This window comes from Apodemus sylvaticus, chromosome 22 (genome assembly GCF_947179515.1).
Source record: "Apodemus sylvaticus chromosome 22, mApoSyl1.1, whole genome shotgun sequence".
Classification (NCBI taxonomy): domain Eukaryota; kingdom Metazoa; phylum Chordata; class Mammalia; order Rodentia; family Muridae; genus Apodemus; species Apodemus sylvaticus.
In genome coordinates, this window is record NC_067493.1 from 2772965 (window position 1) to 2917143 (window position 144179).

The 144179-nt window shown below is 39.0% G+C and overlaps 2 protein-coding genes and 1 pseudogene across 2 annotated transcripts in view; all 3 read left to right on the top strand.

Annotated features, from left to right (window-relative positions):
• The first annotated feature begins 14385 nt into the window (after nt 1-14385).
• LOC127673204 (zinc finger protein 431-like) lies at nt 14386-112172 on the top strand (annotated as a pseudogene).
• LOC127673163 (vomeronasal type-2 receptor 116-like) lies at nt 93427-110487 on the top strand. Its single transcript, XM_052168775.1, has 7 exons — nt 93427-93632; nt 99701-99983; nt 100628-101431; nt 102248-102472; nt 109701-109827; nt 110044-110104; nt 110439-110487. The coding sequence occupies exons 1-7, from the start codon at nt 93427-93429 to the stop codon at nt 110485-110487; spliced, it is 1755 nt and encodes a 584-aa protein (XP_052024735.1).
• A 27929-nt stretch (nt 112173-140101) lies between the features above and the next one.
• LOC127672651 (zinc finger protein 431-like) overlaps nt 140102-144179 on the top strand; it is a 51527-nt gene continuing 47449 nt past the window's right edge. Inside the window, exons 1-3 of the mRNA XM_052167956.1 lie at nt 140102-140189; nt 140407-140467; nt 141549-142822. Coding sequence (XP_052023916.1) covers nt 140102-140189; nt 140407-140467; nt 141549-142822 — 1423 coding nt within the window. The remainder of the gene's footprint in view (nt 140190-140406; nt 140468-141548; nt 142823-144179) is intronic.

Consider the following 144179-nt stretch of genomic DNA (forward strand, 5'->3'; position numbering starts at 1 on the left):
ACTCCCTCTCTCTGTCCTGAAAGGGGATAAATTAGAAAGACTAACAGGATGCAGTCTGCCTTATTCCACAACAGCTGGATAGGAAGCAAAGTCCAAGAATCCAGAAGTTCTCAGTCCCCAAAGCTGGATGACTCAGCAGGTCTTCAATAGAAGATGGAATCACAGACAAGTGGACTCTAATGTCAGGGAAGTCATAAGACTTGCTATCTAGGAGAGAGCAAGCAGTTAATGTGAAATCTTTCTTCCTCTGTGTTCTTATATAGGCCTCAAGATTAAGGTGTAGCTCAAAATAAAGGTGTGTGTTCCAGATATAATCTCTGGATTAAAGCCTGGATTAAAGCCCCTGGATGAGTGTGTACTAGTAAGTGTGGCAATTCAGACCTTTAATCCAAGCAGTATGGAAGTGAATCAGGTGGGACTTTGTGAGTAGCCTGGTCTACAAAGTGAGTTCCAGAACAGTCAGAGGTATTACAGATAAACCCTGGCTCAGAATATCAACAACAACAACAATCACAATAACAAAGTTAGTTCGCTTCCTTACTCCATATACAGATTAAAGGCCTGGACCTTTCAAGCTCAAACAGTCTGAATTAAAGTGGAGCATTCCTACCTCAAAGACATTGATTGCTTTTTACAAAGTAAGAAAAAATCCCTTTGATGGAGTGTCCTCATGTTTTGGATTTTGCTTAATTCAAGATTTAATCAAGTTAACAACACAGACTAGCGACCACAGAGTCTTATTCTCTGTAACCCTGGCTGTTTTGAAAGTCACTTTGTGGACCACCAAGTCAAAGATCTCCCTGCCTCTGCCTCCTTCATACTGAGATTAAGGCACATGTCACAGTGTCCTGCTTGTAAATCCTGTTAAGTGTCATTTCTTTAGCTGGACACCTGAACAGATGCTAATCCTCTGTTCCAAGCAGAGAGATGGTTGGGGGCAACAGCCAAGTGCAGAGATGAACTCTTAGAGAAAAACACCGATATAATTTTTATATCTTTACAGAAAACAAATTTAGCCTCAAAAAGGAAACAGGGAGCCCCATCAGCTAAGAGGAAGAAAACAAAATTTAGCAAAGAGCACAAAGAAAACGGTATAATTTATATTGTTACGAAAAACAGGAAAAGAAACTTGGCCCTGAAAGAGGAATCAGTGATCCTGTCAGCCAAGGAAAGGAAAGGCAAAGCTGAGCTCTACGAACCCAAAAGCACCTAGAAGGGTCCACGCTAAGGAAGGCTGTGGAAAGGACTGAGACTGCTGCCCAGTGATGCCGGCCTCCTATTGGCCCAGGGCTGATCTGGATTTAGGGACCCTAGTTCCTCTGCTCTATAGCCAGGTCCCTGGAATAAATACCGAGAGAAGTCCAGAAGCCAATTCTGGCTGCCTCCTTGCTGTGCAGGACTCAGTGGTCCATTCTGCAAAGGGGAAGAACTAGGCTAAGTAAATATTGCTGGCACGGTTTAATTTCTACAGTTTGACAACAAATAGAAATTTTGCCTTTGGCTAGCGTAGCTCTATTTCAGGGAAAGCACGGAAAACTAAACGTGAAGCAGCAAGAACTTGATCAGATTCCAGGACACCTTTGTGCTTGCCAAATAAATTCAGACTGGAGATTTTGTCAAGGATTATAAGCCTAGTATGACATTCTTAGAGTCTCTTTTCTTCACAACATGGACTACTATCAAAAGGCAAATGTTGTATGAAAACGATAGTTTATTAAAAGGATATGCATATTTGAACAATGAAATTAGGGGGGTAATGATAGCATTTTGTTTATTAGCTGGACTTTTTACTCAAAAGTGCTGACTCTTGTAATAATGAACCCATTTAAGAAGACCGCCTACCATTTACTTAAAGAACTGACTTTACTTAAAGAGTTACTCTGAGCCAGGTGTGGGAAATCAAACCTTATATCCCAGCATTCAGGATGCAGAGTCAGGCAGATCAATGTGAATTCAAGGCCAGATTGGTCAGAGAGTGTGGCAAGGGAGGAGGAGCTGGTGAAAGAGAGGGAAACTGACAGAAACACACACACACACAGACTCAGCACACACACACACCGATTTACTCTGAATTTAAAAGATTGAGTTTTTAAATTTTTGCCTTTTTAATTGAAAGGTAATTACTTTGTTTTTCTTCCTCTTCTTCAGTGACCCTGTGCACAACATGTCTTTGTTTTTTTTTTGTTTGTTTGTTTGTTTGTTTGTTTTTGTTTTTTATGCCACAAAGTTCCTTCCTATTTAAGTGTATTGTGGCTTATACTTGTGTTTTTATGTAATTTCATTTTATGATTATTAATTTGTGTATGTTGAGGTTTCTAAGTTGTTTTATTTATCTTTTCATCTGTATATTTTTCATTTTATTTTATTAGAGGTTTTGTTTTTATAATTAATAATAGAATAGTTTAGATGTTTAGTTTATTAACAGGGAAAAGAAAGAAAAAGTAGGGATTTGAACATGTGGCATGGGATAGGGAAATCTGGATATAGTTGAGTGAGGAGAGAGGTAATTAGAATATAGTGTATGAAAGATATCTATGCTCAATAATAGAAAAATGAGAGAAAAGAGAAGACCATCAATGAATATTGTACCACTCCTTTCCTGTGATGAATCAAATAAAATGCTCTGTGACATTAAGGACAACACCATAACTCGGCATCAATCCTTTCATGGAATTCTCCAGGATGGCATTCTGTATGTAGAAATCATTTCCTAAAAACTAATGCCCACCAGACAAATGAAAAATAGGGAGATGTTACAATTCATGTCTAAATTATCAATGATTAAACAGACACACTTTCAGGTATGGTTCATAAAAATCTCTTTTGTGATTGTAAATTTGTATTTATGATTGAACTACCAAAAGCACCTTTAAAAGGAAAAATAATTGTCACAGACAATGTGGCCGTGCTTAATCAAACAAGCAAAACACAGACCAGGGCTGTCCAAGTTTGGCATCCTGCCCATGACATTTCTTCAAGCAAGCCCCTGGTCCAAGTATTTTGAGCAGATTCAGCCCTGATAGTGAAGTTATTCAGAGGTCACGGCCTGATCTAGCAAGGGAGGAGCACCACAAGGGACCTCACAGGTGCAAACATCTGGCTACACCTGGCCGACCCTTCCCATGCAGCTCTAGGGAGGACCAACCACCACTGCTCCCACTGCTCATATGTCTGCTTCTCCTCACTATGAGCAGTGACTCTGTGCTCAACATGTCTCAAAAACGGAGCTTACTATAAACATTTACATGAATAAATTATGAAATTCAAAGCTAAATGGAACTAGAAAAAGGCCCAGTGCTAGGATTATTTTCCATGTAAATCTCCAATTTTATCAAAATTTTCTAATTCTCTCATTATTTAATTTAGAAATATATTTATCTCTATCATTTTAGAAGCATCCTTTCCATGTAAATCTTCAACTTTCACACTCTTTTCTATATTTCTTCAATTTTATCAGGAATATATTTCATGAAAATCTTCCTTTTCATTCCAAATTTTTCTATGTCCTTGGTCATTTAGTAAAAATAAAATTATCCACATTTTTTAACATTATTTTCCAAGAAATTCTTCAATTTTAACACATTTTTCTATATATTATTTCAAGTTTCTCGGAAATGTTTTACATGTAAACCCTCGATTTTATCAGAAAATGTTTCTAGTTTATTTTTCAATCGTTTTAGGAATTTTTTATGTCTTCTGTTTATCTGTATTATTTTTCAATTAAAACCTTCACTATTTCAAGTTCTACTTCATTTTTTTTCACAAGTATTTTCAGTGAATGTTTCTACTACCTTTTTCAATTAGTTTAGAAATAGTTTATATTTCTAATAATATTTTATCTGTATTATCTTTTCTGATATCTTCAATTATAATACATTTCCTGTATATTAATTCAATTGTATTAGAAATATTTTCCATCAAAATCTTCAATTTTATCAAAATTTTTTCTAGGTTATTGGACAATGTTCTAGGTATAATTTCTATGTTTACTATTTTACTATTATTATTTTCCAACTAATTCTTCAATTTTAACACATATCTATATATATATTTCTTCAATATTACTTGAATATTAGCTAAGATAAACTTTAATTTTATCAGAAAATATTTCTATTTAATTTTTTAATTATTTAGAGATGTTTTTATGTACACAATACTATCTGAATAATTTCCCATGAAAAATCTTTAACACTACTTTTCTATACACTGCTTCAATATTATCAGAAATATTTTCCATGAAAATCATTAATTTAATAAGAAAATGTTTGTAAGTGCTTGATTTAGTAAAGATGATTTATCTTTTACCATTATTATTTTCCAACAGATTTTTCAATTTTAACACTTTATTTTTCAATTTACTCCTAAAATTGAATTTGCCTACACATTTAGTTCTCTTTGTCAACTTTTTATGTCTATTTATTTTCAATGCCAAATCCCAATTTTAAATAAATTTTCTGTATATTTCTTCAATTTTATAAGAAGTATTTTTCCATGAAAGACATCAATTTGATTAGAATTTTTACATGGTTTGTCAATCAGTTTTGATGTATTATCTATGTGTACACTTTCATGTGTATTATTGTACATCAAATTCTTCAATTTTAACACACATATTTATATATTTCTTCAAATTCAGTGAAAATGTCACATTGGCATCACTGTCAGTCACTCAGAGACTGCTGGCCCTCTGCCTGACATCACACCAACCCTGGCCCTTGCCCATCTATTTCAGCCCCGGGCGGGAGCCATGTTGGATTCCCTGACTGTCACCCAGCAACCCCTGGCCGCACCCCCTGATGTCCCCGCCCCCTCCCCATGACTGTGCATCTCAGCCCCTGGCTGGCGCCATGTTGGCCTCCCTGTCCGTCACCCAGCAACCGCTGGCTCCACCCCTGACGTCACCCCAGCGCCCGCCCTGCATCCAGCCTCCTGGAATGTCGTCATTTCCTGTCTTTAATTTTTATGAATGAAAGTGGGCTGGGAGTATGAATGTGCTTGTTTGTCAGAGGTCTGGTAGAGGCGGGAAGGAGGTGAGTGCGCACATTTACAGCTGCTGGGATTGCTTAGCTTCCTGGGCTCTGAGCAGCCAGGCCTGGAATTGTGGAATGGGACAGCATTCGCATGCGCATTCAGATGAAGATAGTGCTTCATGCTGTGGGTGTCTGTGAGCTCTCCAGTCACTCTGCACTATCCTCCTGTCGTCTCCACAGAAGCAGTCTGTAAGTTTGGAGAGGCCGGGCAAGACGTGGGCTTCCTGCTCCGAAAAGTTTACAGTGGGGCGGAGTCCAAACCCTCTCTGTGCTCTGGGTAGGGACAGTGGCCTGGCAAGGCGCTGGCTTCCCGCTATGGAAAGTTTGCAGCAGAGCAGAGTGCAAACCCTCTCTGTGCTCCTCCAGGCTGGGACAATGGCCGGGCAAGGCGCAGACTTCCTGCTCTGGAAAGTTTGCAGGGGGAAGAGTCCAAACCCTCTCTGTGCTCCGGGCAGGGACAGTGGATGGGCAAGGTGCAGGCTTCCCGCTCTGGAAAGTTTGCAGTGGGGCGGAGTGCAAACCCGCTCTGTGCTCCTCCAGGCGGGCACAGTGGCCTCCTAGCACGACCCTCCTGTGGGAACAGAAGCCAAGCCTGGCCGCCATGGATCTCTGGGCTGTGCGCCCGGCCCTGGCTTCTGGCTGTGAGCTGGTGAGACAGGAAGGGAATTCACAGTCCAATAAACTGCAACCTGTTCCTTAATGACACAGGCTGGGCTGTGACATGACAAAGACCTGGTAGAGTTTACAGAGGTCTGGGCTGGTGCTTTCCTAAGGAACATAAATAATCAGGTTGAGACTGGCTGAGGTTAAAGGCTGTGGGATGGACGGGGTCCTACATCCCAGGCTATTTTTTTTTTTTTTTTAGTTTTGTTAGTTATTTATGTAGTAGTTATTTATGTTGTTTTCCTTTGATGCTTGCTGTTTTGATTATTGTGCAGCAAAGACACTTTTCTACAATCTGTTTGATATTTTGGATGCTTCTTTTACACTAACAGTCACCTCCATTAGTTTAAGAAAGTTTTCATTTAGGATTTTATTGGAAATGTTTTCTAGACATTTGTGCTGATTGAGCGGTTTCCCTGTAGCTGTGCAGCTTGAATGGTTCTCTGTGTCCTGATCTGAGCTCTGCTGTTGTGTGCTGTGAGGCGACCTCGGGGAAGCTCTGAAATCAAGACATGGTGAGCACAGGATCACTGCCCACAATGGGGAGGAACATGTGGTTGAGCAGTGTGTCCTCTATGGGGTTGGATTGGAATGATCATCCAGATGTGACTTCCTGTGAGGTTTCTAGTGGTTGCTTCTTACTTGATAGTTCAGGCCATGACCTCTGAATAACTTCAGTATCATGGCTGATTGTAATTCTGTCCAAAACATCTGGACCAGTTGCTTTCTTGTAGAAGCATGGGTGGGTTCTGTGACTATGCAGCATCTTTTTGTCTTTTATAATATACAAGAAGAAAGCAGGAATAGACCTGGAGAGATGGCTCTGAGGTTAAGAGCTGTGGCTGTTCCTGCACAGTTCATGAGTTCAATTCTTAGCAACCACATGGTGGCTCACAACCAAATGTAATGGGATCTGGTACCCTCTTCTGGCCTGCAGGAATACATGCAGGGAGAACATTGTGTGTGTAATGAATTAATTCCATAAAAATAAGATGGATATGAAGCTAATAGTTGTGATTTCATAGATTTTTAATGTTTGTTTTGTTTAGTTTGTTAAATTTTTCTGCTGCAGTTTTTTTAATATTTCCTTTTATTATATGTTCAGTGTTTTGATTATTGTCTTTCAAAGGGACTTTTTCTCAGTCTGTTTAGTATTTTTGATGGTTCTTGTACATTATCAGACACCTTCTTTAGTTTAGCAAAATTTTCATTTATGATTTTATTGGAAATATTTTCCAGACTTTATCCTCTTCCTGCTTCTTCTCCTCTTCCTCCTCCTCCTCCTCTTCCTCCTCCTCCTCCACTTCTTCTTCTTCTTCTTCTTCTTCTTCTTCTTCTTCTTCTTCTTCTTCTTCTTCTTTTTCTTCTTCTTCTTCTTCTTCTTCTTCTTCTTCTTCTTCTTCCTCTTCTTCTTCCTCTTCTTCTTCTTCTTTTTCTTCTTCTTCTTCCTTTTCTTCTTCCCCTTCTTTTTCTCCTTCTTCTTCTTCCTCTTTTTCCTTTCTCCAATTGTTTGTAACTTTGCTTTCTCATATGTTACAGAACTCTTTGTTGTTTAGTCCCAGTTAAATTTTATAATGCAGATTTATTTTTGACCATTGTATCCAATTTTTTTCTATTCATTTTTTTTTCTTTTTTATAATATATTCTTTATTTACATTTCAAATTTGGTCCCCTGTCCTGGTTCCCCCTTCCCCAAAAATCCATTAAGCCATCTTCCCTCCCCAATCAACCCTAAACTGCTCCTCTTTTTTGATATTCCTCTACACTGTGGCATCAAGTTTTTCCAGGGCAAAGGGCCTTTCCTCCCTTTGGTGTCTAACAATACCATACTCTGCTGCCTATGTGTCTGGAGCCATGAGTGATTCCATGTGTACTCTTTGGTTGATGATTTTGTCCCTGGGAGCTCTGGGAGTACTGGGTGACTCATTGCTGTTCCTTCTGTGCACTGCAAAACCCTTCAGCTCCGTGGCTCCTTTCTCTTGCTCCCCCATTTCGGACAAATGATATCTCACAGTTATTAACAGGAACTATACAAAATAGTCCGTCCAACCCTAGTGCTTTAAATCTTATTATAAATACCAAGTATTTTGTGTCTTTTACTTGGAATACTTATCATTTAATTGTGGTAAAATATAAATAAATAATAATATTGACCACAAAAAGGTGGCTTTAATTATTGTTTCTGTCAAATGATTGGAATGAAAAATAAGATGGCCAATGATACTCAGTAGTCTTGGCTCTTTTTCTTTCTAGGAAATGTGCTTTCAGAAAGCTTTTTAAGAAGATAAAAGGATAGCCTTGAACTCCAACAATATAGGATCAGAGTAGAAGACATAGAAGTCTCTATATATAAATACTTCTTTTTTAAGACCGTTAAATGTTAACACCATAAGTTAAAATAGTTTTAACAAATAAATCCACAATTTATTGTCAGAATATTAATTCAGGATTGGGGAATAAAATATTTTTATTCCCCATTTCTTTTTTTTCTTTTTCTTTTCTTTTCTTTTTTTTTTTTTATTTGTTTTTTTCGAGACAGGGTTTCACAGTATAGCCCTGGCTGTCCTGGAACTCACTCTGTAACCCAGGCTGGTCTCAAACTCAGAAATCCACCTGCCTCTGCCTCCCAGAGTGCTGGGAAAACAGGCATGCGCCACCACCGCCTGGTCTTATTCCCCATTTCTAAGTTTCAATGATACCACATTTTAAAATTATCATACTTTATCAAAGGATAAAAGGCAAAATTATTGTTTTTCCCTAAAGAAAATTGACAAAGCATTTCTTTAAAAAAAAGATTTATTTATTTATTTCATGTATGGGAGCATAATATCCCTGTCTTCAGACACAGAAGAAGAGGGCATATGATCCTGTGACACATCGTAGTGATCCACCTTGTGGTTACTGAGAATTGAACTCAGAACCTCTAAAAGAGCAGCCAGTGCTCTTAAATGCTGAGCCTTCTCTCTAGTCCTGAAATACATTCTATACATCAAAAACAATTTACTCAGGATATCTTTAGACAAATTCACATGACCTAACTAGTTATTCCCCCTACAAATTATAGAAATACTGGCCACCCATGTCCTCTAATTTCACAGAGTTTTAATAACATTTAAAAAGGCCTTTTAGGATTATATTAATTCAAGGGAGTTGAAGATATGAAAATGGTTGTTGTTTAATTTAGACAGTAAGTCAGAAGCCCTGTGCTGATCTTTCTATCTTAGTATATTTATTGGTTTTTAAGGAGGCATTTTGGGAAATAAGTACTGTTTAAATTTTTAAAGTGTTTTTGTCTATATAAATATTTACACATGTATATTTCATTTTCAAAAGCACTCATGTATCATTCTTACATTGAGTGAAGACAATGAGCAATATAAGAAACAAATCCTGCTCTAGGAAATCAAAAATCTTTAAAACTAATTTAGAACCCTAAGGGATAGTGACCATGTTGTGTACTAGAATTGGGATAGGGTTCATAGAGATACCACTGTGACCAGATCTGTTTGTTTACATATATCAGGTACTTAAAAGTAGACATTACAATTTAAATATATATCCTCATGTTACCCATTACAAATAAAGATTCAGAGACATAATGTCATTTCATATTTATTTTACCTGTGGGGATTTATTGATTAAATATACATTTGTCTATTCATATTAATTTTTAAGTTTTATTTATTCTGAATAAAAATAACTTAGTCTAAGTTAACCAGTTTACTTTACTTGTAATCTATTTGGTATTAAGAAAAAGATGTGAAGAATAAATCATGATCCCATGTGGATATTCTATACATAAGTAATAAAAGACAAATTTCATTAAGCCACGAATTTATGTTTATTGCTTGTGTAAGATTTTTTTCCATAATTTTCATTGATTATTTTGTGAAAACTTCACAAAAAATCTTTAGTAAGCATATTTTTAATTTGGACAGAAAGTAAACCATACATATCTAGAGCAGAAGAGTACTGAAGGCCATTTTATCACTGAGGGGATTTAGCTGCATAAATAACTGACACTGAGACCCAACACAGAGTAGCACAGATATTCTTTGCTGGCAGCAGTCGGTCTTGCCCTTGGAATCTTGTCCCTTGATTATCTGTTTGATTTTGTGAATATCAGAGTCATCACTTCCTTTTTCAGTATGCTAGTTTGGAAGTGGTATGGATAAACTTTTAGGTTCTTTAGAGAAACCATTGAGTGAATAAGGTAGAAACTATCAGAATAAGAACAGAACAAAACATTAAGATATAAAATGAATAGCTTATAGTTGTGGTATTTTGTGTAATTGGATTCCTATTGACTCAGTGAGACCAGCAAGAATAATGACGGAGACCATTTTGTCTTGTACAATTTGGTTATATTTACTAAAGATGTGGTGAAGATAAATGGCCCATGCAATACTTATGATATTACCAAAGGGGGCACCAAGTCCCATGATTTTGTACATCTTATGAGGATCCCCAGATGAAACTTAGAAAAACTAAAGGAGTAGAGGTTTTCTGTTGTCTGTGAACAGTACCTCATAATAATGTAAAGATATTTCCCATCTGGGAATTCTAGGTTCATGGATAACTCACTTTCCACTTTCACTGGGACAGGAAAGATTTTGATATTATAAAAAATGAGGACTAGGGAGGCAGATGAGCAAAAAGATAGAAACTGAGTTCACATACAACAACAAACAAATCCTTTGACCTGATCCTGAGACTGACCACAACCCTAACATTTCTTCGTTGTGTTACAGCGATACGATTGACTCAGTGGGACCATCAAGAATAATGGTGGTCATCGTAACCTTAACCATGAGCCTAGCCCTGGGACTTTTATGAAATCTATAATCCTATCTTATCCCCTTAATTTCCTAAGCATCCTAACCCTAACATCCTTTGTCCTGATCCTAACCATAAACCCCTAATCTCCTAACCCTAACTCTCACCCTGCTTACTCTGGGGGATGTTTCTTAATTATACATTTTGAAGTGAGAAACCCTTTCTTAATCTTGAACTTTTGAGATGTTCTTATCTACTTTTGATCTAGGCTATATGTGTTTTTTACAACCTACATATAGAAGTGTCATGAAAAAGCAGTTCTTTTGTTTTGGTACTTGTACTATTTTATTTTATAAAATAAAGGTGATTTGTTTGTTTGTTTCTTTTAAACTGGCGTCAGAAAGTACTTATTTCTTAAATATGCTGGTATACACTGAAGATCCTGCAACATGAAATCCACCAGTCCTTGATTTTTCTAACTCCCCTTGGCTGACAGCCTTTTTCAGGACATTCTGTTAACTACCCCTTCTAGATACATAGAGAGATTCATTTTTCTCTATGACTTGAGATAGGCTTATCTAGAAAATCTGTAGTAATCCAACTGTATTTTGTTTTTTAATTTGCCACTGTTGAAAATGTGCTGACTAGTAATAGTGCTCAACAGTGTTTCCCTTATGTTTCGCTTATGTTTCTGGCTCTTCTTATGGGGTTGTTTGAGAAGGGAGCTTCAGTTTCCCTGAGCCCAGGATTTAGACAAAACAAAACAAAACAAAACAAAACAAAACAAAACAAAACAAACAAACAAAAAACCCACTTGGTTTGTTTTTGTTATTTTCTTTCTTTCTTTCTTTCTTTCTTTTTTTTTTTTTTTGGAGACAAGTGTTTCTCTGTATAGCAGAGGCTGACCTGGACCTCACTCTGTAGACCATGCTGGTGTTACACTGGGTCATCAATTCCTGGGTCAGATTGATACATCCAATGAACCTTCAGTACTGGTCTAGGCAAACTTTTCATAATTATTATGGAAAGAAGACAAGTGCTTTGAGGAAAGCTCAGGCACAGGTACTGATAGATGATAAATTCGAGTTTCTGGATTCTTTCTGTATGGTTTCAATTTGGCACGATTCCAGCCATCTTTTGGCAGTCAGAGCCATAGGGAAGACTCCATGAGAGTTCATTGCAGTGAAATTATGAGGATGATTCTTGAATTGCATTTTGTGACCACAGTTTGTTGAGATAACTAAAGCATAGGTAAATCTTCCATGGAGAGATGTATACAAGGAGAGGATGTACCCAAGCTGTTACAGGAGGTGACCTTCAAGATTTTGCCTTGTGTGTCAGAAGAGACTTTAGATGTTTGAACAGTGTAGGAGTTCCTGCAGACTGTTAGGATCCCTGAAGAAAGACTGAATGCATTTACATCACAGGATGAACATTTGCCTATAATGTCAAGGGTCAGGATGCAGTTGATTGAAACAAAAAGCTTCTCTGGGAGGTGGTGGCGCACGCCTGCCATCCCAGCACTCTGGGAGGCAGAAGCAGGCAGATTTCTGAGTTCAAGGCCAGCCTTGTCTACAGAGTGAGTTCCAGGACAGAACGGGCTATACAAAGAAACCCTGTCTCAAAAAAAAATCCAAGAAAATAAACAAACAAACAAACAACAACAACAAAAAACACAAAAAACAAAAAGCTTCAAGATGGGATGATGACTTTTACAGATTGTTTGTCCTGTCTGGCTTTCTTTATGGAGCTTGGGGAAGATCATGTAGGAGGAGCCTTTCCAGATACCTTAGAGGATAGTGTTTATAGAATGAAAAAATTTATATTTTATCTTTTTTTTGTTTTTCTAGTTATTTATATATTCATTGTCACACTTATCACTATGCCTCTTATATGTCTCTTGCTATGGCAGAGCCTCTCTACCAGTCTACTCTGTTTTTATTTGAGAGGTTTTGGGGCCCCCATGTAACCCTCAAATTGGTACATCAAGTCCCTTGTGAGTTAAGTACATCCTGTTTCCCTGAGGTCAGACATGGCAGCCCAGTTAAGGAAATAGCTAGCCCCCCACAGGTATAGGGAAATCCACTGCTACAGTTGTTAGACGACCTTCTGATCCTCTGAGCTGCACATGTGCTATACATGTGCCAGGGGCCTTAATTCATCCTGTGTATGATATTTGGTTGGTGACTTAGTCTCTGAGTGTCCCCAAGGGTGCTTGTTACTTGAGTCTCTTGGTCTTCCTGTGGAGTTCCTATCCTCTTCAGGGATTTCAATCATTCCACAACTCTTCCATAATAGTCCCCAAGGTCCATGCAAGGTTTGACTCTGGATCTTTGCAGCTTTTTCACTCAGCTGGGGAGTGGATCCACATAGTGGACAATTACTCAAGGCTTTGGTGTGGGAGCATAACAGAGTGTCATTAATAATGTCATGGATTGGTGCTTGTCCATAGGATGGTACTCTCAAGTGGGGCAAATTTTCATTGGCCATGCCCTCAGTCTCTGCTCGAGATTTTCCCCCGCATTTCTTTTAGAGGGAGAATATTGTGTCCTTGGTGTGTTCTGTGTTGTGGTTGAAACTGACCCTTCAGCTTTCTTCTCATGCTCCCATATATTCACTATAATCTCTTTCCTTAAATCATATAAAATACAATAGATACATTTACTATTCAGTAATAATCTATTTTACAAGTCTAGTTGTTTTATATTTTTATATTTATTTTATTTTTTGCTTTTCTTTTCCAAAACATATTTCTCTGTGAACCTTGTCTGTCCTTAATGTAGGAAGAGAAACCACAAAAGACACATGTCTTGTGCTTGTAATATAAGCATATTTTTGTGCGGTTTTTCCTCCACATCTTTGGTGTTGAAATTTGGCCAAATATATAGACTATATTCTATTTCTCAGAATGGCATATATTCATGACATCAATATTATCTGAGGATTCAGGTTCGTTAGGTTTCACATGAATGCTATTCTTTCTCAGTCTTGTGTTTGTTCTCAAATGTTTGAATAAATGGAAATATTTTGCCTGTGTGCATGTATATGAATACCATCTTTGTCTCATCTTTAGTGTTGTCACAGGATAGCCTCAGAACTCCTGATCTTGAAGTAATGAGTAGCTGTTGGTCCCCCATGTGTTTACCAGGAATTTTCCACCATTATTTTGAAAGACCAGCAGGTGCTTTCCAATGCTGAGCTCTCTTTCCTACCCTAAGTTTCTTATTTATGATCAACATTTATATTACTATTATTTTCATCTGTCCATTTGTAACAACTTAATCATGTATTCTCTTTTAGTAAAATTTTATTAATGTTATAGTTTAAACTGTTACACTTCCTGTTTCTGCCAGATGAATTCAGATGTGCAGTGAATGTATAATTCTTTGTAGGAACTTTAGTAAAGAACTGTGATTTCTATATCATTTTTATTTCCTTGGTTGATTTTTGTATGGATTAAGGGTTTTAAAATACAACTTTTAGTCTCCTAGAACACATTACAAAGGTCATGCCAGTGTCTAGGTAAATGACATACACCTGCCTGTGCCTCTGTGATTAAATACATGAGCAAATACACCCAGCTTGCCCATCATGTTTGTAGTTAGCAAATGTTCATACAATTTTTCAGGTGTGTGCTCAGTACTATGGATCTGTTCCCCTGCATCTCCATCTCAGTTGGCATTTCTCTAGCAAGACTGTATCCTATTCAAAGTGTTCAAAAGTGACAGAGGTGTAACTTATAATTAAAGATCCTTCTAAAATGACACAGTGATTATAAATTCTGAGTCAGAAAATAAGCAGAGCAAGCACGAGAATTATGTGAATATATATTTGAGAAAGTATAAATTTATTTTCTGGTGATATTAGTATCATGCTTTGTGTTGTACATGTATGGGATATTTAGGATCCCGTGACTTTTGATGATGTGCATGTGAAATTCACTGAGGAGGAGTGGAATTTGCTGAATCCTTCCCAGAAGAGTCTCTACAAAAATGTGATGTTGCAAACCTACCTGAACCTCAAAGCTATAGGTAAGACTGTTATTTTTTTTCTGAAGGAACCAAATGTTTCTTGGTTATTGACGATCTTCTATTATTTTAATTGTATAAAAATTGAGCTGAATAATTCAGTTTCACTGAATTTTCACTGTAACTATCACGGTGCAGTTAAAATTCACAGTACCTTTAATTTTGCCTATTTTCCAATACTATATCATTCATTTTCTATTACTGTGTTTTAGGCTATAATTGCAAAGAGCATCATCGTGAAGAACATTTTCAAAATAATAGAAGTCTTGAAAGGTAATTTTCATGTGCAAGCTTTTACAAATTTGTCTCTGAGGAAATTTTAATATCTTATGGAATCTCCAGCAAAAAGCAAAAGTGCAAAATAACAGTCCTTTAAGTGGAGATATGATTACAATATTCTAACAAAACCATGTACGTCAATATCCAATATCTGATTTGTGTATCCATTTGATAAGGAGCTCCATTAGACTTGTGCTGTGGATCTGCCATTCTGTATAGTCTCATAGTATTTAGAAATTGCACATTGAATAGTGATAAATTTATATCCAAAATATTCTAATAAGCAAATAGTCTATAGAAAATTTGGTGATACTCATATTCTTGTAGAAATATGGTTCAGTTTGGTGAGAGGGAATTTTATGAGAATCAAGAATATTGTTGTGGAGAAACATTAGTCCATATTGCACATGTTATGAGAAACAAAAATTAAAACAGTGTGAATTCAATGCATAAACCTTTCATTTATCATTCTTTTTATTAGGTATATCATGTGTCACAATGGATAGTAATCATGTGAGCATAGGGATATGGAAAGAAGAAACATAAAATTTTTGTTCTAAAATAAGAATATATGTAGTATTCTACCTTTGAAAGAAATTAGGAATATGAAATACATTTGCAATTAGTTGGTTTTTTAGCTTTACAGGGACTATCCCAAAACTCATTGTGTAAAAAATCTTTATGAGTACTAGGAATTTGGAAATTCTTCTGTGTGTCATGATTCCCAGTCACATGTGTTGTAATTCACACTAGAGGAAAAATATGAATACAATCAGTGTTATACAGATCAGAGTTTTTCTAACTTTATTCAGATAGCTAAAATACATCATATAAAAAGAGGTTATTATAAATATGAGCCATGTAATAACCATCACAGGTGTCTTGAACAACTCATGGTGAGGGAGAACAACATAACATATAAAGTGCTAAAACCTTAAGATCTGATGTTTCTTTACCATTAGACAAATTGTAAACATAATTCATATTGATTACATGATTGATCAGAGTAATGAATGTGGTAAAGATTTCACATGTGCTAATTATCGTTGCAGGCATGTAAGAAGATATACTGGAGTGAAACCCTATGAGTGTAATATATGTGGTAAAGCCTTTACAAGATCAAGTCATCTCCAATATCATAAAACCACACATACTGGAGAGAAACCTCATGAATGTAATCAATGTGGTAAAGCCTTTGCAAGACCCAGTCATCTCCAAACACATAAAATGACACATACAGGAGAGAAACCTTATAAATGTAATCAATGTGGTAAAGTCTTTGCATAGCACAGTCATCTCCAATTCATAAAAGAACACATACTGGAGAGAAACCTTATGAATGCAATCAATGTGGTAAAGCCTTTGCACAGCGCAGTAATTTTCAATATCATAAAAGAACACATACTGGAGAGAAACCTTATGTATGTAATCAATGTGGTAATACCTTTGCAAGACCCAGTCATCTCCAAATTCATAAAAGAACACATACTGGGGAGAAACCTTATGAATGTAAGCAATGTGGTAAAGCCTTTGCACAGCACAGTGCTCTCCAAAGACATAAAAGAACACATACTGGAGAGAAACCTTATGAGTGCCATCAATGTGGTAAAGCCTTTGCACAGTGCAGTACTCTCCAATATCATAAAAGAACACATACTAGAGAGAAACCTTATGAATGTAAACAATGTGGTAAAGCCTTTGCACAGCACAGTCATCTCCAAATACATAAAAGAACACATACTGGAGAGAAACCTTATGAGTGCTATCAATGTGGTAAAGCCTTTGCACAGCACATTCATCTCCAAAGACATAAAAGAACACATACTGGAGAGAAAACTTATGAATGTAAACAATGTGGTAAAGCCTTTACAAGACCCAGTTATCTCCAGCATCATAAAAGAACACACACCGGACAGAAAACTTTTTAATGTAATCAATGTGGTAAAGTGTTTTCACTAGGGATAAGTCTCCAAATTCTGTGTGCTGGAGAGAAACATAATGAAAATGATCATGAATTAAATGGGAATTAGTAGGGTATCATAGTAGGATATGATAGACATGGGTGCTTGGGATTGTTTCCACTCTGGAGATTTTTTTTTTTTTTTTTTTTTATGTTTTTGCAAAGAAGTTTGCTGCCCTCGTCTGAAGAGTTTCTTTGAGGTTAAGGTAAAGATGTTTACATTAATTGTATTGACAAAGTAAGTCATGAAAATCAACGCCTTGAATTTGGCCTGAAAGTTTTTAACAAGCATAGAAACTAAGAAAGGAAAAATAAAAAAAGAAAGGTTCAAAATACAAGGCATCATCAAGAAGTTGAATGAAGTTTAATCTTGTGATCAAGGATATGCAATGGCATTAAAGGAATAGTTACATTAGGACAAGATTACATTCAGCTAAACATATGGATTTGCAGTTGTATGAAAGTGAACTGTATCATGTTAGGAATTATTATTACCTGGATACTGTTTTGATGTAGACACATGAAGATACAATTATGTAACAAATTGCTAAGAGATAGATTTGGATTCTGGGTTCTGAATTTAAAATGTAAGCAGAAAGGTTTAGTTCATGTCATGGTGTTACATGCTTTTTAACCCACCATTCACAAGTCAGAGTCATGCAGATCTTTGAGATCAAGGTAGATCTCTAAGCAAGTTCCAGGAAAGCCAAGATTAGGCAGTGATATATTTGAAATATTGAAAGCTGCTGATAATGGAATAGAAGGAGCCGTTTTCCAGCCCCAGTAAGCACCAGAACTCCGAGAATTTTATCATGAAGTGGTGTTCAATATTGTCAGAGAATTTTACTTTACCTCATGAGATGATCAGTTCTTGGTTTTTCTTACACTTTAATCCCATTTTGTTGAACCATCACTGTTTCTAGAATGAAGCCTTCCTCATTGTTAATGGTGGATGATCTTTTGATGTGTTTTATATTTTATTTTATTTGTTTTATCTTTTAAGTATTTTTTGAATCTGTGGTTTTAGGGATAATTGGTCTGTAATTCTCTTTTTAATCACTCAATCTTTCTTGACTGGAAATATGAGTAATCAGGGGTTCAGAAAATAAATTGACTAATATTTATTTTGTTTCTATATTGTTGAATACACTGAATTCTTGTTAAATCCTCTTTGAAAGTCTGGTAGGACGCTACCCTAAAACTCATAGACGTGGGCTCATATTGTGGACATATTTTTAATGCAGTCTGTTTTCCTTCATGTTTATGTCAGTTTAAGTTGTTTTTCTCTAGTTTAATTTTGGGATGTGGAATCTATTGGGGAAGTTAGCTATTTCTTTTAGAATTTCCAAGTTGGTGGAATGCACACTTTTTAAACTATGTCTTTACTACTCTCTGGATTTCTTCATTACCTGTTAATTAATCCCCTGTTTCATTTTAGATTTCATTGATTTGCATATTCTTTATCTTTTAATAGGGGTTTGTTTATCTTGTCTAATAAAAGGATCAAAAGACCAACTCCATGTTTCATTAATTCTTTGAATTGTTCTTTTTCTATTTTATCAATTTCATCCCCCAACTTGAAAATTTCTTGATGTCTCCTCCTCGTTTTCTTTGCTCCCTCACTTCTTTTTGTTGTAGCCTTTAAAACATGCTGTTAAATTTCCTGTATGGGAGTTCTCCAATTTTTCAATGTAGGCATTTGGTGCTGTGAACTCTCCTTTAGCTCCACTTTGATTTTCTTTGTGTTCCATGAGATTGTGCATGTTGCATATTCATTTCCCATGAACTCTAGAAAGTTTCTGATTTCTTCCATTTTTCCGTGTAGACCCATTTTCTCTCAAACATTAGTTTGTAGTCAGTTAGCTGTCCTCCCTCATCTCTTACAACACTGAGACATCAGCAGATTTTTTTGGCCCAGATAATATATTTTGTCTCATCAGAGAGTGTGGGGACTCCTGGGTCTGGTGCAATCAAGGACATGAGGAACCCAATTTCTAGGGGCCACCCACTGGACTTTCCTGTTGCTCTCTGGGATGGAGTTTAGTCCTTGCTCATCAGATCGGTTCTCTCCTTATAAATGGCCCCATGGATATGAGAGGTAACAATGGCACACCAGCCCTCTGTGTCTTGACCCTGGGGAAAAGATAACCTTACCACAGTGAGGAGGGCATGCCTAAGTCTATGAAACCACAGGAAGTGGACACATAAGAACCGGAAGTGACCATTTGAAGAACAGGAAGTGTCCATGCCACACCAAGAAGTGGTTGTGATGTCACAGGAAGGGACTGCCCCTATCCGAAAGTGAGTGTATATCACAGGAATTGTCTCAAGTTTTAGAGAAAGTGCCCATCCTATGACCGGAAGTGAACGTCACTGTCACAGGAAGTGGCTGTGGCTTGATATGAAGTGCCTGTAACATAATAGGAAGTGTTGTTACACCACAGGAAGTGGCTCTAATGACTTTAATCTCCTTTCTTACCTCAATTGACATTTTCAGAGCTGCCAGTTCAGCTTCCTGGGCTGACATTCCTGCCAGGTGTGGTTCTACCCATGTGATCTCGGTATTTGACACCACCACTGTCCCAGCACACCTCTGTCCATCCTGAATGAGGCAGTTACCGTTGGTGGACCCCGTTACCCCTACATCTATGTGAGCCGTCATACAGAGGCCCATCCAGTGAGGTCAGGGTCCGACAGCAGGGCAGCTGAGTAGTTACACTGGGTGGATTCAAGAAGAGAGGCTGGTAATGAGTCCTTCTGGTATCATTTTTATCCAGAAGCCATTGTGACTGAGGTGTAAATAGAGTGGTTGTTAGCTTGTGCCCATTGGTGACACATTGGCCATTGGCTAACGCCAGGACCCCTGGTCTGAGTATGCAGTCCACAGGTCTACAAAGGCCACCTGAAGTTGGCAGAGTAGGCTTTTTTTCTTTGCAGAGGCTTAGATAGCCTCAATTTTAAGGCATCTAAGAGGTCCTCCATTTTTGTTTTCTTCCGTAGCCACTGGGAAGTCATTTATAAACTGATGAAGATACTCTATATGTAGGTTTTAGTACAATATAATGTTGAACTGTATCAACAAAAGATGATGGATTTCCATTTCATTTTTAGTGTAACCCAGGTCTTGTGGTGGGGACAATTTTGATTCGTAGTCCTCCCTTTTCGCCATTATTGACTCTATCCTTTTTAGGAATCACTTATGTTCTTCTGATTTGGCCTTGGCTGACAACAGGATCTTTCCCAGGTCTCCAGTCTGTTGCTTCTGTCCTCCCATCTGCGTCTCCTCTGCAGTCTGTCCTCCATTAAATACTCTCTTTGCCACTGTCCTTAAATCTCTTAGACAACTCTTTCCTAACTACTCCACCCTCTGGAGCTTTGTCTTCATAGCTGGTGTTCCCTGATTGACAAAAGCTCAAGCGGTCGCTGCCTTTGCTTCTGGTGATTCAGGGTCCATGGACGTGTATCGTCAAAAATGTTTCCATGACCCTGTCTAAAAAAATCTGTAGGGCTTTTATTTTCCCTCTTCCTAATATTATTCACTCTGGACAAATTTGGGAGCCATCTTGTGGCCACGTTGAGACCTGCCAGCAGAGATGGACAATGGACAAAAGGCCTCCTCCTACCTTCAGTGGTGTTGCAATCCCAGTCTGGGTTAGTTAGGGAAAAGTAAGCATATTGGGGGGACTCCCTGATGAGGCCAGGAACCAGTTTCCTGGCCTCTTATGTGTTGATGGGAACCTAGAAAATATGGTAGATGTAGACTGCCTCATATTAATACGTCCATCAAGTCAAAATCACTTCATGAAATCAAAATCACTACTCAAGGTTCCCCCTTAAACTCACATTTTCAAAGTCATCTTGTTCTGAGAAACACAAATGCAGCACACAAAAACACAAATAAAACCTTCCCCCTCTAAAAGAGATACAAGAAACAACCAGAAAGTGCCACTCATGAGAAAGACCTCTCCCCAAACACAATCCATTTTTTCTTTACATCAGGCAGACATGAGAAATAACCAGGAAGTGGTGCACACCCATAAGAAAAGAACCAGAGTGGTGGGCATCTCTCGGCTGCCCTGAGCCCAGGATAAATTAATGAATTTGCATGAATCATTTAATTTGAATAAATTTGCATATATTAGTAGCTTTTACTAAATGTATGTGGTGTGTGTGAGCATGTGTGTGAGGCTGGGGTATGACGGTGAGCAAGGGGCAAGAAGTGAATTGATGATTGATCAATAACCAACAATTGACCAATTGATAATCAATACCTAGTCAAAGATCATTGATCGATAACCAATAATCAATCAATTTGTAATCAATACCTAATTGATGATCAGCCGATATTCACGTACTTCACACTGAGTCTCAGGATTCCCCCCTGGTCCTGCCATAGCCACAGCTCCCAGATTTGTCTTTACTCACTGAAAACTGCCACAGATACAAAATCAAGGCCTCATTCCCAGAAGGATTTGACACTGTGTAGAATCAGGGAACAGATAAAGGCCCAACCAAAGACAAAATTCAACCACAACTATAAAAATACTCAGCTTGTAATAACACAACCAACCAGCAGGTGGCGCTCACAGAAAAGGAATATGGCACCACTGAGACCTGGATGGAAAGGATACAGCCCGCAGTAACAAGGACCAACCAGCAGGTGAAGCTCACCTTGGCCACCCAGCTCTCCACGCTCTTCCGACTGCTTCTGCACCCAGCTGACTCCCCTGCTTAAACCGGTTGGCAGAAAGCTAACCTCCTACGAGGGCAGGGCACCAAAGAGAATCCTTATGTGGGAGGTACAGCTGAATGGCTGGCAGTGGCCATTTTGTGGCCACAGCCATGCCCCGGAGTTTTGTGTGAGTCTTGCAATCCTGGCAGGGCAGGTCCATAGTTAGTCGCCCTATTGACTTGTCCACACTTATAGAGGCCACAGCAGGAGCAGGGACCAAGGAAGGATCCAGAAGATCCTAAGCTCCCTAGATCCACAGCTCAGCCTCTGAGCTCCAGGTGCTGCCACTTCTTCACAGCAGGGGTCGCTGTGGGGCTGCTCTTCCTCCAGAGAGGAATGCTAATGGTCAGTGCACATCTTTGGAAGCTCAGGGCTCTACTGACTGTGAATTTCCCACACAGCCAACTTTTTCTTGGCTGTTAGCTTGTGTGAGGTGAAATCATTTCCAACTGTGTCTGTGATTTTGTTTCTTGGTGCTTTCATTTTCACCACCAAATCAGAATATGCCCAGCAAGCTGCAATGGGACTTGATTCGAACCCAGGGCAAGCTACTAATGCTGACAGAACAGCCTGGTGCCCAAGGATGAGTCATTCTCTCAGTGAATGCAAGGTGTATTACCTGAGTCTTCCCACCTCTGTTGAAAGTTCTAGGTGATATGAATTAAAGAAAATATTGAATATTCAAAGGAAACCATGCTAGTCAGTATTTTTGTGCAGTGTTAATTTTATTTCCTACATACACTTCCTGAGAAATGAAGTTCAGAGAGCTAAATGTACGAAATGATACATAATTGACCTTTTGACACTGAGAGCTGTGCAATCATTCTTTAGCCTGGTACATGGCTTAATCTACTGAGGGATTAAACTGTAAGGAAGACCAACAGTAGAGGTAAGGCTTGTAAAACATGAAGTTCTTCCAAGAGTGGAAGCACTTAAAAGACACCCTCTCAAGGCCAGTGAGCTAGCTTTTCTGTGTCAGGGCCTGCAAAGCCCTGACCTTCCAACTTATTCCAACTGTTTCTCCAGGTGAGCTCCATTGTGAAGCAGAAATTTCCAAAGAAAATTGCTTAAAATACAGTCTCTCCTGTGCAGAAGTGAGGGCACAGGCCTCTAATCCCCATACTAGAGAGATAAAGCAAAGTAAATCTGAGTTTAAGGATAGTCTAGTCTACACAGAAGGAAAAAGCGGTAAAATGGAAGTTGCAGATGGCGCCTAGATTACTTTGTAAAGGAAGCACATGGGCGGAACACACCTCAACCATGTTGATTAAGCAGAGAGGTTTCCAAAAGTGCTCAAGGCTACTCCCTGTGTTTTGATTCTTTTATGTCCCAACATCCATGAAAACCAGGATGCCAAATTCTCCTAAGAACTTCCTTTAAGACAAACCACCAGTTACTCCTGTAACCAAATGTAGGAAAAAGTAGACTATCCTCATCTGTCTCTACTCCATCCTTCATTTTTCCCTTGGGCCATTTCTAAAAGAACACAAATCTCCAGCTTTTAACTCTTTTATTAAGAATGAGATAAAGAAACAAACACCAGATGGCTGCAAAGACACAACTGCCTTGTATGTGCCTTTGCTGTAATAGAGGAGCTGACAGAGAATCCCCTAATTGCAACTCTTAGCAGTCATCAGGGCTCCTGGGCTCCAAAGAGAATTCTGGGTGGCTTGTTCACTTCTTCTTCTTCTGGACAAAAGCCTTTTGAAGCCATGCCCAGCATCCTAGTTTCTTGGGATTGTCAGAAGCAGGATGCTGGTCAGGGTAGTCTCCACCATCACAGGTCTCAAGTTCCAGTCGTTTTTCTCTGAACAAGCTTGGTGAGCGTTGGTCTGAATCTTCTACACCTTTGTCTTTGTTGTCACCCACATTTCCTGGAGACACTTGTGGCTCCCTCTGACTCTCACTCTGGGCGACCTCTCTGCCCTTTTTCACGGCAAAATTCAATCTTTGGTACTATCTCAGGTAGTCCAATCTCTCAAATACACAAAAGGAATATAGGTCCCAGTCAGCAAACCAGCCATCCTCAGAGCAGTGGCTTGAATCTCCACAGAAACAATGTGACTCAGATGTGGAACACCTTGTACTCAGGGCTGGCAAGACACCTGCACTTAGCAGGGCATGTTCTTGAGAATCTGATGTATCTTTGACAAACTTGGGAGAGGACTGCATCATCTTCTTGGCTTTATCCATAGAACTCTGTGGGTAAGTCCTTGACCATTGATTTAAAGGAGACACTAGTTAGTGGATTATACTCTATACTTCATGGCCCTTCACAACCATTACACTGTGGGTAGCTGGATTTAAGCCCACAATCCTAGCATCTGTTTGCATTGCCCAAGTAGGCAAGATTCTGCCCAGTCTTGTGGCAAAATCCTTTTATCCCAGAAACCAAGGGGAAGAAGCAGATCAGGAACAACAGAATCAGAGTCAAAGGGATCTTTGACCTCAAGGCCAGCCTGGTAGTCAGACCTAGTTTCAGGACAGCTAGGCTATACAGGACAATCTAGGCTCAAAGAACAAAACATGCAAACAAAAAAGGAGTGAAGCTTCTCAACATAAGATGCTATCACTCTGGATGTTGTAATAGTATTTTATTAGAAAATGAGTGAACACGTTCCTCACCCATTATAACTGCAGGACAAACAACCATCCCTCTCAGTGAGGTCCTTAGTAGAGGCAGCAATCTAACCCTTTGGTAGGGTCAAGTCATGCTCTCAAGAATCTGGTCACTGCCTCAGATTCTCTAGAGCAGTCTGCACCACTCTTAGCATCTCTTCTGCCTCACCTGACACCCACCAGGTCTCCACAGAGTCTCAATCAGCTGGGCTCTCACTGTTGCTTCAGAGAAAATCTCTTCCAGCTAGCTTTCTCAGCATCTCAGCTGAGTTCTCTCTCCACCATTGGCAGCAGACCCACATTTCACACATGTCACACTACCCCAGGGCCAACAGTCCCTTTGGTTACTCAATCAAGGTCCCCCAAATTACCCAGAAGGACAGACTCTCAACACATAGTTAATTTGCCAATTACATTTAAATATATTTAAAACACAAGTACAAGATTCCACTAAGGTAATAAGAAACCAAATCTATTATATTAAAAGTTCTATCCCAATATTCTAACCTTTAGATATATTTACCTCTGATTCCATCTTAGTATGCTATGCCTCTCTCCCGTCTTCCACTTGTGGCTCCTGCAAGTACCTTCCTGTGTCTCTCTCCCCAGCCCTCCTCCTCACTCCCTTCTAATCACTAGTCAATGTGTATGCATGAGAAATACCTTGCAACGACATGCAATTGTCTAGAGTTAAACATTGTAGGCAACTGATTAGACAGGCAATGGGGAAAGTGCTCATGGACCGACAAGTCTACTTGAGGTTCTTGTTTCAGAGAGCAAAAGATCACATAGAATGATCTCTCACTCCCTCTCTCTGTCCTGAAAGGGGATATATTAGAAAGACTAACAGGATGCAGTTTGCCTTATTCCACAACAGCTGGATAGGAAGCAAAGTCCAAGAATCCAGAAGTTCTCAGTCCCCAAGGCTGGATGTCTCAGCTGGTCTTCAATAGAAGATGGAATCACAGACAAGTGGACTCTAATGTCAGGGAATTCATAAGAATTGCTAGCTAGGAGAGAGCAAGCAGGTAATGTGAAAACTTTCTTCCTCTGTGTTCTTATATAGGGCTCAAGATGAAGGTGTGGCCCAAATTAATGGTGTGTGTTCCAGATATAATCTCTGGATTAAAGCCTGGATTAAAGCCCCTGGATGAGTGTGTACTACTAAGTGTGGCAATTCATACCTTTAATCCAAGCAGTATGGAAGTGAATCAGGTGGGACTTTGTGAGTAGCCTGGTCTACAAAGTGAGTTCTAGGACAGTCAGAGGTATTACAGATAAACCCTGGCTCAGAATATCAACAACAACAACAATCACAATAACAATGTTAGTTGGCTTCCTTACTCCATATACAGATTAAAGGCCTGGATCTTTCAAGCTCAAACAGTATGAATTAAAGTGGAGCATTCCTACCTCAAAGACATTGATTGCTTTTCACAAAGTAAGCAAAAATCCCTTTGATGGAGTGTCCTCATGTTTTGAATTTTGCTTAATTCAAGATTTAATCAAGTTAACAACACAGACTAGCGACCACAGAGTCTTATTCTCTGTAACCCTGGCTGTTTTGAAAGTCAATTTGTGGACCACCAAGTCAAAGATCTCCCTGCCTCTGCCTCCTTCATACTGAGATTAAAGGCACATGTCACAGTTTCCTGCTTGTAAATCCTGTTAAGTGTCATTTCTTTAGCACCTGAGCAGATGCTAATCCTCTGTTCCAAGCAGAGAGATGGTTGGGGGCAACAGCCAAGTGCAGAGATGAACACTTAGAGAAAAAATAATTATAATTTTTATGTCTTTACAGAAAACAAATTTGGCCTCATAAAGGAAACAGGGAGCCCATCAGCTAAGAGGAGGAAAAACAAAATTTCGCAAAGAGCACAAAGAAAACGGCATAATTTATAGTTACGAAAAACATGAAAAGAAGCTTGCCCCTGAAAGAGGAATCAGTGATCCTGTCAACCAAAGAAAGAAAGGCAAAGCTGAGCTCTACGAACCCAAAAGCACCTAGAAGGGTCCACGGTAAGGGAGGCTGTGGAAAGGACTGAGACTGCTGCCCAGTGATGCCAGCCTCCTATTGGCCCAGGGCTGATCTGTATTTAGGGACCCTAGTTCCTCTGCTCTATAGCCAGGTTCCTGGAATAAACACCCAGAGAAGTCCAGAAGCCAGCTCTGGCTGCCTCCTTGCTGTGCAAGGCTCAGTGGTCCATTCTGCAAAGGGGAAGAACTAGGCTAAGTAAACATTGCTGGCATGGTTTAATTTCTGCAGTTTCACAACAAATAGAAATTTTGCCGTTGGCTAGCATAGCTCTATTTCAGGAAAAGCACGGAAAACTAAACATGAAGCAGCAAGAACTTGATGAGATTCCAGGACACCTTTGTGCTTGCCAAATAAATTCAGACTGGAGATTTTGTGAAGGATTATAAGCCTAGTATGACATTCTTAGAGTTGCTTTTCTTCACAACATGGACTACTATCAAAAGGCAAATGTTGTATGAAAATGATAGTTTATTAAAAGGATATGCATAATTGAACAATGAAATTAGGGGGGTAATGATAGCATTTTGTTTATTAGCTGGATTTTTTACTCAAAAGAGCTGATTCTTGTAACAATGAACCCATTTAAGAAGATCACCTACCATTTACTTAAAGAACTCACTTTACTTAAAGAGTTACCCTGAGCTAGGTGTGGGAAATCAAACCTTATATCCCAGCATTCAGGATGTAGAGTCAGGCAGATCAATATGAATTCAAGGCCAGATTCGTCAGAGAGTGTAGCAAGGGAGGAGGGCCTGGTGAAAGAGAGGTCAAACTGAGAGAAACACACACACAGAGACACACACACAAACACACAAACACACACACACACACACACACACACACACACACACACTGATTTACTCTGAATTTAAAAGATTGAGTTTTGAAATCATGGCATTTTTAATTGAAATGTAATTACTTTGTTTTTGCTCCTCTTCTTCTTCAGTGACCCTGTGCTCAACATGTCTTTGGGTTTTTTTTTTTGTTGTTTTTGTTTGTTTGTTTGTTTGTTTTTGTTTTTTATTCCACAAAGTTCCTTCCTATTTAAGTGTATTGTGGCTTATAATTGTGTTTTTATGTAATTTCATTTTATGGATATTAGTTTGTGTATGTTGAAGTTTCTTAGTTCTTTTATTTATCTTTTCATCTGTATGTTTTTCATTTTATTTTATTAGAGGTTTTGTTTTTTATAATTAATAATAATAACAATAATAATAATAATAGAATAGTTTAGATGTTTAGTTTATTAACAGGGAAAAGAAAGGAAGAGTAGGGATTTGAACAAGTGGCATGGGATAGGGAAATCTGGAAATATTTGAGTGAGAAAAGAGGTAATTAGACTATAGTGCATGAAAGATATCTATGTTCAATAATAGAAAAATGACAGATAAAAGAGAAGATCATCAATGAACATTGTACCACTCCTTTCCTGTGATGAATCAAATAAAATGCTCTGTGACATTAAGAACAACACCATATCTCAGCATCAATCCCTTCATGAAATCCTCCAGGATGGCATCCTGTATGTAGAAATCATTTCCTAAAAACTAATGCCCACCAGACAAATGAAAAATAGTGACATGTTACAATTCACGTCTAAATTATCAATGATTAAACAGACACACTTTCAGGTATGGTTCATAAAAATCTCTTTTGTGATTGTAAATTTGTATTTATGATTGAACTACCAAAAGCACCTTTAAAAGGAAAAATAATTGTCACAGAGAATCTGGCCTTGCTTAATCAAGCAAGCAAAACACAGACTAGGACTGTCAAAGTTTGGCATCCTGCCCATGACATTTCTTCAAGCAAGCCCCTGGTCCAAGTATTTTGAGCAGATTCAGCCCTGATAGTGAAGTTATTCAGAGGTCACGGCCTGATCTAGCAAGGGAGGAGCACCACAAGGGACCTCACAGGTGCAAACATCTGGCTACACCTGGCCGACGCTTCCCATGCAGCTCTAGGGAGGACAAACCACCACTGCTCCCACTGCTCATATGTCTGCTCCTCCTTACTATGGGCAGTGACTCTGTGGTCAACATGTCTCAAAAACGGAGCTTACTATAGACATTTACATGAATAAATTATGAAATTCAAAGCTAAATGGAACTAGAAAAAGGCCCAGTGCTAGGATTATTTTCCATGTAAACCTCCAATTTTATCAACATTTTCTAATTCTCTCATTATTTAATTTAGAAATATTTTTATTTCTACCATTTTAGAAGCATCCCTTTCCTTGTAAATCTTCAACTTTCACACTTTTTTCTATGTATTTCTACAATTTTATCCGGAATATATTCCATGAAAATCTTCCCTTTCATCCCAAATTTTTCTATGTCCTTGGTCATTCAGTAAAAATAAAATTATCTACATTTTTGAAAATTATTTTCCAAGAAATTCTTCAATTTTAACACATTTTTCTATATATTATTTTAATTTTCTCGGATATGTTTTACATGTAAACCCTCAATTTTATCAGAAAATGTTTCTAGTTTACTTTTCAATCATTTTAGGTATTTTTTATGTCTACTGTTTATCTGTATTATTTTTCAATTAAAACCTTCACTATTTCAAGTTCTACTTCATTTTTTTCACAAATATTTTCAGTGAATGTTTCTACTACCTTTTTCAAATGATTTAGAAATAGTTTATATGGCTAATATTTTATCTGTATTATCTTTTCTGATATCTTCAATTATATTACATTTCCTGTATATTACTTCAATTGTATTAGAAATATTTTCCATCAAAATCTTCAAATTTATCAAAAATTTTTTCTAGGTAATTGGACAATGTTCTAGGTATATTTTCTATGTTTACTTTTTTACTATTATTATTTTCCAACTAAATCTTCAATTTGAACACACACATATATCTTCAATATTACTACAGATATTAGTAATCTTCAATGTCATAAAAGAGCAGCACTAAATTAGCCTTCTCCATTCTTAGCCTCTTCACCAGGTGCATGTGGACCCTGAGGCAGGCTCTGTCCACTTCAGCTGGGTGTAAGGTTCCTCCCATCATTTATGAACTGATGAAGAGACTCTGTCTGTAGGTTTTAGCAAGACAGAATGTTGAACTGTATCAACAAAAGCTGGTGGGTCTCCATTTTGCATTTAGGGTAACCCTGGTCTTGTGGTGGGGGCACTTTTGATTCTCAGGGCCCCCTTATCTCCTTTTTAGGCATCACTCATGGTCTTCTGATTTGGCCTTGGCTGACAACAGGGTCTTTCCCAGGTCTACAGTCTGTTGCTTCTGTCCTCCCATCTGCGTCTCCTCTGCAGTCTGTCCTCCATTAAATACTCTCTTTGCCACTGTCCTTAAATCTCTTAGACAACTCTGTCCTAACTACTCCACCCTCTGGGGCTTTGTCTTCATAGCTGGTGTTCCCTGATTGACAAAATCTCAAGCCACTGCTGCCTTTGATTCTGGTGATTCTGGGTCCATGGGCATGTATTGTCAAAAATGTCTCCATGACGCTGTCTAAAAAAGCTGTAGGGATTTTATTTTCTCTCTGCCTAATATTATTCACTCTGGACAAATTTGTGAACCATCTTGTGGCCACCTTGAGACCTGCCAGCAGAGATGGACAGTGGACAAAAGGCCTCCTCTTACCTTCAGTGTTGTTACAATAACAGTTTGTGTGAGTTAGGGGAAAGCAAGCATATTGGGGTGGGACCCCAAAGTGGGGCGAGGAACCAGCTCCCTGGCCTCTTCTGTAGTGAAGAGAACCTGGAAAATATAGTAGATGTAGACTGTCTCACATTATTATGCCCATCAAGTCAAAATCACTTCATCAAGTCACCTCATCAAAGTCACTAGGCAAGGTTACCCCTTAAACACACATTTTCAAAATTCTCTTGTTCTGAGAAACACAAATGCAGCACACAAAAATACAAATAAAACCTTCCCTCTCTAAAAGAGGTACAAGAAACAACCAGAAAGTGGCACTCATGAGAAAGACCTCTCCCCAAACACAATCCATTTTTTCTTTACATCAGGCAGACATGAGAAATAACCAGGAAGTGGTGCACACCCATAAGAAAAGAACCAGAGTGGTGGGCGTCTCTCTACTGCCCTGAGCCCAGGATAAATTAATGAATTTGCATGAATTATTTAATTTGAATAAATTTGCATATATCAGTAGCTTTTACTAAATGTATGTGGTGTGGGTGAGCATGTGTGTGAGGCTGGGGTATGTCGGTGAGCAAGGGGCAAGAAGTGAATTGATGATTGATCAATAACCAACAATTGACCAACTGATAATCAATACCTAGTCAAAGATCATTGATCAATAATCAATAACCAATCGATTGATTATCAATACCCAATTGATGATCAGCCGATATTCACGTACTTCAGACTGAGTCTCAGGATTCCCCCCAGGTCCTGCTATAGCCACAGCTCCCAGATATGTCTTTACTCACTAACACCTGCCACAGACACAAAATCAAGGCCTCGTTCCCAGAAGGATGTGACACTGTGTAGAATCAGGGAACAGATAAAGGCACAACCAGAAACAAAATTCAACCACAACCATAAAAATACTCAGCTTGTAATAACACAACCAACCAGCAGGTGGCGCTCACAGAAAACGAATGTGGCACCACTGAACCCTGGATGGAAAGGATACAGCCCGCAGTAACAAGGACCAACCAGCAGGTGGAGCTCACGCACACATTAATTCTTACAGAATGTGTGTATATTTGCATATATATGCAACATATATTCGTGTGTGTATATATTTGCATATATATATTGCTGTGTGTATATATTTGCGTATATATATATTTATATATTTATATATTTATATATTTATATATTTATATATTTATATATTTATATATTTATATATTTATATATTTATATATTTATATATTTATATATTTATATATTTATATATTTATATATTTATATATTTATATATTTATATATTTATATATTTATATATTTATATATTTATATATTTATATATTTATATATTTATATATTTATATATTTATATATTTATATATTTATATATTTATATATATGGAGACTGTAAAATTGCATATATTTATCTTCTGATGGTCACATAGCAGTAAAATAACTCTTAAATACATTCCGCTGTACTTGAATATCAGAGAATTTTCATTCTGTAATAGATCAGATCAAATTCACAACCCATAGGCAGACAATTTTTAGGATGTGAAAGAATTGTGAACACACACTCACAACTGGGATGTCTCTATAAAATCCCTTTCCTCAGGACTCAGGGTATATTGGGGAAGTGAAGGTTGAAGTATTATTATCCGTGACAGAGGGGATTGAGAACATGGAATACAGGGTTTCTAAAACAAGAAAGATGGACGCCCATGTGAAATTACAGAGACCGCGGCAGCAGGCACAGGGCCTGCACGGCTCTGTTCAAGATGGCGTCTCAATATCGAGAGGGGAACGGAACTGCACCCCCCTTCCAATCCGGTTGGCATCCATTTACACAAATCAATATTAATAGTTTCTACAATATATAAAATGCTCTGTGGAATGGAGGATGACGCCATAATTTGGCGGCTTTCCCGTGAAGTTGAGGATGACATCCTCTGTGTAGACATCACTTTCTAGAACCATCATGGCCGCCGGACGAATGAAAAAGGAGACATGAAAGTTCCCGTCTGGACTAAAAATATTTTAACACACTTGCGTTCAGGTGTGGTTGACAAGAATCTCTTGTCTCACGTGCGTGCGGGTCATGGTTTCCCGGGTCACCTGGAAGGGAAACTGAGGCTGGGGACGGGGCAACAGGAGAAACATGGAGGCAAGACGAGATTTCCTGCTCAAGACACAAAGTTTCATGGCTGACTGAGAATCTAGAGTTTGGGGGCGAGACCCTTCCCCCCCAGGTCCGAGAGACATGGTGGGTGGGTGGGCGTCGGCTGCGCTGCCCCACAATGCTCTGCGGCAGGCAGGCGGCCTGCTGAGTTCAGGAAACTGCAGATCTGGAAGAGCAATGGACTTCTCCTTTTTCCATGCTCTCCGCTCCAGGTGGGGGAGGCTGGGGGGAAACTGAGGCCTGGAAATTCCCGCTAAGAAGGCGGAGGGGGAGGGTGTGGTCTCCGAGACACTCCCCCATCTTCCCCTTCCCCTCCCATTTCCTCTCTCTCTGTCTCTCCTTCCCTCTGTGTCTCTGTCTCTCCCCCTTTCCTTCTGCCTCCCTCTCCCTGCCTTTACCCCACTCACTCCTCCCCTCCCCACACCCTAAAAACACTCTACTCCACCCCACACCTGTCCTATGGTCTGGGCCTGGATGGGCGGGACTCTGTGTAGACACGCCACATTCTGAGCCCCGCCCACCTCCTCTGTTAATGACGCCCACAATGACGTCCAGTCTCACTGAATCCCGCCCCCATCCCCTATTAGTGACGCCCACAATGATGCCCAGTAGCGCTGAGCCCCGCCCACCTCCCAGGTCAGTGACGCCCACAATGATGTCCAGTCTCGCTGAGTCCCGCCCCCATCCCTTATAAGTGTCGTCCACAATGATTCACAATAACGCTGAGCCCCGCCCACCTCCCCTGTCAGTGACGCCCACATTGACGTCCAGTCTCGCTGAGTCCCGCCCCCATCCCCTATAAGTGACGCCCACAATGATGTCCAGTAGCGCTGAGCTCTGCCCAACTACCTTGTCAGTGATGCCCACAAAGACTGTCAGGTACACTGAGCCCCGCCCACCTGCTCTGTCAGTGTCGCCCACAATGACACCCAGTTGCACTGAGCCCCGCCCACCTCCACTGTCAGTGACGCCCACAATCATGGCGGTTCTGTCATTTTCTGGAACTCGGTGAACTGTGCACACCCAAAAAATGTTTGTGTGTGGTGATGGCGATGTTTGGACGCGGTTGATGTGTCCCCGTGCATCCAGTGCACGCACTAAATATGTGCAGTTTTAGCTAAAGTGTCGCCACGAGTCGCCTTCCAGATACTCAGTGGATATCTATGGAGACACGCCAGGCATTCGGTCAGATTTTAGTTTGTATATAATATTTATACATAATATTCATATATAATATTTACAGGTAATATATTATTTGAAAACATAATATTTATGTATAATATTTATATAGATTTTCTTTTGTATGCTAATAAAATATGTAAACAGGCACAATTTAAATAGACTGTCCCTATTTATGGAATATGGAATATGTAAATATATACCTACATATATATATGTATGTGTGTGTTTGTGTATGTATATGTATAATAAATCTTTAAAATAAAAAAGAAGGTATCAAAGTTGTGCTGCAGAGGTCTTGCAGAAGCCATGCCTTATGCTAAATAATGCTCTTAAGAATAATGTATATATTTGCATATTTATCCAAATATACATTTATGTGTTTATGTATTTCTGTATTTTATATATATTTATATTTATCTATTTTAAGTTTTTATTATTTTATATTTTATAAATTTTATATTTTATATGTTATATTTTAAATAAATTATAAATATAAAAACATAATTATGAAATATAAATATACATAAATATAAAATGTATTTTAATAAATATATAAATATAAAAATATATAAAAGTTTTAAAATAAATCTTTAAAATAAAAGAAAAACTATGTATAAATGTTGTGGTGGGGAGGTCTGGCAGAAGCCATGCATTATGCTGAATAAAGCTCTTAAGTATAACATATATATTTACATATTTATTCATATATTCACTTATGTAATTATGTATTATATACATTTGTATTTATTATTTATTTTATATTTTAAATGTAATTATGAAATATAAATATATTTATATAATATATTTATAAATATATAAATATAAAATATATTTTTATAAAAGCATAAATATAAAAATATATAAGTCTTTTGAAATACACCTTTAAAATGAAAAAAGTATGTGTCTAAGTTGTGATGGAGGTTTTGCAGAAGCCATGTCATAGACTAAGTAAAGCTCTTAAGAATAGCATCTTGTGAACTACTTACAGAGGGAAAAAGGAAATGGGAGACTTCTATGAAGACAGCAGAAACAATCAAACAATAGGACACAGTGGGTGCGGGAAGTCTCAACAATGCTGCACTAGGAGAATACACCATATATCACGAACATTACAACCCAAGTCTACAGTGGCCTTAGGACTGACAACCGCAGCCCCATATGGTGGACAGAGTTGGGCTCTGAGGATATAAAATGTCCTGAAGGCCCTGGCCCCAGACCATTACCAGCTCTCCTAGCATATTCCTGGCTTTAGACAAGGAGCTCTATTTTATTCTCAGTACATTGTGGCCTCAGGAAAAGATCCCAAGGCCCAGGGCCCAGGGTGTTATTGTCTCTGCCCAGTGTGTGCCTGGGTTTGAGAAGAGCTATCTCAGTCTACATACATGAGGACCTTATGGAAAGACATGCTGGATAAGGCTAGCCCTCCATACAATAGTCTCTCTCTGTATGTGTGTGTGTGTGTGTGTGTGTGTGTGTGTGTGTCTCCAAACCCCATCTTAATCGTGATTTTTTTACTTATATTACAAATGTCACCCAACTCTCCTGTTCCACCTCCCAGCATTCTTTACCCCATCCCCCTCCCCTTTTACTTTGAGAGTGTGCTCCATCACCCCACCTCCACTCCTGCTATCCACGCACCCAGAACCACCTCACATCTGCAGTTCTCCTTGATGGCATCAAGTCTCTGCAGGATTAGGTGTATAGTCTCCCACTGAGTACACACAATGCGGTCCTCTGCTACATATATTCCTGGGGCCATGCACCTGTCCATACATGCTCTGTGGTGGATTGCTTAGTCTCTGTGAGCTCCCAGGGATCTGGGTTACTAGACACTGTTGGTCTTCTTAAGGGATTGGCGTCTCTCAGAGCCTCTTCATTCCTTCCCCTAAGTCTTCCCCTGACTCTGACCTGAGTCCAATGATTGGCTGTAAGTATTTGCATCTGTCTCAGTTGTTGTTAGAGCATTTCAGAAGACAGTTGTGCTCAGCTCCTGACTGTGAGTGCGTAGGTGTTGTTCCCTATCAAATGGCTGTCAGCTAGTGTAGTCTTTCCACTGAGGCAGAACTGTGCTTTTCCCAATTAGAAAATGGGCACTTGAGGCACACCAGGCCTTAATGTTGGTTATGATGTTGTAATGACTCATGAAATTTTTTATTACAGTCCTGATTCTTGCTATGGGCATGTGCCAAGAAAATGGACATTTGTGTTGTACTTTACAGTTGCCTCACCTGTTATGGTTTTCAGCCATATATCTAGACAAACCTGGGGAACAAATATGTGAATCCTAGTATCCTAGTCTCTAGCCAGACGGCTTAGCGCACTACTCATCTGTGGGGTGTTTTTGAGGCAGTCCTCTATCTAATAAATGCTACTTACTGTTACTATTTCCTAAGCTTGGTAAGTCCTTTAATTATAAATTCTACTCTTCTGCATCACAGGTTAATATGGTAATGCTCCCCAATATATGAGATGCCTTTTAACAGATCTACACAATTAACTGCAGGTCGATCTTACACATAAATAGTAAATGTTGAGGGCAGAACTTGTATAAGAATCAAGAGAAACTAGGGTTGTCCATAGTTTGGCATCCTGCCCATGACATTTCTACAAGCAAGCCCCTAGTCCAACTGTTTTGAGCAGATTCAGCCCTGGTAGTGAAGTTATTCAGAGGTCACCACCTGATGTACCAAATGAGGAGCACCACAAGGGACCTCAAAGATGGCCACATCTGGCTACATGTGACTGATGCTTCCCATCCAGCCCCAGGGAGGACCCACCACCCCAGCTCCAGTGCTCACCCACTTTCTCCCCTTCATGGAGATAGACCCTGTGCTCAACATGTGTCAAAAATCGAACTTTCTTCAGGTCACCACACAGGAGCCAAGAACATCATTCAAAGCAGGACACAGAGAGTAATTCAAGCTGGTTAAGCTAAAACAAACTTCAACAAGGCACCAGGAAGGACCTCCCTCTTAGTCTGATTTGCAGGTCTGCCTGGTGTCCTTGATTGGCCAGTGATTCTAATCCCTCCTCAAGGTTAGAGTGTGATTTCAGTCCTGGGCCAGACCTTTCCTTTATCTCAGGGTAGGTTTACACTCCTATAGCATTTGGGCCTGTCCTCCAAGAACCTCATCCACCTGTACTCCCACCCAGCACTGGAGGAGGACACACCATTACAGCTGAGGGTGTTCAGCCACTTTCTCCTCCCCTTTGTGGACAGTGATGCTGCACTCATCATGACCTGACTTCATAGCTTGCTTGAGAATTCCGCACAGTACTTCCCCTTCTTCTTCCTGAAATCAAGGAGGATAACCTGTTACTTGACTTGCATGGGCGATGTAAAGCTGGCCCATCAGTGGAAGGATTCCCAGGCTCTTAACATTAAAGAGGGATTTCAGGAGACATGTGTTTTGCTTTGTGGCTTCATTCAATTCCCTTCCACCATATGATAGTTATGAAAAAACCCCGGGAGAAAACCAGGAAACAGATGACACACACTGTGGAGCACTATGCTGGAGCACTCTTGATAGTCATCATGTCTTCCTCAGTGGCAAGGTGGAGAAAAACCGACAGTTGTGTTAGCACAGGTTCTCTAAATCAACATATGTCATAGACAGTGTGAATTTTTCTGTGTATGTAGAAATAAGATTTATTATAATGTCTCACACACAGTTGTCCTCTTCCAATAATGGCTGTCTGCCAAGGGAAACTTGAAAATCAAGGACTTATCTTCTGGGGAAACCGAGCTGCAATTTTCCTGAGCCCAGCATGAAGCCAGAAAACAAAACTCTTGTTTCCTAAAGTCACTATTCATAGTTAACAGCCTGGGCACCCTTCCCCTTGTGGGTCAGATTGACACCTCCACTGCACCTGAGGAATGGGGCTATGTAAGCTATTCACCTTGATTACAGGAAGAGGAAGGCAGGTGCTGTGAGGAAAGCTCAGGCAACGTCTGAATTTAGGTCCTGAAAGGTGCAGGGTCATTGCTCACAAGGAGAGGAGCAGGCAGCTGAGTAGCCTGACCTGGAATTGTGGGTTCTCCCCTGAACCTCGGTGCTGTGAGAGTCCTCTTGCAAGGCAGGCACAAATGCTAAGGGAGTGCAAACGACTCCTAAGATCTGGAAAAGAGTTTGGGCCTGAACTAGAAGCACATTTTAACCTTGAGGGGTGGTAAGGCTTACTGGCTAATCCAGACCCCTGTCAATCAAAGAAAGTGGAAGAACCTTTCGGGAAATTTTCTGCAAGTTTCCTGTGGCTGTGCAGGCCTGAATAGGTCGCTGTTTCCTGCTCTGAAATCTGCTGTTCCGTTCTGTACTGTGAGGGGACCTCAAGGAAGCTCTGAAATCGAGACATGGTAAGCACAGGACATCTGCCCACAATGGGGAAGGACAGGCAGCTGACCAGTGGGTGCTGAGGTGGAGGGTCCTACCAGGGGTTGGATGGGAAATTTTAGCTACATATGACTGTGTGAGGTTTCTAGTGGTGATTTTTACTTGCTAAATCAGACAGTGACCTATGAATATCTTCCCTATTAGGGCTGAATCTTCCCAAATCATTTGGACCATTGGTTTCCTTTTAGAAATATCATGGATGCTATATATATATATATATATATATATATATATATATATACTGCAGCACATTTCCAAAACTTTTTGTGTTTTAGACTACACACTGAAAGGGCTGATATGAATCTAATAGGTTTATTTTAATATGTGGCTGGATTTGTTTTGTTTTGTTTCGCACTATTCCTATTTCTTTCCATGAATAGTTTTTTGAATATTGGGTCGCATGGGGACATTTTTTTGTTCCAATCTGGTCGGTATTTTGGATTCTTTTTGTACCTTAATAGGAATCAAAGCTTTAGTTTAGAAACTATTCATTTAGGATTTCATTAAAACTACTTCTGTGTCCTCTGAGCTGATATTCATCTTCTATAACAGTCAACTATAGAATTTGCTTTTGATATGTTGCAGTGGTCCTGGTTATTGAGTGCAAGGAAACTTTTAGACTCCAAATATTTTATGACCAATATGTCCATTTATTCTATTTTTCTCCTTTCCTGTTTGGTATGTGAACCTTGCCTCAATAGTGGTATCAGCACAGGTAATTTCAATGGCCTGCTCTCAGGGACTTAGCACCTGCTTAAATCATTACCTGCCTCCTTCAATTGCTGTTGTTGTCAGGTGTGCTCTATATACATGGAGCACTAGCTTCAGCTGCTCTCTATATTTGTTCCCTGTTTCTGTTTTCTACACAAGCCCCCGCTATAATCTTTCTCTAATTTCATCACATTCTCTCTGATCCCTATATGTGTTACAGTCCACAGGTCCTCTTTTGCACCTCTATCCCTTCCACAGGTCCTCTTGTGCACCTCTATCCCTTCCCATGTTCTCACTCCTGTCCTTTCCAAAAAACAACCTCTTTTGTATCAGATGTCTTGCATGTTTTAACTTTTGTAGACCTGCTGTGATAGGATAAATTGGATTTCTTGGTGAAATATTTCCCTGGCTTTTCTTCATTATGTTCCAATGCTGATGTATAAGTACCTGGGTTTGAGGTGATAATAGGTCTAGATACTGGTCTCTGGGCTTGTCTTGTTTGGGTGGTAATTTTATTCCTGAGTTACTTTTTTGGTCTGTATTTTCACTGGATGTTGGCTGAGTATAGCCCCTTTACTGACCTGTTTTGTAGGTATGTTCAAGAGGGAATGCTTGCTAATGTTGAAAGTTTGAAGAAGTGGCAGGCAGGAAGATATTGTCTTAGCAATCCACCAGGAGACATAGTCAGGAGAAAGGTTACCCTGTCTCTGGTGTTTGTATAGGGAGAGCTGTGTAAATTGCATGTGGAATAATAAATAGTGTGGTAAATCTTATAGAAATCCTACTTTGTCTCCTGGCAGGCATGGCATGTGGTTGAAAAAGGAGTGTACATTCCTGTCTACTGGAAGAGGAAGGGGTATTCGGTACCCTTGTATGATGGAAAGATAGGACTTACTTTCTGATTTTAAAAGATTCGTCTTTCAATATATTACTTTGAGTGTCAGACATTTGACCCTTTAGACATTTGAACCGTGTAGGAGCTCCTGCAAACTATTAGGATCACTGTAGACGAAATGCGTTTCCATCACAGGATAAACGTGAGCCTATAGCATCCAGGGTCAGAATGGAGTTGATTGGGTCCCCTGGATATCCCCACACTGTGGGGCTTCAAGTTTCTGCTGGGTTAAGTGAATCCTCTCCCACTGAGGCCAGACTTTGGAGTACAGTAAAAGGAACAGTTACCAAACAAAGGCAGCAGCTTTAGGGACAGTGCCAGTTCCAGTTCTTGGAGGACTGTCATGGAGACTAACCTGAACTTCTGCTACGTATGTGCCATGGGCCTTAGTCCAGCCTGTGTATGCTATTTGGTTGGTGGCTCAGTCTCTCAGTATCCACATGGTTAAAGGTTCTTTGAGTCTGCTAGACTCCCTGTGGAGATCATACCATCTTCAGGGCATTGAATATTTCCCCAACTCTTTATTAGAAATCTCCAAGGTCCATCCCATGTTTCACTGTGGTTCTCTGCATCTATTTCAGTCAGCTGCTGGGTGAAGCCTCTGATTGATCACGTATGAAAGTCTCCTGTCTGGGAGCATAACTTTATATCCAAAATAATGTTAAGGATTGGAGATTGCCCATAAGGTGGGTCTCCAGTTGGGCGAATATTCACTGGGCAGTCCCTCATTCTGTGCTTCAGGTGTGCCCTTGCCTTTCTTTTAGATGGGACAAATTTTGTTCTATGTGCCTACTGTGCTGTTGTTGAAACTGATCCATCAGGATTCTTCACATGCTCCCATACAGTCAACATTTGTACTCTGTCCATAAATCACCTAAAATGCTTTAAACTCATTTGCATTTAATGCTAAGCTATTTTGCAAGCCCAGTGGTTTAATATTTTTTATAATATTATTACTTTGTTTTGTTTTTCAAGACAAAATCTCTCTGTGAAATCCTTACTCTCCTGATAGTCAATATAGGAACCACATAAACCACTTGACATGGTTTTGCAAAATAAGGATATGCTTTTGTGGAACTATTAATCCTCATGTGTCACTTTGAAATTTGGCCAAATATATAGGTTTATTCTAATTCTCAAGTTGATATATGTTCATTACGTCAATACTACCTGGGCCTTCAGGGTCCTTGGATTCCAAGTGTATGATCTACTTCCTCGCACTTGTGATTGTTCTGAAATGTTTGAATAAATAGTATTTTCCTATGTGTATGAATATGAATGTCATATGTCTCTTCTTTACTGTTGTCATAAGATGGCCTCAGAACTCTTGATCTTGAAGTAATGAGGAGTTCTTGGTCTCCATCTGTATGTGAGAAATTGACAACCACAATGTGGAAGACCAGCTAGAGCTTTCCATTGCTGAGTTCTCTCTCCTATCCTATATTGCTTATTTATGATCAACATTTAAATTACTATATTTTCATCTGTTCATTTGTAACTGGTTAAGCATGCATTCCCTTTTAGTAAAATTTTATTAATGTTATAGTTTAAACTGTTGCACTTAATGCTTCTACAAGATGGATACGGATCTGAAGTGAATGTATAATTCATTGTTGTTAGTTTTACTAAAGAACTCTGAGTTCTCTATTATTTTTATTTCCTTGGTTGATTTTTATAGGGATTGAGGGTCTTAATATATAACTTTTGATCTCCTAGAACATGATACTTATGCCATGCTGCCATCCACCTCACTGACATACACCTGTTTGTACGTCTGTGATTGAAGTCATGGGCAAATTCATCCAGCTTGCCCATCACTCTTGTAGTTAGTAATTGTTCATACAATTTTTCAGATGTGTGATCAATGTTGTGGATCTGATTCTCCTGCATCTCCCTCTTAATTGGCATTTCTCTGGCAAGGCTGTATCCTATACAAAGTGTTCAAAAGCAACACAGGTGAATTTTGTAATTCAAGCTCCTTCTAAAATGACACAGTTATTGTAAATTCTGAGTCAGAATATAAGTGGAGCAAGTGCCAAAATTATATGAATATATTTTTGAAAAAGCATGTGTTTCCTTTATATTGATGCTAGTATCATGCTTTGTGTTGTACACATGTATGGGAAATTTAGAATGCAGTTACTTTTGATGATGTGCATGTGAACTTCACTGAGGAAGAATGGATTTTGCTGGATCCTTCCCAGAAAAATCTCTACAAAGATGTAATGTTGGAAACCTACTTGAACCTCAAAGTTATAGGTAAGACTGTTATTTTCTTCTAAAGGAAACAAATGTGTATTCATTATTGATGATCTTCTATTATTTTCATTGTGAATAATGAAGATTGAACTGAATAACTCAGTTTCACTAAATTTTCACTGTAACTTTAATGGTGCAGTGAAAATTCACAGGACCTTGATTATTTCCTACTTTCTAATAGTATATCATTCGTTTCCGGTACTGTATTTTAGGGTATAATTGGGAAGACCATCATCTTGAAGAACATTTTCAAAGTATTGGAAGACATGAAAGGTAATTTTCATGTGCAAGCTGATACAAATTTGTCTCTGAGGAAATTTTAATATCTTATGGAATCTCCAGCAAAAACAAGAGTGTAAAATAACAGTCCTTTAACTGTAACTATGATTATAATATTCTTACAAAACCATGTACCTCAAGGTCCGATACCTGATTTGTGTATCCATTTCATAAGTAGCTTCTTTAGAGCTATGCTGTGGACCTGCCAATCTGTAGTGTCTCATAGTATTTAGAAACTGCACATTGAATAGTGATAAATTTATATCCAAAGCATTTTAATAAGAAAATCGTCCACAGAAAATTTGGTGATACTCATATTCTTGTAGTAATATGGATAAGTTTGGTGAGAGGGCATTTTATGAGAATCAAGAATGCTGTTGTGGAGAAACATTAGTCCATATTGCACATGTTATAAGAAATAAAAATTCAAACAGTTTTAAAGTAATGTGTAAACCTTTCACTTATCACTCTTTTTATTAGGTATATCATGTGTCATAATGGATAATAATTATGTGAGCATTGGAATATTGAAAAAAGAAACATAAAATATTTGTTCTGAAACAAGAAGATATGTAGTATTCTGCCTTTGAAAGTAATTAGGAATATGAAAGACATTTGCAATTGCTCATTTTTTTAGTTTTACAGGGAGTATCCCTAAACTGAAAGTGTAGAAAACATTTATGGGCACTAGAGATTTGGAAATTTTTCTTTGGGTCCTGGTTCCCAGTCAAAAGTTTTGTAATTCACAGTAGAGGAAAAATATGAATACAATCAGTGTTATAAAGATCAGAGTTTTTATAACTTTCTTCAGATAGCTAAAATACATCATATAAAAAGAGGGTACTATAAATATGAGCCATGTAATAAACATCACAGGTGTCTTGAACAACTCATGATGAGTGAGAACACCATGAACATATAAAGTGCTAAATCCTTAAGATCTGATGCTTTTTTATACCGTTAGACAAATTGTAAACATAATTTATATTGATTACATGATTGATCAGAGTAATGAATGCCGTAAAGTTTTCACATGTGCTAATTATCATTGCAGGCATGTAAGAAGATATACTGGAGTGAAAGGCTATGAGTGTAATATATGTGGTAAAGTCTTTACAAGATCAAGTCATCTCCAATATCATAAAACAACACATACTGGAGAGAAACCTCATGAATGTAATCAATGTGGTAAAGCCTTTACAAGATCCAGTCATCTCCAAACACATAAAATGACACATACAGGAGAGAAACCTTATGAATGTGATCAATGTGCAGTAATTTTCAATATCATAAAAGAACACATACTGGAGAGAAACCTCATGAATGTAATCAATGTGGTAAAGTCTTTGCATATCACAGTCATCTCCAAAGACATAAAAGAACACACACGGGAGAGAAACCTTATGAGTGCAATCAATGTGGTAAAGCCTTTCCACAGCACAGGTATCTCCAAATTCATAAAAGAACACATACTGGAGAGAAACATTATGAATGTAATCAATGTGGTAAAGCCTTTGCACAGCACAGTAATCTCCAAATTCATAAAAGAACACATACTGGAGAGAAACCTTATGAATGTAATCAGTGTGGTAAAGCTTTTGCCTATCACAATGATCTCCGATATCATAAAAGAACACATACTGGAGAGAAACCATATGAATGTAATCAATGTGGTAAAGCCTTTGCAGGACCCAGTCATCTCCAAAGACATAAAAGAACACATACAAGAGAGAAACATTATGAGTGTCATCAATGTGGTAAAGCCTTTGTACAGCGTAGTAATCTCCAATATCATAAAAGAACACATACCGGAGAGAAACCTTATGAATGTAAACAATGTGGTAAAGCCTTTACAAGACCCAGTCATCTCCAGTATCATAAAAGAACACACATCGTACAGAAAACTTATTAATGTACTCAATGTGGCAAAGTGTTTTCACTAGGGATAAGTCTCCAAATTCTGTGTGCTGGAGAGAAACATAATGAATATGATCATGAATTAAGTGGGAATTAGGAGGGTATCATAGTAGGATATGATAGACATGGGTGCTTGGGATTATTTCCACTCTGGAGATTTTTTTTTTTTTTGATGCTTTTGCAAAGAAGTTTCCTGCCCTCGTCTGAAGAGTTTCCTTGAGGTTAAGGTAAAGAGGATTACATTAATTGTATTGACAAGTAAGTCACGGAAATCATCACATAGAATTTGGCCTGAAAGTTTTTAACAAGCATAGAAACTAAGAAAGGAAAAATAAAAAAAAAGAAAGGTTCAAAATACAAGGCATCATCAGGAAGTTGAATGACGTTTAATCTTGTTATCAAGGATATTCAGTGGCATTAAAGGAATGGATACATTAGGAAAATATTGCATTCAACTAACATATGGATTTGCAGTTGTATGAAAGAGAACTGTATCATGTTCGGAATTATTATTACCTGGATACTGTTTTGATGTAGACACATGAAGATACAATTATGTGTCAAATTGCCAAGAGAAAGATTTGGATTATGGGTTCTGAATTTAAAATATAAACAGAAAATCTTAGTTCCAGGCATGGTGTTACATGCTTTTTAACCCACCATTCACGAGACAGAGTCATGCAGATCTTTGAGATCAAGGTAGATCTCTAAGCAAGTTCCAGGAAAGCCAAGATTAGGCAGTGATATATTTGAAATATTGAAAGCTGCTGATAATGGAATAGAAGGAACCATGTTCCAGTCCCAGTAAGCACCAGAACTCCGAGAATTTTATCATAAAGTGGTGTTGAATATTGTCTGAGAATTTTACATTACCTCATGAAATGATTGATTCTTGGTTTTTCTTACACTTTAATCCCATTTTGTTGAACCATCACTGTTTCTAGAATGAAGCCTTCCTCATTGTTAATGGTAGATGATCTTTTGATGTGTTTTATATTTATTTTATTTGTTTTATCTTTTAAGTATTTTTGAAACTGTGGTTTTAGGGATAATTTTTCTGTAATTCTCTTTTATTGCTTAGTCTTTCCTGACCAGATATATGAGTAATCAGGGATTCAGAAAATAAATTTACTTACATTTATTTTGTTTCTATATTGTTGAATACACTGAATTCTTGTTAAATCCTCTTTGAAAATCTGGTAGGATTATACCCTAAAACACATAGATGTGGGCTCATATTGGTGGCGTATTTTTAACAAATTTTGTTTTCCTTTATGTGTATGCCTGTTTAAGTTGGTTTTCTTAGTTTAATTTTGGTATGTGGAATCTATTGAGGAAATTATCCATTTCTTTTATAGTTTCCAATTTGGTGGAGTAGACCTTTTTTAAAACTATATCTTTGCCATTCTCTGGATTTCTTCATTGTTTGTTATTTAATCACCAATTTCATTTTAGATTTCATTAATTTGTATATTATTTATCTTTTAATAAAGGTTTGTATATCTTGTCTAATATAAGGATCAAAAGACCAACTCCATGTCTCATTAATTCTTTGAATTGTTCTCTTTCAATTTTATTGATTTCAGCTCCCAAATTGAAAATTTCTTGATGTCTCCTCATTGTTTTCTTTGCTCCCTCACTTCTCTTTGTTGTAGCCTTTAAAACATGCTGTTAAATTGCCAGCGTGGAAGTTCTCCAATTTTTTCACGTAGGCACTTTGTGCTGTGAACTTTCCTTTAGCTCCACTTTCATTTTCTTTGTCTTCCATGAGATTGCGCATATTGCATATTCATTTCCATTGAACCCTAGAAAGTCTCTGATTTCTTCCATTTTTTCTGTGTAGACCCATTTTCTCTCAAATATTAGTTTGTAGTCAGTTAGCTGTCCTTCCTCATCTCTTACACCACAGAGACATCAGCAGATTTTTTGGCCCAGATCATATATTTTGTTTCATCAGAGAGTGTAGGGACTCCTGGGTCTGGTGCAATCAAGGACATGAGGAACCCAATATCTAGGGGCCACCCCCTGGGCTTTCTTGTTGCTCTCTGGGATGGAATTTAGTCCTTTCTCATCAGAAGGCTCCTGTCCTTATAAATGGCCCCAAGGATATGAGAGGCAGAAATGGCACACTATCCATCTGTGTCTTGACCCTGGGGAAAAGATAACCTTATCACAGGGAGTAGGGCATGCCTAAGTCTATGAAGCCGCAGAAAGCAGACACATCAGAACTGGAAGTAACCATTTGAAAAACAGGTAGTGGCTGTGCCACAGCAGAAGTGACTGTGATGTCATAGGAAGTGACTGGCCCTAACTGGAAGTGAGTGTTTATCACATGAATTGACTCTACTCGTTCAGTGGTCAGAAGTGACTGTCATTGTCACAGGAAGTGACCATGTCTTGACAGGAAGTGACTGTCTAAAAAAGTTGTAAGGATTTTATTTTCCCTCTGCCTAATATAGACTCTGGACAAATTTTTGAGCCATCTTGTGGTCACCTTGAAACAAATTTGTGAGCCATCTTGTGGGCATCTTAAAACCTGTCAGCAGAGATGGATGGTGGACAAAAGGCCTCCTCTTACCTTCAAGGTGTTACAATCCCGGTCTGCGTGAGTTAGGGTAAAACAAGCATATTGGGGGGACTCCCCGGTGGGGCCAGGAACCAGATCCATGGCCTCTTCTGTGTTCAAGGGAACTTGGAAAATATGGTAGACATAGACAGTCTCCATACGTCCATCATATCAAAGTCATTTCATCAAGTCATCTCATCAAAATCACTAGTCAAGTTTCCCCTTAAACTCACATATTTAAAGTCCTCTTGTTCTGAGAGACACAAATGCATCACACAAAAACACACATAAAACCTTTCCTGTCTATCACAGATGCAAGAAACAACCAGAAAGTTGCACTCATGAGAAAGACCTCTCTGTGACTCTCCAAACACAAGTCCATCTTTTTCTATCAGGCAGACATGAGAAAGAACCAGGAAGTGGTGCAGACCGATAAGAAAAGAAACAAATTGTTGGGCATCTCTCGGCTGCCCTGAGGCCAGGATAAACTAGTGAATTTGAAAGAATTATTGAATTTAAATAATTTTGTATACATTAGTAGCTTTTATTAAATGTGTGTGGTGTGTGTACATGTGTATGCATGTGTGTGTGTGTGTGTGTGTGTGTGTGTTTGTATGTGTGTGTGTGAGTGAGACTAGGGCATGATTGCGGGTAAGGCAGGACATGGATCGATCATTGATCAATAACAAAGAATTGATTGATCGATAATAAACACACAATTGATGGTCATTAATCATAACCAATCATCAATTGATTGATAATCATTACCCAATCGATGATCAGCTGATATTTGCATACTTCAGACTGAGACTCAGGACGCCCCCTGGTCCTGCCATAGCCACGGGTCCCTGATAAGTCTTCCCTCACTGAAACATGCCACAGATACAAAATTAAAGCCTCGTTCCCAGAGATGTGACACCATGTTGAATCAGTGAACAGATAAAGGCACAACCAGAAACAAATAAAAAACGGTAACAGAATACAGCTTGTAGTAACACAATGGACCAGAAGGTGGCGCCCACAGAAGAATGTGGCACACACAGCCCTGGATGGAAAGGATACAGCCCGCAGTAACGACAACCACCAGAAGGTGGAGCTCACGCACATACATGACAACTCTGAGTACAGCACACATTTTTACTCAAATCTGGAAAAATCAACACGGTGACATGTGTCATTTGCCTTTACACAAGTTTGCATTGCACTCTGTAGATCTCAGTGAACATTGCTAACATTCAGACAAATCCACCCCCACTTCATTCACAAGATTCTGTGCCAAGGCACAAGGACTCACCTGCTCAGACCACATAGAAAACTTCTGATACTCGGACATCAAATTTATGCAATGAGCCTGTGGTCAAATGAATATTCATGAATGAGAGGATGTAGCCGAATGAGCTCGGGGTCTAATGAATATTCATTAGTGACGGGCTGTATGCAAATGAGTGAAGGAGCACATGCAAGTTTATGCCATGGTGATCCTTCTAGGTTCCTGCTTTTTCCAGGTCTGAGCCCTGAATTCCTCTGAGCTTTCTGTGAGATCTGCAAAACTGCATGAAAGCAAAGTGTATGCAAATGCATGCAAATTACCTGCCATACACAGAGGAGGCTCAGATACAAATGACCCAATGCCACCAGGTTACACACACACACACACACACACACACACACACACACACACACACTAATACAAGCATACACTCACACTCACACACACATTATTTCAGCACGGCTGTCATGGCTCTACATTCACCTCCATACACTCTTGCATACTCCCTTTGTGCAAGCCTGCACATGGAGTCATTTGCATAAATTTGCATGCACTGTCAGTCTCAGGAAGCAGATTCTTTCTAGGGATGTTCACAAGAACAGAGCACTGCAAGAAACACTTCCTCACCATGCTCTGAGATCTCCTGCAGTAAAAGAGCAGCGCTAACCAACCCTCTCCATCCTTAGCCTTGCAGAGACGCACTCTCCACCAGGTGCATGTGGACCCTGTGGCAGGCTCTGTCCACTCCAGCTGGGTGTAAGGCTCCTCCCACCATTGCCTACCCAGATGTCCACCATTCTCTTACCCACATTCACATCCAGGAGGGTCTTCTCAACTGTATATGTCAAACTTTTTTCTATATATTTCTTCCATTTTTTCAAAATTGTTTTTCCATGTAAATTTTCTATTTATTCAAAATGTTCAGTGTGAGTATTCATTTAGTTTAGGAATATTTTCTACTTCCATCTCTTTTAATTTGGATCCAAGTTTCAATATTAACCCATTTTTCTATATATTTGTTCAATTTTATCAAAACAATTTTCCATGAAAATCTTCAATTTCATCTGAATATTTTACTACATGTACTGTCAATTAGTTTTGATATACTAACTATGTATACACCTTAATTTACATTATTTTTATCGAATTCTTAACTGTAATACTTTTTCTTATATATTTCTTAAATTGTATCAGATATTTTTCCATGAAATCTTTGATTCAATAAGAAAAGTTGTCTACATTGCTTGTCAGTTAGTATAGATACATTTTCTCTTAGTACTATTTTATCTATATTATTTACTATCCTATTCTTCAGTTTGACATGTCTTTCTTTGTATTTCTTCCTTTCTTTTGAAAGGACTCCCACAAACATCTGGAATTCTATCAGAAAAGTTCTCTACATCTTTTGTCAGTTAGTATTCATACATTTACTACTACTAGCATTTTGACTATATCATTTCCCTTTGAATTCTTCTATTTTAACCCTTTTTCTATATATTTCTTCAATTTTATCAGAAAGTATTATATTTATAATTCCTTTTAATTACTTTAAACATGTTTTTCATGTCAACTATTTAACTGTAATATTTTCCATCCACAGCTGCTGCTGACCATGGTTGGGGAATTAGACAACAAATTGTCAGTTTTCTATAGCAAAAATGGAGTGGGTGAGTGGGTAGGTGGAGGAGTATGGGAAGTTAGGAGGGAGTGAAATGGGTGCATCCTGATGGGTAACCTAGAAGGGGAATAATATGAGACAGGGTTTCTCTGTGTAGACCTGGCTGTCATGGAACTCACTCTGTAGACCAGGCTGGCCTCAAACTCAGAAATCCACCTGCCTCTGCTTCCCAGAGTGTACTGGGATTACAAGCGTGCGCCACCACTGACAGGAGAAAATCATTATTTTTAACATGTTTCTATATATTTTTCTTAAATTTTATAAGAAATATTTTCCATGAAAATGTTCAGTTTTATCAGAAAATATTTATGGTTCACCTTTATTTTACTTTTTTTTTTTTTTTTTTTTTTTTTTTTTTTTTTGCTGATTTAGAGTGAGATTGAAAGCTAGCATCTTTTGGCCTCTCTCTCATTTCTCTAAGCTCCCCATTCTTACTCTCAAGTAGACTCCTCCTCCATCTTAGAGACATAAATATGGGTGAACTCTCTAGGGACTAATTGAAAGCCCTGAGAGCAGTGGCTGTTGTGACATCACTGGTGACATCACCGGGGATGCCCAGAGCTCTCCCGGATTCACTAGAATGTTCAGACAGGGGATTGTTTATGTCATGGGGAACAGGCTTTGCCTTCCTGTTAATGCTGTTCCTCTACTGAACAGTAGTTGAGGCGCCCATCCCGGGAGACTCTCCTGGGACACAAATGTTGATCACCTCCCTTTCAAAAGCCAGAGGTCTCAGCCACTGAGATTTGTCAGTGTCAGAACAATGGGAAAGTGCTGTGCTTTATTTCCAAATGTGTTAGCTGTGGAGACCTGGGTCAGGATGGAGAGAAGAGCCAGCCCATCATGTTGGCAGCAGAAGACTTGAGATGTCCACTTTCTTCCTAGGCTTTGGCCGCATGAACTTGTTAGAAGGCAGTTCCAGTGTCACCTTCAGCATGTGGAGATTCAGGACGGTAGGGACGTTCTCAGGATGGTCTTGCTTGGAGATGATGGCTGCGGACAGCGATCAGGAAAACAAGAATATTCTGTTTTGTTCTCTTCGGTCAGAGTGTCAGATCTGAGCAATCTTGTATATATTATATAGAATATTGTATAGTATATATCTCTGTATTCCATGATCTGTAAGTCAGGCTGTGAGATACCCATCTACCCAGACACTCACCAACAGTTGTGTATGCAAATTTGTCCACACATTTCCAAATACCCCATTTCCTAAACAGCTCTCATCTGTCCCTCACCCACTTCCAACCTATTCTATTACTGGATTAACCACAGTATGCCACACCCGACTGCCTCCAAGTGTGGTCTAAATGCCTCAAAGCTAACAACACCCCACTACTCTATGCAGATCAAATCCCAGCAACTACATGGTGGCTCACAACCATCTAAAATGAGATCTGACGACTTCTTCTGGAATTTCTTAAAGACATCCACAGGATATTTACATACAATAAATAAATAAATCTTTTAAAAAAGAAAACTTAAAGGATTATCTTATTTCCAAGAATTCAATTATTGTCCAAGAATGTTTAAGATACCTTAGAGGTTTTTTCCCCCTACGAAATTGAGCACAGTCCTTGAAGTATCTGCTAAAAAATTGAGCTGAAAATGTGAGGGGGGTGTATTAAATCTGATGATTGCTTTTAGTTTATTGTCCTCATATTATGTTAAGTTTACATATTCTTGAACATGTGAGATCTTTCAGTCTTATTTATTTATTTATTTATTTATTTATTTATTTATTTATTTTCGTTTTTATTACTTTCATTTTTTCAGTCCAGTTCTTAGCTCTCTCCTGGCACACCATCCCAGAATTACCCATCGTATTCCTCTTACCCCCTGTCTCCAATAGCATGTCTCAATCGTCCAACACACAGATCAAAAAACTAGAAAAAAGGTCATCAATAAAATCATAAAAAAAAACAATCCTTCTCCAACTTAAAAAGGTGCTGGGCATAAATATACAAGAAGTCTATTAATCTCCAAACAATTTAGACAAAAAAATAATATTTTCTTGATGGTCACAAATGATCACAGTTCTCGATACCCAAATACTGCAGTGAGAGAGCGGGTCTCCCAGGAGTTCTGACAAGCCTGTGAGTAGAAGTAAGAATACCACTTCTGCTCAAAGGGACCCCGACAGAACACTCAGTTGGAAAGAACTGAGCAGCAGCCTGGGACATGATCCTTTTATTCTCTGCCTGCACCCAGAGCTGATCCCCTGCCTCAGTGTTCCACTTCCAAATTCTGTGTGCAGAGAGTTGATCTCCCAGAAATTCCATCACACCTGTAAGCTCCACTTCTGCTCAAATCCCAAGACCATGAGAGATTCTCACAGAGCCATCAGAACCCTGGAACCAAGGGACAGCTGGGAACAGGATCCTTCTGGATTCTGTCTACACATTGGAGGTAGCTGATTATGTGCCAATTATTTCCATACAAAAATTTCTCCTGGAGAGAACTGTTCTCTCAGGAGTACTGACACACAGACTCACAGGAGAGACAAGCCTCAATCAGAGACAGATCAGCTAACATCAGAGATAACCAGAGAGCAGGACACAAGGGCAAGATCATAAGCAACAGAACCCATGGCAAGTTTGTATCATCAACATCTAGTTCTCCCACCAGAGCAAGCCCTGGATACCCCAACACACAAGAAAAGGAAGTCTCTGATTTAAAATCATATCTCATGATGACAATAGAGGACTTTAAGAAGAGCATAAATAACTCCTTAAAGAAATACAGAACACAGCAAAACATCCAGTATCCCTTAATGAGTGCACACAAAAATCCCTTAATGATTTTCAGAAAAAGGCAAATAAAAAGGGGAAGGAATTGAACAAAACCATCCGGGTTCTAAAAATGGAAATAGGTACAATAAAGAATTCATAAAGGGAGACAACCCTGGAGATAGTATACCTAGGAAAGAGATCGGGAGTCGTAGATGCAAACATCAATAAAATGCAAGAAAGAGAAGAAAGAATTTCAGGTGTAGAAGATGCCGTAGAAAATACAGACAGAAAAGTCAAAGAAAATGTAAATGCAAAAATTTCTTAACCAAAAATATCCAGGAGATCCAGGATAAAATGAGAAGGGCAAACCTAAGATAGAGAAGAGAGATAGAGAAGAGAGCAAAAATTCCCAAACTAAAGGGCCAGTAAATATCTTCAACCCTAACCCTAACCCTAACCCTAACCCTTTCCTTACAGAGGAAAACTCCCCTAACCTTAAGAAAGAGATTCCCATGAATATACCAGACGACTAAAGAACTCCAAATAGACTGGACTAGAAAAGAAATTTCTACTCTCACATAATCTATGCACCAAATGCACAATTCAAGGAAAGAATATTTAAAGCAGTAAGGGAAAATGGTCAAGTAACATATAAACACAGGTCTATCAGAATTTCACCAAACTTCATATCAGAAAATATGAAAGCCAGAAGATCCTGGGCAGGTGTTATATAGACCCTAAGAGACCACAAATGCCAGCCCAGGCTACTATACCTAGCAAAACTCAATGTTAACATAAATGGAGAAACAACGTATTCCATGACAAAAACAAATGTACACAATATACTTCCACAAATTCAGTCCTAAAATGTATAATAAATGGAAAATGCCAACACAAGGAGGGAAACTCCACCCTAGAAAATGCAATAAAGTAGTCTTTCAAAAAGCCCAAGATAAGATAACCATGCAAACATAAAAATAACAGGAAGCAGCAATCTATTCCTTAATAACTATTAATATCAATGGCCGATAAAAAGACAGACTAATGGACTGGATATGCAAACATTTTGCTGCATACTGGAAACATACCTCAGTGACAAAGACAGACACTACCTTAGAGTAAAAGGTTGAGCCCAGTGCCCTTTGACTTTATAGTGTGCACATTGATCTTTTTCCAAGTGCGGTTTATCTCTTCTGGGTCTCCTTGTTCCCTGCCATTTTCTGTCTCCCAGGTCCCTTGACTGCCAAATCCTGTCTCTTTTATCTCTGTCTACTACTGCGGCCAGTATTCTAGTCAAAGTCTTTTCTTGCTTTGTCTTTTCGCCTCGTCCTCTTTTCTCTTTCTTGTTTCTCTTCCTCTGTCTCCCTCTTGTGGTACACTTTCTCAGCCTCTCTAACCACATCCCTTACAGTACAATCTTGCAATCCCTCAATCTGCTGCAATTTCTTTCTGATGTCAGGAGCTGACTGCCCAATAAAGGCAATAATCACAGAGGCTCACTGCCCTACAGACATGGGGTCAAAAGGGGTGTAACTTCTGTAAGCCTCCATGAGCCTCTCCAGAAAGACTGAAGGGGGTTCAGTCAGCACCTGCATGACCTCTCTTACCTTTGCCAGATTTGTGGCCCTTTGTGTGGCATCCCTGAGACCCACCTCTAGAGCCCGATGGTAATTGGACATCTGTTCTCTACCTTGTGCCATGTTATAGTCCCATTGAGGACGCATCAAGGGGAATCCTTCATCTATCCCAGCCAGAGTCTGGACAGGACATCCGGCATTGTCCCGGGCATTCTTCTGAGCTTCGAGGAGAATTCTTTCTTTCTCCTTGGTAGTGAACAAGGTTTGTAAAAGTTGTTGGCAGTCATCCCAGGTAGGCTGATGCGAAAACATCAGGGACTTTATTAGACCTGTAAGCCCTGCAGGGTTTTCTGAAAAGGGAGGGGGATTAACTTTCCAGTTATAAAAATCAGAGGAAGAGAAAGGCCAGTACTGTAAAAGTTGTCAACCATGCTGGTCATCTGGATTTGGAGGTGGTCCAACAACCCTAAGGGGAAGCGCCACACCCAGGGACACTACAGTGGAGTCGGCCAGTCCTTTGGAGGTGGCTCCCCATCGACTCCTGGTCCCTGCAGCGGGACCCCTTCCTCCGGCCCCAGGGACTGGAGCTAGAAGGGTGGCCAGTGGAGTTGAGGTTTGGGGTTCTGGTAGTGGGGCTGCAAGGTAAAGTGGGGGTGGGGGAGCAGGCCACTCTGGGGGTTCTTCTATTTCAGGGTAGATCTTAGGAACAGGTGCTAGTGGAGTGCTGCACTTGCCCCCCTCCTTAGGCTTCAGTTTCATTTTCTTATCTGCAGCATCTCCTCTGGCAGCCAGGATCCTGGAGCCGAACGATGGGGTGGGAGGAATGGTTTGGCCCACTGAGGTGGGGATCGCGCCAAGTCCTCCCATACCGTGATGTACAGCTGTTGGTCTGGATGTGATCCCGGTCCTTCGTGAAGAACAACGGCCTTCATGGGCCTAAAGGTAGGCAAACCAAAAGTTCCTATGGGCGGCCATCCTACCCCAAAATCAGGCCATTCAGAGGCACAAAAGGTCTGCCACTGTTTTTTTCTTAATTTCTACTGATAAATTCCATCCTCTTACCCTAATTTCCATCCAATAGTCCTTAGTCAAAGACAAAGGGGTTGTCACTGTCTGCCCCATGACAAAAACAAAAAACAAAAGGTACAAGAACAAAACAGAAACAATAAACACTAGCACTTCCAAGTACACTCATCAGTGTCTGGACTTAAACAGCCAAACACAACTTCTGACGGGGTGGGATTCTGCTTCCACTCCCTTCTCGGTATAAGAAGCACTCTGTCCCCTTCGTTCCTGAAAACCACAGTCAGGTCCCCCTGACTGTCCCTCACCCTTGGAGAGTCCTCCAAGGTTGCAGCCTCCGGGACTCTAGGACGTCTCCCTTCGCAGCAGCTGGGTCCTTATGGCCCACAGCGGCAGCTGCAAAGAAACTGTGGAGTGAAATTCTGCTTCCACTCCTATCTGTTAACAAACTGAAACCAAAACACACACACAGAGGTGCCGCACTCAGACACTCAGGACATTTAGAACAAAAACATTGCCAGCACACACACACACACACAAGCACACCTCCAAGGGGGTCTTCGAGGTTCCTGGGTACCACCTATATCCCCGTACGGGCCACCAAATGTAGGGCCTCCTTTTTGGGGAGTCCCCCACTCCATTCTCGGGATAGTGTACACCCAAGGAAACCTGAGAGACCAACTTGATGGAAACACACGAGGCAGTTTATTATCAGAGCTCCAGGCCGACATGTATCTCACACAGGAGACAGAGGAGTCGACCCTGAGGCTCAAAGGTTAGGGGTTTATATAGGAAAAGTCAAGGGGTTTTGGCGTAGTCATACATGATTTGCTGATCCAAACATTGACGAGGGATTCTGGCGCACAGAGGGGGCTTTTTGGCATACATACAGCTTGGGCCATCAGTAATGTAAGAGGGTGATTTATTTTGTTAGCCGGAAGGTCACTTCGAGGTTAGTAAACTGCATCCAAGAGACAGGAGACAGGAGACTCCAGTCCAGATGGTGTATGAACCATAGGAGTTTTCCCAGGCACGCCCCTTATCTTTTATGGCTGGTCTGTTTGTGGAATGACTCAATCACAACCTTGCATCAAGCTTGTCCAGCAGGCTGGGCTTTTAGTCTGCCTGCTGCCTCAACTATGGATTCTGAGAAATCCTAGCTCCCTTCAATGTCTACCATTTATCTGTATTATTTTTCAATTAAAACCTTCACTATTTCAAGTTCTACTTAATTTTTTCACGAATATTTTCAGTAAATGTTTCTACTACCTTTTTCAATTAGTTTAGAAATATTTTATATGTCTAATATTTTATCTGTATTATCTTTACTGATATCTTAAATTATACTGTATTTCCTGTATATTACTTCAATTGTATTAGAAATATTTTCCATCAAAATCTTCAATTTTATTAAAATTGTTTCTAGGTTCTTGGACAATGTTCTAAGTATATTTTCTATGTTTACTATTTTACTATTATTATTTTCCAACTAATTCTTCAATTTTAACACATATGTATATATATTTCTTCAATATTACTTGAATATTAGTTAAGAGAAACTTTAATTTTAACAGAAAATATTTCTATTTAATTTTTTCAATTATTTAAACATGTTTTATGTACACAATACTATCTGAATAATTTCCCATGAAAAATCCTTAACACTACTTTTCTATACACTGCTTCAATTTTATCAGAAATATTTTCCATGACAATCATTAATTTAATAAGAAAATGTCTGTAAGTGCTTGATTTAGTAAAGATGATTTATCTTTTACCATTATTATTTTCCAACATATTCTTCAATTTTAACACTTATTTTTCAAATTTTTCCTAAAATTGAGTTTGCCTACACATTTAGTTTTCTTTGTCAACTTTTTATGTGTATTTATTTTCAATGCCAAATCTTAATTTTAAATAAATTTTCTGTATATTTCTTCAATTTTATAAGAAGTATTTTTCCATGAAAGCCATCAATTTGATTAGAATTTTTTACATGGTTTGTCAGGCAGTTTTGATGTATTATCTATGTGTACACTTTCATGTGTATTATTGTACATCAAATTCTTCAAATTTAACACACATATTTATATATTTCTTCAAATAAAGTGAAAATGTCACATTGGCATCATTGTCAGTCTCTCAGAGACTGCTGGCCCTGTGCCTGACATCACGCCAACCCTGCCCTTTGCTCATCTATCTCAGACCTGGGCAGGAGCCATGTTAGATTCCCTGACTTACACCCAGCAACCGCTTGCCACGCCCCCTGATGTTCCCTGAGCCCCAACCCCGCCCCCTGACCTTGCACCTCAGTCCCTGGTGGGCGCCATGTTGGCGACCCTGTCTGTCACCAGGCAACTGCTGGCCCCACCCCTGACGTCACAGCAGCGCCCGCCCTGCATCCAGCCTCCTGGAATGTCATCATTTCCTGTCTTTAGTTTTTATGAATGAAAGTGGGCTGGGAGTTTGAATGTGCTTGTTGGTCGGAGGTCTGGCAGAGGGGAGAAGGAGGTGACTGAGTGCATTTAGCGACTGCTGCGATTGCTGAGCTTCCTGGGCTCTGAGCAGCCCGGCCTGGAATTGTGGAACGGGACTGCATTCGCATGCGCATCCGGATGAAGATAGTGCTCCATGCTGCAGGTGTCTGTGAGCTCTCAAGTCACACCGTGCTATCCTCCTGTCGTCTCCACAGAAGCAGTCTGTAAGTTTGGAGAGGCCGGGCAAGACGCGGGCTTCCCGCTCTGTAAAGTTTACAGTGGGGCAGAGTCCAAACCCTCCCTGTGCTCTGGGCAGGGACAGTGGACAGGCAAGGAGCAAGCTTCCCGCTCTGCTCTGGAAAGTTTGCAGCGGGGCAGAGTGCAAACTCTCTCTGTGCTCCAGGTGTGGACAGTGTATGGGCAAGGCGCAGGCTTCCTGCTCTGGAAAGTTTGCAGCGGGGCAGAGTGCAAACCCTCTCTGTGCTGTGGGCAGCGACAGTGGACTGGCAAGGCGTGAGCTTCCCTCTCTGGAAAGTTTGCAGCGGGGCCGAGTGCAAACCCACTCTGTGCTCCTCGAGGCAGGGACAGTGGCCGGGCAAGGCACAGGCTTCCCGCTCTGGAAAGTTTGCAGCAGGGCAGAGAGCCTTCTGTTTCTCTGCATTCACAGCTGTGGTACTCTGTGTCTTTGTGAAGCACCATGACACTCCTATTGTGAAGGCCAATAACAGAATCCTCAGCTACCTATTACTCGTGTCGCTTATGTTCTCTTTTCTGTTCTCGTTTTTCTTCATTGGCCATCCTAACAGAGCGAACTGTATCTTGCAGCAAATCACATTTGGAATTGTGTTCACTGTGGTTGTTTCCACAGTTCTGGCCAAAATAATCACTGTGATTCTGACTTTCAAAGTCACAGACACCCTGAAGAAGATTGAGACACATCCTTGTATCTGGGACACCCAACTACATTATCCCCATATGTTCCCTATTCCAATGTAAACTATGTGCAATATGGCTAGCAATTTCTCCTTCCCTTTGTTGATATTGATGAACATTCTGAGTATGGCCACATCATCATTGTGTGCAACAAGTGCTCAGCTATGCATTCTACTGTGTCCTGGGATACTTGGCCTGCCTGGCCCTTGGAAGCTTCACTGTTGCTTTCTTTGCAAGGAATCTACCTGACACATTCAAATAAGCTAAGTACTTGACCTTCAGCCTGCTAGTGTTCTGCAGTGTCTGGGTCACCTTCCTCCCTGTCTACCATAGCACCAAGGGCAAGGTCATGGTTGCTGCTGTGGAGATCTTCTCCATCTTGGCACCCAGTGCAGGGATGCTTGGATGCATCTTTGTACCCAAGGTCTTCATCATTTTAATAAGACCTGACAGAAATTCTATCCAAAAGATTAGGGAAAAATCATATTTTTGAATAAATAATTCAGGAACTCTATCAAATGTTGACACAAACCTATCAATTACTGGATCACAGTGCATGTATCTAGTTTTGAAATCACTCTTACTGGCTCCTCTATGGATGACTAGAAGTATTATATCTGACAATCTTCTGTACATTCTTCATAAAATCTTTACCCCTTTACTTGCTTTGTTTCCTCTGGAAGAAATAAAATTCTCAAATCCTTATTACAAATTTATTCATCATATTGCTTTTGTGGATATTTCTCCCCTGGTATCTTCCAAGAAAATTTGATAAGAGAGTTTTATCTATGACCTTGTATAGAAAGTGAGTAACAGAACAGACATAGCTACAAATAGAAACCACGTATCAAATAAAAAAAAAAAATAAACTAATCTACAAAGATGAAATCAGATCACAATTTCTTATTTCCAGTAGGACCACATATATGACAGTGCACTGCCTGTTTTTTCACCTATTGTTCAATATATTGGCCATAGTCTGAGGCAGAAAATTTCTTTTTCTGCTCTAAAGTACAAAAATATTATATCCAACGATGTGCAGAAGCTGTGGACCCCAGTGGTTGAATTATGGAATAGCTGGAATAGGCTGACGAATAGGGTGACCCATAGGAAGACCAACAATCTCAACTACCCCAGACAACCAAGATCACACTGTGCCACTAACCAGGCAGCATAAACCAGCTGACATGAGGCCCTCACATATATGGTATAGGACGGCCTGGTTTGACCTCAATTGGAGAAGACACATTGGCCTGCTGAGAATTGGTAGGACCCAGGAATTGTGAAGGTCTGAGAGTTGTGAGGTGTGGATATCCTCTTGGAGATAGGGGAGCAGGTATGGGAAGAGGAAGAGTCAGAGGGCAAATGAGGAAGGCAATAACTACATAATTTTAAATAATAAAGATTAAATGATTAAAAGAACAGAATAAAATAAACATGTAGATATGTGAACATGCTATTATAATGAATGTATGGAAGGGATTGGTAAAACTACTAACACAGGCATGTAATTAATTTTTCTCAGAGTCTGCCCTTGGCATGGAGTTCTGAATGAGGTCCTTGACTCAAAAATTCTGGAAGATATAATGGCATCCAGATGCTTTGATTATGCTGCTTCCTAGAAAATGACATTTCCAAAAAGACAATTGGGTGCATGTAGATGTATTAAATCCTTCACATCTGTCAATTCTCCTCACAAAATGGGATGCAGATTGGATACAAAATGCATCAACATTAACAAAACCCCTCCTCAAGGTCAGAGTGTGCTTCCAGTCCTGGGCCAGACCTTTCACATATCTCGGGTGAGGTGTGCACTCCCATAGCATTTGTGCCTGTCCCCCAAGAACCTCATCCATCTGTAGTCACACCCAGCACTGGAGGAGGACACACCATTGCAACTGAGGCTGTTCAGCTGCTTTCTCCTCCCCTTTGTGGGCAGTGATCCTACACTCATCATGACCTGACTTCATAGCTTGTTTTAAAATTCCGCACAGCATTTTCCCTTCTTCTTTCTGATATCTAGGGGGATAACCTGCTACGTGACTTCCACTGGAGGTATAAAGCTGGCGCATCAGAAGAAGAAGCCCAGTTAAGAGCCAAGGCTCTTAACATTAAAGAGGGATTTTAGGAAACATGTGTTTGCTATGTGGCTTCATACAATTCCCTTCTACTATATTATTCATATGAATAAAACCCGGGAGAAAACCAGGAAACAGATGACAAACAGTGTGGAACACTACTTATAGTCAGCACATCTTTCTCCATGGCAAGGTGGGGAAAAAAACCCACAGTTGTGTTAGCACAGATTCTCTACATCAAAATATCTCACAGAGAGGGTGAATTTTTCTGTGTTTGTAGAAAGAAGATTTCCTATAATGTCTCAGAGACAGTTGTTCTCTTCTTCTAACAATGACTGTCTGCCAAGGCCAAGGGAAACTTCAAAATCAAGGACTTTTCTTCCAGTGAAAGGGAGCTGCAATTTCCGTGAGCCCAGCATGGAGCCAGAAAAGAAAACTCTTGTTTCCTAAAGTCACTACTTAATGTTAATAGCCTGGGCACCCTTCCCCTTGTGAGTCAGATTGATATCTTCAGTGCACCTGAGGAATGGGCTATGCAACTTATTAACCTTGATTACAGGAAGGGGAAGGCAAGTGCTCTGAGGAAAGCTCAAGCAAGGTCTGAATTTAGGTCCAGTCATGTGCAGGGTCATTGCTAACAAGGAGAGTAGCAGGCAGCTGAATAGCCTGAGGTGGAATAGTGGGGTCCTTCCATAGGTCTTCTTGGTGTGAAAGTCCTCTTGCAAGTCAGGGCACAAATGCTAAGTGAGTGCAATCCACTCCTAAGATCTGTAAAAAATTTCACCCTGGACTAGATGCACAATTTAACTGTAAGGAGTGGTAAGGCTTACTGGCCAATCTAGAACTCAAGCCAGACCTGCCATTCAAAGAAAGAGGCGGGATTTTCTGGGTACCTCTCTTCAAGTTCCCTGTGGCTTTGCACACCAGGATAGTTCACTGTTTCCTGATCTGAGCTCTGCTGTTCTGTGTTGTGCTGTGAGGGGACCTCGGGGAAGCCCTGAAATCTGAACATGGTAAGCACAGTATATCTTCCCACAATGGGGAGGAACAGGTGGCTGATCAGAGGGTGCTGAGGTGCAGGCTCCCATCAGTGGTTGGATGGGAAACATCAGCTAGATGTGACTACCTGTGCGGTTTCTAGTGATGCTTCTTACTTGCTAAATAAGATGGTGACCTCTGAATATCATTACTATCAAGGCTGGATCTTCCCAAATCATTTGTACCATTGGTTTGCTTGTAGAAGCATCATGGATGGTTTTCTTGATTCTGAAGGATATGTCCAAAACATTTTGTGTTTTACACTACACATTGAGAGGGCAGGTATGAAACTAAAAGGTCTATTTTAACCTATGATTTGTTTTTGTTTCAATTTTTATTGCACTTTTCATATTTCTTTACATGTGTAGTGTTTTGGATATTTTGTGGCAAGGAAACTTTTTTTTGTTTCACTCTATTTGGTATTTTGGATGCTTCATGTACCTTAATAGGAATCTTTATCTTTAGTTTAGAAATTATTCATGTAAGATTTCATTAAAACTATTTTCTTGAACTTTTTTTTTTAAATTTTAGAAAACAATGACCACTTTTTTTTATTCGATATAATTTATTTACATTTCAAATGATTTCCCCTTTTCTAGCCCCCCCACTCCCCAAAAGTCCCTTAAGCCCCCTTCTCTTCCCCTGTCCTCCCTCCGACCCCTTCCCAGTTCCCCGTTCTGGTTTTGCCAAATACTGTTTCACTGAGTCTTTCCAGAACCAGGGACCACTCCTGCTTTCTTCTTGTATCTCATTTGATGTGTGGACTATGTTTAGAGAACATCATACTAAGTGAGGTAACCCAGACTCAAAAGGTGAATCATGGTATGCACTCTCTAATAAGTGGTTATTAACCTAGAAAACTGGAATACCCAAAACATTTTCTTGACCTTTGAGCTGATATTCTTTTATTACAGTCAATTGAAGTCTTTGCTTTTGATACATTGCGGTGTTCCTCATTATTTAGTGCCAGTAAAATTTTATACACAAATTATTTTGTGACCAACAAGTCCATTTATTCTATTTATCTTACTTTCTTGTTCAGTGTGTGTGAACCTTGCCTCTGTAGTTGTCAACGTGCAGGCAATTTCAATGGCCTGCTCTTAGGGACTGAGCTCCTGCTTAAGTCATTACCTACCTCCATCAGCTGCTGCTGTTGTCACGTGTACTTTATAGACATGGAGCACTAGCTTCAGCTGCTCTCTATATTTGTTCTCTGTTTCTGTTCTCTACACAAGCCCCCGCTATAGTCTTTCTCTACTCTCATCCCAGGCTCTCTGCTCCGTATATGTGTTCCAGTCCACAGGACCTCTTGTGCACCCCTATCCCTTCCCTAGGTTCTCACTCCTCTCCTTTCCACAAACAACCTTCTTTTGTATCAGAACTCTTGCATGTTTTAATTTTTGAGGACCTGCTGTGACAGGACACTTTGTATTTCTTGTTGACATATTTTCAACATGGATACCGAACAACAACCTACTCCATGATAACTCGGACAAGGAAGAATTAAAGAAAAAACGATTAGAATTTAGAGAAAATGAAGGCAAAACAAATACAAACCTTTGACATACAACGTACGCAGTGCTAATAAGAAAACTCTCAGCTCTGATTATTTGTAATTCCCACAAAAAAACAAGGATTAGGTGAATAGTCTCTCGATGAATGCAGACAATGCCGTCCTCTGATGCATATGTTACCGGGGTCCCGCCCAAGCCCAAGTGTGCTCTTTGCTGTATGGCTTAGACGCTGTGAGTTCCCAGGGGTCTGGGTTACTGATACTGTTGGTCTTCTTAAGTTATTGGAATCCCCTACAGCTCCATCCATTCTTCTTCTAACTCTTCCATAGGGATCCATGACCTGAGTGCAATGATTGGCTGTGAGTATCTGCGTCTGTCTCAGTTGCTGTCAGAGCCTCTCAGAGGACAGCCATGCTAGGCTCCTGTCTGCAAGAACATAGGGTTTCTTCCCTTCTCAAATGGCTGTCTCCCAATATAGATTTTTGTATTGAAAAGAAGAATTAAAAACAGTTTATGATAAAATTGAAGATTTTCGTGGAAAATATTTCTGATATTATAGAAGAGATATATAGAAAAAAAGTTTAAAATTTAAAATTTTCATGGAAAGTTAAAGAGTAAAATGATATACATAAAACATTGCTATATTAATTCAAAAATAAAATAGAACCTTTTATGGTTGAAATAAGTTGTACATGGAAAATATTTCTGATAAAATAGAAAATTTAAGAAGAAATATGTTAAAATTGAAGATTGTCATGGAAAATTTTATATAGATAAAATAATGGTAGGCAGCCACCTTCAATTAACTTAGAAAGGTTTTTTATATCTACCACTTTATCTATAAAATTGCTATGGAAATATTAAATTTTAACGTGTTTGTCTACATATTCTTGAATTTTATTAGAAATATTTTTACGTAAATCTTCAATTTTACCTGAAAATGTTTGTAATTCCACTTTCAGTCAACTTAGAATTATTTTATACCTATCATTTTATCTGTATGATCTCCATTATAGTGTTCAATTTTAACAAGTTTTTCTATGTACTTTTTCAAATGTATCAGAAATATTTTCCATGTCAATCATCGAGTTTATCAGAAAATGTTTATAATTCCAATGTAGTATTCACAATGAGACAGAGCTATACTTTTCACAATCAGAAAAAGGGGGCTTCAGGTCCACCAGACCTTGATGTTGGTGGTGACTCAATACTGACACTTTGAGCAGCCTGTACCAAGGTGTTTTTTGTTATGACCATGCACCAAGTAGCTGGTTGTACATCACATTTGTCTCCTTCGTTATAGTTTGGAGACAGGTTTCTAAACAAACCTGATGAAGGAACATGGAAATCCTAACATCCTTGTCTCTAACCACCCTGCTTAGCATCCTATCTGTGGGGTGTGTTTAAGGCCGTCCTCCTTCAGCTAAATGCTACTTACTGTCACTATTCCTAAGCTTGGTAAGACCTTTCCTTCACCAAATCCAACCTTCTACACCTAAGTTTAATATTGCAGTGCTCCCCAACACATGAGAGGCCTTTTAAATATTCCGCAAAATTAACTGCAGGTGGATCTGACACCTTGGTGTTAACTGCTAAGGGCAGAACATGTAGAAGATTCCAGAGAAACCAGGGCTGCCCAGTTTTGGCAGTCTCAAGATTGACAAGTGTTTCCTGTGTGAAGGCCAAAGAAAAAAAAAGCAAGTGTAAAAATGCCAATAAACCAAACAACAAAACATGATTTAAAATAGCTAGTAACAAAAACCTTGAGATTATCCAAAAAGAACCTATTTGATCACTTTCCAACAATGAGTCTTGTTTGTTTCTATATTTAGTTATTGTTCTGGGCAGTATTAAATCTTGTTAATTTTGCATAACTGAGACATATCCATATCAGGATAGTGGGTGTTGCTATGAAAGACCTGACCATCTTCTTTTGGGGAGGATTTTGGAAGGACTTTGGGACTTTGGGCTAGAAAATCCAGTTTAAAGATTTGTGAGATCTTCTGTGGGACCTTGGAAGCTAAGAATATTGAAAGCAATGCAGATGATGGAGGCTTGGCTTCTAAGGTTTCAGAGGGAAGTTTGACATTTTTTTTAATAATTCTGTGATTTATTTTGAGTTAACAATCTGTAGTTCTGTTTAGCTAGATCTAAACAATCACTTGTTAGCAACAGCTCAGAGCCAACCAAGCTTAATGTTTGGGTGTCACAGACAAGAAGACCACTGAATTATAGGCTAATGTGCCCTACATAAAGAGTGAGTTCCAGAAAAGCTTGGAGTACAAAGAGAGCCCCTGTGTTGAAATTTGAAATAACAGGTAGGGTTGAGAAGAGGGAAGACAGTCCAACAGAAGTCAATTGACCCTTTGCTTTATTGGGCCGATTGATGATTGTCAGCTGGAGCTACGAAATTAGCAGTGAATAAGAAAAGACCAGCATCACTGAAGTGAAATCTTCTGGGAAGTGTTTCCTCGGAGTTAGCACGCAGAAGCTGTGTCCTGAAATTCAACACTGGTTTTGAAGGCGAGAACAGGCCAGGAAGAAGAGCTCAGGTTTAGGAAAGGATATTGGTGAAAGTGCAGCCCCGTTGCAGCAAGAGACCACAATGGCCTCCACGCCATTCATTTATTCATTTATTCAATTATTCATTTATGCATTTATTCATTTATCCATTTATTCATTTATTCATTTATCCATTCATTCATTTATCCATTCATTCATTTATCCATTTATTCATTTATCCATTTATTCATTTATCCATTTATCCATTTATTCATTTATCCATTTATTCATTTATCCATTTATCCATTCATTCATTTATCCATTTATTCATTTATCCATTTATCCATTTATTCATTTATCCATTTATTCATTTATTCATTTATTCATTTATTCATTTATTCATTCATTCATTCATTCATTCATTCATTCATTCACTCACTCATTTATTCATTTATCCATTTATCCATCTATCCATCTATCCATTCATTCACTCATTCACTTATTCATTTATTCACTTATTCATTTATTCATCTATTCATCTATTCATCTATTCATTTATTCATTTATTTATTTTTAGTCATTTATTCCTTTACTCATTCATTCATTCACTCATTCACTCATTCATTTATTCAATTATTCATTTATGCATTTATTCATTTATCCATTTATTCATTTATTCATTTATCCATTTATCCATTCATTCATTTATCCATTTATTCATTTGTCCATTTATCCATTTATTCATTTATCCATTTATTCATTTTTTCATTTATTCATTTATTCATTTATTCATTCATTTATTCATTTATTCATTCATTTATTCATTTATCCATGTATCCATCTATCCATCTATCCATTCATTCACTCATTCACTTATTCATTTATTCATTTATTCATTTATTCATTTATTCATCTATTCATCTATTCATCTATTCATCTATTCATCTATTCATCTATTCATCTATTCATTTATTTATTTTTAGTCATTTATTCCTTTACTCAATCATTCATTCACTCATTCACTCATTCATTTATTCATTTATTCATCCATTCATGTATTCATTTATTCATTTATTCATTTATTCATTTATTCATTTATTCATTTATTCATTTATCCATTTATCCATCTATCCATCAATCCATCTATCCACGTATCCCTCTATTCATGCATTAATTTATTCATTTATTCATTTATTCATCTATTCATCTATTCATCTATTCATTTATTCATTTATTTACTTCTATTCATTTATTCTTTTACTCATTCATTCACTCATTCACTCATTCATTTATTCATTTATTCACTCACTCATTCATTCACTCACTCATTCATTCATTTATTCATTTATTCATTTATTCACTCATTCATTTATTCATTTATTCGTTTGTTCGTTTATTCATTTATTCATCCATTCATCCATTCATCTATTCATCTATTCATCTATTCATCCATTCATCTATTCATCCATTCATTTATTCATTTATTCGTTTGTTCGTTTATTCATTTATTCATTTATTCATCCATTCATCCATTCATCCATTCATCTATTCATCTATTCATCTATTCATCCATTCATCTATTAATCCATTCATCCATTCATTCATTCATTCATTTATTCATTTATTCATTTAGTCATTTATTCGTTTATTCGTTTATTCGTTTATTCGTTTATTCGTTTATTCGTTTATTCGTTTATTCGTTTATTCGTTTATTCGTTTATTCATTTATTCATTTATTCATTTATACATTTATTCAATCGTGCATCTGTGCATTTATGCATTTTATGCATTTACTCATTTATTCATTTATGTGTTCATTCATGCTTTTATTCGTTTATGCATTTATGCGTTTATGCGTTTGCGTCTTTAAGCGTTTGTGCGTTTACGTGTTTATGCGTTTATGCGTTTAAGCCTTTGTGCGTTTACGTGTTTATGTGTTTACGTTTTTGTGTATTTACGTATTTACGTATTTATGTATTAGGTAGCAGCTGTTGCGGATTTGATCCTGATTATAAGATCCTGAGGCTTTCCTCCATTTTGACATTAATAGCCGGTTAAAACTTGTTTTCCTCCTTCCTGTCAGTCAGCAGGAAGTGTTCAGGGGGCGCGGCTTAGAGAGGCTGCCTGCGACAGGGGGCGGGGCTTAGCACAACTGGCCGTTACTGTGGGTGGGACTTAAGGCAGCTGGGTGTTACTGTGCGTGTGGGCGGGGCTCCGGTGACTGAAGGGGAGGTGAGTGGGCGGGGATAAACACGAGTCTAGACACATTCTGGGCCACTCTAAGAAAATGCCACGCCCACCTGGACCGAACCTCACCCACGCGACCCCAGCCCCGCCTCCTCTCTCTTCAAACCCCGCCCATCTTTGGTGCAGCCCGGGCCCACGCATTGTCGTGAGAGATGTGCAGAGTCTTTACATCCATGTAGAGTGATGAGTGCAGATACTCAAAACTGCTTCAATGCCTGGAATAAATCACATTTCTGTGCCACATCAAACCTCTTTCAAATGACTGAAGAAACAAAGAACAGTATCTGATGAATGGGAAACAAACCGAGCAAGAAGGTTTTACTAATACAGAATATCAAAAATTAATTTGATTACATCACCCATATTTCAGAGATTATTCTATGAAATGAAAATGGGGTAGAGACTATCTATGTTCCACATAGCACATCATGGAATGAGATATCTGATATCAACACAAAATAAAGGTACCACAAACTAAACAGAAGCTATGGAATATTATTTGTGAGACATGAAATAATACATTATTTCATATACTCATAAAGTACTGTAGGGGATATCTTAAGACTGGAAGCACTTAAAAGACACACTCTAGAGGATAGGGTGCTGGGTTTTCTGTGTCAGGGCCATCACTGAGTTTCCAACTTAGCCTGCCTGGTTTCTGCAGGTGAGTTCCCTTGTGAAGCAGAAATTTCCAAAGGAAATTGCTGAAAATAGAATCTCCTGTGCAGGATTCATGGCATAGGCCTCTAATCCCCATACTAGAGAGACATTGCAAAGCAAATTTGAGTTCAGGGCTAGCCTGGTCTACAAAGAAAGAAGAAAGGGTAAAATGGAAGTTGCAGGTGGCCCCTAGATTAATTTGTAAAGGAAGCACTGGGGAGATCACTCCTCAACCATGTTGATTAATCAGAGATTTTTCCCAAAGTGCTCAAGGTTGCTCACCATTTGTTGGTTCTTTTATGTCCCAGCACACATGAAATCCAAGATGTCAAAGTCTCCTAAGGACTTTTTAAAACAAACCACCAGTTCCTCCTGTAACCGAAGGTAGGAAAGAAAAGAATATCCTCATCTGGGTCCACTCTAGTCCCCATATTTTCCCTTGGGCAATTACAATAAGAACACAAATTTCCAGCTTTTTAACACTTTGATTAAGAAAGATGTAAAGAAATGATCAAACATCAGATGGCTGCAAAGACACAACTGCCTTGTGTGTGCCTTTACTGTAATAGAGGAGCTTACAGAAGATCCCCTAATTGCAAGGCTTAGCAGGCATCAGGGCTCCTGGACCCCAAACAGAGTTCTGGGTGCCTTGTTCACTTCTTCTTCTTTTGGTCAAAAGCCTTTTGAAGCCACGCCCAGCATCCTAGGTTCCTGGGACTGTCAGAAGCATGATGATGGTCAGGGCAGTCTCCACCATCACAGGTCTCAAATTCTAGCCCTTTGTCCCTCAGCAAGCTTGGTGAGGGTTGGTCTACCTCCTCTATATCTTTGTCTTGGTTGTTGTTGTTTACATCTCCTGAAGCCACACGTGTTTCCCTCTGACTCTCAATAGGGGAGACCTCTGTGCTCTTCTTCATGGCACAATTCAATCTTTGGTAGTATCTCAGGTAGTCCAAGCTCTCACATACACAAAAGGAGTACAGATCCCAATCTGCAAACCAGACATCCTCAGAGCAGTGGCTTGACTCTCCACAGAAACAACATGTCGCAGACATGGAAGACCTTGTAGTCAAGGCTGGCAAATCACATCCACTCGGCAGTTCATGCTCTTTGGAATCTGCTGTGTTTTTGACAAATCTTAGATGGTATTCCCTCAGAACCTTCCGGTTATCCATGGAACGCTGAGGGCAATTCCTTGACCTTCAAATACAGAGAAATCTCCAGTTAGTTAATTATACCCTCCTGAGCATTACACTGTGGAATATTGGGTGTTAAACCCACAATAATAGCTTCTATTTGCATTGCCTGATAGAGGCAAAATTCTGCCCAGTCTGGCAATGCAACACTTTAGTATCAGCACCTATAGGAAAGAAGCAGATTGGGGATAGAAGTAGAAGCAGTTGCATCTCTGATCTCAAGGCCAACCTGGTAGTCAGACCTAGTTTCAAGACAGCGAGGGCTACAGATTAAAACCTAGGCTAAAATATCCAAACAAGCAAACAAGAAAGGAGTGATGCTTCTCAAATTAAGATCCTATCACTCTGCATGCAATTGTCTAGAGTTAAAATTATAGTGGGCTGATGAAACAGGCAATGGGGGAAGTGCTCATGGGTCAGTAAATCTACTCGGGTTCCCTGTTTTAAAGAGTAAAAGATCACATAGAATGATCTCTCAGTCACCCTCTCTTTCCTGATAGGGGATTATATTAAAATGACTTACAGACTGCAGGCTGCCTTATTCCACAACAGTTGCCTAGGAAGCAAAGTCCAAGAATCCAGAAGGTCTCAATCCCCGAAGCTGGATGTCTCAGCTGGTCTTCAGTAGAAGATGGAATCACAGACAAGTAAGCAATAATGCCAGGGAAGTCCTACGTCTTGCTACCTAGGAGAGAGCAAGCAGGCAATGTGAAAACTGACTTCCTCTGTGTTCTAATATAGGCCTCACGATGAAGGAGTGGCCCAAACTAAAGGTGTGTGTTCCAGATTCAATCTCTGGATTAAAGGTGAGTGTCTTCTGCAGGGTGTGGCAACTCAGACCATTAATCCAAACACTATGGGAGTGAATCATGCAGGTGGATCTCTGTTAGTAGTCTGCTCTACAAAGTGAGTTCCAGCAATTTGAGAAGAAAAGTGTAGTGCTAGGGAAATGTTAGTGATCTACAAAATAACAGATTGGAGCCGATCTGATGTAACTCATAGTAGGGTTGTTATTTTATTATTTTATTTTATTTGAATTAGCTTGGTCCCCTCCAAGAAACATTGTCATGCAGGATGGTTGTGGTTGTTGAGGGCAATGCAAGAGCCAGAACCATGGAATGAAGCCTGGCTAGAAGGCTAAAGTCTCCTTTTGCAGATCTTCAGTTCACCTACAGCGCTGCAGCCCTTATACTTCTTCACCACAGAGGGCGCTGCAGGTGGTGGTGATCTCAGTGCTCACACCGTGGATCCCCTTCTCTAGTAGCTATGACTTGTCCCCCAAGCCAAGTTCGGCTAGGCTGTCAGCAGTTGTTTTTCGAAGGTGATTTTATACCTCATATGTTTTTTCGCTCCTCTGAGCATTCGCTGTACTGACAGGACTGGAATGTGACAGGCAGGCAGACGTGGAATTCTGCAGAGAGCTCTGGTTCTGGAACTTGTGCTCCTAAAGGCTGACCAGAATGCATGGTACACAGGTTCGAGGATGGAGATTTATTGCAGGTGCTGAGATTTTTTAATGACAGCTCAGCCTTCTGACATTTCAAAAAGCAGACTTTATTCTGTCCACCATAGGTAAAAGACCGATTCGGCCCTACAAGTGTGCCAAGACTTCCCACACTGTCCCCCTCTCATGCAATGTAATATACTCCATGCAAACACAAATCTCCTTGCAGCTGCTTTCCTTTCTGTTTGCCTAAGATTTTCCAGATGGCACAGACAAGTGCTCAACTGGTATTCTGCCTCAGCTGGTCATTTCATCTAGCTGTAGTTTCCCTGTTGCCTTGGGGCCATGGTCAAAGAGTACATTTGACAGACAGGGACGACCCCGGTTGACTCATTCATACACGCCGAGTTTTAGGAGAGTCTTGGAATCCTGGCAGGGCAGGTCCATAGTTAGTCCCCCTGTCAGCTTGTCTACACTTGTAGAGTCCACAGCTCGAGTACTGACCAAGAAAGCAACCAGTATCTACAATGATCCATAGATCCACAGATCTGACTCTGAGGTCCAGGTGCTGCCACTTCTTCACAACAGGGATCGCTGTGGGGCTGCTCTTCCTCCAGAGAAGAATGGCAATGGTCTGTGCACATGTTTGGAAGCTCAGGGCTCTATTAACTGCGAATTTCCTACACAAACAAGTTCTTCTTGTCTGTTGACTTACGTGAGATGAAATATTTCCAACAGCGTCCGTGATTTTGTCTCTTGGTGCTTTCATTTTGTAAACCAAATCAGATTATGCCCAGCAAGCTGCAATGGGACTTGATTTGAACCCAAGGTGCGCTCCTAAATACTGACAGAACAGCCTGGTCCCAGGGATGAGTCATTCTCTCAGTGAATCCAAGATGTATTACCTGAGTCTTCCCACCTCTGTTGAAAGTTCTAGGTGATGTGAATTACAGAAAATATTGAATATTCAAAGGCAAACATGATGGTCAGTATTTCTGTGGTGTGTTTATTTTACTTACTACATACAATTCCTGAGAAATGATGTTCAGAGAGCCAACTGTAAGAAATGATACTTAATTGTCCTCTTGACACTGAGAGCTGTGCAATCATTCTTTAGCCTGGTATCTGTCATAGCCTACTGATGGATTCAACTGTAAAGAAGACCAAAAATAGAAATAGGGCTGGTCAAACCTAAAACTCTTCTAAGAGAGCAATGAAATAAATGACACCCACTCTGCCGGGAGTCATCCTCAGAACTCAATGCCAAGAACTCTCCATACCAGGAGCCATCCCCACCTGGCTCTCAATGCCAGGAGACCTCAATACCAGGAGTCATTCTCACTTAGATCTCCATGCCAGGAACTATTCCTACCTAAATCTCACAACCCCCTCCTTTTGACGTTCATCTGTAGATAGGTTACTGTAGCAACCCCTTTCCACTTCACCGCCTCATGACTCCCCTTTTATCATGCCAACATTCCAACAGCAATAACTAGCTTTACCAGAAATTATGAGAAACTGTTTCTTAGAAATGATGCCAACCCCCTGAGATTGTTCCTCCCTTTACCCCTCCCAAACCTTGTATGCTTCCCTTTATATTGACTTGTCTGAAAATTAAAGTTTGACAGCTTGATCAGAACTAGACAGGCTGTCCGGCCTCTCTCTCTTGTCTTGTCACCCCATCGCCTTTCCTCTAGGTGGCTTAAAGGAACCCTGTTGACTGTCCTGAGGGTCGGGACACTTTGGCGCCCAACAGTGTGGTACCTGTGGAGCGATCTAGAGAAAGAAGGTTGTGGATCAAGGAGGAGGGCCCTCCGCGTTCGGCTCCCCGGGAGGAGCAGCTCCTTGGGAGAACTGGATTTGGTCGAAGCACGTTTGACCTGCCGGTGCGCTCGGCCAGGGGAAAATCTCCACGACAACTTCCTCTCGGAAGGTGAGACCCCATGGGGCAAGCTTTTACTCAGCAATCCCTGTTCATTTCAGGGCTAAAGGAATCTCTCAAGACACGAGGGGCTAGGGTAAAGAAAAAAGACCTCAAGCATTTCTTAGACTTTGTCGGACAAATTTGTCCCTGGTTCCCAGAGGAAGGAACCATAGATTAAAAAACTTGGGCTAGAGTAGGTGACTGTTTTAGAGATTACTATACAACATTTGGCCCGGAAAAAATCCCGGTTACTGCTTATAACTATTGGTCTCTGATAAATGACATTATTCAGAACTCCTCTCGCTTCCAAGATCTAGTTTCTGAAGGAGAACACACTCTGAGAAAGCATTCTTCCAGGGCACCGTCTGTGCACTCTCTCGACCCTTCTGCCTCTGCTGTGATTGATATGGAGGAAGGGAATTTAAACAGGTCTGTGTCTGTGTCTGCTGTTTCTCCTCCTGATTCTTCTAAAGAACTATGTAATAAAATAAGTTACCCACCTTTACAAGCTCTAAAATCGGGTCATGTTCCTGAGGTTGTCCCCCTAGGGAAGGGAGCTAATTCAGAAGAGGAAGCAATGATATCTAACCCAAACCCACCTAAGGTTGTTGCTCATACCACTACCATTGCCTTTGCATCTGCACCCTCTGCACCAGAGGTAGTTCCACCTTTCTTCCCTCCATCGTGCATGCCCTTAGATGAGATATTTACTACTCCCGCAGCTTCGGCTGCTCGCAGGAGAGTAACGGAGAGATTTCTTCTCTCCACCAAATGGTAGAGAGCTGCAAGGAGCAAGTAGCACTCTTAAAGGCGCTATGCGATTTAGAAGGGCAGATGGTAACTTTAACTACGGGATTTGTCTCAAAGACAGAGACCCCGAGAAAGTCAGAGCAAAGATCCTCGCAAAAGGATCCAGTCCTGGTTTTCCCACTCTCCTTGCCCAGTGGAGCCACGGTTCCCTGAGAGGCTCCAGCTGAGGTTGAGGAGGAGAATCTGGATGATTTGGAGGGAGAAGAGGAGAGAGAAATAGGAGATCGGTCTCCAGGCACCCCACAACCACATTCCTTGGGAACTCCGACTCCCGATGAGGGCAAGGACAGTAATGTATCAAATTCAAATTACCTTTACAAGCCTCTTGACTTTAAAATTCTAGAAAAGCTAAAGTCTGCAGTCACAGCCTACGGGCCGACAGCTCCTTTCACACTGGCTTTGTTAGAGTCTTCTACTGAAGGCTGGCTTGTACCCAAGGAATTTACCCAGCTTGCCCGAGCGAGCTGCACTCTCTGGGGGAGAATTTGTTCTTTGGAAGTCAAAAGCGGCCGAAATAGCTAAGGAAATCGAAAGTAAAAACCGCTTATGGGCAGAGTGTAAGTCTTGGACTGCTAAGAAACTCCTAGGTGATTCCCCTTTTAATTCATTGGAAGCCCAAATGAAGTACCCTCCAGGACTCCTAGCTCAAGTTAGACAAATATATCTCACCGCCTGGAAAAAACTTCCACCCAAGACAGGGTCATCTGCCACTCTGACTAAAGTCCTTCAAGGTCCAGATGAATCCTATAACTCATTCATTAGTCGCCTCACTGAAACTGCGGAGCGTATCTTTGGGCCCCAAGACCCAGATAGTCCATTTCTCAAACAGCTTGCCTTTGAAAATGCAAATCCATCCTGCCAGGATGTGCTTAAACATCACCGTACAAAATCCTTGGCAAAATACGTTCGCTTATGCACAGGCTTGGGAACCAGTCATGCTATGGGATTAGCGATAGGAGTTGCACGTCAGAAAGCAGGCATTCAGTTGCAAAAGACTTGTTTTAATTGCAAACAGCCCGGACACTTCCAACGTGATTGTCCTCATCCCAGAGCTGACAAGAATTCTTTGCCCCTAGCTTCAGCTCCTCAATCTACAGGTCCACCTGTCCTAAGGCAAAAACTTCCAACTACCACTTGTCCTCGCTGTTGTAAAGGCTATCATTGGCTAAAGGACTGTAATCCCAAGAGAGATGTTCTTGGTCATCCTCTCTATTCCATGCCTTTAGGAAACGCCCTACGGGGGCAACCACCGGCCCCCTACTGGCGGACCAACCCCGGGGCGATTGGGTTTGTCCCACAACAACAACAACAGTGTTCCCTCCAGTCAACAGCGCAGTTCAATCTCTCAGCTGCGAAGAGCCACCCCAGGCAGCGCAGGCCTGGATTTATGCGGCACCACCAGCTCAGTATTAAAGCCTGAGGATGGTGTGCAGGTATTTCCAACCGGAGTTTATGGTCCCCTACCACCTGGGACATTTGGCTTAGTCATAGGAAGAGCCTCCTTGTCTAAAGGAGGATTTCAAGTTATTCCAACCCCTGTAGACTCACCATATGAGGGAGAAATTGTAGTCCTAGCCAGAGTTCTGGAAGGACTTATGTCCATCTCTCCAGGACAGCCTATAGCTCAGTTTCTCCTCCTTCCAAAAATTGCCCTCCACAACCCTGTTAATAAGGAACATAGGGACCAGGGAGAAACAGGAATAGCAGATGTCTTCTGGATACATAAGATCTCCTCTTCCCGCCCCATGCTTACTTTAAAATTGGATGGCAAGGTTTTCACAGGTCTCCTCGACTCAGGAGCAGATGCAACTGTCATCTCCTCGAAACATTGGCCTAGTAGCTGGCAGTTGACAGCCTCTGTAACCCATCTGCGAGGCATAGGCCACTCCAATAACCCACAGGTCAGTGCTAAGGTACTTACTTGGAAAGATCAGGAAGGCAATTCAGGGACTGTCACTCCTTTTGTCATCAGGGATCTCCCTGTCAATATTTGGGGCCGAGATATTCTTTCTCAAATGAATATTATTATGTGCAGTCCTAATGAGATTGTTACAAAGCAAATGCTGGCACAAGGGTTCCTTCCAGGATGTGGACTGGGTAAGGAAGCTCAAGGCATTCGATACCCAATACAAGTCTAGCAGAAACCAGATAGACAAGGACTAGGCTTCCCAGATTCGGATTTTCCCTAATGGCCACTGTCATGCCTGCACCCTCCACTCATGCAGATAAGATCTGCTGGAGGGATTCCCCCCCTGTGTGGGTTGATCAATGGCCTCTAACTCAAGAAAAATTAAAAGCGGCTCGAGAGCTAGTGCAGGAGCAACTCGTCGCAGGTCATATAGAACCATCCTCTTACCCTTGGAATACGCCTATCTTTTTAATTAAGAAAAAATCCGGTAGATGGAGACTTCTACAAGATCTTAGGGCTGTTAATAAAGTAATGATTCCTATGGGAGCTCTTCAGCCTGGTTTGCCTACCCCTGCAGCTATTCCCAAGGACCTTTTCAAAATTGTTATTGATTTGAAAGATTGTTTTTTCACTATTCCCCTACATCCTGATGACTGCCCTCATTTTGCTTTCAGCCTCCCACAAATTAATTTTCAGGGACCCATGGATAGGTTCCAATGGCGAGCACTTCCCCGGGGCATGGCTAATAGTCCTACCCTAGCACAGAGATTTGTGGCTCAAGCTATTTACCCCATCCGTAAAGCATGGCCACAGATTTATCTTCTTCACTACATGGATGATATTTTTCTTGGAGCTCCCACTGAAGCTCAAGCTTTACAATGCTTCCAGCAACTCCAGGCAGCTTTGTCTGGTCGAGGCTTGAAAATTGCCCCTGATAAGATTCAACTTCAAGCCCCTTACTCTTATTTAGGCTTCCAGCTTTCACAAGACCATGTCTTTACTCCAAGGATAGAGCTTCATTTAGCTTCCCTAAAAACTTTACACGACTTTCAACAACTTTTGGGTAATTTGCAGTGCCTTCGACCTTATCTTAAAATCTCGCCAGACGTTTTGCTTCCCCTTTATGATCTATTGAAAGGTGATACCCATCCACTTTCGCCTCATGTACTTAACCCTCAGGCTTCAAAGGCTCTTGCACAAATTGAACAGGCTATATCTTCACAGACCACTTTTCAGTTTAACCCTAACTTTCCCTTACATTTTATTGTGTGTGCTACTTCTCACTCTCCTTTGGGTGTCTTTTGGCAAAGGGGTTCAGGGACTTCTTCAGGGTGCCCCCTGTTGTGGGTTCCCCTCCATTCTAAGCCTAGCAAGATTTTAGCCACTTATTATTCCTTATCTGCTAATTTAATCTTAAAGGGTAGAAAACTGGCCAGACAATATTTTGGCAAGGACCCTGACATTCTTATAGTTCCTTATACCTCAGAGCAGGTTGACTGGCTTTTTCAAACAGACAATGATTGGGCCATCGCGTGTGCTGCCTTTGCTGGCACTATTGACAATCATTTCCCCAATGATCCTCTTATACAGTTTGCTAGAATTCACCCATTTGTGTTCCCCAGAGTCACCTCCAAGCAGCCACTTAAAGAAGGAGTTACTGTTTTCACAGATGGTTCCTCAAATGGACGTGCTGCTTATGTTCTAGGTGACGAGGCTTTTGTGTCCCATTCTCCATATTCCTCAGCACAATTAGTTGAGTTATATGCTGTACAACAGGTTTTTGAAAGATTATGTTCTTCCCCCTTTAACTTGTACACAGACAGTGCCTATGTAGCTAACTCTATTCCACTTCTAGAGATGGTCCCATACATACGAACTACCTCTACTGCTTCTCATCTGTTTACTAAAATTCAACAACTTATCCTTACAAGAACCATTCCCTTCTTTGTGGGTCATCTAAGAGCACATACAGGCCTAAATGGCCCCTTCTCTGAAGGTAATGCCAAGGCAGATGAAGCCACTCGCCTTGTTTCCGCTGTTCTGTCCACTCCTTTAATAAAGGCTCGACAAGCACATGACCTCCATCACCTCAATGCCTCTACGTTGAGACAGATGTTTAAAATCTCTAGGGAACAAGCTCGATCTATAGTCAAAGGCTGCCCAGCTTGTGTTTCTTTACTCCCCACTCCTCATCTAGGAGTTGATCCTAGAGGCCTGCTTCCAAATGAATGTTGGCAAATGGATGTGACTCACTTCCCTTCATTTGGAAGGTCCAAATATGTTCATGTTACAATTTGTACATTTAGTGGGTTTCTCTTTGCTTCTCCCCTTTCGGGTGAAGCCTCTCGGGACGTTATTTCTCATGTTATTCAATGTATGATGGTTATGGGAAAACCTCAAACCATTAAGACTGACAATGGGCCAGGATACACAGGTACTAAGTTTCAAAAGTTTTGCTCACTCTTTGGTATTAAACACATCACGGGTATTCCTTACAACCCTCAAGGTCAAGGAATTGTTGAAAGAGCACATCAGACTTTAAAAAATATGCTTCAACGACTTTCCACCCCCACGGAAACTTTCATGACTCCTTCACCTCGAAATAAACTTGCTCATGCCCTGTTTGTGCTTAATTTCTTGAGACTGGATAATGATGGACGTTCATCTGCTGACTGTCATTGGCATTCTGGTTCCAAACATTCTCATGCCACAGTGATTTGGAAAGACCCCCTTACCAGTCAATGGGAGGGACCCGATCCTGTGCTTATTTGGGGTCGTGGCTCAGCATGTATTTATGACCAAAAGAACTCTGAGCCAAGATGGCTCCCAGAACGCCTTATAAAACAAGTTAACCCTCTGTCCAGAGTGGAACATTCGTCTCCCTCTGAGACTCATTCTCCTTCTCTTACAGATGCTGCAACCTCACCTGATCCAGATGCTCCTGAGGACCCTACTATGGCAGGATGCACTGGCGACAACAATTCAACAGCCCCATAAGCCCTCTTCAGGAGTGTCCTCCAGGCACTTAGTTTGGAATTTACATGGATGGTCCTCTCAGATAAAAAGGACCCTGTCTGGTCTGTCTCCAAACTATCTAATCAAATTTGGTGGCCAGATGCTCTGACCCCTGATCTTTGCAAGATCGCACTTAGTATGGGAGCACCTTGGGGAATTGAGCATCCTTTAGATATTTCCTTGGCCCCAGAATTCCCTACACACAACACTAAGCCTGGTTGTGGCAACTCAGTTCGACGTGCCTTACTAAGGAGAACTGAGTTTTATGTCTGCCCCGGGTACCATTGCGGCAGTTCTGTAGACAAAAAATGTGGAGACAAAGCAGACTTTTTCTGTGCATCCTGGGCTTATGTAACTGCTGGAGATGCATCTTGGAATCCCACTACCTCATGGGATTACATCCAAGTAAAACATAACATTACTCCCTCAGCTAGTTCTCAGAAATATGATGAGTCCTGCCTGGCCTCTAATCCTTCTACAAAGCGATGGTGTACACCTCTACGAATTACATTCACCACCCATGCAAAGTCTCCCAATTTACATTGGCAAATAGGCTATGAATGGGGTCTTCGCCTCTATGTACTTGGGTTTGATGCAGGTATTATTTTCTCCATTAAGCTCCTTAAAGAGCATTTATATCATGCTCAGCCAGTCCCAATGGGACCTAATTCTGTGTTGGTACCTTGTCCTGCTCCTCCTAAGGGAATTGATCAAGACACCACCCGTACTCCTTCTATTAAAGACGCTTCCCTACCTTCTATATTTCCCCTTCAGCCACCAGCTAAGCCATCAGCCACTATACTGCCTGTACAGCCAGCTCCCACTAAAAATCTTGTACTTTCTTTAGTTAATCAGACTTTTCTCACTTTAAATGAAACCTCCCCTGAACTTGTTGAAGATTGCTGGTTGTGCTACCATTCGCAACCACCCTTTTATGAAGGAAATGCTGTTCTTGGTGATCCCCCCCATGCTGACGATCCACGACGCTGCCGTTGGCAAAAGGGTGCTTGGCCAGGTATTTCATTAACCCAGATAACTGGTCTGGGACTTTGTGTGATCCCTAGTGGAACAAATGTCCCCTCACTTTATGCTCACTTGTGCAATGAAACCTATTTTCCCCCTCCTGGCAATTATTTTATTCTCCCCCCAGAAGGAACTTGGTGGGTGTGCCTTGATGGCCTTACACCTTGCCTCTCTGCCTCAGTTTTTCAAAATTGAAAGAAGGGGGAGAAACCTGAGTTTTGCATTCTTATTAAGATGTTCCCTCGTTTAGTTTATTATCGCTCTGAAGAATTTTTTCACTTGTGGGATCAATCCACATCTACTGGAGGCTCCACTTCTTTGAGCCACCCTCGCAGAAAACCTATCTCTGCTGCTACTCTCTCTGTCCTACTTGGCCTTGGAGCTGTAGGAGCAGGGACCGGTATTTCTTCCCTTGTTCTTTCCAACTCTAGGTACACAGAGCTAAGTGCTACCATCGATCAAGACGTCCAACGCCTTCAGCAGGGGATAATTGATCTCTCTGACTCCGTTGACTCCCTAGCTGAGATTGTCCTCCAAAATAGGAGAGGACTTGATCTCCTGTTCCTCCAACAGGGTGGACTTTGTGCAGCTTTAAAAGAAGAGTGTTGTTTTTATGTTAGTAAGACAGGAGTTGTAAAAGACAGCATGAAAATAGTCAGACAAAGCCTAGAAAAATGTAAGAGAGAAAGAGAACAGAAAGAAAGTTGGTATGAAAATTGGTTTTCCACCTCTCATGGCTTACTACACTTTTACCCAGTGTCCTAGGACCCTTTGTAGGTCTGTTATTGTTATTTTCTTTTGGACCATGGGCTTTTAAACGTCTCACAGCCCTAATTATGAAGTGGATAGATGACCTGGCAGCCAAACCTATTCAGGTACATTACCATCCTTTGGCTATGGAAGATTGAGAGATGGCTACCTAAACCCCCAGGGCAAAACAGCCCAAACAGCACACTCTAGTGCCTTAACACAAAGAGCATCCTTGTCCCAGCCATTCCAGCCGGGACTCCAGAAGGAGCCCCACAAGCTAAAGGCATCAATAACAATTAACTTGCTGGGCAGTTAGCCAATGACGGGCAACTTCCCAGGGCCACTCCCACCTAAGACAGGTGTCTCTGGAGGCTGGCAGGGATGACCAAACGGGAACGGGATGTTGGATGATGGGGTCGATTCCTAAGACAGGCGCTGTCCCATTATTTTGATGCCTTATCTGCTTGCCATCAATGGCTGTCTGACCTCTGCTCTCTATACAGAGAAGGGGGAATTGCCTGGAGCCATCCTCAGAATTCAGTGCCAAGAACTCTCCATACCAGGAGCCATCCCCACCTGGCTCTCAATGCCAGGAGACTTCGATACCAGGAGTCATTCTCACTTAGATCTCCTCGCCAAGAACTGTTCCTACATAAATCTCAAAACCCCCTCCTTTTGACGTTCATCTGTAGATAGGTTACTGTAGCAACCCCTTTCCACTTCACCGACTCATGACCCCCCTTTTATCATGCCAACATTCCAACAGCAATAACTAGCTTTACCAGAAATTATGAGAAACTGTTTCTTAGAAATGATGCCAACCCCCTGAGATTGTTCCCCCCTTTACTCCTCCCAAACCTTGTATGCTTCCCTTTATATTGACTTGTCTGGAAAATAAAGTTTGACAGCTTGATCAGAACTAGACAGGCTATCCTGCCTCTCTCTTTTGTCTTGTCGCCCCATCGCCTTTCCTCTAGGTGGCTTAAAGGAACCCTGTTGATTGTCCTGCGGGTCGGGACAGCTGACCACAATGTCTGGCACCTGGGTTTGAGGATGGAGATGCATTGTAGGTACCGCGGGTTCGGTTTGTTTTCTGCCCTGTTCAGCATCCTGACATTTTGAAAAGCAGACTTCATACTTTAGGTAAAGACCCATTTAGGCCTACAAGTGTGCCAATTGTCTCTGTTGAGATTTGGAATATCATAGATTCCTCATGCAATTAAAGGTAATTATTTGAAAAGAAAAACAAGAGTGGATTTTAGGAGGGATTGAAGCTTAGTGACAGAAATCTGGTTGTAAAGTTTTCTTGAGGAGAAAAGAGGACACCAGCTTGCCCCACAATTCTAGTCGTTTGTTTTTCTACTATCAGACACCTCTTCCTTAAAATCTATCTCCAAGCTATATCTGCTCCTACAACTGATTCATAATTTATGGAGCGTCACTGACTTACTGAGACTGGATGTAAGTCAGAGAGTAAAAAGTGGAGGAAGTGATCTAATGGGACCCCAAACAGTTCCAGACAAACCAGGGCTTTTAAAAGATCAACATCCAGAGAATCTGGGCAGAAGAGTTTGTAACTCTCTGCCTTTAGTCATCTCATTTTTTTCTCGCTGACACTGACAAAGAAAGGACACACTAGAAAAAGAAAAGAAAACAGAAAAAAAGAAAACACAAAACAAACGGGTATGTTTATGCATTACTACAAAGCCAGGCTAAAGTGTGCCTAATCCAGGAATTTTTCAAATCACTGTTCCATGACACACTGTGACTTTCCCAGGACCACATCTTCCTTGCTGGTTTACAGTGAGATGGGAAGCCAGCTTACTTTGGCCTCTCTCTCATTTCTCTAAGCTCCCCATTCTCACTCTCAAGTAGACTCCTCCTCCATCTTGCAGGCATAAATATGGGTGAACTCTCTAGGGACTAATTGAAAGCCCTGAGAGCAGCAGGTGTTGTGACATCACTGGTGACATCACAGGGGATGCCTAGAGCTCTCCAGGATTCACTAGAATGTTCAGACAGGGGATTGTTTATGTCATGGGGAACAGGCTTTTTCTTCCTGTTAATGCTCTCCCTCTACTGAACAGAAGCTGAGGAGCCCATCCCGGGAGACTCTCCTGGGACACAAATGTTGATCACCTCCCTTTCAAAAGCCAGAGGTCTCAGCCCCTGAGATTTGTCAGTGTCAGAACAATGGGAAAGTGCTGTGTTTTATTTCCAAATGTGTTAGCTGTGGAGACCTGGGTCAGGATGGAGAGAAGAGCCAGCCCATCACGTTGGCAGCAGAAGACTTGAGATGTCCACTTTCTTCCTAGGCTTTGGCCGCGTGAACTTGTTAGAAGGCAGTTCCAGGGTCACCTTCAGCATGTGGAGATTCAGGACAGGAGGGACGTTCTCAGGACGGTCTTACTTGGAGATGACGCCTGCGGACAGCGATCAGGAAAACAAGATGACTCAGATCTGACACTGTGACTGAGAGATGAAAACAAAGGGTATAGTGCATTCTCTGTATTCCCTGCTCTGTCAGTCAGGCTGTGAGAGACTCATCTCACCAGACACTCCCCAACAGTTGTGTGTCCAAATTTGTCAGCAAATGTCCAAATCCTCCTTTTCCCAAACAGCTCTCATCTGTCCCTCAGCCACTTCCAACCCATTCTATAACTGAAATAACCACAGTGTACCACACCCGACTGCCTCCAAGTGTGGTCTAAATGTCTCAAATCTAACAACACCCAACCACTCTATGCAGATCACAGCTCCTATTATCCAGGAGATGAGAGTTTTCTGGAGAGGGATAATGACCACCAAGCCTGAGCATGGACAGTCATCTCTAGCCTGGTCTCTAGAGTCCTTCCTTGCAGGGGAAGGATATAGTTGTGAAGCCCTATGTAGCCATATAGTTATAATTTTTCTATTCTCATGGAAAAGATATTTTTTGCCCTTGATGGTTAAAATCCTAATCACAATCTCAAAATTAATAATTTTATTGTCAAGAGTGCATTCTTCAGTACACCCAGTCATAAAATTAATTTTATTGAGCAAACTTGACTATAAAGGAACCATGTCCATGGTTTAATTTTTGTATACCATTCTTCAATTTTATCAATAATATTTTCTATGTAAATGAATTTTATCATAAAATGTTAATGGTAAAATGGTTAACATAGAAATATATCTATACTAAGTGAACAAGCACATAGAAAATATTCTGATAAAATTTAAGATGCTAATGGAAAATATTTCAGATAAAAATAGAATTATATTAAAAAGTTATAATAGAATTCATGGAAATAAAGCAATTAAAATAAACGGTAGACATAGCATCCTGATACACTTATATAAGATGGCCGTATGATGTGATAATTTTCTGTTTTCAGTGGGTGTGTATGTCTTCTTTAAACCTGCCCAAATGTTTTGTAATTGTGAATGAAACACACACACACACACACACACACACACACACACACAGATTTTCTATTAATTTTTATATGCATTAAAGAATATATTGGGTGAATATTTTTAAACATTTTGCATCTAACATATTCACTGTATGATTGAAGACTTACACTGAATGTATTTCTAATAAAATTGAAGAAATGTATGAAATGTGTTAAAATTGAAGATTTACATGGAAAAAATTTCTGAAACTATTGAAGAAATATATAGAAAAAAAGTGTTAAAAGATCAGAATGCATTGTTAAATAATAATGGTAAAATAGACAACATAGAAAATATATCTTTATTAATTGACTAAGGACATAGAAATTTTTCTGACTAATTAAAAATATTAATGGAAAATATTTCTGATAAAATTGAAGAAGCATAGAAAAAAGAGTTAACATTGAAGATTTTCATGGAAGATAATACAAATAAAATTGTAGACCTAGAAAATATTCCTAAACTAATTCAAGAATTGAGTCAAAATATAGTCTGATAACATTAAAGGTTTACATCGAATATATTGCTGAAAAAAAATGAAGAAATATATAAATATGTGTTCAAATTGAAGGTTTTCATGTATAATATTACAGAATAAAGGGTAGACATATTAAACAGTTCTAAAATAATTGAAGAAGGAAGCACAAACATTTTCTGATAAAATTCATTTGCATAGAAAATATTATTGATAAAATTGAAGAACTGTATACAAAAATTAAATAAATATCAAGAAAAAGTGTTAAAATTGAAAAATTTGTTGAACAGTAATAATGGTAAAATGGTTAACATAGAAATATATCTATACTAAGTAAACAAACACATAGAAAATATTCTGATAAAATTTAAGATGTTGATGGAAAATATTTCTGATAAAAATAGAATTATATTAAAAAGTTAAAATAGAATTCATGGAAATAATAAAATTAAAATAAAGAGTAGATATAGAAAACATCTATACTAGTTAAAGAGTTAAGTAGATACATTTTCTGATAAAAAATGAAGATTTTGATGGAAATTTTTGTCATATTTCTGAAGAAATATATATACAAAAGTGGTAAAATTGAATATTTTCATGGAAAATAATTCAGGTAAAGTGGTAGACATAAAAACATGTAAAATATTGTAAAAGGTAGTAGAAACATTTTTCTGATAGAATTGAAAATGTTCTTAGACAATATTTCTAATAAAATTAAAGAAATACATTGAAAGTGTTAAAATTGAAGAGTTTGTTAGAAAATAATAATGGTAAAAATGTAAACATAGGACATTTACTTTTACTAAATGTCCAGGAACACAGAAAATATGGTGATAAAACTGAAAGTTTTGATGTAAATAATTTCTGATAAAAATAAAGAAGTATAGAAAAGTGTTATAATTAAACATTAATATGGAAATACTATTGATAAAATTGAAGAAAGTTATATAGAAAATATGTCAAAATTGAAGAATATGCTGAAAAATAATAATGGTTAAATATACCTATACTAATATACTAATACTAATATAATAAATTATTATATTAATTTACTACAAAAAATAAAATATACCTGTATTAATTGTTAAAGAACATGGAATACTTTTCTGGTAAAGTTTAAAATTTTTAAATTTTTTATTTGGCATATTTTTATTTACATTTCAAATGTTGTTCACTTTCCTGGTTCACCTCTCCCCCCAAAATCCCATGAGCCATCTCTCCTTCCCCAATCAACCCTCCCCCGCTTCCCTGGCCTTTCATTCCTCCACACCAAGGCATCAAGTCTTTCCAGGACCACGGGCCTCTCCCCCATTTGGTGTCTAACAAGTTCGTCCTCTGTTGCCGATGTGTCTGGGGCCATGGGTAACTAACTCCCTGTGCACTCTTTGGTTGATGGTTTTGTCCCTGGGAGCTCTGGGGGGTACTGGGTGAGTCATATTGTTGTTCCTCCTGTGGCGCTGCAAACCCCTTCTGCTCCTTGGGTCCTTTCTCTAGCTCCCCCATTGGGGACCCTCTGCTCAGTGCAATGGCTGACTGAGAGTGTCCCCCTTTGTGTTTGTCATGCACTAGCAGCGCCTCCCAGGTGACAGCTGTATCCAGCTCCTGTCACCCAGCACTTGTGGGCATCCACAATAGTGTCTGGGTTGTGTAACTGTATACAAGATGCAGCCCTGGGTGGGGCAGTCTCTGGATGGTCTTTCCCTCAGACTCTGCTCAAACTTTGTCCCTGTATCTCCTTCTGTGGGTATTTTTTCCCCTTCAACAAAGGACCCAAGGATCCATACTTTTTTCTTCCTATGTCTTGGGCATTATTTGTTATGTGAATTGTCTCTTGGGTATTCCAACCGTCTAGACTTTTCGATCAAAATCTTCAATTTCATCAATTTTTTTCTATATCCTTAGACAAATAGTATAGATATATTTTCTATGTTTACTCTTTTACCATTATTATTTTAAAACGAATCCTTCAATTTTAACACACACACACATACAGTGTGTGTGTGTGTGTTAGTATATATATATATATATATATATATATATATATATATATATATATATATATATATATATATATATTATTTTGGAGACAGGGTTTCTATATATAGCCCTGGCTGTCCTGGAACTCACTCTGTAGACCAGGCTGGCCTCGAACTCAGAAATCCGCCTGCCTCTGCCTCCCAGAGTGCACTTTTATATGTTTATGTACACAATTTTATCTGAATTATTTCCCATGAAAACTTTCAACTTAACCCTTCTTCTCTGTATATCATCAAAATTTATCAGAAATATTTTCCATGAGTATCACCAATTTTATCAGAAAGCTTTTGTATGTGCTTGTTCATTTAGTAAAGACACATTTTCTGCTTATCTATTGACCACTATGATTTTCCAACCAGTTCTTCAATTTTAAGACATTATTCTTCAATTTATTCCTAAAATTTTGAATTTGCCTATTCACTCATTTTAGATAAGTTTTCTTTGTCATCCTTTTAATGTGTTTCCTTTTTAATGCCTAACCTCAATTTGAAATAATTTTTCTATATATTCCTCAATTTTATCAGAAACATTTTCCATGAAAACAATCAATATAATTAGAATTATTTTAATATGTCATGTCAGTTAGCTTTGATGTGTTTTCTTTGTGTACAATTTCATGTGTATTATTTTCCATTAAATTCTTCAATTTTAACACATATATTTATATATTTCTCCAATTTCATCAAAAATGTTTCTATGAAAATCTTTGATTTTTTTTCAGAAAATTTTCTACTTATGCATTCAATTTGTAAAGATTTTCATTGCTTACTATTTTACAAGTGTCAATTTCCATCAACATATTCAATTTTAACAATTTTTTCTATATATTTCTTCAATTTTATCAAATATTTTCCATGATATCTACTATTTTATCTCAAAATTGTTCTACAAGCTTTGTCAGTTTGCATTAACACATGTGCTATTATGACCATTTTATTTGGAAATTATTTTCCATCCAATATTTTAATTTCAACCCTTTTTTCTATATATTTCTTCCATTTTTTTCCAAAATGTTTTTCGGTGTAAATTTTCAATTTCTTCAAAATTTTCAGTGTGAGAAGTCATATAGTTAAGGAATGTTTTCTACTTCCAATTGTTTTAATTTAAATTCCAAGTTTCAATATTAAGCTATTTTTCTATATATTTGTTCAATTTTATAAAAAAAAAATTCCATGAAAATCTTCAATTTCATCTAAATATTTTACTACATGTAGTGTCAATAGTTTTGATATACTAACTATATATACACCTTAATTTACATTATTTTAACGAAATCTTCACTGTAAAATTTTTCCTGTGTATTTCTTAAATTTTGTCAGGTATTTTCCATGAAATCTTTGATTTTATCAGAAAAGTTTTCTACATGACTTATCAGTTAATATTGATACATTTTCTATTGCTATCATTTTATCTATATTATTTTCTATCCTATTCTTCAATTTGACATGTCTTTCTTTATATTTCTTCCATTCGTTCTGAAATGATTTCCAGAAAAATCTGGATTCTATCAGAAATGTTTTCTACATATTTTGTCAGTTAGTATTGATTCATTTACTACTACTAGCATTTTGATTACATCATTTGTCTTTTAATTCTTCTATTTTAACACTTTTCTATATATTTCTTCAATTCTATCAGTAACTAGTATATTTATAATTCCTTTCAATTATTTTAAAAATGTTTTTCATGTCAGCCATTTAACTGTAATATTTCCACAGCTGCTGCTGACCATGGTTGGGGAGTTGGACAACAAATTTTCAGTAATCAAGAAATTCCTTGAGTACATAGAGACTGTCCAAATGAAATAATAATAATAAGAATAAGAATAAATAATGAATAATAAATGATAAATAATGAATGATGAATAATAAATGATGAATAATAAATGATAAACACTAATTAATAATAAACAGTAAGCAATAAACAATAAATGATAATAAATAGTAAATAATATGTAACAAATAATGATAATAATAAACAATCTGTGATAAATATAAATAATACATTATTATAATAAATAAATAATAAATAATACATAAATATATTTCCCAGAGAAAATCCTGACTCAGGAAATCCCTTAATAATACAAGCAATTGTGATGGGACAGCGGGGCACTGTGATGGGACAGTGGGGCACTATGAACAGACAGTGGGGCACTGAGATGGGACATTGGGTCACTGTGATGGGACATTGGGGTATTGTGATGGGACAGTGGGGCACTGTGATGTACAGTGGGGCACTGTGATGGGACAGTGGGGCACTGTCATGGACAGTGGGGCACTGTGATGGGACATTGGGTCACTGTGATGGGACAGTGGGGCACTGTAATGGGACAGTGGGGCACTGTGATGTACAGTGGGGCGCTGTGATGGAACAGTGGGACACTGTGATGGGACAGTGGGGCAGTGTGATGGACAGTGGGGCAGTGTGATGGACAGTGGGGCACTGTGATGGACAGTGGGGCACTGTGATGGACATTGGGGCACTGTGATGGGACATTGGGGCACTGTGATTGGACAGTGGTGCACTCTGGTGGGACAATGGGGCATTGTGATGGGAAAGTGGGGCACTGTGATGGGACAATGGGGCACTGTGATGGAAGAGTGGGGCACTGTGATGGACAATGGGGCACTGTGATGGGACATTGGGGAATTGTGATGGGACAGTGGGGCACTGTGATGGACAGTGGGGCACTGTGATGGACAGTGGGGCACTGTGATGGACAGTGGGGCACTGTGATGTACAGTGGGGCACTGTGATGGACAGTGGGGCACTGTGATGGACAGTGGGGCACTGTGATGGGACAGTGGGGAATTGTGATGGGACAGTGGGGCACTGTCATGGACAGTGGGGCACTGTGATGGGACATTGGGGAATTGTGATGGGACAGTGGGGCACTGTGATGGACAGTGGGGCACTGTGATGGACAGTGGGGCACTGTGATGGACAGTGGGGCACTGTGATGGACAGTGGGGCACTGTGATGGACAGTGGGGCACTGTGATGGGACAGTGGGTCAGTGTGATGGACAGTGGGGCACTGTGATGGACAGTGGGGCACTGTGATGGACAGTGGGGCACTGTGATGGGACAGTGGGGCACTGTGATGGGACAATGGGGCACTGTGTTGGACAGTGGGGCACTGTGATGGGACAGTGGGGCACTGCGATGGACAGTGGGGCACTGTGATGGGACAGTGGGGCACTGTGATGGACAGTGGGGCACTGTGAAGGGACAGTGGGGCACTGTGATGGAACAGTGGGGCATTGTAATTGGGCAGTCAGGCATTGTGGTGTTTATCCTTATTGTAGCTGTTTTCAGACCTCCAGTTCTTTATGTTTCAGATGAAAGTGTGTGGAGAGGTGGCAGGAGAATGGAGATCTTCCTGGGCTCTCAGGCTTCTGAGTGAAATTTGGCTTGATGCAGGGGGCTCAGAAATCAGGGAAGATGGGTGGGGCAAGGGAAGCTTACCTGTGTGCATCTGAATTCTGACAAATGTGCAGAAGAGATTTATGATTTATTTATGGCTTCTGAGTTTAAGTCTTACTCTCTTGTTTTCCATTCCATCACCTTTTAATTGTATTTTCTTCCATTTCTTCAAGTGATTTGTTTTTTCATCTCTAAGTACTTCTACCTGTTTGCCAGTGGCTTTCTGTATTTCATTAAAAGGATCATTTTTATCCTCATTAAAGACATTTGTCATCCTCATAAGGTGACATTTTAGGTCAGAATCTTGTTCTTCATGTGTGCTTGTGTATCCAGGGTAGGAGAACTGTGTTCTGATAATGCCAAATTAGCTTGTCTTCTGTTGTTTATGTTCTTCCATTTTTTTCTTTCATCACCTGGTCATTTCTATTATTAACTTGTCTGGGCCCACAGACTGAACCAGGACATTTTGGAGACAGGTGGTGCTATCTCTTGTTAGTTCGGGCCTTCCTTAACCATGCTTAGTGCAACCATCATGGATCCCCATGGCTCTGATAAGCATAGACCTTTCACAAGCCAGGATGGATTTGGGGTCTTGGGTAGACATTTTGATCTGCCATCGTTTCAATTGAAGTTGCAGACAGTAAGGTCAACATGGCTCACGAAGAGCTTCATAGATACCACAGGTGCTGGTCTGGGGGGTGGGGTTCCAAAATGGTTTGTGTATTCAGCCAAAGTCTAACCTATATTTGTAGATATGGAAGACCAGCTGTTAAACAGGTAGCCCGTTAGATATGAGAGGTATACCCTGCGTTCCTAAGTTTAGACTCTAGAAGTCCTTCAGGTGTAAAATTTATATAATATTGAAATTATTTTTTTTTGGTATTCCATGTTATCATGGTTCACTATATGGGGCAATGAAGATTGGAATGAAATATAAGACACTGAATTATAATCAGAGTTTCATGATTTAAAGGTTATAAGGGTACAACTTGGAAGAATCATCATCAGTAAACCTGCCCAGCTATGTATTTTAAGTGTTACTGAAGTAATATTTCATGTGTTAAAAATCATAGTTGTAATTAAGCTAAATATATTTTCATTAGAATAAGTTGAAGTTTCTACATAAGTCATGGAAATTATAATTGACTGAGATGTTATTTGTAATCAAGAAACTGAAATTATGCTTATTCATGCATGGATGTACAATAGATATCACATTGCCTTTCAAATATCTATGATTAATGAATAAAATCTTTGCTATTGCATATCTCGTTCATGAAAGAGGACGTCTTTTCATCCATGTAGAATGATGAGTGCAAATGCTAAAAACTGCTTCAATACTTTAAAGAAATCATATTTCTGCACCATATAAAACCTTGTTTCAAGTGATTTAAGAATCAATAATCAGTATCTGAATAATGGGAAGCAAACAGGACAGAAAGGTTTTACTAATAAATGATATCCAACATTTAATGAAAATACAATACCAATACTTTAGAGATTATTCTATGAAATGCAAATGGGATAGATTCTATCTCATATTCCACACAGCACAACATGAAATCAGATATCTGACTCAAACACAAAATAAAGGAATCACAAATTGAACTGAAGCTATGGAATATTATTTGTGAGACATGGAAGAACATTTTCTTTTATATACTCATAAATTACTATAGGGAATATCTTAAGACTGCGATCCAAACTTGTAACTTAAAGGAAAAACAAAAAGATTCTCTTCATAATCAGGAAGGATACAAAGGTGTCTGGTGTAACTTCTTTCCACCATGTCAAGTCAATAACATGAGATTAAGGTAGAAAGAAAAGAAATTTCAAGAAAAACTATTTGTGATCCAAGGACACAGAGGATGTCTCTGTAGAAAACAACATGGATTCTCACCTCTCAATCTTGGCGAAACCAAGTTCAAATTTATTAAAATACCTTTATGCTTGACCTGTAATGTGGATATAATGAGGATAGTATGGATCCATGTCCAAAGCTCATGTGCAGCAAATGACTTCTAAAAGAATGTCACAGCCCAGGATGTTATTTCCATAGTAGTCACAATGGAGTGAAGAATCAGCCTCCACACACGTTCCCAATCCATTTGGCATGGTATTACCACCCAGTATAAAACAAGTATAGAATATCACAGTATAAAGGCACTCACGTTTCCCAATATACAGGTCTGGTAAAATACTGAAAAACATTCAAATTTACAAAGTCATAAGTCAACCAAAGTATGAGGCAAAATTTTATTCATATTAACTGAGATGGCACAATAAACTCCATAGCCAGATTTTATTATAAGCCAGTGACATACAAACCATTTAAAAATTGGTGTTAAATATTCCATTTAATTCGTAAGAAGCAAATTTTTATTCATATTAACTGAGACGGTACAATAAATTCCATAGCATGATTTTATTATAAGCCAGTGACATAACAACCATTTCAAAAATGGTGTTAAAACATTCATTTAAAATGTATGAAACAAATATGTTTTCATATTAACTGAGATGGTACAATAAACCCCATAGCAAGATTTTATTATAAGCCAGTGACATAACAACCATTTCAAAAATGGTGTTAAAGATTCCATTTAATTCGGTATATAGATATAGATATAATATAGATATAGATATAGATATAGATATAGATATAGATATAGATAGATAGATAGATAGATAGATAGAGATAGAGATAGAGATAGAGACAGAGATAGAGATAGAGATAGAGATAGAGATAGAGATAGAGATAGAGAGATAGAGATATATAGATAGATACAGATACAGATACAGGTACAGATACAGGTACAGATACAGTTACAGATACAGTTATAGATAGATATAGATATAGATATAGATATAGATATAGATATAGATATAGATAGAGATAGAGATAGAGATAGAGATAGAGATAGAGATAGAGATAGAGATAGAGATAGAGATAGAGATAGAGATTTTATGGGCCAAAAATAATATAGTTGAAAAAATATAAATAAAATTCAATGGTACATCTGTATCATTCATAGTACTCTAACCAAGTTATATCAATTAGTGTAACAGACATACATTTGTGTTTTTGCAATGTAATCCAAGATAGGACTGTTTCAAAACAAACACCAACTAGCCAAGGATGAAAAATATAAGATATACACTAACATTAATAATACAATTCTCTCTCAGAAATGGCATGTAAATTATTTCATTTCTTTGAGAAAAATGTATGAAATTCTTCTCAAACTTCTTAATGAGGCATGAAAAAACATCAACAAAGAAGTGTTTCTTTAAATGTCGCTGACTGCCTGGGATTGATTATCAGGCAGTTGATAAACATTATAACTCAGTCACAGTCTGAACAAGTACTAATATTGGCCAGAATGAGTATTGAATCTTTATAAATCCAAGGATTTTTGGATTTTGTATAATGACATATTGTCCATATGACAGAAATCACAGGAAATTTGAGGACATTTTTTAAGCATGACTAGCATACATTAGTATATGAAAAACAGAAGGTTCAACTCCTGGAACAATGTTTCATGTGAGACTGTGCTTCCCTATACTAGACAATGGAAGACATAATGTCCCATGATTCTTCTCAAAGTGTGAATGATATGGAACTTTTATGACCTTCTAAACTCTTGTCTATGGAAGTTCTGTTGAAATCCATTGTGTTCGTGCGTATGACTCTTGACACATATTCTGGACCAAGCTGCCCAGGAGAAGATTGTCCTTGGGAATTATGCTATGCATATGAATGAAATCATGGCACCTGAGGATAGAGAACATGATTTCCAAATCATGGTTTCAGAAATATGAATGATATCATGGCACCTGAGGATGGAGTACGTGATCTCCAAAACATGTTTTTAGAAATGTTTGATCAAAATTTTCAGACCTCAGATGTAGAGCCTGAGGCCAGATTTTACTCAGTGTATCCAGGGAGCATGACATAGGATGAATGGAAACAACAGTGGATATAAGTAAGTGGTTCTCCAGACCGCAGTAGCCTTAAAAGAGACACTTAGGTGTAAATGTCTGTGCAATGCTTGTCTGCATAAGAAACAGATTTCACAACTGCTCTATTTAAAAGTCAAGGAGACATGAAGAAGCTTTGTGGTTCCTCTATTTCAATTTTGCTCCTGAATTTTTCTCTCATCATGTGCTGTTTGACAGAACCTACTTGCCTTTGGAGGATAAAGAATAGTGAAGATAATGATGTAGATTTGAGAAATGATTGTGGTTTCTACCTTTGGACACATGAGGGACCTATTGAAGACAATTTGTACAATGATATTATTTATTTTAGGTAAGTCATTAACTTTATTTCCTTCATCAATGTCATAAATTGGAAATATTTAGCTGTGTACACAAACTGTGGGGTTCTGTCCTGTTCCACCCCATGTAACTTTAAAAATTGCTAAAAATTAATTATTACACCAATCACTATTTTAATAGTTTCAATTGTGTCTCTGTTTAGTTTAGCTTTAACATGTTGGGCTCCATTTCACAATGCTGGAAAATGATTATTGATTTTCTCTTTTGACTTTTTGTCAATATCATATATTGAATGATGTCTCTTCATCTGCCATGAGTTCACAATTCCTACCTTTATCAGGAGTTCAATATGAAGACACTGCATCCCTGCCTATATTCAATTGCCTGACAGTGATTCCGATATGACAATGCATCTAAAGGCCTTCATAAAATGGATATCTAATTTGGGTCTCCAACAGTAGGGCATACATTCATCCACTGAAATATTTGTGTATGTGCTGGTTTACTATACATGATTACAAGTATATCATTAAATAAATACTTGTGAATATACATATCATTTGATTTATAAAATCGTCCTTAAATGAGCACGTCCTGAAATTCTGGATTTGAAGCTCTATGTGGGAAACCAGTGACAGGCTTCATATTCTCTTACTGGAATAATCTTTGGGTCCAATTACACAAATATCCAGACCCAGATTAGGCTTACTGTGAGGATCAGACGGTCAATTTTTCTGTTAACTATTGAATAAATATAGCATTAGAGAAAATCTAGGAAAATAAATGTACTTCTTCTTTAGAAAAGCTGTTCTCAATGCATGAGATGTTGCCATTTGTGCCTGCAGATAATATGGGAATGTGTGTTGAAATAACTCACCTTTTAGCTAATCAATGTGCTTGGTACTTATTTATGTCATGAATCAAGATTTACTGTGATTTTCTGTCTCTGAGGCTCATCACATCTCTTACTCTTACATTTTCTTGACTTTGGGATTTAAAGGATATGTTTTCCAATTTGTAGCCACAGTATAATGTACACTTTGTTAGTGAGTGTGCTTCACATTAGTATTCTTCTGTGTTAGGTTAGTATGAATTTCATTTCTGATATATTCTGAATTTTTCCACATCTCATTGGAAAACTAGTGGAAATTTTCATTAGTGACAGTTTTATAATCCATAATATGGTTTAAAGTAACAAATATATGAACTGTGTCTAAACACATATCAGGTTTAGAAATGGAAACTTAGCTCCACTCAATTAAAATGCAAATTTCATCAAAAGAGCTTGTTTGGTGTGTTTACTCCTGAAGAAAGGTAGTGACTAATAATAACAGAAGAACTGTTAATGTGTTGGGACAGATGAGCAAATTTATTATGGAGAGAAGATCTCTGTGCTCAGACATCACTTAAAAGATCTCAAAGAATGAGGAACGCTGAGGTTTTAAGAGAAATCTGATAGGTTTTTAAGAAATTGACATAGTAAAAACACACTAAAAATTAACATTAAATTAGTGCATAAAAGAGCCCAAAGAATTAAAACCTAGATATCTGGTTTATTATATCATCTTGTCTAGTTTGAAATGGATAAAACATTTAAATGAAATATATTTTAAAATAATAATTCAATATGATGAATATTAATCTTTGAAAATATTAAAATAGTGTTCTACAAACATCATGGAAATCTTATTGATAGTTTTTCTCATTGTACGTGAACTTAGAAGTTTTATAACATTTACCTTCTCAATTTTATTGTATAAAAATTTGTAACATATTCTTATTGATAAAATAATTTCTTTTCTTGTTACACAGATAAACATTTTAGGTATAATGATTGTTAGGCAACATACACAGGTATAATATGCATTTTAAAAATACACAATCCCAGGTGTTATGACATAAAAGCATTTGAATATATATATATATATATATATATGTATGTATGTATATATTTTTTTCTGTTCTTTTATTGGATATTTTCTTTATTTGCATTTCAAATGTTATCCCTTTTCCTGTTTCCTTTCCAGAAACTCCCTATCTCATTTTTCCACCCCCGTTTTATGAAGGTATTCCTGCTGACAAACATCCACAGCCACGTCAATAAATTGACACTACACTGGGCTATTAAGGTTTCACAGAACCAAGGCCCTCTCCTCCCACTGATGCCCTAAAATTCCATCCTCTCCTTCAATGCAATCAGAGCCATGGTTCTTTCCCAGAGTACTCCTTGGTTGTTTCATCCCTGGGAGCTCTGGGTGGGTTAGTTGATTGATGTTGTTGTTCTTCCTGCGGTGTTGCAACCCTTCAACTCCCTCAGTCCTTTCTCTAACTCTTCCATTCAGGAACCCATGCTCAGTCCAATAGTTGTCTTTAATCATTCATCTCTGTGTTTGTCAGGCTCTGGCAGAGCCTCTCAGGAGACAGTTGTATCGGGCTCTGGTCAGCAAGCACTTCTTGGTATCCAAAATAGTGTCTGGGTTTGATGACCCTATGTGGAATGAATCCCGAGTTTGGGCAGACTCTGAATGGCCTTCAGTATCTGCTCTACACTTTATCTCTCATGAGTATTTCGTTTCCTCTTTTTGAAAGAACTAAAGAAGCATCCACATTTTGGTCTTCCTTTTCCGGGAGCTTCATTGGGTCTGTAAATTGTATCTTGGGTATTCTGAGTTATTGAGCTCACTTATCAGTGAGAGAATATAATGTGTGTACTTTTGTGACTGCGTTACTTCACTCAGGATGAAATTTTTTAGTTCAAACAATTTCCCTGTGAATTTCATGAAGTCATTGTTTTTTATACATGAGTAAGTACCCCATTGTGTAAATGTAAATCATTTTCTGTATCCCTTCCTCTGTTGAGGGTCATCTGATTTATCTACAGCTTTGTCTTTTATAAATAAGGCTGCTATTAACTTAGTGGATCATGTGTCCTTGCTATATGTTGAAGCTTCTTTTAGGTGTATGCCTTGGAGTGGTATAGCTGGTTCCTTGGATAGTACTATGTCCAGTTTTCAGAGGAACCACCAGAGTGATTTCTGGTGAAAATAGCATAAGCTATTGATGTCTGTCCAGAAAAAAATTGACCCTGTGCCTACATGTTCAAGGCTCTTCCCCATTCTCTCTTCCATTAGATTCCATGTATCTGGTTTTATGTGTAGGTCTTTGATCCACTTTGACTTGGGTTTTGTACAGGAAGATAAGAATAAATCGATTTGCATTAATTTACATACTGACAGCCAATTGAACAAGCACCATTTGTTGAAAATGCTGAATTTTTTCACTGGATGATTTTAGCTCCTTTATCAAAGATCAAGTGACCATAGGTGTATGTGTTCATTTCTGTGACTTCAGTACTGTTCCATTAATTTATATACCTGTCTCTTTACTAATATCATACCGATTTTGTAAGTATTGCTCTGTAATACAACAACGTGAGGTCACAGATGGTGATTCCCCCCAGATGTTCTTTTATTGTTAAGAAAATTTTTCTCAAACCTTGATTTTTGCTATTCCAGAGGAATCTACAAATTACTCTTTCTAACACTATGATGAATTGAGTTGCATTTATGATGGCAATTACATCAAATTTTTACATTGCTTTCACCATGATGGACAATTTTATTATATTAATCCTGCAAATCCATGAGTATGGGAGACTTTCTACCTTTTATGGTGTTCTTTGATTTCTTTTTTGATACTTGAAATTCTTGTCATACATATCATTCACTTGCTTGGTCAGAGTCCCACTAACTTTTATATATATATATATATATATATATATATATTATTTGTGACTATTGTGAAGGGTGTTGTTTCCCTAATTTCTTTCTCAGACTGTTTATCCTCTGTGTAGAGGAAGGCTACTGATTTGTTTGAATAAATTTGATATCCAGACACTTCACTGAAGTTGTTTATCAGCTTTAAGTGTTCTTTGGTGGACTTTTTGAGGTCACTTAAGTATATATCATATAATCTACAAATAGTGACAGGTTGACTTCTACTTTCCTAATATGTATCCCTTTCACCTCTTTTGGTTGTCTAGTTGCTCTAGAGAGAAATTCAGGTACTATATTGAATAGAGAGGGAGAGAGTGGGCAGCCTTGTTTAGTCGCTGACTTTAGTGGAGTTGCTTCAAGTTCCATTTGAGGTTGGATACTCATTTGCTGTATATTGTTTTTATTGTGTTTGGGCATGTGCCTTGAATTTTTCATTTTTCCAAGCCTTTTACCATGAAGAGGTATTAAATTTTGTCAAATGATTTCTCAGCATCTAATAAGATGATCACGTTGTTTGTTTGTTTTTTTTTTTGCGTTTTTTATATTGTGAATTACTTTGATGGATGCAAATATTGATCCATCACTGTATCCCTGTTATTAAGGCTACTTGTTCCTTTTGGGTAATAGTTTTGAAGTATTATTAGATTCGGTTTGTGGGAAATCAAAAAAATTGCATAATTTTGCATAGGTATTTATTAGGGAAATTTGTCATTAGATCTCTTACCTTGTTACATAATTTTGTGGTTTAGGTATCAGTGTAATTGTGGTTTCATAAAAAGTGTTGGTTAGCTCCTTCTGTTTCTATTTTATGGAATGGTATGAAAAGTTTTGGTAATAGATCATCTTTGAAGGTCTGATAGAGTTCTGCAATAAAACCATCTGGCCCTTGGCTTTTTGTGATTGGAGGATTCTCATGACTGCTTCTATTCCCTTGGGGAATGTGGAGCACTTTAGGTGTTTTACCTGGTGCTTATTTTACTTTGGTCCATGATATCTGTCTATAAAATTAACTAATTTAATCCACTTTTTCCATTTTTTGTTGAATATAGACATTTGTAGTAGAATCAGATTTTTTTTTTATTTTCTTATTTTCTGTTCTTATGTCTACCTTTTAATTCCTTATTTTTTAAATTTAGATACAGTCCTGGTGCCCTGTGGTTAGTATGACTAAATATTTATTTATCTTGTTGATTTTCTCAGAGAACCAGAACACAGTTTTGTTTATTCTTTGTATAGTTACTTTTATTCTACTTGGTTGATTACATCCCTGCGCTTGATTATTTCCTGCTGTCTTCAACTTTCGGTTATATTTGCCTCTTTTTGCTCTACAGATTTCAAATGTGATGTAAAGTTGATAGTGTATGATCTCTCTACTTTCTTTATGGAGGTACTCAGAGCTGAGATTTTATGTGAGCATTGTTTTTATTCTGTTCCATAATTTGGATAGGCTATGCCTTTATTTTCATTAAATTCTTAAAAAAATCTTTCATTTCTTTATCTTTTCTTTGATCAATTTATTATTGAGAAGATAGTTTGTTCATCTTCCACGTCTATGTGAGCTTTCTGTTCTTTTTGTTGTTATTTAATACCAACCTTACTCTGAGGTAGTAGTCCCATTGATACGTGGGATTAATTCATTTTCCTTGTATCTACTATGCAACTATGTGGTCAATTTTTGAGAAGGTGACAATGTATTTCTTATTAGTTCAATTTTTAACATTTTATGCTCTTTTCCTGTGCTTAATTTCCAAATAATATCATGAATGTTTTGGAATAATTTCATTCTCAACATTAGATAAAGGATCCTTAGGGATAGTTATTATTAAGTACACATTAATGCTATTTTCCTGGTATGAAATTAGAGAAATATAGAAGTTGAACTCTTTTTTGAAGTATTATTTGCTTCTCAAAATACAAAATGTAATTAAGATGTTTGATGTATAAAATGATCTTTAATAAAAAATAAGGAGAATATGTTGGATATTTTATATGTGGTTTAGAAAAACATTTTTTAAAATGTATCCATTGAATTACAGATCCTAGATTATTTTATAGTGTCTTATTCAATAGGACAGTAATGTAGTTAAAGGATGGCATTGACAGATAGAAAAACTACTTATCAAGTTACACAAATACACAATTTTATATCATATCATAGTGCCCTAAGTCTATGAATTCTTAAATTGTATTCAGCTCTAAAGATTCATGAGGCTTATTTCAAGACATTTATTTAGAAACTTAGCATGTCTCAGTACAAATTTTACTGCAAATGAAATCGTAAGTTTCAAATATCTCCCTTAATCATCACTATGCCTTGTTTTAGAATACCAGCAAGTTTTTACGAGTTTTTTCTGGTAATGTTTTTTGCTACTGATGAGATCAATGAGAATCCCTATCTTTTACCCAATATGTCTTTGATGTTCACCATCACTGTTGATCTAATTCAAGATACATTGGGACTTCTGGATAGACTATATTCACCACAAAACAATGGCAACTATTTTATTAATTACAACTGTATAAAATATAAATTTTGTGATGTAGACCTTACTGGGCCATCATGGAAAACATCTGCCAAACTGGCATTTCATTCTGGGTCACCACAGGTAAGGATGTGTGACACTGAATGAATCAACCACATTAAATTCCATTTACTTGTGTCACCAAGAAAACATTGACAGCATACATTTAGGAGTGTGCTGCTACTACTACTACTACTACTACTCTCTCTCTCTCTCTCTCTCTCTCTCTCTCTCCCTCTCTCTCTCTCTCTCTCTTTCTCATATACACACACACTGTATATATAGCTATATATATATATATATATATATATATATATATATATATGTATGACTATATATATCACTGTACTTTTATATCACTGTATCACTGTATGAACATATCAATATATATGTATGTATACGTGTATAAGTATGTATTTATATATATATATACATATATATATATATATGTGTGTGTGTGTGTGTGTGTGTGTGTGTGTGTGTGTGTTAAGCAGTTAAATAATCAGATAATATATGTACTGGATAAACAGGAAAGACTGTGTTCTAGGAAATTCAGACTTGTCAGAAATAGTTAAGAATCTAAAAGCAATAATACATGATATTTAGAGTATATTCATACTATCCATTTTAGGAGTTCTGAAAGATGAGCAACATTATTTGTATATAATTCCAGTCTATTAAAAATATTCCTCGTGTGGATGTTTCATCCTCTCTTCTAAACACTTTAGGTTTTCTTTGGACCATTTAATCCTATCCTAAGTGACCATGACCAGTTTCCCTATCTCCATCAGATAGCCACCAAGGACACACATTTGTCGCATGGCATGGTCTCCTTGATGCTTCATTTTAGATGGACTTGGATAGGTGTGGTCATCTCAGATAATGATCAGGGAATTCAGTTTCTCTCAGATTTAAGAGAAGAAATGCAAAGGTGTGGGACCTGTTTAGCTTTTGTGAATGTGATCCCAGAAACCATGCAGATACACATGACTAAGGCTACAATATATGATAAGCAAATTATGACATCTTCAGCAAAGGTTGTTATCATTTATGGTGAATTGAACTCCACTTTAGAAGTTAACTTTAGAAGATGGGGATATTTAGGAGCTCGGAGAATCTGGATCACAACTTCGCAATGGGATATTATCACAAATACAAAGGATTTCAGTCTTGATTTGTTCCACGGGACTATCATTTTTGCACACCACAGAGGTGATATGCCTCAATTTAGGAATTTTATGCAAACTATGGATACTGACAAATACCCAGTAAACATTTCTGATTCTATGCTTGGGTGGAATTATTTTAATTGTTCAATCTCTACAAACAGAAGTACAATGGAACATTTTAAGTTCAACAACACATTGGAATGGACAGCAATGCAGAAATATTACATGGACCTGAGTGAAGAAGGTTACAATCTGTATAATGCTGTTTACGCTGTGGCCCACACCTACCATGAACTCATTCTTAGACAAGTAGAGTCTCAGATACCAACAGAATACAAAGGAATATTTAATGACTGTCAGCAGGTTAAGTTTCTTACACTTCATTATGCTTTAATACACCAATATGATCTTTCAAATGGACCCAGAGAAAAGCATGCATATTTGTTAGAGATTATTCTGTCTCTCTAATTCAAGATACATTGGGACTTCTGGATAGAAGATTTATACACTGAAAAACTTGATAATTTATTTTTCACAGGGATGAATATCATGCACAAGGAAAACATTTAATAGGAAGCAATAATTTTTATGGTATCAGTGAGTTTTGTGAAAACATGTCTCAACATTTCATCAAATGAGTTCAATTAAGTGATGACTAGACTAGAATATTTTTCTAAAGAGTAATTTCTCAAGAATCAGTTCATATGCTGTAACTAATAGTTACTCATTTACATTAACAATGATTTACAAAACCACAAATGATTAATGTTGTATATTTTATTAAGTTTCTGTTTACCTCATATATGTTCACTATCTTTACTTGAGAGACCATCAGTCATTCTTTATTTTCACGCACATTCAAAATTCCCTTTCATTTGCACATACATGGTTACGTTTTTAAAAATGTATTTTTGAAACCATAGTACACACACTCACACACATTCACATACACCATGTTACTTGTTATATGCTAATCATTTTGCACATTTTACCATTGAACATTAATATGAGGTATATAAATTTTCACTTATCAATGAGGTATATCATTTTTTATTACACGGGATTATTTCATTGCTGCTGTCTTTTGTGAAAATCATTAGAAAATTAGATTAAATTCTCAATTTTGCTTTCCCTTTAGTGATACATATATGTAAGTATCTAATGATGGATCTCATTTAGGTGTCCTCCTTGCTGAAGACCAGGGTATTTACGAACTCTGTTGGAGAACGGGTGAACATGAATCATAGGGAAAATCAGTGTACAGATTATGACATTTTCATCACTTGGAATTTTCCAAAAGGATTTGGATTAAAAGTGAAAATAGGAAGCTATTTTCCTTGCTTCCCACAGATGCAACAACTTCACATATCTGAAGATGTGCCTTGGGCCACAGAAGGAACTTCGGTATGTACACCACAAATTTTAGTTGTTTTCAAGATATCTACATTTTAAAATACGAGGCACTGAAATAATATCTCTATGGTTAATTCCAATTGGTACTCTTGCAAAAGACCATGTTCAGTTACAAGCACCAATATCTGGTACCTCTCAACTCCATGTAAATCTCATCATAGAGATTAAAAGCCTCTATATTCCATGTTCAGTTACACCCATATAACTATTCTCCACACACTACAGGAATATATTTATTAAATTAATATATATATAAAATGAAAAATTTGAAATTATATGTATACCATGGGATTTTATAATTCTGTAACACACACACACACACACACACACACACACGTGTGTGTGTGTGTGTGTGTTGTCCTAATTAAATATAGCATGTATTCTTTAAGAGAAACCTTTTTCCAGATTCAACGTTTACTTTTTTATTTATGTATATGTTATTGGTAATTTTATTTACTTAAATTTCACATGTTTTCTACTTCCCAGTCTACCCTCTTCTGTAGGAGATTGCCATATCTGACATCAGTGGGAAGGGAACCCCTTGCTCCTGTGCAAGATTAATGTCCCAGGATAGGTGTATGCTAGAGTGATGAGGCAGGAATCTCATAAAAGCAGGGGAAGGAGGGAAGAGATAAGAAATTCAAGTTATTGTTTTATACTTCATTAATTTTACGGTAGTCTTATATAACATATTTTGTTCATATAAATCAAATGTTCATATCAATCAAATAACTTTTTCTTGATTTACCCTACATTGTTTCTCCACAAACCTCAGTATTATGATTTTTTTATTTATAAATCCTGAGGGGGAAAAAACACATGCCACATAAGCATTCTTTTTGGATATGTCAGTTTAAGAAGTAAATGGTTTCAAAATTGCTACAACCTAAAAGTTACATATATAATATTGCATGATGTAGAAAATATTATATGACATTCGGTGTACTGCAGGGAAATACAAAATAATAATGTGCCTGAAATTGTTAAGAAATACTGGTTCACAGAGTAATATTTACAGCCTTATCTGTTAATGTCTCATATATAAATATATTGGTCATTATACATATGATGTATACATAAACTACACACACACACACACACATACACTCATTCACACGCATATTATATAATATTTATGTATTGTCTCAGGTTCCATTCTCCTTGTGTCATGTGCCATGTACTCCTGGATTTAGGAAAATTCATCAGAAAGAAACAGCAGACTGCTGCTTTGATTGTGTTCAGTGTCCAGAAAATGAGGTTTCCAATGAAACAGGTACATGCTTGCATGGAGAAAAATATTGCTGAATTTGAATACCTTCTCCTTCCAAATGAGAAATGTTATGTGACCTAAATGGAAACTGAAATCCTAAAATATCCTCATTTCAGAACTTAATCATTTAAATAATATCAGCTTCTTTTGAACCCAGAAAATAACCTGCAGACTCTTTACAAACATTATATTTCTCTCACAGTATGCTGGTTTCCGATTTTATATTACACAGAAAACATTTGGGAGGACAAACATTTGTACCAATTGTTAAGGACGAATTATAGGCATAATCTACGAACATTAATATTTTTCTTTGATTTTTTTGTCCAAATAAACTTGACTAGATGATCAGTCCATAATCTTTCCCTCCATTACCCATCTTAGTTCCTGACAAAGACTACATGCTCAAGGTAACAGTTGTTGTTTTATGAAATATATTTTAAGATGTAAGAAGAATGTCAGGAAGTGTTGGTACATGCCTTTAATCCCAGGACATTGAGAGCAGAGGCAGGTGGATTTTCTGGATTACAAGGCCAGCCTGGTCTACAGAGTGAGTTCCAGGAAAGCCAGGACTGTAAAGAGAAACCCTGTCTCAAAAAACCAAAACAATTCAAAACAATAAACGGTAGATGGCTTAAGGGATTGAGAATTTCCTGTAAAACAGTAAGAACAAGAGTGAAGATTTCAAGAGTGAAGATTTCAAGAAAGAAGAGATGGCATAGTGCTTATCATCAGTCACTACCCACCTAAGTCAAGAGAGATGATTATGAATATTCATTACCTTCATGCCATATACCTTGGAATGAATAGTGGGAAATAAAGAAACTGTACCAAAATGAGAGGAACGTGCAAATGTCTATGAGAAAGAGAGATTCAAGAATGAAAATATTCCTTTAGGCAAACAGTATTTGCATGAGGAATTGTATGTTGTGAATTCTATAGGAGATACTGTCAATTGCACCACCCAAAAATTAAACAAAGTACATAAAGCATTTCATCAGCTGACATCAGTAACTACACATGCACACCACCCTTGTCTATGAATAGGGATTTTATGGTTTGACGAATTAAAAAAATCTGAGATCATGCATATTATTATTTATGATATTTTCTTTCTTTTTTTTTGTATAATACATTTGTTTTTCCATTCCATTCCTTATCATGGTGCTGTGTTTCACCTCAAAACACAGGTAAATAGAAATCAATCTTAAGTCAGTGGTCCCTACAACAAGGGATGTATTAGATATTCAATACCAAAATATGTTTTGCTTTGTGCCTTCATACAATCCCCTTCCACCAGATGATAGGTATGAAACAACCCCGGGAGAAAACCAGGAAACAGATGAAAAACACTGTAGAGCACTACAGTTTGTCAGCACTTCTTTCTCAATGGCAATGTGGCTGAAAAACCAACAGTTTTCTAGATCAACAGATCTCATAGAGAGAGTGAATTGTCTGTGTGTGTAGAAAGTGGATTTATTATAATGTCCCAGAGACATTTGTCCTCTTCTACAAATAATGGCTGTCTGACAAGAGAAACTTCAAATCAAGGACTTATCTTCTCGGGGAAGGAAGCTGCAATTTTCCTGAGCCCAGCATGAAGCCAGAAAACAAAACTCTTGTTTCATAAAGTTACTCTTTAAAGTTACTAGCCTGGGCACCCTTCCCATTGTGGGTCAGATTGATTCCTCCACTGCACCTGAATAATGGGCTATGCAAGCTATTCACCTTGATTACAGGAAGAGGAAGGCAGGTGCTGTGAGGAAAGCTCAAGCAAGGTCTGAATTTAGGTCCTGGGAAGTGCAGCTTCCTTGCTTACAAGGGGAGGAGCAGTCAGCTGAGCAGCCTGAGCTGGAGTTGTGGGTTGTCCCCTAGGGCTGGTTGGTTTGAAAGCCCTCTTGTAAGGCAGGCACAGATGCTAAAGGAGTGAAAACCACTTCTAAGATTTAGAAAAAGTTTGGCCCTCGACTACAAGCACACTTTAACCTTGGGGAGTGGTCAGGCTTACTGGCCAATCCAGACCTCCAGACAGACCTGCCATTCAGAGAAAAAGGCATGATCTTCCGGGTACCTTTCTTCAAGATCCCTGTGGCTGTGCAGACAAGGATAGTTCACTGTTTCCTGCACTGAGCTCTGCTGTTCCATGCTGTGCTGTGAGGGGACTTCAAGGAAGCTTTGAAATCGAGACATGGTAAGCACAGGATATCTACCCACAATGGGGAGGAACAGGTGGCTGAGCAGTGGGTGCTGGGGTGGAGGGTCCTACCAGGGATTGGATGGGAAACATTAGCTAGATTTGACTGTGTGTGAGGTTTCTAGTGGTGCTTCTTACTTTCTCAATAAGGCAGTGTCCTGTGAATATATTCACTATCATTACTAAATCTTCCCAAATCAGTTGGACCATTGGTTTGCTTGTAGAAACATCAAGGCTGCTTTTTTTTTTTTTTTTTTTTTTTTTTTTTTTTTTGATTTTGCAACACATGTCCAAAACATTTTGTGTTTTACACGGCACATTGAGAGGGCAGGTATGAATCTATTAGTCCCATTTTAACCTGTGGTTTATTTTGCAGTTTTAACATTTCTTTCATGTATAGTGTTTTGAATATTGTGTGGCAAGGATATTTTTTTTGTTTCAATCTATTTGATATTTTAGATGCTTTGTGTACCTTAATAGGAATCTTTGTCTTTAGTTTAGAAATTGTTCATTTATGATTTCATTACAGCTATTTTCTTGACCTTTGAGCTGATATTCTATTACAGTCAATTGTAGTATTTGTTTTGGTTTGTTGCAATGTTCCTGGTTATTTATTGCCTGGAATCTTTTAGATTCCAAATATTTTTTGACCAATAAGTACAGTTACACTATTTATATTCCTTTCCTTGTAGGGTGTGTGAAACTTACCTCTGTAGTTTTCCATGTGCTAGCAATTTCAATGGTCTGGACTCAGGAAATTAGCACCTGCTTAAATCATTACCTGCCTCCATTAACTGCTGCAGTTTTCAGGTGTGCTTTATATACATGGAGCACTAGCTTCAGATGCTCTCTATATTTATTCCCTGTTTCTGTTCTCTACACAAGCCCCCTCTATAGTCTTTCTCTACTCTCATCATGTTCTGTCTGCTCCCTATCTGTGTTCCAGTCTGCAGGCCCTCTTGTGTACCTCTATCCCTTCCCCAGGTTCTCACTCCTGTCCTTTCCATAAAACAACCTCTTTTTTTTTATCAGATCTCTTGCATGTTTTAATTTTTGAGGATCTGCCGAGACAGGACAATTGGAATACTTGGTGGCATATTTCCCTGGCTTATCTTTATTATGTTCCAATGATGATGTATAAGTACTTGGTTTTGGGGCAATAATAGGTCTAGATACTGGTCTCTGGATTTGTCTGGTTTGGGTGGCAATTTTATTCCTGAGTTACTTTTTGTTGTCTGTATTTTTACTGGATGTTGGTTGCGTGTAGCCCCTTTTACTGACCTGTTTTGTGGATATGTTCAAGAGGGAATGCTTGCTAATGTTGAAAGTTGAGAGAAGTGTCAGGCAGGAAGATATGATATTAGCAATCCACTAGGAGACATAGTCAGGACAGAGGGTAAGCTATCACTGGCATTTGTTAGGGACAACTGTGTAAACTGCATGTGGGATAAAATTAGTGTTGAAAATTTTATAGAAACCTACTTTGTTTCCTGGCAGGCATGTCATATGATTGAACAAGAAGTGTATATTCCTGGCTAATGTAACACAGAGGTGTATTCTGAACCATTGTACATCAGAAAGACATGACTTGCTTTTTAATTTTATAAGATTTGACTTTCGTGATATTGCCTTGAGTGTCAGTCGACACTTTAGACATTTGAACTGTGTAGGAGCTCCTGCAGACTATTAGGATCACTGTAGACAGAATGCATTTTCATCACAGGATGAACATGAGCCTATAGCATCCGGGGTCAGAATGGAGTTGATTGAGTCCCCTGGGTATCCCCACACCATGGGGCTTCAAGTTTCTGCCTGGTTAAGTGCATCCTCTCCCACTGAGGCCAGACATTGGAGTCCAGTTAAAGGATACACATTGGAGTCCAGTTACCAGATACCAAAGATATGCAGCAGCTTTAGGGGCAGCCCATGTTCCAGTTGTTGGAGGACCCTCATGGAGACTAACCTGAACTTCTGCTACTTATGTGCCAGGAGCTCTTTGTCCAGCTTTTGGGTGCTATTTAGTTGATGTCTCTGTCTCTCTGTGTCCCCAATAATCCAGGTTAGTTGAGATTTTTGGTCTTCTTGTGGAGTTCCTATCTTCTTCAGCGCCTTCATTCCTTCCTCCGACTCCTTCATACGAGTCCCTCCAGTACATTCAATATTTGACTCTGTATCTCGGCGTCTGTTTCAGTCCATTGCTGAGTGGATTCTCTCAATGGATAATTATCAAGGCTCATTTGTGTGAGCATAGCAGACTATCCATAATAATGTCATGGATTGGAGCTTGCTCTTAAGATGGTTTTTCTGTTAGGCAAGTTTCCCTTGGGCATTCCCTCAGTCTCTGCTCCATGTGTCCCCCTGCATTTCTTTTGGACAAAATAATTATTTTCTTTGTGTCTACTGTGTTGTGATAGAAACAGATCCTTCTGCTTTTTTTCCTCATCCTCCCATGCAGTCACCATTTGGACTCTGTCCCTAAAATACAGTATAAACATTTGCTATTTCAGTCTAAGCTATTTTGCAAGCCTAGTGGCTTAATATTTTTAATTTTATTCCTTTTGTTTTTGTTTTTCAATTTTTTTTCTCTGTGAAGCCCTTCCTGTCCTGATAGTTGATATAGAAAGTACAAAAGCCAACTGAAATGCTTTTGCACAATAGGCATATGCTTTTGTGCAACTCTTCATCCACACCTTTAATTTTGAAATTTTTTCAATTACATTGTTTATATTCTCTTTCTCAAGATAGCATATCTTCATGATATCAGTACTAGCTGAGGCTTCAGAATCATGGTTTCCAGGTGTATACTACTCTACCTCACTCTTGTTTTTTTTTTTGGAATTTTTTAATAAATTGTAGTATTTACTCTGTGTGCATGGATATGAATATCATGTATGCCTCATCTTTACTTTTGTCAGAAGATAGTCTCAGAACCCTTGATATTAAAGTAATGGGTAGTTAGTTGTTTATTCCTATGTGTGTGGTAGAAATTGACAACCATTATGAGGAAGACCAGAAAGAATATTCCACTGCTAAACTCTCTCTCCTGCACTCTGTTGCTTATTTATGATCAATGTTTTCATTACTAGTATTTTCATCTGTCCAGTCCATTTGGAACTGTTTAAACATGCATTCCATTTTTGTAAAATTGTATTAATGGTGCAGTTTAAACTAGTGCAATTAACAGTTCTGCAAAATGAATACAGAACTCCAGTGAATGTATAATTTTTTGTAGGAAGGTAAGTAAGGAACAGTGAGTTCTCTATCATTTTTGTTTCCTTGGTTGATTTTTTTGCAGGGGAATGAAGGTCTGAACATATAACTGTCTCTGTCCTGTAACACATTACATAGACCATGCTTGTATCAAACTCAATGACATAAACCTGTCTGCACCTCTGTGATTAAAGACATGAAAGAATACACCCAGCTTGCCCATCATTTTTATGTTTAGTAATTGTTCATACAAGTTTTCAGTTGTGTGCTCAATACTGTTGATATGTTTCCCTTGCATCTCCCTCTCAATTGCATTTCTCTTTAAAGGCTATATGCTATTCTGAGTATTCACAAGCAACAAAGGTGAATCTTATAATGCAAGTTGCTTCAAAAATGACATGGTGACTAGATGATAAATTCTGAGTCATAAAATAAGTGGAGGAAGCACTAGAACTAAATTAATATATTTTCAAAGAAGCATACATTTACTTTACAGTAATGTCCATATACTTCTTTCTGTTTTACACACATATGGGATATTTTAGGATGCAGTGACTTTGGATGATGTGCTTGTGACCTTCACTGTGGAAGAGTGGGATATGCTGGATTCTTCCCAGAAGAGTCTCTACAAAGATGTGATGTTGGAGACGTACCTGAATCTCACTGCTATAGGTAAGACTATGAATTATTTTTCCAAATAAGGAAACAAATGTTTCTTGGTTATTGATGACCTTCTGTGATTTCAATTGGTAACAATAAAGATTGAGCTGAATAAATTGGGTTTGCTGAGTTCTCATGATAGCTTTCACAGCACTGTGAAATTTCACAGAACTTGAATTTACCTTATTTCTAATAATATATCATTCATTTTCTGGTACGGTCTTTTAGGCTACAATTGGGAAGACCATCATATTGAAGAACATTGTGAAAATTCTCGAAGACATGAAAGGTAATTTTCAGGTCCAAGCAGATGCACTTATGATTCTGAGGAAAAGTTAATATATTCTGGAAGCTCTAAAAAAGCAAAAATATTAAAAAAAAACAATCATTTAGGTGTAGCTATGAATATAATATTCTTACCAAACTATGTATCTCAAATTCAGTTGTCTGTTTTGTGTATTCGTTTGTTGTGCTGCTCCATTAGAACTATGTTGTGAACTTGCCAATCTGTATAGTCTCATAGTACTTAGATATTGCACATTGAATAGTGATAAATTTATAGCTGAAACTTTCTAATAATCAAATAGTCCATGGTAAAGTTGGTGATACTCATATTCTTGTAGTGACATTGTAAAATTTGTTGAGAGGGCAGTTTATGAGAATGAAGAATAGTGTAGTGGTGAGACATTAAACTATATACTACATTTTATGAGAAACAAAAATTCAAATTGTGTGAATGCAATGTGGAAAGCTTTCAGTTGTTATTCTTCTTTTATTAAATATATCATGTGTCACAATGAATAAATTCCATGAAACCACAGGGATATTGAAAGAAACAAACTACATTTTTATTCAAAAAGATTAAGAAGATGTGTAGCCTACTGCCTTCAGTATATTTTGTGAATTTGTTAGACATTTCCAATTAATTGGCTTTCTAATTTTACTGGGAAATTCCCAAAAATCTTACCATAGAAAACCTTTATGAGTACTAGGAACTTGGAAATTCTCCTACTTGTCCTGGTTCAGTGTTAAATGTGGTGTAATTCATACCACAGGAAAAATTATGAATGAAATCAGTTTTTTAAAATTCTGGGTTTTTCCAGTTTTCTTCAGATAGGAGAAATACATAATAGAAAAATTCCATATAAAAAAGTATGTTATAAATAGGAGTCAATTAATAACCATCACACATATCTTGTGCAACCCAAAAAGAGAGAGATATCCCCATGAACATATGAAGTTAAAAAACCTTAAGATCTAATGCATCTTTACCATTAGACAAATCTATAATCTTAATTCATATTGATAAAACTATTGATCAGGTTAATGGATGTTGTAAAGATTCAACATGTGTCAATTATCATTGCAGGCATGTAAGAAGTAATACTGGAGAGAAGCCATATGAATGTAATCAATGTGGTAAAGTCTTAGCAAATCTCAGTAATCTACAAAGACATAAAATGTCACATACTGGAGAGAAACCTTATAAATGTAGTCAATGTGATAAAGCCTTTGCAAGAGGCAGTCATCTCAAAAGACATAAAAGAACACATACTGGAGAGAAACCTTATGAATGTAACGAATGTGGTAAAGCCTTTGCAAGACTGAGTAATCTCCAATGTCATGAAATAACACATAATGGAGAGAAACCTTATAAATGTAGTCAATGTGGTAAAGCATTTGCACAGCAGAGTGCTTTCCAATATCATAAAAGGAAACATACAGGAGAGAAACCTTACGAATGCAATCAATGTGGTAAAGCCTTTGCAATACCCAGTTATCTCCAAAGTCATAAAAAAATACACACTGGAGAGAAACCTTATGAATGTAGTCAATGTGGTAAAGCCTTTGCACATCAGGGTAGTCTCCAATGTCATAAAAGAACACATACTGGAGAGAAACCTTATGAATGTAGTCAATGTGGTAAAGCCTTTGCACATCAGAGTAGTCTCCAATGTCATAAAAGAACACATACTGGAGAGAAACCTTATGAATGTAATCAGTGTGATAGAACCTTTGCAACAACCAGTCACCTCCAATATCATAAAAGAACACATACTGGAGAGAAACCATATGCATGTAATCAATGTGGTAAAGCCTTTACAGGTCTCAGTACTCTCCAAACACATAAAAGAACACATACTGGAGAGAAACCTTATGAATGTAATCAATGTGGTAAAGCCTTTTCACATCAGAGTAGTCTCCAATGTCATAAAATAACACATACTGGAGAGAAACCTTATGAATGTAGTCAATGTGGTAAAGCCTTTGCAACACGCTGTCACCTCCAAAGACATGAAAAAATACAGGCTGGAGATGAGTCTAATGAATATAATCATGAATATAGTGGGAGTTAAGAGGCCATTGGATTAGGATTAAGGTAGAGATCGGTGGTTTGGATTATTTCATCTCTACAGATGGTTCTTATGATGATTTGGCAAAGAATGTTGCCTATTTCCCTTGTTTGTCTAGTCTCCTAGAGATTAAGGTAAAGAGGTTTACATTAATTGCATTGACAAAGGAAGTATCAAAAACAAACAACATAGAATTTGGCCTAACAATTTTGATCAAACATATAAAAGAAAAATACAAAATGTAAGGTTCAAAGAGCAAAGCATCACCAGGAAGTTGAATTAATCTAAATCCTGTTATTAAGGATATTCTATGGTATTAAATATATGGTTACATTAGGACAAGTTTCCATGTAGCTAAACTTATGGATTTGTAGTTGTATGAAACACAAGTGTATCATGTTAGGAATTATTATTGCCTGGTAATTGTTTTCCTGTGGACATACGAAGATATATGCATGTGTCAAAGTCAGAAGGGATAGATTATGTTTGCGATTCTGGGTTCTCAGTTTCAGATTTAAAAAGGTCCAGGCATGGTGTTTCATGAATTTTACCACAGCATTCAGGAAATGGAGCCATGGACATCTCTCAGTTCAATGTTAATCTACTGAGCAAGCTCTAGGACAGCCAAACTTAGGCAGTGAAGTGTTTGAAAAATAGAAACTGGTAATAATGTAATAGAAGGGACCATGTTTCAGCACCAGCAAGCAGCAGAACACTGCAGCTTTGTCTACGTTGCTCTGGATTTAGCGGCAAGTTATAAGGGACTAGTGAGACAGTTATTGCTGAATAGCTGTAGATAAAGAATTAGAGGCTATGGAGAATAAATAAATATCACTGGAGTAAAATCTTCTGGGTAGTGTTTTTGGAGTGACAAAGAAGGAGTGTCAGAGATCAACAAGTTTGGACCTAGTGGAGCAGCTAGACTCGGTCATGTGTAAAAATCACACAAGTGGTACTGGTTTCAAATGCATGATATTTTCATGCAGAGCAGGTGAGGCTTGACATCATTGAGTGAGCATAAGGGAGGCTATTGGTCAAACTTAGTTGCAGTAGATGAACCCAGCATAGTTAAGATGCATGTACAATGGGATGAGCAGCAAGAACAAAAGGTATAGGAGAGTAGAGTCAAACAGAGCTTAGAGTGATACAGAGGGCAGAGATGGAGAAGTGACCCAATCTCTTCCAAAGAGTAGAGATGAGCATGTGTGGATTCTGGACATTGAAACAAGAAGACCCCAACATTATGTGATGTTAGAACTGTGTGTTACCTGCTCAGGAAAACTGCTCTCCGGGAATAAAAACTACACAAAAAAATTCTGCTGCATTGAACAAAGCAGAAAGGAGTTGAAGATCTGAAGAACACTTTGACAATACATATGGAGATGAAGAGTTTGGAGACTGTTGAGCTGGCTTGGGTCTTATTTAATTCCACTATTTCCTCATGCTGCCTTTAGGAATGGTGAAGTGTATACTGTGAATGTGGAGGTATATGATGTGCTTTTATGTTTTTGAACATGATTACATGATAGGATTCATATCAGAAGACTCTCTGAGTGGCTTTATGCTGTCATGTGGCCTTGCTGGAGGTAGTGCATTGCTGTGTGGTTGGGCTTTGGAATTCCTACAGGTGCTGAAGAGCTGAAGGTCCCTTGAAGACAGTCTCTTCCTAGTTGCCATTGGATCAAGATGCAGAACTCCCAGCTTCCTCTCCAGCATCAATGTCTGCCTTCAATCCTAGCATTCTTCCTGCTATGATGAAATGGACTAAACCTCTGAAACTGTAAACCAGCCCCAATTAGATGATCGCTTTTATAGGAGTTGTCTTGTTCATTGTGATTTTACATAGCAATGGGAATGAAGAGACAGGAGCACTGTGAGTGAATTTAATGCCGTCAAGAATTTGCACAGTTCTGTAGTCTTCCTTTTCTTGAAAGAATGTGTTAGAGAGAGACCTCATGAATGTGTTTAGTATAATGAAGCCTTTGTACACCTCTATAGTCTTCATCATTATGAAATTATTCATTCTGTAGAGAAATACTTTGAATGTTAGCAATGTGGTATAACCTTTATGTTATGGGATCCCCTGAGTTACAACATAATTCAAACACAAGGACATGGCAAATAATAAAAATCTTTTGTAGTCAAGTAGATACTGATTAATCTGGACCAGAAAATATATTAAGAACCTAATCTGAATCACTCGATCCTGTCCCTGCCCTGAGCCAGAAACTGATATAGATTTCAAAACTAAAAACTATGAACATACATGCTGTTACAGGTATATTTCCCACCAATCGGGATTTTCTACTGTTGCTTTTCGATGTCAAATGATACAGAATGTAGGTTTATGGTTTATCCTATCACACCGAGTTATTCTTTTGTAATTAGTAACAGGCATTTTATTTTTAGGAATAAAACATGAATAACAGAAATTATGGTTAGGAACAGTCATTATGTTTTGAGGAACAAATGTAATTGATGAAAGCTTGCTGAATATTGTTAAATTATGCAGGTCCCCTATGACCTGGGACTAGAAATTTAATTCAATTCATGATTAAATGGAGGTTGGCAACAAAATTGCAGTACTTAGAGCAAGTTTCTTTTGCTTGTTCCCAACATTTGTATATCATAGTAATCTTTACATATATTATAGAGCACATATTGAAGAGAAATTTTAGAAATATAATCAGTGTGATACAACATTTTCATAACAGTAATCTATGAATGCATAAAAGAACATATCCTGGAGAGAAATGCTATGAATGTGCAATTTGGTAAAGAAAGCCTTTGTATGTAGCAGTAATCTTAGAAACCATAAGAAAAATTCATAATGCAGAGAAACATCATAAATGTAGTTAATGGGTTAAAGTTTTCTATTTTCTACTATCTTTATACGAGAGTAAACTCTTTAGCATGTAACTAATCTATTAAAGCCTTTGCTTATCACAGTAGTTTTTGAGAACCTTCACAAATCTGTGACTAAAAATATTTTGGTATGTACTTAGCCAACACACCTATATTGAGTTACTCAAGGTTATTTATTATGTAAAAAAATTTGAGTGGTGTCAACAATAAATTCAAATTTTATGATATCTCTCCATTTTATTTGCACTTGCAAGCTCATTTTTACATACAAAGGCCACTAATTTGTATTTTCTTTTTTAGTTAATCATGTATCCAACAACTTTGCTGACAGTGTTCATCAGCTCTAGCAATTGCCTTTGTGAAGTTTTGGTTCACTTATGGAAACTAACATATCAGCTGCAAAGAAAGATAATTTTACTTCCTCCTTTCTACTTTATATTATCTTCCTCTCCTTCAGTTTTATTGCTCTACCTAACTTTTACATAATATATTGAATAGATAGTTATAGAGAGAATGGAACATCTTGTCTAGTTTAGGAACTAGTGGAATTAATTTGAATTTCTCTCCAGTTAATTTAAGGTTGGCTCTAGACTTGCTGTAAAGTGACATTTTTATGTTCAGGCATGCCCCTGTATTCTTAATCTCTGCATGAATTTTATCAAAAAGTGGTGTTGAATATTGTCAGAGAATTTTACATCATCTCATGAGATGATGAGTTCTTCTTTTTTCTTACATTTTAATTCCATTATGTTGAATCATCACTGTGTTTCTTGAATGAAGCCTTCCTCATTGATCACAGAGAATGATCTTCTGATGTGATTTGTATTTTATTTTATTTTATTTGTATTTTCTCTTAAGTATTTTTGCTTCTATGGTTTTATGGAAAATTGGTATGTAATTCTGTTTTATTGCTGAGTCTTTACTGACAGGATATATGAGTCATCATGTGTTCAGAAAATAAATTGCCTAATATTTCTTTTGCTTTCATATTGTTAAATACACTGACGAGTATTCTTGTTAAAACCTCTTTGAAAGTCTTGTAGGATTCCACCCTAAAACTCATATCCTTTGATTATATTGGTGGCATATTTGTGATGAATTTTGTTTTCCTAGTTTATGTCTGTGGAAGTTGGTTCTCTTAGTTTCATTTATTTTTGGTATATGGAATCTGTTGAGGAAATTATCCATTTCTTTTAGAATTTCCCATTTGGTGGAGTGCACCCTTTTTAAAACTATGTCATTACCATTCCCTGGATTTCTTAATTGTCTGTTATTTTATCTCCAATTTCATTTTAGATTTCATAAAATTGTACATTCTTTATCTTTTAATAAATGTTTGTTTATCTTGTCAGATAAAAGACTCAGAAGACTAACTCCATGTTTCATTAATTCTTTGAATTGTTCATTTTCTATTTTATTGATTTCAGCCCCAAAATTTATAATTTCTTGATGTGTCTTCCTTGTTTTCATTACTCCCTCATTTTCTTCTATTGTAGTCTTTAAAGTGTGCAGTTAAATTACTAGCATGAAAGCTCTGAATTTTTTTTCATGTAGGCATTTTGTTCTGTGAACTTTCTTCTTAGCTCCACTTTCATGTTCTTTATGTTCCCTGAGATTGTGCATGTTGCACATTCATTTCCATTGAACTCTAGAAAGTCTCTAATTTCTTCCTCTATTTTTGTGCAGACCCATTTTCTCTCACACAGTTAGTTAGCAGTCATTTAGCTGTCCCCCCTCACCTCCTACACCACTGAAACATCAACAGGTTTTTTGTCTGATCATACAGTGTGGGGTCTCCTGGGTCCGGTGCAGTCAAGGACATGAGGAGCCCAATTTCTAGGAGCCACTCTCGGGGCTGTCTTGTTGCTCTCTGGGATGGAGTTTGTCATCAGATGGCTCCTTTCCTCCCTGTGAATATGAGAGGTAGCAATGCCACACCAGCCATCTGTGTCTGGACTGTGGCAAAAAGATAACCTGACCACAATGTGGAGGGCACGCCTAAGTCTATGAAAGCACAGGAAGCAGACGCATCAGAACTGGAAGTGACCATTTGAAGTAAGTGACTGTACTACACTTGGAAGTGGCAGTGATGTGACAGGCAGTGACTGGTCATAAACGGACGTGAGTGTACATCACAGGAAGTGGCTCGCTTTAAGAGGAAGTGCCCATTCAATGGCCGTAAGTGACCACCACTGTCATAGGAATTGGCTGTGTCTTGACAGAATGTGACTGTGATATAATAGGAAGTCATCGTACACCACAGGAAGTGGCTTTAATGTCATTAATATCATTTTTTTAGCACTAATGTCTTTTTCAGAGCTGCCAGTTCAGCTTTCTGGGCTGACATTCCTGCTGGGTGTGGTTCTGCCCATGTGATCTCGGTATTTGACACCACCATTGTCCCAGCTTACACCTGTCCATCCTGAATGAGGCTGCTGCCTTTGGTGAATCTTGTTACCCCTGTATCTATCTGAGCAGCCATACAGAGGCTCATCCAGTGAGGTCTGGGTGTGGCAGCACATCAGTTGGGAAGTTATCCTGGGGGCATTCAAGGAGAGAGGCTGGCAATGAGACGTTCTGCCATCATCTTTAACCAGGAGGTCAATTGGTCATCCATAAGAGATCAGTAATTGGAAATGAACACAAATCAATCAGTAACCGATCATCCACTGATCAGTATTCAATCAGGGGCCACTCAAATGTCCAGCTGCCACTCAGTCACTTGATTGGTGATCAATAACAGACAGGCAGTCGATGACCAGCCAGTAATGATCTGCCAATCAGACAAGGAATCAATGATCAATAAATAGTAACCAATTGAATGAATATTAATCAATGATCAATATTCATGATGAATCAATTGATAATTTATCAACAATCAATATAATTAAACAAATGCCAATTACTCAATTACGTTCGTCTTCACTGGACCAAAAACTGACTCGATTGATTGCTGATTGATTGTGAACTGCATGTTCGTGACTGACTATAGGTTGATTGATTGATTAATTGGTGTCACATTGGCCATTGGCTTATGACAGGAGCCCTGGTCTAGTATGCATTCCCCAGGTCTACAAACGTCAGCTAAAGTTGGTAGAGTAAGGCCCTTTTCAGCAGTGTCTTAAATAATCTGAATTTTTCAAGGCAAATAAGAAGTCCTGCATTTTTATTTTGATTCTGTTGCCACTGATAATTCATTTATAAACTGATGAAGAGAGTCTATCTGTAGGTTTTAGTAAGACATAATGTTGAACTTATCAACAAAAGCTGGTGGGTCTCCATTTTGCATTTAGGGTAACCCTGGTCTTGTGGTGGGGGCACTTTTGATTCTCAGGGCCCCCTTATCTCCTTTTTAGGCATCACTTATGTTCTTCTGATTTGGCCTTGGCTGACAACAGGGTCTTTCCCAGGTCTCCAGTCTGATGCTTCTGTCCTCCCATCTGCGTCTCCTCTGCAGTCTGTCCTCCATTAAACGTTCTCTTTGTCACTGTCCTTAAATCTCTTAGACAACTCTTTCCTAACTACTCCACCCTCTGGGGCTTTGTCTTCATAGCTGGTGTTCCCTGATTGACAAAAGCTCAAGCCACTGTGCCTTTGCTTCTGGTGATTAAGAGTCCATGGGTGTGTATTGTCAAAAATGTCTCCATGGCACAGTCTAAAAATATCTGTAAGGCTTTTATTTTCTCTCTGCCTTATATTGTACACTCTGGCCAAATTTGTGAGCCATCTTGTGGCCACCTAGAGACCTGTCCGCAGAGATGGACGGTGGACAAAATGGCCTCCTCTTACCTTCAGTGTTGTTGCAATAACAGTATGGTTGAGTTAGGGTAGTGCAAGCATATTGGGGCCAGTAACCAGCTCATATACCAATCCCAGACACTATTGTGGATGCCAACAAGTGCTTGCTGACAGGAGCCTGATATAGTTGTCTCCTGAGAGTCTCTGCCAGTGCCTGACACACACAGAGGGGGACGCTCTCAGCCAGGCATTGAACTGAGCACAGGGTCAACAATGGAGGAGCTAGAGAAAGGACCCAAAGAACTGAAGGTGTTTGCAGTCCCATAGGAGAATCAATAATATTAACCAATTAGTAACCCCACAGCTCCCAGGGACCTAACCACCAACTGAAGTGTGCACATGGAGGGACCCATGGCTCCAGCCACATGGGTAGCAGAGGATGGCCTGGTTGGTCATCCATGAGAGGAGAGGCCCTTGGACCCATGAAGGCTCATTGCCCCAGGGTAGGGGAATACCAGGTCAGGGAAGCAGGAATGGGTTGGTGAGTGAGCATGGGGAGGGGGGATGGGCTAGAGGGATTTCAGAGGGGAAATGGGGAAAGGGGACAACATTTGAAATGTAAATAAAATATAAATATAAACATATGAATATATAAAATAAAAATATATAAATAAAAAAAAAAAAAAACACTTGGGAGGCAGAGGCAGGTAGATTTCTGAGTTCGAGGCCAGCCTGATCTACAGAGTGAGTTCCAGGAGAGCCAGGGATACACAGAGAAACCCTGTCTCAAAAAAACAAAAGCAAAAAAATAAATGTAAATAAGAAAATATCTAATAAAAAATTCTTTAAACAAAACACAACATGACCTCTCATTGTGACCTTGAATGGATAAAGGTCAGTTCACAAGAATCTTAATCACTGCTGTTGCTTGATAAAATACTCTGTCAGGAGAACAGGTTTATTCCAGCTCACGGTTCACAGTAAAGTCCCTCATGGTGGGCAATGCCACTCTGAAGTGTGAAGCAGCTGCTCACTCACATCAGGTGTGTAAATAATCAGGACGCCAAGAGCAATGAACGCCTGCTGCTGCTCAGCCCCTTTCCACACACTGCCCGGGATCCTAGCCAGGGAATGGTGCCGCCCACAGTGGGTGGGGCTTCCCACACCAGTTAAGATAACCAAGGCCGTCCCTTACAGCCACGCCCCGAGGAACCTCCCCCTTGTTAGGATTCTGTCTAAGCTCCACCCCACAGTTACCTGGCATCAGCCAGCTACGCCCCTCCCCACTGTTACCTGGCAACAGCCAGGTAGGTCTGGCGCATTATAAAAGGGGCTGTTTGCCCCTCCCCCCTCTCTCATTCTCTCACTCTCAGCTTCTCTCTTGCCCCTTCTTGGGATCCCCTCCCTTCCTCTCCCCTCCTCCTGCCTCTCCACATGGTCATGGCAGCCTCTGCTTCTCTACTCTCTCCCTCTCTCTGCCTTTCTCTGCCTCTACTTCCCTCTTGACTCCCCTCTCCATGCCCTGAATAAACTCTATTCTGTACTCTAACTTGTCTTGTGTCTGGTAACCTCAGGAGGAAGGGATGCCTTGGCATGGGCTGACAGAAGATCCCCTAATTGCAAGTCTTAGCAGGTATCAGGATTCCTGCACCCGAAACAGAGTTCTAGGTGATTTTTTTCACTTCTTCATCTAGCCGAAAGCCCTTTGAAGCCATGCCCAGTAGCATAGATTCCTGGAAATGTCAGAAGCAGGATCCTGGTCAGTGCAGCCTCCATCATCACAGTTCTCAAGTTCCAGGCCTTTCTCCCTGAGCAAACTTGTCGAGGGTTGTCTGGCTCTGCTATACCTTTGTTTTTATTGTTGTCCAAATCTCTTGAGGACACTTGTGGCTCCCTATGACTCTCAGTCTGGAAGACATCTGAGCCCTTCATGGCACAGTGCAGTCTGCTGCTGTGTCTCAGGTTGTCCAAGCTCTCAAATACATAGTAAAACGGGTATAGATACCAATCCACAATTCAGCCATCATCAAAGCTGTGGTTTGTCTCTCCACAGAAAGAAAGTGGCTGAGATGTGGAAGATCCTGAACTCACAGCTGGCAAATCATGTGCACTCGACAGTCCATGCTCTTCGGAATCTGCTGTGTTTTTGACAAAACTGAGAACGTACTCCCTCAGAAACTTCAGAACAGCCAGTCTGCTCAGTGAAGTTCTTGGCAGAGGCAGCAATCTAGCTCTTTGGTAGGGTCAAGCCAGGCTATCAAGAATCTGGTCACTGCCTCGGACTCTCTAGAGCAGTCTGGGCCACTTTGGGCCCAGATTTTTTGGCCATTCTTGCCTCGTATGACACTTACCATGTCTCCACAGGGTCTCCTTCAGAGGTGCTCTCATTTTTGACTCTGAGGAAATCTTTTACAACTAGCTTTCTTAGCACCTCTGCTCAGTTCTCTCTCTGCCATATGCAGGGGACCCACATTTCACACATGTCACACTACCCATGGGACACCAGCTCTGCTGTTCCCCAATCAAGGAGCCTCAAATTACCCAGAAGAACAGACTCTCAACACTTAATTAATTAATTTGCCAATTATATTTAAATATATTTTTAAAAAGTTCAAGATGTCAATAAGGTAATAACAAAGCCATCTATGATAGTAAAAGTTCTATCCCAATAGTCTAACTTTTAGATATGTTTACCTCTGATTGCATCTTGGCACGCTGTATCTCTACCCTCTCCCACTCATGGCTCCTGCATGCATCTCCCTGTGTCTGTCTCCCTAGCTCCTCCTCCTCACTCCCTTTGAATCACTAGCCTCTCACCACCACAAAGTGAATGGATAGGAAAAATCTTTCAACATCACATAATTGTCTAGAGTTAAACATTATAGGCAACTGATTAGACCGGCAATGGGGAAAGTGCTCATGGGCCAGGGAGTCTATTTGGGGTGCCTTTTTTCAAGAGCAAAAGATCACATGAAATGATCTGTCACTCAATCTCTCTTTCCTGATTGGGTGATATATTAGATTGACCTCCAGGATGCAGTCTGTCTTATTCCACAAGAACTGGATAGGATGCAAAGTCCAAGAATCCAGAAGATCTCAGTCCGCGAAGCTGGATATCTCAGCTGGTCCTCAGTTGAAGATGGAATCACAGAGAAGCAAGCTCTAATGCCAGCTAAGCAATATGACTTGCTAGCTAGGAGAGAGCAAGCAGGCAATGTGAAAACTTGCTTTCTCTGTGTCCTTATATAGGCCTCAAGATGAAGGTGTGGCCCAAATTAAAGGTGTGTGTTCCAGATACAATCTTTGGATTAAAGGTGAGTGTCTTCTGCCGGGTGTGGTGACACATGCCTTTAATCCAAGCACTAAGGGAGTGAATCAGGAAGCTGGATCTCTGTGCATAGCCTGGTCTACAAAGTGCATTCCTATACAGTCAGTGGTATTGCAGACAAACCCTGGCTCATAGAAACAAAAACAATCACAATGACACAGTTATGTCAATTTCTTGCTCCATATCCAGATTAAAGGCCTTTGTCTTTCAAGATCAAAGAGATCTGCTTTGATTGGAGTGTTCCTACTTCAAAGAACCTGATTACATTTTACAAATTAATCAATAAATCCCTTGAAGTTGTGTCCTTAAATTTTGGATTTTGCATAATTTATGATGTAATCAAGTAAAAGCGATTTTGAGAACAGTCATGGTTACACAGAGAAATACACTCTGTGGTCTCTACTGTTCTCCCCCAGAGAATGAACCTGGCCAGGAAATGAGTCTGGCCAGAAAGATAAATGTTTCTTGGCTCTGAGCTGCAAGCCAATAACTACTTCAACTTGAGACTTGCAGCCTAGCTAAATTCCACTAGGCTGTCAACAACTCCACCCTGAAATTCCATAAGGATTTCAAACCTCACAGGTGATTTTCTTTCTAGGTGCTATCCTTTTGCCAATGAGATCAGACCCTACCAGGCAGGATGCAGGGGTTTCTGTGCAAACCCAAGATTTGGAACCCATGCACCAATACACTGACCAAAATTCTTGGTATCCTAGTGTGAGTGTGCAGGAGATATGATGCTGTGCTGTCAGCAGGCTGAGAGTAGATCAGACCTTGATTGCAAAGAACATAGTTGATTTTGTTTCTATGTGCTTTACTCTTCAAAGGGATCCAGACTTTGCCAGGGAGGCTCTAGTGAGATCCTTTGTAAACCCATTTCCAGGGTTTACAAGGTGTGGAGGAAACCCTGGATGAAACCCCTGGCGCCCATGTGCCAGTATACAAGAAATGTGATCAAAACATAATTTCATTTTGTTTTCAGGTCCTCTCTGTTTGCCATCATTTCTAGATATCTCTGGGGTACGTTGAATCCCTACACTCTCAGAACAGTTATCATTCATTTTGATTCAGCACAGGGGTTTCTCAAAGTTCTCACGGTTTCTCCCTGTTTGCTGGTTATCTTATGTTCCAGGACACATGAGAACCAGGTTTCCTAGGATTACCTGAAAACTTCTGTTTAAAAGAATCACCATTTAGTCCTGTGACCTAGGCTTAAAAGATAAAACAAGCAGGAAAAAGGTATGTGACACTTCTCAAAGTAAGATCCTATCACTCTGGATGCAGATGTCTAGAGTAAAACATAATAGGAAACTGATTAGATGCAAAGGAAAAGGGATAATTGGCCAACAAATCTATTTGGGGAGTCTAGTTTAGAGAACAGTGTATCCTGATGTGTATCCACTCCACACTTCACCTTTTACATAGGTCCATTTCAAGAATACAAATTTCCAGCATTTCAAGACTTTTATTAAGAAAGCTGTAAAAAAAAAAAACAAACAAACAAACATGTAGTAGATGGCTGCAAAGACACAGCTGCCTTGTGAGTTCCTTTGCTGTAATAAAGGAGCTGACAGAAGATCCCTAATTGCAAGTCTTAGCAGGCATCAGGGTTCCTGGGCCACAAACAGAGTTCTTGGTGGATTTTTTCACTTCTTCTTCTGGCCAAAAGCCCTTTGAAGCCATGCCCAGCAGCCTAGATTCCTGTAAATGTCAGAAGCAGGATCCTGGTCAGTGCAGCGTTCACCATCACAGGTCTCAAGTTCCAGGCCTTTCTCCCTGAGCAAACATGTCAAGGCTTGGTCTGGCTCCTCTACACCTTTGTTTTTGTCGTTGTCCACATCTATTGAGGACACTTGTAGCTCCCTCTGACTCTCAGTCTGAAAGACCTCTGTGCCCTTCATATCACAATTCAATCTGCTGCTGTATCTCAGGTTGTCCAAGCTCTCAAATATATAATAAAAGCGGTATAGATCCCAATCAACAATGCAGCCATCATCAAAGCTATGGTTTGGCTCTCCCCAGAAAGAAAGCGGCTGAGAGGTGGAAGATCCTGAACTCACAGCTGGCAAATCACGTGCACTCGATAGACCATGCTCTCTGTAATCTGCTGTATTTTTGACAAAACTAAGACAGTACTCCCTCAGAACCTTCAGATTATCCTTGGAATGCTGAGAGTACGTCCTTGACATTCTGATATAGAGAAGTCTCCAGTTAGTTAATTATACCCTCCCAAGCATTGCACTCTGGTAAATTAGGTGTTAAATCCACAATACTAACATTTATTTGCATTGCCTAAGGAGACAAGATTCTGCCCAGTCTGGTGGTGCAAGAATTTAATCTCAGCACCTATAGGAATGAAGCAGACTGGTTATAGAAGCAGAGGCAGGTGGATCTCTGATCTCAAGGCCAGCCTGGTTGTCAGACCTACTTTCAGGACAGCCAGGGCTACACAGGATAACCTAGGCTCAAATAATAAAACATGCAAACAGAAAGGGAGTGAAGCTTCTCAACATAAGATGCTATCACTCTGGATGCTGTAATGGTATTTGATTTAAAAATGAGCCAACACATTCCTCACCCACAATAACTGCAGGAGAAACAGCCAGTCTGCTCAGTGAAGTCCTTGGCGGAAGCAGCAATCTAACTCTTTTGTAGGGTCAAGCCAGGATACCAAGAATATGGTCACTGCCTTGGACTCTCTAGAGTAGTCTGGGCTGCTTTGGGCCCAGACTTTTTGGCCACTTTTGCCTCATATGACACTTACCAGGTCTCCACAGGGTCTCCTTCAGAGGTGCTCTCATTTTTGCCTCTGAGGCAATCTCTTCCAACTAGCTTTCTTAACATCTCTGCTGAATTCTCTCTCTGCCATATGCAGGGGACCCACATTTCACACATGTCACACTATCTGTGGGACACCAGCTATGCTCTTCCCCATCCAAGGTGCCTCACATTACCCAGAACAACAGACTCTCAACAATTAATTAATTTGCCAATTAGATTTAAATATATTTTTTAAAAGTTCAAGATATCAATAAGGTAATAACAAAGCCATCTATGTTACTAAAAGTTCTATCTCAAATAGTCTAACTTTTAGATATATTTACCTCTTATTCCATCTTGGCATGCTGTATCTCTACCCTTTCACACTCATGCCTCCTGCGTGCATCTCCCTGTGTTTCTCTCCCTAGCTCCTCCTCCTCACTCCCTTCTAATCACTAGCCCCTCACTACCTCAATGTGAATGGATAGGAAATATCTTTCAACATCACACAATTGTCTAGAGTTAAACATTATAGGCAAATGGCTAGACAGCCAATGGGGAAAGTGCTCATGGGCCAGCAAGTCTATATGGGGTGCCTGTTTTCGAGAGCAAAAGATCACATAAAATGAACTCTCACTCACTCTCTTTACTGATAGGTTGATATATTACATTAACTTACAGGATGCAGGCTGCCTTATTCCACAAGAACTGGATAGGATGCAAGGTCCAAGCATCCAGAAGATCTCAGTCCCCGAAACTTGATGTCTCACCTGATCTTCAGTAGAAAATGGAATCACAGCCAAGCAAGTTCTAATGCCAGCTAAGCAATGAGTCTTTCTAACTAGGAGAGAGCAAGCAGGCAATGTGAAAACTTGCTTCCTCTGTGTTCTTATGTAGGCCTCAAGATGAAGGTGAGGCCTAAGTTAAAGGTGTGTGCTCCAGATCCAATCTCTGGATTAAAGGTGAGTATCTTCTGCCAGGTGTGGTGACTCATGCCTTTAATCCAAGCACTAAGGGAGTGAATCAGGAAGCTGGATCTCTGTGTGTAGCCTGGTCTACAAAGTGCGTTCCTATACAGCCAGTGGTATTGTAGACAAACCCTGGCTCATAGAATCAATAGAAATCACAATGACACAGTTATGTGGCTTACTTGCTCCATATCCAGATTAAAGGCCAGTGTCTTTCAAGGTCACAGAGATATGCATTTAATGATAGTGTTCCTACTTCAAAGATCCTGATTACCTTCTACAAATTAAACAACAAATCCATTGAAGGTGTGTCCTTATGTTTTGGATTTTGCATAATTCAAGATGTAATCAAGTTGACAACACAGAATAGAGATCACAGAGTGTATTTTTCTGTGTAACCATGGCTGTTCTGAAAATCGCTTTGTAGACCAAAGTGACCACCAATCAAAGATCTTCCTGCCTCTGCCTCCCTGGTTCTGAGATTAAAGGAACCTGTCAACATGATCTGCTTGGGAATCCTGTTAAGACTACTTTCTTTAGCTGGAGTCCTGAGCAGTTGCTAATCCTGTATTCCCAGCAGAGCGATGGTTAGGGGGTACAGCTAAGTGTAGAGATGAAGCTTCAGGACCCAGACTCTCCTCTCCACACCCCACTATCCAGCCTCCTGTCTGTCTCACATTTTATATACTGCCTTTGAAATGAATAAACATAACTTTTACATCCTGTAGTCTCTGTCTGCACAGAAGGCAGGCAGGGATCTCGTGGAATAGCTGGGCTCCAGGCTTCCCTGAACTGCAGTGGGTACGTGGATGTCTGCTTTCTGTGTTCAGGGGGAACTCTCCCTGCGAGGGTGAGTGACCGCAAGTACATGGAGAAATAAACATCATGCTCTTGCATCAATCTTTCATCAAGCTGTGTGCTGAGGGGTTGTGCACCTGAGCTCAATCCCTGGGAGGTCTGTTGAGTTACAACAATCTTTGCACCCTGTTGTTTCTAAATGCTGAAAATTCCTCCACTTTCTTTCCATTCTTGAATACATGGTAAAGCTGTCTTTGACAAAGGCACCCTTTAGGCTCTGCACTTGTACAGAATCAGCTGCCTAACGGCCTCGCTGTCTACCTCTGGAGGTCGACAAAACTGCTCTCTGCCAGAATCTCAACTGGAGCTGCATTTCTTTCCTTGTGAAGAGGATTTTCCAGGACAGCTCTGTACAGGACACCAAAGCTCTGCTCTCTGAGCTGACTCTCTCGAGCTTGGCTTCGTTTCTGCAGTCACTCCATGGCTATCTTCCTGGTGAACACTTGTCCAGTGTGTAACATGCCAGAAAATGCTAACTGATGGATTCTCACTCACACATGCAGGGTTTGGGGCCAGCTTTGTGATCCTAGTTAAATCCATAATTAATCTGCCTACTCCTTTGTGTGTAGTGTCTGGGAGATGTTAGTCATCTCCAAAACACAGACAGGAGCCGATTGATGCAACTCACAGCAGGGTATTTACTCCAGCTAGCTTGCAGTCATCCCTGCCTCGCACCACCTTCACTCAGGACACAGTTTGTGTGTGTGTGTGTGTGTGTGTGTGTGTGTGTGTGTGTGTGTGTGTGTGTGTTGGAAGGGAAACCATGTATGTTTCTCAGGGCAAAGTTTTATAGAAAGCTGTAAGCAACAAGTCCAGGTATAAGTATCTAATTGGAAAGTTTCTGTGGCCTTTAATAAGTTGCCTGGTGTTGGGAGTTATAAACTTAATTTCTGTTCTCCTCTGAATTGGTGAAGGTTAGGCAAGGGGTTGGCTTGTAACCTGGGGGTATAGGTTTGTTGGGGGAATGACCTGGAGATGGAGGTCTTTTCGAAGGTATAACCCAGAAATGCTGGTCTTGTTGGGGAGTAGCCTCGAGACAGAGTTTTGCTGTGGGGCAATGTGGAAACTAATGTTAGGTACCAGCCGGTTACTTTACCTGTGTTCAAACATAGGTCAGGTTCCCTAAAATGGAGCTGAACTTAAAAGATTTGGCATCTCAAGGCCACACCTGCAGTAGCTAGAAAAGGAGCCTGGGCAATGAATAAGTCTGGCCAGAAGTATGAATGTTTCTTGGCTCCCAGCTGCAAGCCTGTGATTGCTTCCAGTGGAGGGCACTCAGGAGCTAACAATGCACTGTGACAGTTCCCACTGGTCAGCCCTATCCCTGAGTGCTTGAGAATTTCTGCTTATGCAATTTCCACTAGGCTGTCAACAACCTCTGAGCTGAAATCTGATAGTGATTTCAGACCTCATACATGATTTTGTGCTTTTATTTCACCGACCGTATCAGACACTGCCAGGCAGGCTACAGTGGGATTCTGTGTGAACCCAAGATCTAGACCCCATGTGCCTAGACACCAACCAAAATGCTTGGCATTAGAGTGTGAGTGTGGAGGAGATATGATGCTGTGCTGTCAGCAGTCTGATCCCAAATCACACCTTGATTGCTAACAGCATAGTTGATTTTGTTTCTAGGTGCTTTAGTTTTCCAAAGGAACCAGATTTTCCAGGCTGTACTAGGATCTTTTGCAAAAACCTAGAGTCCAGAAAGAGTGGAGGAAATACTGGACAAAATCCCTGGCGCCTATGTGCGATTATATGAGAAATGTGATACTGACCCAGTTCCATTTTGTTTTTAGGTCCTCTCAGCTGCCATTGTTTCTCAGAATCTCGGGGCTGTGTTGGATCTCTACACTCTCAAAACAGTTGCCATCCACGTTGATTCAGCACAGGGGTTTCTCAAAGTTCTCAAGTTTACTCCCAGTGTGCTGGTTATCTTATGGCCCAGGACACATGAGAACCAGGTTTCCTAAGATTGCCTGAAGACTTCTTAAAAAAAAAAGAAACAACCAAAAAAAAAAAAAAAAAAAAACCCACACCAATTATTCCCGTGACCTATGCCCAAAATAAAAAACAAGCAGCAAAAAATGGGATGTGACACTTCTCAAAATAAAATCCCTTCACTCTGGATGCAATTGTCTAGAGCTAAGCATAATAGGTGACTCAATAGACAGGCAAAGGGAATGGGATAATGGGCCAACAAATCTATTTGGGGTGCCTGGTTTACAGAATAGTGTATCCTGATCTGTATCCACTCTACACTTCACCTTTTCCCTAAGTCCATTTCAAGAAGGAAACAAATTTTCAGCATTTCAACACTTTTATTAAGAAATCTGTAAAAAACCAAACATGAAGTAGATGGCTGCAGAAACCTGGCTGCCTTTGTATATTCTTTTTTTGTGATACAGGAGCTGACAGAAGATTTCCTAATTGCAAATCTTAGCAGGCATCAGGGTTCCTGGGCCTCAAACAGAATCCTGGGTGAATTTTGTTTTCACTTCTTCTTCTTCTTCTGGCTGAAAGTCCTTTGAAGCCACATGCAGCATCCTAGATTCGTGGAAATGTCAGAAGCATGATCCTAGTCAGGGCAGTCTCCACCATAACAGGTCTCAAGTTCCAGGCCTTTCTCCCTGAGCAAACTTGGCGAGGGTTGGTCAGGCTACTCTATACCTTTGTTTTTGTCGTTGTCCACATCTCTTGAGGACACTTTTGGCTCCCTCTGACTCTCAGTCTGAAAGACCTCTCTGCCCTTCTTGGCACAATTCAATCTGCTGCTGTATCTCAGGTTGTCCAAGCTCTCAAATATATAATAAAATGAGTATTGATCCCAATCAAAAATCCAGCCATCATCAAAGTTGTGGTTTGGCTTTCCACAGAAAGAAAGCGGCTGAGACTTGGAAGATCCTGAACTTACAGCTGGCAAATCACGTGCACTCAACAGTCCATGTTCTTCATAATCTGCTGTATTTTTGACAAAACTGAGAAGGTACTCCCTCAGAACCTTCAGGTTATCCTTGGAATGCTGAGGGTAAGTCCTTGACCTTCTGATATAGAGAAGTCTCCAGTTAGTTAATTACACATTCCCAAGCATTTCACTGTGGTAAATCGGATGTTAAACCCACAATAATAGCATCTATTTGCATTGCCTAATAGAGGCAAAATTCTACCCAGTCTGGCAATGCAATGCTTTAGTCTAAGCACCTATAGGAAAGACGCAGATTGGGGATAGAAGTAGAAGCAGTTGCATCTTTGATTTCAAGGCCAACCTGGTAGTCAGACCTCGTTTCAAGACAGCTAGGGCTACAGATTAAAACCTAGGCTAAAATATCCAAACAAGCAAACAAGAAAGAAGTGAAGCTTCTCAAATTAAGATCCTATCACTCTGGATGCAATTGTCTAGAGGCAAACACTATAGTGGACTGATGAAACAGGCAATGGGGGAAGTGCTCATGGGTCAGTAAATCTACTTGGGGTGCCTGTTTTAAAGAGTAAAAGATCACATAGAATGATCTCTCACTCACTCTCTCTTTTCTGAAAGGGGATTATATTAGAATGACTTACATGATGCTGTCTGCCTTATTCCACAACAGCTGGATGGGAAGCAAAGTCCAAGAATCCAGAAGTTCTCAGCCCCTGAGGCTGGATGTCTCAGCTGGTCTTCAGTAGAAGATGCAATCACAGATAAATAATCAATAATGTCAGGGAAGTCCTAAGTCTTGCTATCTAATAGTAATAAGACTTGCTAGCTAGGAGAGGGAAAGCAGGCAATGTGAAAAGTGACTTCTTCTGTGTTCTCAGGCCTCAAGATGAAGTCGTAGCCCCAATTAAATGTGTGTGTTCCAGATTCAATCTCTGAATTAAAGGTGAGTGTCTTCTGCTGGGTGTGGCGACTCAGACCTTTAATGCAAACACTATGGGAGTGAATCAAGCAGGTGGATCTCTGTTAGTAGCCTGGTCTACAAAGTGATTTCCAACAAGGTGGGAAGAGAAGTGTAGTGCTAGGGAAATGTTAGTCATCTACAAAATAACAGATAGAAGCCGATCTGATGTAACTCATAGTAGGGTTGATATTTTATTATTTTATTTTATTTGAATTAGCTTGCTCCCCTCTAAGGAACTACTGTCGTGTAGGATGGTTGTGGTGGTTGAGGGCAATGCAGGAGCCATAACCATGGAATGAGGCCTGGCTAGAAGCCTAAAATCTCCTTTTGCAGATTCTCAATTTTTCCTACAGAGCTGCAACCCAGCGAATTCTTCGCCACAGATGGGGCTGCAGCACTGGTACTCCAGGTGGTGGTGATCTCCGTGCTCACACCTTGGATCCCCTTCTCTAGGAGCTATGACTTGTCCCCCAAGCCAAGTTCAGCTAGGCTGTCAGCAGATCTGAGTTGTTTTTTGAAGGTGATTTGAAACCTCATATGTGTTTTTGTTCCTCTGAACATTTGCTGGGCTGACAGGATTGGATTTTGACAGGCAGGCAGAGGTGGAATTCTGCAGAGAGCTCTGGTTCTGGAACTTGTGCTCCTAAAGGCTGACCAACACACATGGTTCCCGGGTTCGAGGATGGAGATTCATTGCAGGTGCAGAGATTTTTTTTCTGACAGCTCAGCCTTCTGACATTTCAAAAAGCTGACTTTATTGTGTCTACCATAGGTAAATGACACCTTCAGCCCTACAAGTGTGCCAAGACTTCCCACACTGTCCCCCTCTCACACAATGTAATAAACTCTGTGCAAACACAAATCTCCTTGCAGCTGCTTTCCTTTCTGTTTGCCTAAGATTTTCCAGATGGCACAGACAAGTGCTCCACTGGTATTCTGCCTCAGCTGGTCATTTCATCTAGCTGTAGTTTCCCTGTTGCCTTGGGGCCATGGCCCAAGTGTACACTTGACAGACAGGGCTGACCCCGGTTGACTCACTCATACACCCCGAGTTTTAGGAGAGTCTTGGAATCTTGGCAGGGCAGGTACACTTGTAGAAGCCATAGCTCGACTGGGACCAAGAAGCCAGTATCTACAATGATCCATAGATCCACAGCTCTGACTCTGAGCTCCAGGTGCTGCCACTTCTTCACAGCAGGGTTCTCTGTGGGGCTGCTCTTCCTCCATAGAGGAATGACAATGTGCACATCTTCGGAAGCTCAGGGCTCTGCTAACTGCGAATTTCCCACACAGCCAATTTCTTCTTGGCTCTTGGCTTGTGCAAGCTGAAATCATTTCCAACTGTGTGGGTGATTTTGTTTCTTGGAGCTTTTGTTTTGACAACCAAATCGGATTATGCCCAGCAAGCTACAATGGGACTTGATTCGAACCCAGGGTTCACTCCTAAATGCTGACAGAACAGCCTGGTTCCCAGGAATGAGTCATTCTCTCAGTGAATCCAAGACGTATTACCTGAGACTTCCCACCTCTGCTGAGAATTCAAGGTGGTGTGAATTAAAGAAAATGTTGAATATTCAAGGAAAAACATGCTGGTCAGTATTTCTGAGCAGTACTTATTTCCTACACACACTTCCTGAAAAATGAGGTTCAGAGAGCTAACTGTAAGAAATGATACTTATTTGTCCTCTTCACACTGAGAGCTTTGTGATCACTCTCTAGTCTGGTGCATGACTTAGCCTACTGAGGGGTTAAACTTTAAGAAAAAACAACAGTAATAAGGCTTATAAAACATGAAGCCCAACCCACCTCCCTTGTCAGGGATGCCCACAATGACAGGCAGTCTCACTGAGCTCTGCCCACCTCCTGTGTCAGTGGCGACTACAATTATGGTGGTTCTGTAATTTTGTGAAAATTCCTTGAACAATGCATACCCATAAATGGTTGTGTGTGGTGATGGCATTGTGTGGACATGGGTGATGGGTCCCCATGCATCAGATGCTCACACTGAATATGTGTGGTGCAGTTTTACCTTAAATGTCACCGCGTGAGGCAGTCTTAATGATATATAGTGAATATCTGCAGAGACTCGTAATGTCTCCTGTCACATTTTATTCTGTATGCTAATGAAATATGTAAATGAAATAGGCACAATTTAAATAGGGAAAGTAGACTGTCCCTATTTATGAGATATATATATATATATATATATATATATATATATATATATATATATATATATTTGTATATACATATATATTTATATATATGAATATATATGTATATATGTACATATATATGTACATATATATGTGTATATGTACATATATATGTACATATATATGTGTATATATATGTATATAAAATAAATCTTTAAAAAGAAAAAAAGAAAGAATCAAAGTTGTGGGGTGGAGGTCTTACAGAAGCCACGCCTTATCCTAAATAAAGCTCATAAGAATAGCATATATATTTATATATTTATTTTATATTTTAAGTAAAAATAAAGATATAAATATATAATTATAAAATAGAAATATATATGTATATAAATATAAACTATATTTTGATAAAATATGAATATATAAATATTTAAGCTTTTAAAATAAATCTTTAAAATGATAAAACTATGTATAAATGTTGTGGTGAGGAGATCTTGCAGAAGCTATATCTTATGCTAAGTAAAGCTCTTAAGTATACCATCTTGTGAATTACTTATAGAGGGAAAATGGAAATAAACAGGAAGCCAGCAGAAGCTATCATAAAATTCTGCACATGGAGAAAAGACCTTATCTCAGGAACATCACTACCCAAGCCTACAGTGGCCTTAGGACTGACAACCGCAGCCCCATATGGTGGACAGAGTTGGGTTCTGAGGACATAAAATGTCCTGAAGGCCCTGGCCCCAGACCATTACCAGCTCTCCTAGCACATTCCTGGCTTTAGACAAGGAGCTCTATTTTATTCTCAGTATACTGTAGCCTCAGGAAAAGGTCCCATGGAGTAGGCCCAGGCAGTTACGATCTCTGTCAAGTATGTTCCTGGGATTGAGAAGGAGCTATGTCATTCTCCATGCATGAGGGCCTCATGGAAAGAGTTGCTGGATAAGGCTATTCCTCCACATAACAGTTTGTCTGTCTGTCTGTCTGTCTGTCTGTCTCTCTCTCTCTCTCTCTCTCTCTCTCTCAGTTACTTTTTAATTGGTTTACTTATTAACATTTGTTGCCCCACTCTCTGGTCTCCACTCCCAGGGCTCTTTACCACATTCCTCCTCCCATTTGCTTTGAGAGGTTGCTTCATCACCCCCACCTCTACTACTCTCATCCACCCACACACCACCTCCTCACCTCGCCCATTCTCCTTCTCTGGGGCATCACATTTCTACAGAATTAGCTGTATAGTCTCCCACTGAGTACTGATAATGATGTCCTCTGCTACTTATGTTCCTGAGACCATGGAACAGCCCATGCTCATTGGTTAATGGCTTAATCTCTCTGAGCTTCCAGGGGTCTGGGTTACTTAATAATGTTTGTTTTCTTAAAGGATTGGCTTCCCATGCATCTTCATCAATCCTTCCCAAAACTCTTCATAGGGATCCATGACCTGAATCCCATAGTTGGCTGTGGGTATCTGCATCTGTCTCAGTCAGTCGCTGGTGTTGCCTCTCAGAGGACAGCCATGCTAGGCTTATGTCTGCAAATACATAGATTTTTTTTTCTTCTCAAATGGCTGTCACCCAGTGTAGTCTGGACCATGTGGCAGAACTCTGCTTTACTCAATTAGAAAACGACGACTTCAGGCACACCAGGACTTAATGTTGATTATGACTCTGTATTGACACTTTGAGCAGCTTGCTACAGACCTGTTTTATTTATTATTATTGTTGTTGTTGTTACTGCTGTTGTTGTTATTGCTGTGAGCATGTGCAAAGTGACAGGTTGTGCAGCAGAGTTGTCTCCTTTGTTATGGTTTGGAGACGGATTTATAGATAAACCTTGTGAACGAACATGAGAATCCTAACATCCTAGTCTCTAACCAGCCTGCTTACCATACATTTCTTCAATCAATTCCTGGTCCAAATGTTTTGAGCAGATTCATCCCTGATAGTGAAGTTATTCAGAGGTCACAGCCTTATCTAGCACGTGAGGAGCACCACAAGGGACCTCTCAGATGCAAACATCTGGCAACATCTGGATAATGCTTCCCATCTATCCCCAGAGATTGCCCGACACACAACCTCTTGCTTCCCATCTCCCTTCTCTTCATCATCACGGGCAGAGAGCCTGTGCTCAACATGTCTCAAAAACAGAACTTACTTGAAATTCTTTCACTCTACCCAACAGCAAGACGCAATGCAGTACAGAAAACCATTCCAGCCTGTGCAGCCACAATGAACTTGCTGCAAGGCACCAGGAAGACCCTCCTCTTAGTCTGATTGGCAGGTCTGCCTGGTGTCCTCGATTGGCCAGTGAGTCTTACCCCTCATCAAGGTTAGAGTGTGATTTCAGTCCTGTGACAGACTACTCATATATCTCAGGTCAGGTTTGCACTCCCATAGCATTTGTGCCTGTCCTCCAAGAACCTCATCCATCTGCACTCTCACCTAGCACTGGAGGAGGACACACCATTGCAACTGAGGCTGTTCAGCTGCATTCTCCTCCCCTTTGTTGGCAGTGATCCTGCACTCATCATGACCTGACTTCATAGCTTGCTTGAGAATTCATCACAGCACTTCACCTTCTTCTTCCTGAAATCAAGGGGGACAACCTGTTACTTGACTTGCATGAGCGATATAAAGCTGGCCCATCATTCCCAGGCTTTTAACATTAAAGTGGGATTTTAGGAAACACGTGTTTTGCTTTGCGGCTTCATACAATTCCCTTCCGCCATATGATAGGCATGAAACAACCCTGGAAGAAACCAGGAAACAGATGATAAACACTTTGGAGCACTGTTGTTAGTCATCACATCTTTCTCAATGACAAGGTGGGGAAAACACACAGTTGTGTTAGCACATGTTCTCTAGATCAACAGATCCCATAGAGTGAGTGAATTTTGCTGTGTATGTAGAAAGAAGATTTAGTATAATGTCCCTGAGACAGTTGTCCTCTTCTTCTAATAATGGCTGTCTGGCAAGAAAAACTTCAAATCAAGGATTTATCTTCTGGGAGAAAGAAGCTGCAATTATCCCGAGCCCAGCATGAAGCCTGAAAACAAAACTCTTGTTTCATAAAGTTACTCTTTAAAGTTAATAGCCGGAGCACCCTTCCCCTTGTGGGTCAGATTGATTCCTCCACTGCACCTGAATAATGGGCTATGCAAGCTATTCACCTGATTACAGGAAGAGGAAGGCAGGTGCTGTGAGGAAAGCTCAAATAAAGTCTGAATTTAGGTCCTGGGTAGTGCAGCTTCCTTGCTTACAAGGGGAGGAGCAGTCAGCTGAGCAGCCTGAGCTGGAGTTGTGGGTTGTCCCCTAGGGCTGGTTGGTTTGAAAGCCCTCTTGTAAGGCAGGCACAGATGCTAAAGAAGTGCAAACCACTCCTAAGATTTAGAAAAAGTTTGTCCCTCGACTACAAGCACACTTTAACCTTGGTGAGTGGTAAGGCTTACTGGCCAATCCAGATCTCCAGACAGACCTGCCATTCACAGAAAAAGGCGTGATCTTCCGGGTACCTTTCTGAAAGTTCACCGTGGCTGTGCAGGCAAGGATAGTTCATTGTTTCCTGCTCTGAGCTCTGCTGTTCCATGCTGTGCTGTGAGGGGACCTCAAGGAAGTTCTGAAATCTAGACATGGTAAGCACGGGATATCTGCCCTCAATGGAGAGGAACAGGTGGCTATGCAGTGGGTGCTGGGGTGGAGGGTCCTATCAGGGGTTGGATGGGAAACAACAGCTAGATGTGACTATGTGTGAGATTTCTAGTGGTGCTTCTTACTTGTTAAATAAGGCACTGTCCTCTGAATATATTCACTATCATGGCTAAATCTTCCCAAATCAGTTGGACCATTGGTTTGCTTGTAGAAACATCAAGGCTGCTTTTCTTGATTCTGCAACACATGTCCAAAACATTTTGTGTTTTACACGGCACATTGAGAGGGCAGGTATGTATCTAATAGTCCCATTTTAACGTGACTTTTTTTTTTTTTGCAGTTTTTACAATTCTTTACATATATAGTGTTTTGAATATTGTGTGGCAAGGATATTTTTTTTTGTTTCAATCTATTTGATATTTTGGATGCTTCGTGTACCTTAATAGGAATCTTTGTCTTTAGTTTAGAAATTGTTCATTTATGATTTCATTACAACTATTTTCTTGACCTTTGAGCTGATATTCTTCTTCTATTACAGTCAATTGTAGTATTTGCTTTTGTTTTTTTGCAGTGTTCCTGGTTATTTATTGCCTAGAATCTTTTAGATTCCAAATATTTTTTGACCAATAAGTACAGTTACACTATTTATCTTCCTTTCCCTGTTGGGTGTGTGAAACTTGCCTCTGTAGTATTCCATGTGCTAGCAATTTCAATGGTCTGCACTCAGGGACTTAGCACCTACTTAAATCATTACCTGCCTCCATTAACTGTTGCAGTTTTCAGGTGTGCTTTATATACATGGAGCACTATCTTCAGCTCCTCTCTGTATTTGTTCCCTGTTTCTGATCTCTACACATGTCCCTTCTAAAGTCTTTCTCTTCTTTGATCATGTTCTATCTGCTCCTTATATGTGTTCTGGTCTGCAGGCCCTCTTGTATACCTCTATCCCTTCCCCAAGTTCTCACTCCTGTCCTTTCCATAAAACAACCTCTTTTTTTTATCAGATCTCTTGCATGTTTTAATTTTTGAGGATCTGCCGAGACAGGACAAATTGGAATACTTGGTGGCATATTTCCCTGACTTATCTTTATTATGTTCCAATGATGATGTATAAGTACTTGGTTTTGGGGCAATAATAGGTCTAGATACTGGTCTCTGGATTTGTCTGGTTTGGGTGGCAATTTTATTCCTGAGTTACTTTTTGTTGTCTGTATTTTTACTGGATGTTGGTTGCGTGTAGCCCCTTTTACTGACCTGTTTTGTGGATATGTTCAAGAGGGAATGCTTGCTAATGTTGAAAGTTGAGAGAAGTGTCAGGCAGGAAGATATGATCTTAGCAATCCACTAGGAGACATAGTCAGGACAGAGGGTAAGCTATCACTGGCATTTGTTAGGGACAACTGTGTAAACTGCATGTGGGATAAAAATAGTGTTGAAAATTTTATAGAAACCTACTTTGTTTCCTGGCAGGCATGTCATATGATTGAACAAGAAGTGTATATTCCTGGCTAATGTAACACAGAGGTGTATTCTGAACCATTGTATGTCAGAAAGACATGACTTGCTTTTTAATTTTATAAGATTTGACTTTTGAGATATTGCCTTGAGTGTCAGTCGACACTTTAGACATTTGAACTGTGTAGGAGCTCCTGCAGACTATTAGGATCACTGTAGACTCAATGCATTTTCATCACAGGATGAACATGAGTCTATAGCATCCAGGGTCAGAATGGAGTTGATTGAGTCCCCTGGGTATCCCCACACCGTGGGGCTTCAAGTTTCTGCCTGGTTAAGTGCATCCTCTCCCACTGAGGCCAGATTTTGGAGTCTAATTTCCAGATACCAAAGATATGCAGCAGCTTTGGGGCAGCCCATGTTCCAGTTGTTGGAGGACCCTCATGGAGACTAATCTGAACTTCTGCTACTTATGTGCCAGGAGCTCTTTGTCCAGCTTTTGGGTGCTATTTAGCTGATGTCTCTGTCTCTCTCTGTGTCCCCAATAATCCAGGTTAGTTGAGATTTTTGGTCTTCTTGTGGAGTTCCTATCTTCTTCAGCGCCTTCATAACTTCCTCCGACTCCTTCATACGAGTTCTACCAGTACATTCAATATTTGACTCTGGATCTCTGCATCTGTTTCAGTCCGTTGCTGAGTGGATCCTCTCAATGGATAATTATCAAGGCTCATTTGTGTGAGCATAGCAGAGTATCCATAAAAATGTCATGTATTGGAGCTTGTGCTTAAGATGGTTTTCCTGTTAGTCAAGTTTCCCTTGGGCATTCCCTCAGTCTCTGCTACATGTGTCCCCCTGCGTTTCTTTTGGACAAGATAATTATTTTCTTTGTATCTACTGTGTTGTGATTAAACAGATCCTTCTGCTTTTTTCTCATGCTCCTATGCAGTCACCATTTGGACTCTGTCCCTAAGATACAGTATAAATATTTGCTATTTAAGTATAAGCTATTTTGCAAGCCTTGGGCCTTAATATTTTTAATTTTATTCCTTTTGTTTTTGTTTTTCAAATTTTTTTCTCTGTGAAGCCGTTCCTGTTCTGATAGTTGATATAGAAAGAACAAAAGCCAATTGAAATGCTTTAGCACAATAAACATATGCTTTTGTGCAACTCTTCACCCAAACCTTTAATTTTGAAATTTTGTCAATTACATTGTTTATATTCTATTTCTTATGATAGCATATCTTCATGACATCAGTACTATCTGAGGCTTCAGAATCATTGTTTCCAGGTGTATACTACTCTGCCTCACTCTTTTTTTTTCTGGAATTTTTGAATAAATTGTAGTATTTACTCTGTGTGCATGGATATGCATATCATGTATGCCTCATCTTTACTTTTGTCAGAAGATGGGCACAGAACCCTTGATATTAAAGAAATGGGTAGTTAGTTGTTCATTCCTATGTGTATGGAAGAAATTGACAACCATTATGTTGAAGACCAGAAAGAATATTCCACTGCTAAACTCTTTCTCCTGCCCTCTGTTGCTTATTTATGATCAACGTTTTCATTACTAGTATTTTCATCTGTACATTTGGAACTGTTTAACATGCATTTCATTTTGGTAAAATTGTATTAATGGTGCAGTTTAAACTAGTGCAATTAACAGTTCTGCAAAGTGAATACAGAACTCCAGTGAATGTATAATTTTTTGTAGAAAGGTAAGTAAGGAACAGTGAGTTCTCTATCATTTTTGTTTCCTTGGTTGATTTTTTTGCAGGGGATTGAAGGTCTGAACATATAACTTTCTCTGTCTTGTAACACATTAAATAGACTATGCTTGTATCCAACTCAATGATATAAACCTGTCTGCACCTCTGTGATTAAAGACATGAAAAAATACACCCAGCTTGCCCATCATTTTTATATTTAGTAATTGTTCATACAAGTTTTCAGATGTGTGCTAAATACTGTTGATATGTTTCTCTTGCATCTCCCTCTCAATTGCATTTCTCTTGAAAGGCTATATGCTATTCCGAGTATTCACAAGCAACAAAGGTGAATCTTATAATGCAAGTTGCTTCAAAAATGATATGGTGACTAGATGATGAATTCTGAGTCATAAAATAAGTGGAGGAAGCACTAGAACTAAATTAATATATTTTCAAAGAAGCATACATCTACTTCACAGTAATATCCATATACTTCTTTCTGTTGTACACATATATGGGATATTTTAGGATGCAGTGACTTTGGATGATGTGCTTGTGACATTCACTATGGAAGAGTGGGATATGCTGGATTCTTCCCAGAAGAGTCTCTACAAAGATGTGATGTTGGAGATGTATCTGAATCTCACTGCTATAGGTAAGACTGTGAATTCATTTTCCAAATAAGGAAGCAAATGTTTCTTGGTTATTGATGACCTTCTGTTATTTCAATTGGTAACAATAAAGATTGAGCTGAATAAAATGGGTTTGCTGAGTTTTCATGATAGCTTTCACAACGCTGTGAAAATTCACAGAACTTAAATTTTACCTTATTTCTAATAATAAATCATTCATTTTCTGCTATGGTCTTTTAGGCTACAATTGGGAAGACCATCATATTGAAGAACATTGTGAAAATTCTAGAAGACATGAAAGGTAATTTTCATGTGCAAGCTGATATAATTATGCCTCGGCCGAAAAGTTATTATGTTCTGGAAGCTCTGAAAAAAGCAAAAATTAAAAAAAAAAATAATTGTTTAGGTGTGGCTATAAATATACTATTTTTACCAAACTATGTACCTCAAATTCAGTTATCTGTTTTGTTTATCAATTTGATGTGTGGCTCCGTTAAAACTATGCTGTGAACTTGCCGATCTGTATAGTCTCATAATACTTAGATATTGTACATTAAATTGTGATAAATTTATAGGTGAAACTTTCTAATAAGCAAATAGTCCATAGTAAAGTTGGTGATACTCACATTCTTGTAGTGACATTGTCAAGTTTGTTGAGAGGGCAGTTTATGAGAATCAAGAATTGTGTAGTTGTGAGACATTAAACTATATACTGCATTTTATGAGAAACAAAAATTCAAATTGTGTGAATGCAATGTGGAAACCTTTCAGTTGTTATTCTTCTTTTAGTAGATCTATCATGTGTCACAATGAATAAATTCCATGAAACCACAGGGATATTGAAAGAAACAAACTACATTTTTATTCAAAAAGATTAAGAAGATATGTAGCCTATTGCCTTCGATATATTTTGTGAATTTGTTAGACATTTCCAATTAATTGGCTTTCTAATTTTACTGGGAAAATCCCAAAAATCATACCATAGAAAACTTTTATGAGTACTAGGAACTTGGAAATTCTTCTACTTGTCCTGGTTCAGTGTCAAATGTGGTGTAATTCATACCACAGGAAAAATTATGAATGAAATCAGTTTTTTAAAATTCTGGGTTTTTCCAGTTTTCTTCAGATAGGAGAAATACATCATAGAAAAATTCCATATAAAAAAGTATGTTATAAATAGGAGTCATGTAATAACCATCACACATATATTGTGCAACCCCAAAAGAGATAGAGATCACCATGAATATATGAAGTGATAAAACCTTAAGATCTAATGCATCTTTACCATTAGACAAAACTATAATCTTAAATCATATTGATAAAATGATTGATCACGTTAATGAATATTGTAAAGATTCAACATGTGTCAATTATCATTGCAGGCATGTAAGAAGTCATATTGGAGAGAAACCATATGAATGTAATCAATGTGGTAAAGTCTTAGCAAATCTCAGGAATCTACAAAGACATAAAATGTTACATACTGGAGAGAAACCTTATGAATGTCCTCACTGTAGTAAAGCCTTTGCAAGACTGAGTTATCTCCAATATCATAAAAGAACACATACTAGAGAGAAACCTTACGAATGTAATCAATGTGGTAAAACCTTTACACAGCAGAGTGCTTTCCAATATCATAAAAGGAAACATACTGGAGAGAATCCTTACGAATGCAATCAATGTGGTAAATCCTTTGCAATACCCAGGGATCTCCAAAGACATAAAAGAACACATACTGGAGAGAAACCTTATGAATGCAATCAATGTGATAGAACCTTTGCAACAACCAGTCATCTCCAATATCATAAAAGAACACATACTGGAGAGAAGCCTTATGCATGTAATCAATGTGGTAAAGCCTTTTCAGGTCACAGTACTCTCCAAACACATAAAAGAACACATACTGGAGAGAAACCTTATGAATGTAATCAATGTGGTAAAGCCTTTGCACAGCGCAGTACTCTCCAAAGACATAAAAGAACACATACTGGAGAGAAACCTTATGAATGTAATCAGTGTGGTAAAGCCTTTTCACATCAGAGTATTCTCCAAAGACATAAAAGAACACATACTGGAGAGAAACCTTATAAATGTACTCAATGTGGTAAAGCCTTTGCACAGCACAGTACTTTCCAATATCATAAAAGGAAACATACTGGAGAGAATCCTTACGAATGCAATCAATGTGGTAAATCCTTTGCAATACCCAGTGATCTCCAAAGACATAAAAGAACACATACTGGAGAGAAACCTTATGAATGCAATCAATGTGATAGAACCTTTGCAACAACCAGTCATCTCCAATATCATAAAAGAACACATACTGGAGAGAAGCCTTATGCATGTAATCAATGTGGTAAAGCCTTTTCAGGTCACAGTACTCTCCAAACACATAAAAGAACACATACTGGAGAGAAACCTTATGAATGTAATCAATGTGGTAAAGCCTTTGCACAGCGCAGTACTCTCCAAAGACATAAAAGAACACATACTGGAGAGAAACCTTATGAATGTAATCAGTGTGGTAAAGCCTTTTCACATCAGAGTATTCTCCAAAGACATAAAAGAACACATACTGGAGAGAAACCTTATAAATGTAGTCAATGTGGTAAAGCCTTTGCAACATGCAGTCATCTCCAAAGACATGAAAGAACACAGGCTGGAGAAAAATCTAATGAATGTAATCATGAATTAAGTGGGAGTTAAGAGGCCATTGGATTAGGATTAACCATAGAGATCGGTGGTTAGGATTATTTCAACTCTAGAGATGGTTCTTATGATGATTTGGCAAAGAATGTTGCTTATTTCCTTTGTTTGAATAATCTCCTAGAGTTTAAGGTAAAGAGGTTTACATTAACTGCATTGACAAAGGAAGTGTCAAAAAGCTTTTGGTCAAACTTAGTTGCAGTAGAAGAACCCAGCATAGTGGAGATGCATGTACAATGGGATGAGCAGCAAGAACAAAAGGTATAGGAGAGTGGAATCAAACAGAGCTTAGAGTGATACAGAGGGCAGAACTGGAGAAGTGACCCAATCTCTTCGAAAGAGTGGAGATGAGCATGTGTGGATCCTGGACATTGAATCAAGAAGACCCCAAAATTATGTGATGTTAGAACTGTGTGTTAATGCTCAGGAAAACTGCTTTCCAGGACTAAAAACTACACAAAAAATTCTGCTGCATTGAATAAAGCAGAAAGGAGTTGAAGATCTGAAGAACACTTTGACAACACATATGGAGATGAAGAGTTTGGAGACTGTTGAGCTAGCTTGGGTCTTATTTAATTCCACTATTTCTTCATGCTGCCTTTAGGAATGGTGAAGTGTATACTGTGAATTTGGAGGTATATGATGTGCTTTTATGTTTTTGTACATGATTACATGACAGGATTCATATCATAAGACTCTTTGTCCTTTGGACTCTTAACATTTTTGAGACTGGTATAGATAATGGGGACTTTTGAAGCTGTCACTCATGTATTCTCCATGTTTAAGTATGATCCCCAAAGACTAATTCGTTTGAACAATAATATGAGGCCAGGCAGTGGAATGGGGTAATTTAATATGACATCTATGTGAGTGGCATTATGCTGTCATGTGGCCTTGTTGGAGGTAGTGCATTGCTGTGTGGTTGGGCTTTGGAATTCCTACAGGTACTGAAGAGCTGAAGGTCCCTGGAAGACAGTCTTTTCCTAGCTGCCATTGGATCAAGGTGTAGAACTCCCAGCTTCCTCTCCAGCATCAATGTCTGCCTTCATTCCTGGCATTCTTCCTGCTATGATGAAATGGACTAAACCTTTGAAACTGTAAACCAGCCCCAATTAGATGATCGCTTTTATACGAGTTGTCTTGTTCATTGTGACTTTACATAGCAATGGAAATGATAAGACAGGCACACTGTGAGTGAATTTAATGCGGTCAAGAATTTGCACAGATCTGTAGTCTTCATTTTCTTGAAAGAATGTGTTAGAGAGAGACCTCATGAATGTGTTTAGTATAATGAAGCCTTCGTACAC

Excerpts from the sequence above, each read along its gene's own strand:
- LOC127673163 (XM_052168775.1), top strand. The coding sequence starts at position 93,427 with ATGAAGAAGCTTTGTGGTTCCTCTATTTCAATTTTGCTCCTGAATTTT. Across the intron at positions 93,633-99,700 it reads AATGATATTATTTATTTTAG|AATACCAGCAAGTTTTTACG; the intron begins GTAAGTCATTAA and ends GCCTTGTTTTAG. Across the intron at positions 101,432-102,247 it reads TATTTAATGACTGTCAGCAG|GTGTCCTCCTTGCTGAAGAC; the intron begins GTTAAGTTTCTT and ends GATCTCATTTAG.